Source organism: Motacilla alba, chromosome 4, assembly GCF_015832195.1.
Source record: "Motacilla alba alba isolate MOTALB_02 chromosome 4, Motacilla_alba_V1.0_pri, whole genome shotgun sequence".
NCBI lineage: Eukaryota > Metazoa > Chordata > Aves > Passeriformes > Motacillidae > Motacilla > Motacilla alba.
The window spans coordinates 30706810-30850988 of record NC_052019.1 but is presented as its reverse complement, the minus strand read 5'-3'; the positions used below and the strand labels follow the sequence as shown (position 1 = coordinate 30850988).

At 36.8% G+C, this 144179-nt stretch overlaps 1 protein-coding gene across 1 annotated transcript; it reads right to left on the bottom strand.

Annotated features, from left to right (window-relative positions):
* Window positions 1-73746: 73746 nt before the first annotated feature.
* Window positions 73747-125127, bottom strand: MTNR1A (melatonin receptor 1A). The gene is made up of 2 exons (XM_038136427.1): window positions 123755-125127; window positions 73747-74820 (listed from the first exon to the last, which is right to left on the bottom strand). The coding sequence occupies exons 1-2, from the start codon at window positions 123945-123947 to the stop codon at window positions 73952-73954; spliced, it is 1062 nt and encodes a 353-aa protein (XP_037992355.1). The 5' UTR covers window positions 123948-125127; the 3' UTR covers window positions 73747-73951.
* Between the last annotated feature and the right edge of the window lie 19052 nt (window positions 125128-144179).

Sequence of the window (144179 nt, the reverse complement as noted above, 5' to 3'; positions counted from 1 at the left end):
ACAGGCTAAAATGCCAAGAATACTTGAAACTACTTTGTCCTCCTGTTTACAAGGTTATCCAATGATTGCATGTTGGTTTTGCCTGTGTGAGTATTAGGATGCATCTAACACTGAGTGTTCTTAAGAATCTAGAAGTAGACTTTTTCTGAATGAGTACCAACTTCAGCTCCACAAAAACCTCTTACAAGTTTCCACACAGAAAACAGAAAACGAAAAGGCACAAGTTAGAAGTGGGATAATACACACAACAATAGATTCTTATTGCCTCTACTAAAGCTTATGTTGACCCTTCTCTACAGCTGCATCTACCTGCATTCACCTCTCTCTGGGCAAGGTGCTCAACTGCAGACACTGTGGGCAACCAAAACTATTTCAGTGGTGTTTGGTAATAATGGCAATGCTATTTGTTTCCATTGCATTCAAAGAGAAATATTTCTCTGTAATTCATTTAGTCCCTCTGACACTACAGGCTGCTGTAGAGAGGACCTTCCAAGTTATGTTTATAACCTGCTTTGGACTTTTTAGTTTCTGAACCTTGAATTTGGTTGAGGCTACTAATAGCCACAGCTGCTTATTCACATTCCTTATATCTGCTTCTGAATATATTTTCTTTCTGTGGCATGTAGGTTTAAAAGATATAATTTAGTGAATGATGCCATTCAACTCTAAGGCCTTTGTGCATAAGGGAGATATTTAAAGTATTTTACAGGCTACACATCTAAACCAGCCACTTGACATATTTGTCCCCAAGCAATGGCCCAACCTAGTGAGCACGTCCTGTTGTGCTAACAGATGGCCATTGGTCTAGACAGCTGAGGGACATGAATTCACATTCTAGAGATGTGAATTCATTCATCCGGGTGTGAAGTGCATGATACATAGCCAAAAATTTCAAACAGTTGGATTTCTTGAGGCTTTGTGCCTTTAGTTAAGTAACTGAGATATTTTAATCTGCTTTAATTATTAGCAAGGCATCAAAATTTAAGCATCTGTTGATTTGGTCTTCTAGATGTGCTCATGAGCTGAAATATGTAATGAAAAGTAGATTCATTAATGATTATTCTATAACATCAGAGCACATTAATTAATTCTCTTTGAATTCAAGTTTTTATGCCTGCAGGAAAATTGACAAAATAGGGGATATTATAAAATGTTTCTGTTGAACTCAGTCCAACACCAAACCAACAGTAGTTGCGTATGATTTAGGATTTGTGTGTGTATTAAGTATATCAATGCACCACAGTAACTGTGGCAGGAAAATAGATGGGATATACAACCTTGGTTACATACTGACCATCTCCAACAATGATTGGTTACTGGTCATATTTACTGATGACAGGGGCTTGTGTGATGGTAGTGGTAGCAACAGTGTGATGACGATTCTTGGATCAAATGCCCTCTTTCAGAAAAAAAGCAAGGGGCAAATTATAGGAATTTAAAAGTGTTGAGGAGGGAGGTGTGCCCAATTCTGAAACTCTCTGAGTTCAGAACCAAACACACATCTATTCAGTTCAAATATGCATTCTGGAAGAGATGAATTGTAAAGATCTAATAAGAGTACATCTAAGCTTGTGGGAGGTTCTACATTGAATTGTGAAAGAGTAACAGAGACAGCACTCAAAAATGTGCTGAAAAAAAACAAACTAAAAGTAGTGTTTCAACTCAGGCTTAGAGGAAAGACTGAGCTATAAAGTCTGCCTTGACTGACACAAAACTGGTCCTCCAGAGAAACAATTTCATTACTGAAGCATGTAGTTTTAAGCCTGTTCAAATTATTTGTAAAATAATGCCAAGGAATGGAAAGGATTCCATTCAGGAAAATAACATTAAAATATGCTTTTGTTGACACAATTTAGAAAGAAAAGGTCTTCAGTTTTTATTTGAATCTTAGTTCCCTCTTTTATTTTTAAAATCAGTTGTTCACATATCTTTCAGGGCTATCTTTATGCAAGCATAGCAGCTCTTCTGTAAGATGAACTTTCATGTGTCTATTTCTCAAAAGTATCAGAGCTTAGACTATCTGGAGCAATCATTTATATCATTCAGGTTTTTGTGCAGTTTGAAGTGAGAGAGTGACTGTACCTATGACAAAGAAGGGATATAAGTCATATTTTGAGTATGGAAACATGGCTACAAAGTGTTAATACACTGCACAACAGCTGTTTCACAATCATCACTGAGTTGACTAGAAAATTAGGACAGTATTTTAAATTTGCATTGTCTAGTTAATTATGCTGCATTATAAACTGCAATATTTCAGAATTAATATAAAAGAAAAAAAGAATGCTGTCACAAAAAAAAGAAATTTCAGGGTCAGATATAAAGAAAATCCAGTAATTACTTTTAAAGCTGGGGGCATTGATTCTGTTATATAAGTCTTTATTAAAATTGCTTTATTCTACTGAAAGTGTTTGACGGCAACATAATTTTCTTGTCCCGTAGATGATGATGAAGTAGCACAGTAGTTTCTCAATGGGTCATGTTTATAAAAAATTTAAAAGACTCCCCATGGAAATTTACTGTTTTATTTCTGCAAGGTATTTATCCACCTTTTCTAGTGAGGAAACCCTGAATTAATTTACCCTTCAGCATTCCTATCCATGACAAATCACCTTCCAGTAATCACCTTGATTGGATAGAAAAAATTCTATGTTTTTATTGAAAAGCTATGTGCATTTTTTAACCACATAACCTTAAAATGACTATATTAAGATTTTACAACTAGCAGTTGGTTAGAAATAATTTTCAGAGAATTTCATCACGGACTTTGCAGGGACTTTTAAAATACCATTACTTTCAAATAGCATTTGCTAGTTCCAAAATCCTCTCTTCTCACATGATTCAACTCTTTAACAGTGCTGGTTAAGTGTTTTGGAAGGACACTCATTCACATGCCCTGAAAAGCAGAGTCACAGAATATTAAATGACATGTAATTGCATTACGTGATATTTCATACCATTACTTTTTTTATCCGTTCTCAGGCAATGCAAATAGGCTGTGTGACAGCTTCTCATGTGCTTCTACACAAGTCCAACACAGTGAATACAAGCTTTTTAGCTGCAAGAATTATATTACCTCAGAGATTTAAGTTAACAGAGTGAGGTTTACAGTGGAGTGATGTCAGCCCTTCATGCAATTTGTTCTGCTGATTTTAATGAAAAACATGATAAAAACATCTGGGCTAGATCCCATATCAATTCTTGTCTTGCTGGTGAAGATGCTGTTACTCCATGCTACATGGAGCAGGTACATCACTGCTGTTATCACAGCTGCACAAGCTCTAAGGTGAGCCCTTGTTCACTATGAATGCGAAGCTGAATCAAATTTTGTTTCAGTGCTGTCAGGAACACAGTGAGATCTGTGACTAAAAGAACTCTCTGAAGTAAATATTTCATTTCTGTTGCCCAAACTACATATGTTTAATAAATTATTTGATAGGAAACATGAAGAGCTTTGGATATTTAGATTAATAGCTACAGTATTGAATTAGATTTGCTGTAGTATGACATAATATATTTGAAATAATGTAATCAAAATGAGCCAATTTTCTAGGTCTTTTCTGTGAAGTCAATATTTACTAAAATATTGAGGTATAATGCTTGTTGCATCAGTAAATGAAGACAGATATTTTATTGTGTCCCAAGACAAACAAAATAAAATACAATTTCTCAGTTGAAACATTGCATCTAGAACTGTACCTGATAAGGCAACTCTTGAGTTAATTAATTATGGCCATTTTCTGCAAACTAAAATAGTTAATCTAATTAAAATGTGAGCTGCTCTGCTTGATTGTGCTCTGGCAAAGGCGGTGCTGGGCACTGCAGACTAAATTTGGACAACATGCCTTTGTAACTTTCAAAGTGTCTTTAATTTCCTATAGACTGTCCTGTTGCTCTCAATATGCTGCGTCAGACAGCAAGTAATTATACAAACAAAGACTTCAGTGGTAGTTAAACTGATTAAACTTGTGTTTCAAAGCCTAGCAAGAACCGAAATTCCTTTTTTGTGGGCCTACCATTTAAATTAGTTACTCAACAGTGCTGACCATTGCACAGGGACTGAATTAATCCAACTCTGCCTCAAGACTGCACAGATTATTTACATGTTCATTGTAAAAAATTTGTCTTCCTGTTTAGTTTTATGTATATGTAGAAGATATTCTATATCTGATGTGAATGATTCTGTTCCTGAAAGCTTTTACCTAATGCACAAGATCTCCAGCTATTTGGTTTGTGGAGGTGTACCAGCTGTTCAAACAGAAAATAACACCAGTCCTCCTGATTTTATTTCTCATTTGATTCCTTTATATTTTTAATCCTTCACTACAACATGGTATGCTAGGATACTGGGAAAATAAAGTAATCTCACTGAAAAGAATGAAAGGTTTGGTAGAATTAACAAAATAAATATTATAACTAGATCATTTTTATAATCCAGCTAAGGCTGTTCCTGAGCTCCTGTACCACTAAATTCACTTTTATTTCATTCCACGTGAGTTGTCTTACTGCAATTTAAGCTTTCTCAGTCATCCCAGTAGATGTCCTCTTGGACTGAAATTCCAATCTAAAAAATTCTTCCATTTTTTGTGCAATCATTTTTTTCCTTGCAATCAGTTCTAATTTGCTTCAGTTGTATTCAATTCCCCTCCTTTGATTCTGCTTTCTGAGTGAGACTGAAATTTCCAAATTGTTTTGTTTTTTTCATTACATATTAAGAATAAATTCCCTCACATATCCACTATGCTCTTTGACTACTTTCTCTGTCTTTTTCTGTTAACATAGAACAGTATCTAATCAGTTGTTAAATGCATGTTGGAATTTTATAGCCTCTATTTTTCACTTTGCAACAACTGGGTAATCAGCAGTTCTTGTGAGCCTACATTAGTCAGTATAGGTGCTAAGAGATGATTTTAATTTTTAAAGTCTCCTCGGGTACTATTAATATTGACAAGTACTGTTGACAAGATGAAAGAAAATCTGAAAGCTGCAAAACAGATTTCTCAAAGAAACAAGAAAGTTTCTTCAAAAAATAAAATTATTTAAAAACTTGAAAAGGATTGTGCAAATGGTGAAGGGCAAAAATGCAGTCTTTATTTTATTTTTCTTTTCCATGTTTCCATATTTTTAAGACCCAGAATGGCTTTGATCTTCTTTGAACGAAAGGTGTTGCACAGGTCTTTTGCTTCTGAGTGGCCTGACAGGGGCTATGCACAGGGGAAAAACAGCTGAAGTTTTAAGACTATCATATGATTTTTTTTGTTCTTGGGTGAGACCAGTAACACAAACATAAACAAAGAATAAGCTACATTCTACTTGCTACACACAGCTTATAACATCTCACAGTAATAGCAGTGTATGACAGTAACCACCAAAGTGTGAAATAGATGTACATGTAATGACAGTAGGTAGGTAGTCCAAATCTCCAGTAGAGCTTCATGAGTAATTTATGTAAGAGCTAGATTGGTTGACATAATTTAGGAAAGTGAGTATCATGCATTCATAGTCAATAATCATTGCTGACAAAAAATGCCATGTGGCTTTTTAGTACACAGAAGTTCAGAACCTTTGAGTTTTTGTAGTGCTCCATGGTTTTAGGTATAATAAACCATAATAGCTGCTTTTCAAGGAAAAAAAAAAAACTACTCCTATGGGGTAAACCAGAACATTAAAAGCTTGACATTTTGATGGGGGAGGGAATATTTTTGGTGGCATAATGTTGAGCAATATTAAAATCATCACTTCAAACAAGTCTGCAAATATATTCCAGCTAACACAGTTCTTTAATTTTCTAGACAAAATGAAATGGCTTCTCCAATTATGAAATAATTGTTAGTTACTTTTCAGGGGTTTTTTCCCCCCCACTGAGGGCTAGCTTGATACGTAAACTCAGTGGAGAAAAAGAAACAGCAAAAACAAGAGCATGTAGGCCTAAATTAATGAACAAATGCAATTTATAATGAAGAATACATATCAGGCCCTAAATTTTGTAAAGAACTTGCATATGTGTTTAAGTCTACCTATACTCTATAGGATAAACTTTTGGTTTGCATTTGGTGTTTATTTACATCTCCTTTCCAGAGAAGGTATTAAAAGTGCTTATGGGGGGTTTCAGAACTGCAACACCTTCATGAATGACAGTCAAGTGACCCTTTTGTGTGTACTCCTGGCCTTATTTGTACTATGACTGTTTTTAGAATAACAACCGTCCCACATAGACAACTCCTGGAAAATTACTGGCATAATTCTATATCCTCATTTGGGTTTAAACAGGTCTGTTTCACTCAACGTTTCCCAAACCACTACAAAAATGCTAAAGAAGAGTTATTCTTTTTTCCACTAAGTACCAGACCAACTAGGAATTTTGATACTAGTTTCACTGGAATGAAGATGCATTTTTTAGTGAATACAAAACATCATGCTGAGAGCTACTGTTGGGCAACAGAGACATTCTAGTTGTTCATGTGCTTTCAGTAAAAATTGACTCCTTTACTGGCTTATTCAGGTGCTTCTAAAGAATAGAGAAGCAGATGAAAACTGAACAAAGGTAATAGAGAGTGAACAGGAGCAGAAAAGCATGGTCTCCAAGATAGAGTATTGGGGTGTGAGCAGGAGTGTGCAAACACAACCACATCTAGCCTGTAGTTTGGGCTCTGCAGAAGGCAGGTTTCCCCTAGGAGGCAAAGCCTATTGATACAAAGCTACAGACTGGGGAAAATAAAAATCACAATTTGGAGTAAGCATCTGTTAAATTTTCCTCCCAGGATTTTCCTTGTGCTTCTATTAGTTTTGTAAGCCATTCCCGGTAGAGCATCTAATTTCATGTCTCTGTATGTCAGTCAACTGTCACTTATGAAAATGCTGCCTTGAGTCAAATCCTACAATTCTGTTCCAAAAGTGCTCCCACAACAACAAAATGGGGATGATTTTGATGGACAAGATAATACAAGACTCGAGCCTTGGTTTATAATATTCAACCAAATTTGGTTTTTTCCCTTGATGTCAGCCTAGATTTTTATCATTATTTTGGTTTAAAGTATTTGGCTGAAAATGGGTTATATTTACAATTCAAAACCACCAAATCCTTAGTCATTCAGTCCTGTTCTTAACAGTTGAGATCATTACAAAAGACTGACTGTAGCAGTTCAGTCTGCTTTTATTTCTTTTTCGCTTTGAAGTGCTTCAATTAAGTTTTTCCACTTCATTAATAAAAAACAACATTTCCTTAGTTTGCTCTAGGCAAATTGAACTATGTGAAATAGTAATGACATGGCTTAAGATTGAAAGTCTAATAAAATGTCTTCAGTTAAGTCTGAAGTATGCCTAAAGTAAAGCAAGAATGTGAATGTAGTAATCAGCTCACTTCAGTAGGAGCTTGATTTTCATTAAATCTTCTCTGTGTTCAATCTTTATTCACCACTGAAACAGGTTTAATTATTTTTACCATGTTTGAACAGTTTACGGCTGTTTCTCTAGGAATTGCACAAAGAAATTAACTGCTTTCTCTGCTATTTAGGAACTTGAAAAGTGGTGGGAGAAAGGGCTGCCAAGCATTCTGTTACTTGGTTTCATAGAGAAAATCCTGCTGCCATATAGATCAATCTGACTGTGCAACTTCAACATGGAATCATGCAGAGGATTCAAACTAGCATCTTAATTTTTAACCTGTAGGAACAGAAACAAATACAGGGAAAAAAAAAAGTAAATGCAGCAAAGGAGAGTCTATTGTTCAGTGATATTTGAAATCATACCAAAAAACCCCACGAAAGCACTCTGAAACTGACTGACAAGTTATGCCATAAAAGATACAGGCAGGTGAAAATTCAAGAGATTATAAAAATTGGAGAACTATTTTCTGTTTCTTCATTTTAGACTGAGAAGAGAGAACATACTAGGCAAAGGATTGCTGATGTACATTTGGAGCAGACAAAATATTGTGTCATAGTTTATGCTGGCTTTCGAAAGGCTGTACACACAAACTTGCCATAAAATGATTAATTGGTGTTTCTCAATGCTATTTTTAAGGCAACTTTCAGTCTCTTTGTAGAGGCAGAAGTAGATTGCATAAGAGCAGATACAAAAGTTATTCAAATCAAAGCAGACCTCTACATATTGTTTGGTGCTGAGGCAAGTTAAGACATAGAAAATCACCAAAGCTATACCCATAAAATTTAAATCTGTTCTGGTTGCTAGCCTGAGACACAGTTTTTCAGTTCTGCTCTAAGAGATACAATAGTTGGAGATTGAGGTAGATAGTCAATACTATCATTAGACTGGATTTGTTCTCCAAGCGAAGTGCAAAGTTCCAGTGACACTTCATTGTAAATACTGAAGTTTTCCACCTGAAGTTATTTCCAAAGGAAACCACAAAGTACTTATTGAAAGAGTTGGTTGCTCTAAAAACTTCAGTGTTTGGAACCTTGACTCTTTCTAATTTTCCTGCAACTATCCTAATGCTCAACTCTCCTACATCTACAGAGTTTCTCTAGAAATAGGAGTGGGTTTCCCCAGGAATGCAGGAAGAAGTAGTTGCTCTTTCATGAGTTAGGTGCCCCACTCACTTTCCATCATATGAGATGATTATATCTCCTAAGTGGAATCATATTATTGGGACAGCTTCATATATTAAGATCACAAAATATAGGGACAAAGTATTGAGTAGGATACACCTCACATAAATCCATGGACACACTTTCACACATGATATCATAGCTTTGAAGTAGTCAAATGCCATAGTGCTATGCAAACACTGAGATAGCTGATTTTTCACTGGTGGCAGGTACGCAGGAAAGAGGGAAAGGCAAGAAAAGTTAAAGTCCTCTTAGAGATTTCCATAATGCTGCAGCTGAAGTTATCCATCCTAGAAGCAGAAGTTGGAAAACAGGTGGGTTTATGTATTCTCTTGTTTTATGCAAAACAGGCTTTAAAAAGTTTTATAAGTCTTATGACACAAAGAGGAATATATCTTTCATGGAATATAATCTCACTCAAATAAGATACAATTTCAAAACCTTTGAAAGAGCAAGAGGTTTGGCTTTGTGTGTGTCCAGCTAACTGAGATCAAAGATCAGAAGATAACAGAACTCCTGCTGATCATTGAAACAGTATGTTCAGAAAAAATGATGATAATTTGGATTTCTGCTTGCATACCATGCCCTTCAGAAATGCACACTAAGAAGCCACTCATGCAGTCAATAAAAACCTACACCATCTTTTTTTAGCTGAATTGAGTATTTTATTAATCAGTATTATAAGGAAATGAAAGACCAAAAAGCAAAGAGAGGCACTCAGTTATGTTCAATATCAGAGAACAGCCCTGAACAGGTCCCTTAGAACCTCAGAAGATCATCTGGTCAAATCTTAATGGACAAGGGAGCCTAAGAGAGTTTCTTTAGCATCGTGTCCAGTCCTGTCTTGGAAACCTTCAGTGATGAGGATTCCACCATGTCCCTGGAGAGGTTTCTTTTTAAAATTTTCTTTTAAAATTTCTTTGTTATACTGCATACTGCAAGTTGCACCTTATGTCTCCTGTTCCTTGTATGGTTCCTTGAGAAGAGGTTGCTTTTCTTTCCTTTTCAGTCACCCTTTTAAGTACTGAAAAATCTATGATGAGCCCCCTCCACCTGAGAATTCTCTTTTCCAGGGTAAAAATACTTAATTTCTTCAGTCTTTTCTCAGAGTGCAGCTGCTCCAGTTCTTTGGTCACCTTTCTGGTTCTCCTTTGGACCCTCTGAAGACTGTCTGATATTTAAAGTATCTTCTTGTTTTGACCACTTGTTGCATAAAAGACGCATGAGAAGCAGGCAAATGCAAGCTTATTCATGACTTCCTCAAAGAAATTATTCTTTATCCCTAAGGGTTAAATTCCATTTACAATAAGATTAGGATTATGTTAGAAACTTTGGCTTTTAACTGTTACACCCAAATTGAAACTGTCCAATCTGTTAGGAGTCTTAAGGCAGGTGTAGCTGGAGATTAGGGTTGATAGCCATCCCAAAGCTTTAAGTCAAGCAAGTCTCTCTGCTACAGAAGCTGCTGCCTGTAGATGCACTATCTACATGAGAAGGGGCTAACAGTGTCAGGAGAATGGGACAAAAGGAGTTGTGCTGCCAAAAGAGAGGAGGATGGGGAAATTTATTAAGTGCATTATAACTAATAGAAAACCTTGTGGTGGAAATGAAATTTGAACATCCTGATCAGGACACGTGGAAATTAATACCCATATAATTTGAATACTGTAGAGCATAGAGTCTGAAAGCATGAAATTTTGTGTTTTGCTACAGAATATAATGCCATGTCATAGCAGCAACAAGACTTAATGCCTTGTCAAAGAGAGTTTGTTATAGCATTCCTGACTCCAAAGCTGAATGAGACTGTCATTGAACTTCAGCTCTTACTTTATAAGACATAATTGGCACTGGTGTTTCCAGACTGCAGCTGCTGTGACACTAATATATCCAGGGTTACAACTCTAAAACACACTTTGATATCAGACAGTGAATACAGCTCCAGAAAACAATTTTTTTTTTTTAAGAGCACTCTTCTCATAGGCAAAGCCTTGTTTTGGAAAATTTCTCACTTCATGGGGAAAAAAATTAAAAGATCTGGCTGAATATTTCTTATTTATTTTGAGTTTTTCAAATGTTAACTGGACTAAATCCTATACAAATGATAAAGTTCATACTGTAAAATGTGTTTTGAGGTTGCTGAAGCATATTGTTTTATGTCAAAATACACTTTTGACTGGACAAAAGGAAGATTAGCCTGTGAAAATTTTGAAACTTTGACTTTTCATCCCAATTGAGAATAAGGTTCTTCTAAATTTCAATTTTCAAATAGTTTTCCCATGGTAAAAAATTGTTTGAGCACTGTTCAAATATGAAAAGGAATAGTGAGATTGACAGGTTTTGTAAATAAGTGCTTCAACAGTAGGTAATAACCTACTGAAATTGAACATCACTGAATTAGTCTCATTGAGACTCATTCCACCATTATCCAGTAAAGAATTAGATCATCTCTATCCCCAAAAAATTGCAGAGAGAAAGGTTATGCCATTTTTTATGGTAGTCAGTCAAAGCTTAGTAGGAAAGTAATAGTATCATTGTGCTGATACCTACATTCATAATGAACATCCTAAAATTCTCTAAGTGATCAAAGTTATAAAATCTTTATGGTGCCAAGAGATGAAAACAGCTCCGTAGGATGTTTGAGCCATTTTGATTAATCAAGTGCAGAAAAGCTTCTGAAAAACATTAAAGCAACCACTTGAGGAAGGTGAATAGGGATGAAGCCAGTATGTTGATAAACACATACTGAAGAGTGAATAAACGGATTTATTCTTTAACTTTGTAGGGTTATAAAGTTTTGGTATTAATTCAGTAAAGGGTCTGGGCATTATTGCAGGCTGCTCAATGGAAACTACAGCTCAGTTGGCAGTTTCAGTCAAATGAATAATCAGGTAACATGAATGCAGGGTGTAGAAGGTGATTATACCTTGAGAATACTGGAGATGATGCAGGTCTGCTTTCTCTCCCTCAAAGGAGAACTTCAGTTTGGATTAGACATTCAGAGAGGGCTAGTGAGGAAAAACAAGTGCACAGAGCAATTTCCCATGAAGAGAGACTGAAACTACTTGATTTGTTTACCTCAAAAAAGGGATAAATGAAAGTCTATGTGCTGAAAGTAGTTAACATTTCACACATATTCTCTAGCAACAGAATTAAGATGACAAAATCAACCGCTAGGAGGTTAGAAAATGCCAAAACTAATAATACTTTAACAGATGTGTCTCAAAAGAGAGAGGAATAATACTAAGAAAACTGTTTTGTACAGAGTTGCTTAGTTGCTTTCTCAGAGGTAAAAGATTTCATCTTTGAAAATATATTTTATTTCAGGTCAATTTCTGCAATTTAGAATCATCTTATGATATTTACATAAAGAAAATTCTTTAATGAAACTTGTTTTTACACACACCAGAAACTTATTTATGTTGCATAACTGATAAATGGACCATAACCTGTCACAAAGACATGCGCCTCAACCTTCGTGTTCCTTCAGGAAATTAGCAGTTGGGACTATTTAAGATCAAATGTTCCTCTAGATAATACTGGAAATGGAAATACTTATTTTCAAAACACTCACCTATAAAACCTTTCTTTTTTTTTTTCTACTCTTGGTAGCAACAATTTTATTGGTTACGAAATTTTGACACATTCCTTCAAAATGTCAATATTTTATTAGTTATATATTACATACAGAGACAGTTATATAAATACAGGGAGGATATATAAAGCATAACATTTTTAATGAGTGCAACCATCTTTAAGTCATAAAAATATTTTGCCAGCATGTAAACCAGGGAAAGCAATCCAGTCCAAATTTGTAGCTCAATCTAGTAAGAGATGGAAACACGAAGATTCTATCATACAGTCAATATTGCACTGCCAATGACTATTCCTTACTTCAGATCTATCAAATAAAAATTACATAATTCCCATTGGGTGGTTCCAATATTGTTTTAAAAGGATTCTAAGATGTAATGTATAGTAGTTTATGGTTGTTAGGCCAATTAGAAAATATTTAGGGTGACTTTTCTCAAAAATATAAACATAAACAAGGTAATGGAGATAACTGATAAATGTGACTAAACTGCATATGATAAGATAGATAATACAATAATTAGATAATATATAATTACATAATTCTATTAGATAAACATATTTCTATATATGTCAAAGTCTACCAATATGGTCACTATAATAATATTAAAATCTGAAATTTAAACATACTTTACATCCTACTGTTTTGGTTGGTACAATTTAGTTTTTAATAAGACCAACAGATTACATCACGTTTCACATATCATTTACAAAATTATTGCTTGTGAAGATATATTGTAAAAATCACAGCAACCCCGGATGAGGGGAGAGAAAAATGACGAGGCATCTGACTCTATCTTCAGAAGGCTGATGAAGTACTTTATTTTATAAACCTAAAATTGAATCTACCATGCACTCATCCTCGTTCTTCCATGACTCTTGCTGACTGTGAGCAACCAGTCTGGACACAGACACACTCTTGGCCTTGATTGGCCAAGGGAAGAAAACATCCTCACTTTGGGTAAACAATCTCCACATTCCATTCTACTTTGGCACAACACAGGCACAGCAAGTGATAAGAACTGTGCTTCTCTTTCCCTGTTTTTCAGAGAACGTGAGTCCCAGCTATATTCCCAGGAAAGCTGTGCCTTGCTTTTCTCCATGAGGAGAAAAGTGGCGACAAAGATAGATAACAGGGTGAAGGTCTTTTTAACACACTCTGTGATAATTTGTTTTTTGCAGCAGTACTGCAGAGACGATTGTCTTTACAGTCTTGTGGAATGATGACCTTTTGAAAACTACTAGATTAGCATACAAAATATGTTTTCCTTACAGTTATGCAATTCCCACCCCCACACCATCTCAATTGTATGCTTATGGGTAATAAATTATCTACAGACTAGATAATGGCTTGTGTGTGTTACCTCACACAGAGTCTATTTACTGATTGTACTCTGAATACTCAGTGATGATTGGGTCAAGCTGCATTCCATACTTTCTACTGTTGCATCTAACTACTTATTAAGGTCTGAGTTTAAATTAGTTCTATTTCAAGCACAGTCTGTTGGTAGAATAAAGCTTGAAAGGGAAAAACCAGTGGTACACGCAAAGTGCAATTTTCTCCTACATATGGTCATCTTCTTTTGACATAAATTTGATAACGATCAAATTAGATTTTCTCATCTAATTCCACAGGTCTTTTCAACAGACTGAATCTGTATGTTTTAATTTTAAAAGTAATTATTCAAAAGATTTTCATGGCAGCTGAGCATTCAATACTGCTTTGTTTCATCTGAGTGTTAGAAGTAAGAGATTAAACTCCATTCTTATTTGGCCTGAATTGTTGTTATTTTTTATGTAAAATGCATGGACTCCTAAAAGAACTAATTCCAACTGAAGTAATGGAATATCATAATTAATAATAGGCAGATAAGAATTTATTTCTTATCCTAATTAAAGATGGTCTTAACCTGCTTTCTCAAATAAGCACAACTCCAGAAAGTCGCTATATCTTTTTTTATATAATGTAAAACTAGTAAAGTAGATAAAACACCAAGTCTAATATTGTGTGTACTAAAATAAAAAAATTGGAGAGAACAACTTGATATCAGCTACTGAATGCTAGAGTTGTCCTCAAAATATAGCCATTTGTGTTTAAAATAGGTATGAAGTAAATAAAGTAAATAAATGTTAACAATACAGGAGAATACTTAACAGTAAAAACATCACTCGCTTGCTTTTTGTCCATGAATAAGTCACAGCATCCATTCAATTACTTTGTCATAACCTTCACATCAAAAAACACTAAGGAAAGACTGTGGATTAGTATGTATATTTCCAGTTTCTACTTAAAATTAAATTAGGTAAATTAGGAGTGCACTATCCCAAGAATCCTTCCTTAGCCAGGGAGTTTCAGAAGCATGGCTTATCTGAATGAGCAACTAAGCTGGGATCTATATCCCAAGGAACTTATTCACTTGTGAGGAGGGTGGCTGCTGATTCTATCATATGTAAGAAAAAGTGATAAGGGAAAGGGAAAGACATAGCCACCTTGACTGCATGCAAAATGATCACGTTCCTAGAGACTAAACTGGATCTGTTTTAATACCACAACTATTAGTAACTACCCCTTCTGAGTCCATCAGTGGATACCAGCTTGTTTTTGTAGAGAATGGCAGTTCTCTTTCTTCTATAATTCTTTGTCATAGGTTGTTTCCTTGAATGATGCTAAGCTTCCTATAACATTTTGCCAGGAATCTCTTATGATCTTACTCTTTTAATCTTTTTCACCATCATTATTTCTTCATTCCCTGCTGTAGAATCAAAATACTTGATTTCTATTTTTAAGTAAACTCAGGCCTCTTTCATGATCCTCCTTCATTCTTAGTGACATCTCCTACTTCCACCAAATGCCATTACCGTTTCTTGGGCTTTGAATGTCACAGGTTTGCTCCTATCTCTTCCACTTCTCCTAATTAAAGCAAAGTGAAAGTTTTCATTAACATAAGTAATCTCAAAATATAGTTAGAAATGTAGAGAACTATAGCTCATAGTCTTCTGTACATCTCTGAAAATCTGTTAGTAACACATGACCTATGAGTATTTGGATACCTAAGTTTCATGACAGTGTAACCTAGATATCATTGAAAGTAGGATTCCTGTGATCTGTGAGAAAGCATACATAAATAAAAATAGCAAAGAAAGGAATAATACATCTCTATAGTTCAGCAGCAGGGGGTGGATGGAGGTCTCTGGTGGAGGGTAAAAAAGCATGTAGTTTGAATATGTAGTGTTTGTATCACAGACTAGATTTTCCATGGACAGCCACAGAGTTCATCCACATTACGTCACTAAGTTGGTATTTTGAAACAAGCCTAGAAAATTCAAAAAGTGGTATGGATTTCAGCATGAAAAGTAACACCAATAATGTGTATCAAACTAGATAGTATTTCTGTGAATTTCTGGTAAACTTGAAAGACATATTCCACATGACAGAAACAGAGAAAAAAGTAAAATTTAATACCACATAAGCTTTTAAAATGTTTCCTGTTACTAGTAAAACTAGTGAAGCAGTACTGCCAGCATCAATGTGTATGACTGCCTAGGGAATAAAGAACAGAAGAAGCTATTTCAATCATATTTTTACAAATCTGTATCATGTTAAGCATAAATGTGATCCGGAAAATATTCTGCGATTACAAAGTCAGCAGTATGCCAGTTTCTATTATCTCTGTTCTGGTCATGTATAAAGGCTTTAATCAAGGATAAATTTCTAATTCCCTAAAGCACTGTAAACCCATCCATACTTAAAAATCAACTGTTTGACCAATAAAGTACCTGTAGGCATAACTACTGGCAAAGTTCAAATAAATTAATATGTGATATTTTAATCACAATTAAATTTAGTTTAATTCAATGCCATTCAAGCACACACAAATCATGGGGTTTTTTTTACATAAAGAAATTCAGATTACAGGCACTACTTGATGCAAGATACCTGAGCTAATTAATCTGTACTGATATATCCAATATCTTTAAACAGATCTATATGTCTGTCTGTACATGCCTGTTGAAAATAATAATATGATTGAAGAGATGTGGATGATGCCCTGTGAAACAGGCAAATCCACAGACACTAAAAGAGCAATGAATGGATCCTTGCATAATAAAGAAAGACTGGACAGTGGAAATTAGATAAGAAAATAGATAAGATCAAAAAATATACTTTAGTCAGGTCATGTTTAGACTGAAGTGTCAAAGTACAGGAGGCGAAAGACAGGAAAACAAGTCTGGTAAAGAAAAACTACTGAATATAGATAGAGTAGAAGAAGTAAAACACCTTCAAGAGAAGTGACCACATACAGATGAAACTTCTGAAAATATTAAAAAACCTAATAACGGCTTTGAAAACAATTTTAAGGTATTAAAATAGAAATTGGATGATCGTATTGTTAAGGTTGGAAAAGACCTCTTAGATTTCAAGTCCAATGATTAACCTAGCACCACCATGTTCACTGCTAAACCATATCTCCTAGTGCCACATCCCTGTTCAGGAATGGTGATTCCACCACTTCCATGAGCAGCCTGTTCCAATGTCCAGCTCTCTCCGGGAAGAAATTTTTCCGAATATGTATTCTAAAGCTCCTGCAGTACAAGTTGAGGCCATTTCCTCTCATCCTGTCACCTTTCACCTGAGAGAAAAGTCTGGTAACTGGAAGATCTTAGAAGTCCTATGATTTAAATGCTCAACATCAGATCCTATGTATACCTTAGTTTCATTTATGTGTTTGATAACTGAAAAATCAAACACGTAATTTAAGTGATGAAATACTATGCTTTTACAACCAAATGTGTCCATAGTCTTGTAGGAACAGCATTTATGTTAACATAATCCTATTACAGCATTAACCTTATCTAAGTTATCTGAGAGTAGGAAGTAAACACGGAGTTACGAAGTTGCTAAATTGTCAGTGGACATTCTACATTGTCGCATGAGATGAGATTGGAAAAATCTAAGGAGAAACTGAAAAGCTGCATCATCAGTTCAGAAATGCTTTTAAAGCTTCTGGTGAAGAGAAGGAAAGCCAGATCTAAAGCTTTAATATAATTTGACTTTGTGCCATATTCATTTTCTGTATGACAAATACTCAAACTCATGTGTAAGCAGTGTAGAAGGATAAGACAATGACACAAGCCATGTAGAAAAACATGAACTATAATTTTGAGGAGATTTGTCTGCAAAAGTAAAGGAATCTTAGTAAATATATGCAAATAATATTATAATTTTCTGACTTTAAAGATTTAACAAAGAATTTAATCAGGGTTGCCTTACAATTGTATCACAAAATACTATATACTTCTTTATCAGATTTCATTTTCATTTTTTATCTGAATCAGTTTTGCAAACTCCTGATGTTCATAACTTGCAATAAAATTACCTTTTAAAGTTTTCTAAAAAACATGAAATGTGGGAGTTGCAATTTTTATTGTTCTGTAAATAGCAGTACATAGTGTGCAATGAGTCTGAATTCCTAACTGATCATACATTTTGTAGGCTTTGAAAAACTTAAATGGAAAATCCCTCTGAAAGGCAAAAAGACCATTCTGACATTGCAAATTTGAAACATAAAAATAAATTTTCAAATTTTCCAGTAAAAAATATAAACATTCGGATGTCTTGAAATGTTTAAGTCTGTATCATTTCATTGTGTTACTTTCAATAATTATAATATACTATATTATGCATCATTAAGATTAACTTGTAAAAATGCTAGTTAAAAATATGAAGATAATTATAACTAATCAAAACAGCAATTATTCTGATTATTAACTGAAAACATATGTTTTAACTGTATTTAGAATATTTAATTAGAATATTTAATTTTAAATGTACTAGGCTATGTGAATGAAAGCTAATCACATACAACACACCTATCCTCCCAGGACTGTGGAAAAAGCACAGGTAGGTGGGCACTGATGACCCAATGAGTAAAATGATGTTGTAGAGCCAGCTTTTCCAAAAGCCATCACAGACCATTGACCCCAGTGGAAACCCCACCAGGATTAGTCAGCTAAACTCTCTCTCTTGATAAGGATATCCATGCTATCTGGGGTGATTGCCCAAGTGGGTATAGAACTTAGTACTGATGCAGCAGGAAGAGTATTTTGGGGTGCTAAAGCTTCTGATATGGGTTAAAGGGGCTATGGGAATAAGAAAGACTTGTTATGGGGTGCTCTGCTCGGGCTGGCTGGACTGTATTTACCTTCCTCTGTAGTGGCCCATACAGTGCTGTGGTTTGCATTTGTGACAAATAAGAGCACTGATAAAGCGCAGGAGTTTTGGCTACTGCAGAACAGTACTCTCACAGCAGTAAGGTTTTCCCTTTTAATCATCCACCAGCAGTCTTCATCACTGACCAGGCAGAGAAACTGCATATTCCAAGTTCTTGCTGTTCAAGTTTATGTGAGTGCTGTGTCTGGTGGCATTGCTGCCCTCCAAGGCACTGCTTTCTCTCTGTGTTGATCTGCGCAGCAAGCTGTGTTAGCAGTGTGGGTGTGCTAACAGGAATGCTTGACACTGGTGGGACCTGGGGACATGGAGCCACATCAGCCCCATGTCTGTGAGGCTGGGACCTGAGAGGCTCCCTTGAGTCCTGAAGTCCACCAGAGGTGGACTCTAATGACTTAAGGTCCGTGCTCCTAATTGACACACCCATACCAGGGGACACTACTGAATTTCTGAAAATCTGGCAGTGCAACTGTTTACCTTGATGTCCTCAGTGCTCTTGGGTATTCTAGAAATGGAACACCATCCTTTTACAGTCTTCTCTCATGAACCTGATTTAATTTCCTTATTTAGGTACCTCTTACAGATAATACAGTCTCCTCTCTGACCTGTACAGCAAGTTCCTCTCAGCTTCAGCTGATGTGGCAACTAAAGATTTCCTCTCTGCCAGGAAAAAGTCCTTTGTTCCTTCCTTGAACTAACCTCTGTTTTTAGAGGTCTTCAGCAGCCCTTCATGTGTTTCTTCTTTGTCTTAAATATTTTCCCTTTCTAGTCTTCAAAGTCTCTGAAGAGAGGTACTTTATTTCAGGTGCAGGGTTTGAGCATTTATTCATGGATGCTCATCATCCTATCTGACAACCGCTAGAGATGGCAGTCACATCTCTGTTAGCTGACTTACTGTCACTGCTAGAAGTCCAGTGCAGGAATCAAGAGCAGTACCATGACAAAAACTTGAATGGGACTCTTAATCACAACATTTAAAATAAATGGGAATTTGTCAACCTATGGAATAGGGTCCTGAATTTTATTTTAACCTGCACTTACTCATATCATGCTGATAGCTGGAAAGATTTACAAGCAAAAAATACATTCTAAAAAGTATATGTATACTACAAGAGATCTGTGACTCTTTAGAGAGATTAATTAAATTCTTATGCCAGAAATTATGATATTACCATTTTAAAGAAAACAGTTACTTCAGTCTAAAATTTCTATATGCTTAGTTAATAATTTGGTACCCTAATTTTGCTTTAAGAAAGAAAAAAAGAAATTAATATATTTAGAATGCAGTAAGAAATACCACTATGAGTTAGTGGTAAACTAACTCAGTGGTTAACTAACTAGTGGCAACTATAAATTATACTTATGGTAAATTACGGGAAAGTTTTCATTTTCAAGAGGAAAACTAATGAAATATGTTAAAATATATTTAGTATTTCTAAATGCTTGCCAGACTATATATCAAATATTCTATATTTAGAAGGATAGATTTTTGTGCTTGAAGATTTTTTTTCCTGAACTGCAAATGAGGATGAAAAAATTTACTTTTTTCGTATTTTGTTTCAATTTATCCTATTTTATTGAATCCCGGAGTTGTTAAATTAACAACTGAGTTTAGTAGCTAACTATAAGTAAAAACAGAAGAATTATACAGGGTATCAGGAAATTATCTGGACTGATTTAAAAGGTCTGTTGCAGTCTGTGGGTGCATTACTTTTTGAAAGGTGGGAATCAACTGTGCTGTAGAGTAAGTGAACCTCATGAGGTCATGCTATTTCTATGCTGAGTCTGATTCTCATCTGAAGCTATTTTTGATGGATTTTTTATGACAAGAACAAACAAAGCCAGCTTGTCCAGTAGTGGAGTTGGAAGATACACATATTTCTATTCATACTTTTACAGCTGATTGGCAAAGGTTGCTTTTTTATGCAACACCAAAGTCCTATTGAAAAACTGTCAGGAAAGTTATACACTCTGTTCAAAAGCATTATTGAAGTTTTTTTGTCATATCATTTATTCTATATATCAAGAAAATTTTTGCATTGTTTTTAGAAGACATAGTTAAAGCTGTTGATAGAGGTCATCATATAGGATTTAGGATGCATGATCATAGGTCATAACTTTCATAGCTTTCCCCCCCTCCTGTTCAGAAATAGTGTGCAAAATAACATGTTTCTAATGAAAAAAAAGCAAAATAATCTGTGTATTGACTTCACAATGTTGAGTCAGAATGAATTTAGAGGAGAAATAAGGAATTTACAAAGAGGGAGACATTCACTGATGTACTAAAAAATATTTTGGTCACTGGGATTATAAATTAATTAATATCATAAAAGAAAGTGCTCACAAAATATTTTAGAGAGAAACTTTGAATGTTTATATATCTGCTTCTCTACAACCAAATAGGCTTGAACTCATTCAGGTTCCTATCAACAGGCACCTACCTGCCTTTGCCAATCCACAGTACCACTTCTGGTCACAGTGCAGCAAAAAAATTCCCCACTAGATGGTAGTGGCACCACTAATTCCTGGTCCTTCATCTTAAAACGGTATTTTTCAATTGCGTTGATGCTTGTACCTTCAAGATCATAATTAAACTGTGCTACATTTTTAACCCAATTATAAACCTACAAAATATACTGATAAATTCAACAAATACTGAAATTTCCACCCTGTTGGTAACCATTTTACTAGCACTTGTTGTTGGGCTAAATGGAATAAAAAGATAAATATGGAAAAGGAGCTGCAAAATTCTGAAATCAATAAATGACACTAAATAAATATAAGGAAAAAAAAAGCCAAAATTTTTCACTTTGATTCAATTCAAGATTAAACTCTAATTTTCTATGACACCCTGATAATCGTCATATAGGGAATGGGTCTTCTGTTCTCTAAAGTCTTCAGTCCTTTACTGAATTATACTTTTCAAGACTTACTATGGTTCTTTATCCAAGAAAAAAAAAAAAAAGTTACTGTGATTTAGAAGAAAAGGTCATCCTAAAAATCTCATGAGAAAATTGTTATAAGCCACAATTTTCCAAAGACTCTTTGCCATTAAAGTGAGGAGCACTCTTTATAACTAGATGGTTTCAAACTGAAAATCTGTGATCAGTTCAATAAATGATAATACTCAACATCCATCTGGTTCCAGACACAAAGAAGTGGTTCAGCAAAAGTGTATACAAAATTTTTTCCATACAAACAAATATTGCCTATGAGGCAATCATTTCAAACAACATTCCCAGACTGCTCTGGGGGATATCACTAGTATGTTATGTACTTTGGCTTGTCTTAATGCTTTTCTGCCATTACCATTATATCATGTGTATGTGCACTAGCTATCTTGCTTTGCCCTGTTTCGGGAAGGGTCTCTGAGCTACTCTAGCCTCTAACACAGCCTTTATAAACCTTTTTAAAGTCCCTTTTTTTTTTTTCTTTCTGAAGACCTCCTATTCATAGTCCATTTTTTGCAAAAAATCTATACTAATCTGTATCTTCAAGCAATCATATTAGTCTGCTAATTTTAGAGAAGCTTTCAGTAACTCAGGGTTACTGCTTCTAGATTATTTGATTCTTGAGAAGCTAAAAAGAAAGGAGCCCAAAAGTAATAGCAACAAGCTATGAATTAATACCAAGGAGGAAATAAATAAAATTAAATGTGTTGGGTCCATGCCTTGGGCACAATCTGAATATACTAAGTTGAGTAAAACTCAAGTCACAAGTAAATCTAGTTCCCCAACATATCTACAGATTAAAAATGGATTCTTCTAGAAATTCCACTAATTGTTTCCTTAGGGAGGATGTTGGTGTTTATATAAGCTGTTATGTCTGCAGGCAGACATTTTCTTTAGTGGAAAAGACTTCAAGGAAACAATTCTCTTTTCCTGGCTATAGCTATTGAATATCATGAAAACCAAGTCTAGTAATCTATCCTGCCAACTTTTGAGGTACTTAATGCTCATTTCAGACTGATTTATGTGGTATTCCCAGGTACAACACAGGGACACAATGAATTCTCCATTACACATCCAAGATACCTTCACAGGGTTTTTTACTCTTGGAAAGCATACAAAACCTAGCCAGGAGATGTAGAGTCTTCAGACCTCAGCTGAAATATCTGCAGTCTGTAATCTGTGAAACAATTTAGTTTCCCTGGAACACTGAGAGGTGTGGGTAGTTCCCTGCAACCTTGAGTGCACTTTGTTGAGTTTCTCTTTTTGAGAAAAGGATACCCTATCATTATCAGCTTTTTTATATTTATATTATTCTCCTTGGTTTTCTGTGGTTTAGGTAGTCAGAGGATATAATCTGGTAGATTTAGGAGCCAGTTCCAACTTCATATGAGGCTGCTACAACTCCAGGTCCAGCCAGTGGAAATTTCCTCTGTCAAATTTTAACATAGGTAGTGAAAATAAAAGATTATCAAAAGCAGCCTTGGACTTAGGCAGATGTCTAAAGTCTGAATTGTGATTCTTAATTCTCTGCTTGATTCCTGACTAGTTCTTGAGGTCCAGAAACTCAAATAATGGCTCAGTTTCCCATGGCATCTATGTTCCATTAGTGTAAATGACCCTAATATTTCAGATCTGACTCTGTGGGGGTATTTAGACACTGTCTCCTAGATGGTGTCTCAATATATAGCTACAAACTGAATGGGACAATGCCTATCTGCCAAAAGACAGTAGAACTAGTAGCTGCAGTAGCTGTTGGATGGAATATAGTTCCCATGGAATTTAAAGGATTTATGTTAAACTATTGGCATGTCAGTAACTACGGCTCTCACTCAGGACCACAAGAGCAAGGTTCACTTTTCCCCTTTCCCTGGGGATGTCATTCAAATCACCTGCCTCCCTGATCAGAAAGTAAACTCCTCCTGTTGAAGCCATTTAATCCAAAGAAAAGTCAGTTGGGCCAGAAGAACTGTTATGTGTTTTTTAATCACTATGGTAGTTTTCTGGACTGTGGCATAAACCAAAGAAGGAAGCTCAAACCACACTAGCTTTAGAATGATTTGTAAGTTCTATGGCTCTTTTCTTTCTTTCAACCATGTCCTGAAAACAAAGAACAGCACATTTTATTTTTCAGAAAAAGTCACAGACCTTAGTCTTACGAAGAAGTTTCTGCAGACAGTCCTGCAAGGAAGTGTTCACCTTGGTGAAATAAAGCACCCTAGTTTTAAAGAGAAAACTTGTAGAAGCTTATTTCAGCTTTTCTGTCTTGACATACTCAATACCTAAGCAGTCCAATATTTAATTTTCTTCAGGTATCATGCTGAGGGGTTTTATTCCTAACACCCTAGTCTGTGTTCTACTTGAAGAAGCAGGAACTTTAAAATTACATATTTAAAGTCTCTGCATTGTGGTACACATACCTTTTTTCAGACTATAGCTGTTTGATCTTTTATTATGTAGAAAATGTTCTAGTTAGTCTGAGACATTAGTTGATTCGATTTTTAGGAGCATACAAAGAAAAGCGCAAATTCTATCCCATAGTGATCTGTTTGGAATTTCTCAGATTCCAGCTGCAGGTTTTAGATATACGTATGTCTACATATGTCTACATATACCTGAAAATTCTGCTGCCATGAAGAAAGGCTGGTCATCTCAGGAATTTATTATAAATATTTTATAATCCAGGAAAATTAAAAGGGAAATTTGACTGCTTCGTGTAGCAATTTCTAATAAGCAACATTACAATATATCACATGCTAAAGAGGCAGAGAGAAAGTCAGTTTTGCTTTAGTTTGTTTTTTTTTTTTGGGGGTGGGTTTTGTTTTGAGTTTGTTTTCTTTTTTTTAAAGGGTCATTTCTTCCATACACAGACAGGTTTATGGGCAATGTGTTCTGGAAGGGAAGATTTTTACAAGAAATATTAATACTTACAATATTTTGATATTTCCAATTGAAAGACAATTACAAATTCAAAATCTATAGGAAAGACAATTACAAGCTTGAAATCTTTAGGATTTAACATTATCCTGGTTTAAGATTAGTAAAAATACTTTAAACAGAAATCAAGCCCTCATTTTCCTGAGGATATGAAAGTGTATCTCCCACACTCTTCCCACAAACATCTTAATGTTTATACTAATCACTGACAGCAGGGTATGTGCCAACAACACTTTTTCAGATGGCTGTCATTTTAAGGTAAAATGAAAATACAGAAGCCACTAGCACCCTCCACTTTCGAAAGTCCTCTGTGACGACAGTGTAATCACTGAAAGAATAGCAACGGGGACTCTGAGTGACCTTGAGGACTCAATAGACTTCTGAGTTGTGATCACTTACTTAAATGACTCTTACTGGCTTTCTCTTATTGCCACAGAAGAATCTGCTCCTCATATCATAGAGTATTGGAGTTCTGGAAGTTCTGGAAACATAATGTTTACTGAAGACCTTACTGTGTAACAATCCTGTACTAGTTACTTTCTAGAGAGAGTGTAGTAATGTGTGTGTTTTAACAGATGACGGGGTGATTGTAAACTTAGGAGCCATGATATTGGACTGGAAATTCAGATTCTGTCTGTTTGGGCAAACATTGTTTTCTCCTAAAAAATATTCTTCGCACTTCTCTGACATTTCTTTCATGTTTGGGATCTGAAATTACTGGAGTGTATAAATAAGATTATCCATATTTTTACAGTCAGAGAAACCAGGGCACCATGTGGGTAAATGACTTGCATAGCTTATGGCAGAGTTGAGAACTAAAACAGCATTTTCTAACTGCTGGTTTCAGTAGCAAATATTATGTCCTGTGTTTGTTACCTCTTTTGGAATTTGGGTAGTTGGGATTTTTTTTACTCCAATAATGTTCATTCCATTTTTGTTATAGTGATTCAGTAGCCTAGGGTCTAGTTTGTAGTGAGCTGCAAATTACTAATCCAATGGCCATTTATTGCAATTTTTTTATGTGTACAGAGTTAGCCTATGGCTATCCCATCTGCAGAAGAAATAAGCAGGCCTGAGAAGTTTCTGATTAGCAGCTGCGTACTATGTTGTTAGACTGCTCACACATCCTTGAATTTAAAAGGCACTTGGAAAAGCCTTCAAGTTTCATCTGTCTTGGCTAAAAGAGTTAACTTGTTCTAAATCATGGCTTGCATAATCCTGTCCATAAGACAAATAGAAAAAATAAGACAAATAAATCTACAAATACTTTGGAAATTCAGCTTATAATAAAGGTTAGTGCTTTTCTGGTTTATATTCTCAAAGTCTACTTGCTGAAGAAAGAAAATAATACATAATTCTTCTAAATGTTTTCAAAAAATGTAAGTTAAAGGATGTAACTGATGTTATTAACAAAAATGTTTATGTTCTATAATATCTCACAGTGCTAGAAGACCGTAAAATTTTCCTTTAACCAAGGTGTTAGAACATACTATCAAAGCAGTTAAATAATTGTTAAACCTTAGAACAAAAGAACCATGCAGCCAAGTGTGGAATTCAGAAGACATGCAGAGGGGAAAAAGAAAAAAAAGGAATAGGGGGACTTGATAAGTCAGTGCACCTGAGCAATTAAGCAGGTTAAAAAAAAATACTGACACATCAGCCTGCTTCATATACAGATAGAAAAAGACATAAACATATGTACTATTACTGTAGGATAGAGTATTTGGGCATTTTACTCTGCTCTTTTCCACCCTCAGTGTAGCAGCCACATTTAAATGACTCTATCACTTTTCTAGACGTGGGGGATTCACACCTCCACTGAAGTGTTTTCTCACTTATATTCTCTGACTCCAAAGGCTACCTTTTACTCAGATGGAAGCTGGAATACTTTGTCATTCCCTTGAAGTCTTCATTTTTGTCCAGGACAGCTGGTGTCTTAAAAGTAAAAAGTAATTCTGCGTACAGAAAACCTTTGTGAATAATTTGCTTATATATTGTCATGAGCTGGAGTCAACCTTTTCTGGTTCATGACCACGTAAATTTTGATTTTTATCAGTTTTAAAATCCAAAATATGTAAATCTGATGTAAGTTATCAGATGTGTGATACAGACCTGTTCACCTGGCCAGCTTTATTTGGCTGGACGTTAGCCAGCAATGAGTGCTCACAGCCCAGAAGGACAATCGTATTCTGGGCTGCACCAACATAAATGTGACCAGCAAGTCAAGAGAGGTGAAACCCCACCTGAAGTGCTGCATCCAGCTCTGGGCTCCTCAGCACAAGAAAGGCATGGATCTGTTGGAGCACATCCAGAAGAGGGCCATGAAGATAATCATAGGATCATAGAAAGGTTTGGGTTGGGAAAGGGCCTTAAAGGTCATCTAGGCCCCTAGTGATAAGAAGAAAAAAATCAAGAATTATTCAAAAATAGACAGGCAAGGGCTGGGGTCTACATTTTAAAATGAGACTGTATTCTCATTTTAGTGATGTCTCCATTGCTGTTTAAGACATATTGAATTGATTTGATCTTTTGGGGAAGTAGATTACTGCATTTTCAATGCTGCACATAGCATTGCAAGACACAACTGATCAATGTAAAACCTGTAATTGCTTTTTAAAATTAAGGTTCTCATGCTGAAAATTAGGACAAAGAGGTTAGGGATCTTCAAAAGATTCTCTGGCCATGCAAGACATATATCACACTAGGCAGATCTTGGTCTTTGAGATTTAGCTGCAGCTTGCTGTGGTTCTCTTAGAGTTCACACAAAGTGCTTTTCTTGCCAGGGAAAGGAATGTATGGGTGGGAACTTTTGTGCATCTGATCTCATTCTGATATCAGATTAAAGTACGCCTGGAGCACTTACATGGGCCTAGGTACTAAAATGTGCTCATGGATTGTACTCTAAATATAGCTCATCTGTCCTAAAAGAAGCCACTTCACCACTTTGCAATTCCATCTGTTTGATGGTGCCTCATTGGAATTCTGACAAAATTTTCTGAGGACTTTCTCTCTCCCAGCTGAGTCTGGTAAAACATTGGCAGACATTGGTGAGAACTTAAGTGTGCAATGAGTTAATAAGAGATCCATGGTGATTGAGGTAAAAAGATCTTTTGGCCTCTATAGGAGCACTGCTTCCTTGTCTGTACTACCGCACCACTATATTTAATTAAAATAATATTAAATTTTCTCTGGTATATTGCTGGAGAGTCAGTTAAATAATCTCAAGTGTTCTTAAATGATAATTGATCAAGCTGCTTGGAAGTGAGTTTGGTTGATTTAGCTGCATCATGTCTCTTTCAAGCTCATTTCTCTGAGCATGGGATAAAGATCTCATAGCTGATCTGCACTTGGTTTCATAGTGTGTTTGTCTTAAAAATATAATGTTGTACGTATATTTCACCAACTCAAATATTCATGTGGGCTCTTTATTTAACAACATCCCTGACATTTGAGGAAATTATTCTCTTAAGAATGAGATAGAGACAGAATGCTCTAAATTAGTATTATGTGGCTGAAAAAATTATATGGAGAGGAATACTCTATTAATTGGAAAGCCCATGGGAATATTCAGCCAATGAAATCCAGTGATTGACTGCATGTTGCTAACTTACTAGACTTAAATAGATGTTGACTCATCGCCACAGTGGTCATAGCAACAGATCATTCCATTTAGAGGGGAGAGGGATGTAGAGCAATACTCTGCTTGAAATATGTTTATACTTAAACAGACACAGACATACAGAGAGATAGAGATATAAACCTCTAAAACATGCTTTCCAAGAGTCATACAATCATTTTACAACCTGTTAGGAGCTTTGCCCTAGGCAATACTTGGAGTCTATGCACTCAAAGATATAAAATGAGAACAGAACCATTTTGCTGCAGCATTTCATATCCTGACTTTGTTCTGCTTAATCTCTAAATCAATTGTAGATTAATCATCAAGCAAATTATATGAACAGAATTAGATGAGAGTAGATTAATACAGTTTATATTGATTTGAAATATATGATTTTTTAAAGAGTGAAATCTGAAGTTGTAAACAGAAAATTACTTAATATTTACTTTCACTCTAAGTTTTGTTGTTTTTTTTAATCAGAAGGACTTGTAAGAATTGTAAAAGTAACATGCCAAAGTACCACCCACACAGCGATATTTTTAACATTCAATACCACAGGAACATAATGCCCTCATCATTGATGAGTTCCTGAGGAAAAATGGTTCCAGATGCTTCATTTATAACCAATTTTTTGAGAGAATGATACAATAGTGGAACCACACTCTTGTTATTGGAATAATTGTACAAGAAGCCTTTGTGCTTCACCCAGTTCAGATACTTAGTCATCTGAAGAATCTAAATAACTTAGTGTCTTTATTATTCTTGTGATAGTATTATTAATAACTTTAATGATTTATGATAGCACCATTTTACACCTAGTGATGTAAGAGTACGGAAAAATGAATTGGTGGAAGACACAGTCAGCATTTTCCCCATCATAGCACTTGAAAAGTTGGACTATTTTTCATCTGAACTGCTGCTGGAAAAATGTGGGTGAAAAATTTCTACAGGAATTTACTACCTTTTCCCACTCACTAAACAGGCTTTGCTTTAACTGGACTGCTCCTAGCAAGTTCTTAAACTGCTGCTCAGAATCCCTGTTTCTGTTTATAGAAGAACTGCTTCACCTTACTAAAATTCAGAAAAGAATATGTCAAATACACGCTCAGAATATTTATCTTTTTAGACAGAAAATGCATATTGTGGGCCAAACCTCTATCTTATAAGAGAAAAAAAAAAGGGTGGGAGGAAGAAGAAAAGTAGCTGTAGATCTCTGTATAGAGTTTGCTTACTCTCATTGACATATGGTAACAAATACTGTGGTGTTTTTTCCTAATTAGTAGCCCAAGAGAGATACTTCCCCTCAAACTCAGAGACTTTATTACAGAGTTCACTTACTCAGAGATAGGGTTCAGAAATTCTCCCAGGGGGAAAATGCCTACTGAATAAAAAGGTGTCACTTACAATAGTTCCCCTAATGTTTCTAATAAAGTTTGAGACTATATCGCTTAGTCAAATATAGTTTAAATTTATATCTATAAAACTATGATATATATAGGACATATAAAATATCTAGAAAGATAATTTATAGTGCATATATTAAACATTCAAACAAATTTTGCTATTTTGCAAATTTTGAATATTGCTATTCATCCCTAAAGATTAATTTTTGCTTTTGCATTTTTTAGTATACATTCCTATATATTTTTATATCTGTATCACCTTATCATAATTTGTAAAATCTCTATTAGTGAATCCTGCTTAGTTAAGATTAAGAAACTTTTGGAAACAGGTGCTAACAAGTGTGAGAACAACTGTAAATCATTAATTTGGCAAATTTCTATAATCTGATGCTATGGATAGAAACAAGCACAACAGAAAGCAGTTGCCCTAATTTGTTGATGTTCTATGATTAAAATGTGCAAACTTACAGTAGAGGAGCTGGGAAATGGCATCAACATTGCCCAAAGAAATTGCTAAAGTCCTCTTGACATTCAGACCAAGAGCTTCCAGAGATTTCTCAAAAGGAAATTGGAAACTTTGCTTACATGTGGAAACTTAAAGAATCCCTCTGTGTCCCTATATAGATACTGCTCTCTCAAAGGTAAGCTTCAAACCCAGTATCCAGGAATAGGGTGCACTTTTAAAATGGTTCAACCTCCTTTCCAATGCTGCCAGTGTTGGAAACTACAAACAAAGCTGCTAGGCATGCTGAGAACTATCTACACAGTGATACAGATTATTAGCAAGCAATAATGCCTGCTTATTTTTCTGAATAATTTATTTTTTAATGTATCTTAATTGTTCTGTATTAAGAACTTAATGTTATTGCACAGAATTATTTATTAAAGCTATTTCTTCATGTAGAATAGCTCTATCCATTTTCAATTATAGTATCTGAAATGCCAAATGCTAAAATGATAAGGTGCTAAAATGATCAAATGACAAAATTAAGTGGAAAAATAACCTCTAGAGTTCTAAACACAGTCATAAGTAAAAAATGCATTTGCAGGAACATGAGTTGTATCTTTCCACAGGGATGGTAATTTAGAAAAAACTGTGTTGAAGTAAACAGAATTAGAATAAAATAAAGAGTTTGAGAAATCAGAATTTGGTTAAATACATGAAATGAAAACAGAAGAAAAATCTCAGACTTGTCTTTCAAAGTTAAAGCAAAATACAGAATTAAGTTAGAGAATATGTTGTGTGGGACAGCAGCATCAAGAGCTATGGTGATTATATGGGTATGTGAAAAAATTATACAGTACTGTAAAGAGGATATGTGGTGATTGAGGGTCACGGACCATGCTATGCAAGCCAAGCCAGTTTATTACACTAATCACCAGTATTTATAGTTCTCTAATGTCTGTGCAAAATTTTCAACTCGGACCCCTTTGCCTCTGTTCCCTTAGCAACAAAGTCTTTTCGGTTATCAAGTCCCTGTTACATTCTTTTGCGCCAGCAAGGTCCTTGTTACATCTTCTCTCGTCAGAGGGGTCAGAGTGACCAGACATGATGTCTTCACTTTTGTTCTTGCCTTGAGTTAATCTCTCCCACGGCTTCCACTGCACGAGGCCAGGAGGTCTGCGACGTTACCCAGCTCAGCTTCTGTTGCTTCGTGATCTTCCACAAAGACGTTTTCTTTTTCAAGCAATTGTTCAAGCAAGATAGGAAGTATAAAAACTGAGGATAGTCAAGAAAAGCCAGTTGCTAAATATTCCAAAGTACTACTTGCTGGTAGTTTTTATTTGTAGATTTGTGTCAAAAGACACAAGGAGCAGGATGTGTTGCAGGACAGTAGCACAAAGACTTCTTCGTAAGAACATTTGTAAAAACTAAAAACATCTATTGCTGAGTGACTGATCTTCTGTTAACAGGTGGCCAGTTAATTGGAAGTCAGACTATCTCATTATGAAATTACAATGTATAAATCTAATTTTAAAATGATACTGCATGGTGATAAGGACGGTATGTATGTTTTCTTCTTTGAGGTAGGGATTGCATATGTTTGAACAGAACACACCCCAACTGAGGAGACCAAAGAGCATTGTAATCTCCATTTTTCAGCATTGAAATCCTATGGTATAGAGTTTGGATTTTTTTCCAGAAGTGTCTTTCTCTTCCACTGACTTTCAGATAACAAGTTTGCATCAATCTTTCCAGTCAACTACTTTGAATAAAAAGACTACATCAACAGATCTCATTGTTCAGTAATTTTGTCCAAGAAATTGCAGCAACGGTTCTGATAACGCGAGACTAAACTTCTTAAAAATATTTCTCTCTCATGGTAGATCGGTATCTGCCCAAAATTTTAGGCAAGCAATTGAAACACACAGTCACAAAGGTCAATATATAACGCAGTACCAGGATATAGTTTCACTAACAGGATCAAGCACTTTTTCTGCTTGAAATTCTCACACATTCCTACAGCATGATGATGTACTAATATCACCAAACATATGTCATTACACTGCAGTAATAAAGTAAGACATGCTCATACATCATAATGTAAAACACTGTCATCTGTAGAGGTATGATGATTTATATGGTTTGAGAATAAAGTCACATAAAACTTGATGTGAAAAGGTCTGAACCTATACTCCATCTAAGTAATTGCTCATTGTAGATTCAAAAATAAACTAGACACAGCCAACAAACGTAATTATCTTCCTAATTTAAATGCTATAGAAATTGCAGGACATTTACAAATAAGATCAACTTTAATTTGTTAAAACCCCCTAGAGCTCCTTGGTTTTTATCTCTAGATTTTAAATATTATATTTTCATATTTAGAAATATTCAGAATTCAGAGATAAGTACTTGATAAAGCATCAGCAAATGAGAATAGACAATAGACAGGAGTGTAAATATTAGTGCCAAAGGCAAGTGCTTAGATTCTGCACTGCACAGTGTAAAGCTCTGGACATTCTCCTGGTAGTGGGGTTTGCTGGACTACACAGGGAGAATTTATATATATTAGTAGTTAAAGTGATTCATGGGAAACCCCACAACAAGAATAGAAGAGCAAATTCATACAGTTCACAGCTCTGTTCACAGCTGCTTTCTTGAAAGGGAATATGCCAATTTTTGATTTAGCCCTAGTTCAGTATTTTGCACCTTTTATTCAAAACCACTTGCTTAGAGGTGTGAAAGAACAGGACCAGACTTTAGAGACTAGGGTAGAATTATTCTGCACATTCAAACAAAACAAACAAGTAGGGATTTACAGGTTTTTCTGATTCTCCACATAATTGCATTATGCACGGAGCTCTGAGACATATGCAACCTTGGCAGGCTACACATTATCTAGTAATTTTTCAGCAATAAACAGTAAACATAAAGTATTACTCCTCAATCAAGTAGCTCATAACATACCAGTGCTTCAAGCTGATGAAATAATCTCGTTATCAAAGTCAGCTATCAAAAAATCAAGCTACTCTTTCCTTCATTAATGGATTAAGGTGAAAAGCAACCAATTGCTATATGAACCAATCTATGTCACTGGTTTTATTTGTTTTTCCAGAACAACTGTAATCTGAAATTCCCTTAAAAAAAAAAAAGCAGATACAGCCAAGTTTCTCTAGACTTCTAACATTTTTTTTTGAGATTGCTGGGGGTTTTTTTTGATACAATGCATGTTGTAGTCTCCAGCCTCTCTCCAGGTTCTTATGTGTATTATAACATCTAGGAACAAAAATTCAGATATGTTATGATTTTCCAGCAGAATACCTTAATTAAATATTTTTTTCATGTGCAAAAGCAGTAAAAGAAAATAAAAATCAATTTATTCTGTTAAATCATAGTCATATAAACTGGTCTTCAGCCCTCAGATTATACAATACAGAAAGCACCTAGTCTCTTTCAAATCTTATAAAAACAAAACCAAGAAATATTTTTATTTCATGCAGAAGGACAATGATACATCCAGGCTCTTTTTGATTCACAGAACATTTGCAAGTCCTTACTTCTGTAAATTATCTTACAAGCAATCCCTTTGCATCTGATTTTAATGATCACAACCAGATATATTATCATAGATGTTTTAGATCCTTTTACCATAAACCAAATACCTGAAATTCTTGCCTGACATTCTCTCTGAGATAAGCACATGCTATGTCTGCTAGTTACTTTCCTTAAATCACTAGCATTATTTAATTGACAGGTGGCTAAAGCCCCATGCAACTATACTATATAGGATAAATGGGATAACACAGAGGATTGGTGAATTTTATTAAATACTATAAACAATGGTAACATAGAATAATTGATAATATAGCATCCAGTATTTTCCACCATTAAACTTTATAGCAACCTGCAATTGTACAATTGTACAGAGATTACTTTCATTCTCAAAAGGGAAAACTTTTTTTTGTTCTTAGGGTTTTGCTGAACTTAATGTAGTAAATAATGACTTCAGTTGTCATTGTTCACTATTGAAGTATGAGAAACTGAAGATCAAAAAAGTTTTAGCCTTTAGATACTGCAAAGTCAGTGAAAGATATTTAAAATATTCTAGATCTAGGCTCATCAAAATAACAAGATTCAAACAGACTTGTTAGGACACTGACTGTAGAATATTTTGCTTGTGTTCTCCAGTTTGTGACTTTTTTTTAATACAAAAGGAAATATAATTAATGAACATGCTTAAGATAAAATGAATTGTCTCAAAGATCGCTACAGTCTCCAATCAGTCTTAAATCATTTAGTTTGTATGTCGGAGAGATGAATTGAAAAGCAGCTTCAAAACAAGTCTAATCAACAGTACCCATGTAACAAACAAAGTGTAACCTCAGAGATTTGTTAAGTACTTAATTAGAATTTAAAAGAAATCTATAGCATACATTGAATTATAATAAATATTGGGAATAAAGAGGTGATAAAAATGCAAGAAAAATGAAACAGCCTTGATGATGATTTAGAAAAGATTGAGGGAGGATAGAAAATTCTGTGACAGATATACTGTCCTGGTGAGCAAAAAAGAGTCATTAGGTTGGAACTTCAACTATAGCTTCTGTGACTCTGTAGAGTATCCTGAACTAACTTAAAGAACACAAAGTGTTTCAGAATTGGCTTCCAAAAAAGTTAAATCATGTCGAGAAAAAAATTCAAAATAAGAATAAGCGCTATGCTTTGAAAAGCTAATATAGCAAGATCTTCTGTAGTGAAAAGTGGAAGCCCTTTCTGTGTCTCATATTCCCTGTCTGTAACATAAACAATGTTTATCATAATGATTTTGTCTGTATATCACTTTAAAAATCTGTATTAAAAAGCCTAGATATTTCTAGTAAAAATTGAGTGGACAGCTTTCAAAAAATGAAACCTGAATGTTTTAAAACTATTTGAAGAGAAAAATTTACACAGCAAGGAACTCTGGAAAAAAAAAAAAAAAAAAACAACAGATTTTTTTTTCAGTAGACTATAAAGCAGTAATGAATTGAAGAAATTCTCCTTCTCATAGACCCTGACACCCTTCAAAGTGTCTGATGGGTTCAAGTAACTTTAAAAGAAAAAAAAAAGAATCAAGGCAGTGAATTGTACATCCAAAGGGAGTAACAAAACCTGAGGCTATCAGGTTATTTCCTGTAGGTGAAACTACCACTCTATAGATTAAGAAGGGATTATTAAAATTTTTTAGCCATAAAAAATACCTCCTTGGATTATTGATAGTAATATTTCCTTTGTCTCAACTCTCAGATTAACATTTCTCTATTATTGGATCAAAGATGAAGCAGATAGGTACCACGTAAATTTCAAGGAATTATCTGCATGTTTTTAGAACAATCATCAATAAAGATACAATAGGTGGGGATCACAGGACAGGATGAAATGAAGGGCAGTAGACCTAGTGTTGAGGGTAAACAGTGTGAGACAACTGCAGCCTGGAACCAGGCAGCACAAATTTAATGGTGGTAAATACTGAATACTATATTAACAATCATTCTATGGTACCATTGATTACACCATTCGTTAAAATTCACCAATCCACTGTGGTATGCCATTTGTCCTATATAGTACAGCTGTATTGACTTATGGCAACTTACACCTTCTAACTGCCTGCTGAGTTTATGAGCTCTAATGCCTGTTCTTTAAGTTACCTAATGAGCATGTCATAGCCAGCAAATTGCCAGGGACAATTTTTGATGCAGGTTGGACGCAAACTCTGAAAGGTTCTTTGCTCCTTAAAATCAAAGATTAACTTGCGAGATGCATAATAATTGATGAAAGCTTTTGCTTAAGGGACTGTGAGACAGTAGAGATTTAACATCTGGGGATGTGAGACAAGAGACTTCAGCACAGAAGGCTTTGGCATTGTCAGTGCATTGATAAGCAGGATGCAATGGGATGCTGGCAGGCCATAGAAGGGGGTCCAGAAACACTGGCTTCATTTTCTAGGACAACCTTCACAAAGAAATCTTTAATGGTCTATTCCAGTGTGCAAGAAGCTGAATAGGCATGGCAGGTGGCCCAACTGGTTAAATAAGGAATTGCTGACTGTACTAAAAAATAAAAATATCCTACATGGAAGGTAGAAAAGGGGACAGGACACCAATGTGAAATGAAAAAAACATCACCTAGATTTGCAGCAGTGGACTTGAGAATGGCAAAGATGTGAAAGGAAACTGCAAATTTTCTTATATATTTCATGAATTTATATAAGCCTCAGATGTGCCCCCCAAATCTTTACTCTAAATATCAATAAGCATTGCTAAAATTTGCACTAAGACCACTCTCCATCATATGAAGAACATTTGGGATGCCAAGTGTTCAGGGAGAATCAAAAACTGTACCAGCATAATCAAAGGCTCATGTCTACAACTCCAAGAGAGTTGTGTTGGTCATATTTTCTACAAAGTAAAATGGGGGAAAACATGTACTGGGATCAAATGAAAACTAGTTGCTGAATCACATCATAGATTTAGAAAGATTAAGTGATTTTTTTGGTACAACAAAGCATATATATTTTTAATATAGGCAACGATTGAATAGCAATTCAGATAAATTTGAATCTAAGAAAACAGCAGCTGAATCTATGAGGGAGGAAGCAAAATTGATAATTTGACAATCTGTGATAGGTTTATCTTCTGAAAGTGCTTTAATACAGTACTGCCCTGACCTATCTGGACTTCTCTCTACCAAAAGTTGCCCTGTAGAGACAGCACAGAACAGACTGCGTGTTCTTACAGTTGCTTTGGCTCACAGTCTGGCTGTGACACTCCAGCTCCTAATAAAAGGAACTATTTATTAATATGTCAAAGTGCAGCAGCTGACAAGCAATCTGTCCTACTGTAGCTACTGAGGTGGTGGTGATCTCTGGCAGAAGGGCAAGGAAACATCTTCAGCTAAATCTGCAGTAGTGGAGCTGACAAAACTTTAAATTAGTGTTTCCCATTTCAAACTGGACAAAAATTGAATTTTTCTCTCTTCCAATTGTGCTATAGACTTTTTTTTTTTTTTGCCCCCACATTTGTCTGCAGGAAATTTTAAAGGAAAAGTGAAACATAACTGAGGGAATAATTTTTAACTATTACCAGCATTAAATACATTTCCAATCTAATTGTTTATGTCTGTCTTACACTTACATAATGTTAAACTTGCTGTCTTTTAAAATATTTCATCTCCAAAGTTGTTGATACAGGCTTTGAAACAGTAGTTAACTGTATTTTGGAATTTAAATGAGCTATGACCTACTTTATTTTTTTTTCTCCCAATGCTAAAAGCAGTGTCTTTCAAAACAGCTGTATCAAATCAAAGATCTGATGAAATTTATTAGGGAAAAGTGTTCACTTCTAATCCATCAATAAAAGCACAGTACTGTTGTGCATGATAATAACCATAAAGAGATCATGGGAGACTCATTTGTGAATTTGATGGACATTTTCCACACACACATGATCAACTTTATGCTACATAAGCTTATCACCCTCCCATTCATTTTAGAAGACTTCTTAACTGCTGCAAAGGAACCCTATCTTTGGCCAACAAATCTAGATTTTGTGGGTACTATGCAGCAATAAAAGTGATATTTTTGTTTGTTCATTTAAAACAACAAAAATCCACGGGTGATGCTTTCATTTGTAAGAAATCATTCCTAATTGGGCACTGCCTTTCAAGCAGAATAATCTGGTAATCGTGATGGATTTACATAGCCAGGCAGATCAGCAGGTATTACTGCATATTTTGAAATAGTTCTATGGCTGCATTTTCTCACAGACTGAATTAATGTACCAGTTGAAAGGAAGGCAGTAAGCACAACGGTATCCAGGAGATCAAGCTCTCCTCCAGGATTCCTACTGGCAATTTCTTGTAGCAAATTTTTTTTCTGCATCACTTTGGTAACTACAAATATGAGATAATACCTGTTCTTTTATTCTCCCATCCTGTCTCCTTTGTTCAGATTGTAAGCCCTTCAGGAGAGCAATATGCTCAGATTGATCTATTGCTCACTGTGAAATATCTTTATCTATATCACCTACATCTATACCTATATCTATCTATCTATATCTATCATCTATGTCTATGTCTATATCTATCTATCTACACCCATGTTTATCTGTCTACATCTACGTCATTTATATCTAGACAGATAGATATACTGACAAATAGATGTAGATAGACAGACACACACTGTGCCCAAGAACTGTGCTTCTTTCTGAGTAGATCCTTGACTTACACTTGAACCTCAAGAAAAAGATGAGGAAATAAATTACTTTAAATTCTGGAAAAGTGTAGGGATTTGATGTATTAAGTGCAACTGTAATACATTAAGATATTTGAAATGCAGTTATAAACACCTTCTGTATGAAACCATGATTTTGATTTTTGACTAGAATTTCTAGTAAGAGAACATACTTTTGGTAAATATTTTTCCCCAAAACAGTGATCAAGAATAACAGAAACCAGAAGAAATAAACAAACTAACAAGTAGGATAACAAAATGGGACCTCAGTAAATTAAGTAAAAAACACAAGAAAAAAATAGATTTTGCAGAGAAGAATTCCTTCAAATACATTTAAAATGTCCAGTATAATTTTATGTAAATTTTGAATTGAGATTTGTGTAAAATGCTTTTAAGAAAAAAAAAAAAAAGAAAACAAGGGGAGATGATATTTGTATTAAATAAAAAATGGACCTTGTAATAGATTTTTAAAGTGGATTTATAAATATTTAAAAGATCAATATAATTTTCAGGTACTGATCTGAAGGACTTTGTATTTCATTAACCAATTTCTTCTGCCCTTCCCTGATTTTGAAGAATTTATATTTAATTTATATATAAAAATTCTTTAAATTTTTTGAAGAATTTATATTTATATAAATTTGATTTACTTTTTGGGCTGTTAACTGTGACTAATTTCTAACTCTAGGCAGTAAACTTTTAAGTACTGGCAAGCATACACACAAAAATCTTTCTGCATCTCAATGAAAAAATTGCTTTTAAATAATAGCAATGAACACTATTTTATTATTAACAAGCTTTCTGATTCTTGAGAATTTTGTTCCATACTATGGCAAATATGTATACAAGGAATATATTTGAATGAGTATTTTTGAGCACAGTCAGTTGCATAGCCACATGGAGCTTGTTACAAACATTTAGGTCCTTTACTTACACTTGAACTTAAAAAAAAAAGAGGAAGAAAGAAGTTTAAATTCCATTTGTGGTCATCTCTGAACAACAGCAGATAAAATCTGTCCAGATGTTCAGCCAATTAAAAGCTTTGGGGTTAATATTAAAGATACTCTGCAGTAGTCTATGGGAACTTTAATATCTTGTACTAAGGAAAGTTCATACTGCCACAAAAACGTATGAAGTAAATACCCTAGAAATTTGTATTATTACCTGTTCATGAAAGAACACTAAATCACAAAAGCAGCACACAAAAGAAGGCAGACATCTAGGTAGCACAGGAATGGTTCTTCACAGCAAATAGTAAAACAGCTATACACAGGTTATGATCAAAATAGAAAAGTATTTAAAACTTTGTGTCCCTTTTTGAGATAAGCAAGGAAAGCATCGGTTCTGTCCCTTCAAGACACATGAGTGCCACACTTGGAACTTCAGCTTTTTTGATAAGTACTTTTGTTATTATTCTATCTACATTGATCAGAAAAATGCATTACTTAAATCATTATTTCATAATTAAAGACTGTTATAAAAGCATAGGAAAATTATGTTTGTGAATCTGATGAATCTGTCTTTAATAAATCAAGGACAAATCTTCCTGTTAAATTTTTAGGGAAAGTACTCAAATCATTAGGCAAATTTTAAAATATAACAGTAGATAAATGTATAAATTCAATAGACATCTTCTGAATGTACATTTTGTTGGACAGGAAACTAATGAACTTCTGAGGCAGTCATGCTTTTAGTCTGTGTAATATACCTTCTTAATATCTGTAACAACTACTTCTGTAAAGAACTAATATGTTTCCCTCCGATGAATATTCTGTCAGAGTTATGTCAAAGACTTAATTATTTTGCAGGATCAACTGGTTATCAGTCTGCTTTTCAATATCTTAAAGGAAACTTAGGAGATAAATAAAATCTAGGGGGAAGAAAATGAAAAATATAACTTCTTCAGTCATTTTTCTAAACTTGCCAACTAAAATAAGTACAAGAGTTTAAGGAGGTTCGTGTTATTTTTACTGATCATCAGCATCACTATATGACTTTCAATTCTGCTTTCAAAAGTTCCTGGCACGCTTGAGCTTTGTACCTGTTTGGTAAGGAAATTCACAGACTGATGAATTCTCCTGTGTACGCCATTAGGAAGTAGAGTGAGAAAGGAAGAATTATTTTCCTAAAGGATTTTTCACTTCTTAGTACTGTTTTCAATTACATCAGCTTCTACCATCAGAATAAAATGTCACTGCAGAAATGTACATATGAGCAGAAAGGCAAAACCAGTTTTCACAAGTTGATAAAACTACTTGTAAAATATCTATGTTTTCTCTCAAGGGAAACCCGGGAAAAATATGATGTTTCTTTTTCTCCTCCTCTGTTGTGTCCCTGTATTATCTGCATTTGGACGTACTCCTTTATGCTGTCACAAAAGCTAAAAAGGAGCAGCAGCAAGGCCAAATGTTTCTCACAAAGACCCTCAGCTCATCTCAGGAGCTGATTCATCTCTGATTTCAGCACTCAAGCATACCACAAGCACACTGCAGTTGAAAAAACCTAGTAAGACATTTTTTACATGATTACTGCATCTCTATGATTTCAGACATTACAACTTAGTTACTCTGTTTCCAGAGATTTTATGAGTATAAAGGTTTTATAGTTGTCAAAATATCATATGTTATGATAAGATATTTGAAAGTCATTTAATCCCCACATAAGTTGTGGCCTCCATGTGCCACATAAGCTTATTTTTGAACAATAAATATTGAGCTGCAAGACCAATCACACATCTGACTCTGGCCAGCAAGGAAACACTACCAAAATCCCTGAGGAAAGTTTGATGCACTCATTTGCCCTCCAAGGCTGATGAATGCCAACACAACCTTTCTGAGGATGTTGTGCTATATTTCAGTCACCTTACTGAGGCCAAACCTACAGAGTTTGATCCATTTTCAGCACACAAAGGGTGAGCAAAAGCCTTTGGAAAAGACTGTGAGGACAAACTGGATCCTAGCACTTCATGACACATTTGAGTAATGGCTGCACCTGAATAATAAATAGAGACCACGAGGAAGAAAGAAGCAAACATGCAAAATAGCAACAAGTGTTCAAACATTGCAGTGATCTGTTTCTTGATTTTCAGCTGCATCTACCTCACAGAGGTTTACCACTCTTCAGTAATGAGAAACAAGAAGAAATATTTAAAAAATTCTTTAATAAATATTAATCCTCCTGCTAGAAAATGCTACGACTCATTAAGAGTAAAAAAGAAAAATACAAAGGCTTTCTCTTTCATTGATAGCAATCAATGTATTTTACTAGAATAGTTAAGTTGCCCCATTTTTTACACCTCTAGATTTTCATAATTTCCAATATATATTAGATGAGCTGTAGAATTTTTATATTGGTTGGGTGAAAGCAGTAATCCTAGCCAAAATGCAGTTATCCAGAACTGATGGGTGGCTGGAATTCCCTCATCCTTTGTTATACATTTTATTGTCTTCCATTTGCTGTGTATAGCCCCATTGTATTCCATTGATAAACTTTTACCTGACCTGCTTGCAGCCAAAAATTATGTTTTGTGTTAGGTAATCAGGTAATTTATATTCTACCAGCACATGTTACATCTAAGTTGCCTCTTCTCACTAAAAACAATCCTATGAGAATAAATACACATTTCCATAAAAAAAACAGAACACACATTATACAGAATAAACTTCACAGCTTCTGAAATAATTTTAGCATATTTGACATCAGTATTTCATAGTAAAAATACAGCTATGACCATCCAAGAATAAAACGCATTCATCAGAACAGTTTAATTTTTAATTCAGAGAATAATAATAAACAGCTACATCTGGCTTAAGTCCATATGTGTTCCATGAGAACACAAAGAGATGAAAAAAGAGATGAAAGAAATGAGATGAAAAAAAGAGATGAAAAAAATCAATTCAAAATGGTTTTCATAAAGAATATGTGTTTTAGCAGTTTCTATTCAAGATCCAGGTAACTCAGAACAGGCCCTCAAATATGAGAATTTAAAAAAAAAAGAAATTTAAACAATATTTTAGTCAATATTATATTTTCTTGCTTCCTGTCCATACTCCCTCCTCCTTCTAAAATCTTTCCCAACCTTCCACACCAAATTTTTATTTGCTTACGGTACATATTAACTTCAGATAAATCCTGCAATGGGAGACTAGAATGTAGTGTGTATGCATTTGCTTTGCACATTAAACCATGAATGGTCTAATTATTTACATTTTCAGAGCTTTGAACTAAAATACATATTGTGTTTGTTCTCCATAAAGAAATTAAATAACTTACTGTTTTCAAAAACTTAATTTTATGACCCTAATAATTTTTATATCATTCAAATCCTCACAGTTCCTCTTCTGCTTTCTTCCTTTCCTTTCTCCTCACTAAAAAAAAATGTGAAGAAAGAGAAAAAATGTAATTTTTTTAGGGGGTTATTATTTTTATACGTTTTATAAGTTTTTGAATTCTTTCTAGTATTTTAGTACAAGTGAAGTATACAATTAAAGGAAAAACATTTTCCACTTAACTCCAATTTCACATCCTGAAAGATTTGAAAGCTTCAATCTCATGTCTTTCCCTACCAGATAATAAAGACTCTTTTTAGTGCACAAAATAAAGTCCAGTTTAAGAACATCAGGGAAAGGATGTGTGTTCTAGGGACAATATCTATTCTCACGTCAGCACAGACAAACTGAAAACTGTCCCAGGATCTTTTCATCCTGAAAAGACATATAAATGTGAATCTGTCCAAGACAGGGGAAAAAAAAAATCTGCCTGCCTAATGCTAGTTGGCCCTTGTTGTAAATGGGATTGAGGGGCTCACCAAAGCAAGAGATATTATTAGTAATCATACTACTTTGTTAGTATGCCCTTAGGCATACTAATATATACTACTGAAAAAAAAAAAAGCCTTAATGAATGATTTATAACAAGAAATTTAATTAACTAACTTCCTTGCTTGTTTCTGTCTTAGATTTGTCTAGGATCAGATTGCCATTTTCACATATTTGTTCCTTACTCAGAATAATTTTTCTTAATTAATCTTTGGGTGAGTAGTTGTTCGTCAAAAATGCATCATAAATATCCGCTGTTTCTCATGAATTCAAATTAGCTTGGCTTGTTTTTTTTTTTGGTTTTTTTTTTGTTTTTTTTTTTTTTTTTTTGTGGCAAGAGCATTTGGTTTCCCTTCTGGAGAGTAATTTTAGAGTATTTGTACAAACATATTTGTTGGGTAAGGTTTTCTATTTGGCACCAGCCTTAACAGTATCTGTATTAGACATATTTCTATAAATAATACAGTAACTGCATAGAAATGGGTGCCTAAATATCTAGACACCAATGATGAAAAATGAGCAAAGAAAGTCAGAGGAAGTGGCTTTGACCACAATTGCATCCCAAAGAAAGACTGACCATGACTGCCCTTCTGTGCATTGTTTGCCTGCAATGGACAGACAAGGGTTCAGAGGCAGCCCCCAGTGATGGCCTCTGTGCCTGTGTGTCATCATATTCCCTGGGAGCCACTGGAGAGGAGATATCACAGAGAGGGACCTGGCTGGGCTACAAGCACAGAAGCTTAGCATGAGTAGTTCTGCTCTCTCCAGACATATTGGTGCTGTCAAACAATCTGTCTGTGATGGTCTAACTCATACCAAATCACACTGCCTTACTTAGGTAATTATGTGACACAAGACCAGCCTCTTGCGGGCATGTAGATGCAGGTTTGCTCAATGATCCCTGAGTTGGACTCAGTGCATATATCAGCATTTGTAGCTGATTACCCAGACTTTTCTCTGCTGGGGATGTAAACTCCATGCTAAGCTGGGATGTACTCTGGCCACACAGTGATCAAGAGTACAGAATAAATATTAATTAGGTTGTAATAGACGAGACTCCAGCATCCTCAGTCTGATATCCTGCAATTACATATAAGTTAACTTGATTAAATTGCCAAGAATATGACTGTAAGCACTGTGAGACCTATATAAACATATATACATGATCCAACACATATCCTGGAAAACTGGGTTAGTCCAGTTAAAAGTCCTAGAAATCATGTAAGTATAAAATAGGCCATTTGCATTTTCATCTTACACAGTAATCTTACACTGAGCTTACTAAAGATTCTACCTTTGTATGTGACTTTGACATAGGATTACTCCAATGTTTTTAAAATAGAAAATAGTTTTTCCTGAAATACAGTCACAAAAGAATTAAAATGATTCCATGATGCAAGAGAGCAAATGAATGCTACTGTACTTATTTACAAGTTATAACATTTTAAAAGTGGCCTTTCTATTACAGTTTGTCCTTCTCATCTTTTTTCTTTTAAAATTGTTACTTACAGATATGTTCAGTGTCCTGCCACTTATGAGAACAAGACAGCTTTGTGAAGCATTATGGTCTTGATGGCTGAAGGAATTTAACATGTCCTGCTAAGTCTAGAAAATCAAATTATAAATTATGTAGTAAAAAATAAAAGCATGAGATTTGGTGTAGGCAATAGATACCATATTTTACTACTGTGCTGTGTTGATCTCTTTCGTATAGAGCAGAGACACCAAAAATACATGTTTGCAGATTTAATCACTGAATCATATACAACAGACAGAGGGACAACAGAGAAAAATGATTTTTTTTCTGTGAAATAATAAACCTTAAAATTTAGTGCAACAGAAATCAACAAGAATGCTTTACATTGCAAAAGAACCAAATGCCACTAACTCCTGTCCAAAAAACAGAGGCATATTTAAATTACAATGTAGAACCAAATTGCCTTGAATGTTGCATCCAACTGGAAGACAAAGTAGACAATCTCTATTTTCTGAAGTTTCAGAGAGCAACATCTCACATCTCACTCTGGCAAAGCCCTCCCTTGCTCAGCATCTAATATGCAAAAAGGGCTACATCAAACAATTCTTGGTACAGCAAGTTTCTGGCTGATCTTAGTGTGGACTCTGACTGACAGAGTATCAAAAGTGGCAGAGCAAAAAAAAAAAGAAAAGAAGAAATAACTGCTAAAACAGAGCTGTCCAGTGACAGTGCTGAGACCACAGGTCCAATTAAGACTGCTGCCAAAATATTCCTCAGGAGGTTGGATAATTTCCTAGAACCGTTGGCGCCCTTGTTAGCAAGATCAGTTCAATCTTCTTTAACAATCCAAAACAAAGCACATCCACACACAGTATAAATCTGTCTTATGTGTGCAATTCCCATCAATAAAAAAAGTTAAGTGAGCTGACTTGTGCAATGACTGAGAAATAGTTACCTGTATGGACAGGCTTCTCTTTACTTCCAGTTTGCCTAGTTTAGGCCTCACACACACTTCAGAACTACAGTGATCAAAAGCCTCATTTTAAATCCCTCTTTTACTTCTCTGAAAGAGAACCTTCTTGTTCTCTTCAAATACCAGATGCTAGCATAGCCATTACTGGGCAGAATAATATTTAAAGAAATCAAAAAACCCCAAATACCTCAAATATCCAAAAGAACACATTCATTTTAACCCCTCCAACAACACTTTACCTACATATCACAAATATAAGAAACATCTACCTAACCTGTGTAATTTAAGTACCAAAACAAAATTTTATTAGTACTGTTACCCTATTTCCTTTTTTTTAAATAGCTGCATCATTTAATTAACTCCATCCTAATTGGCTATGACCTTCTTTAACTCTTCAGAGTAATAGTCTTTGAAGTCCTTTTCTTCACATTCTGCCCAGTTGAAGGTTCTCTGTGCATGGTTAAAAACTTCCTCCGTTGCCAGAAAGACAACTTATTAGCCTCTTTTTGTGACAGAAATTTTAAAGTAGTCTCCATAAGCAAGTTCTTATACCTTCATAAAATTTCAGGATTACACAACCCAAAGTCTAGTAGCAACACATATTCATGAAGGCTGTGATTAAGTATCTTTGTAAATGCAAGCAACACACCAGAAACTGTGGTTGTAAGATATTTCTACATTTTAGAAATTAAATGCTTTACAGCAAAGTTTCTGCCTCAGTGTTAATTTCAGAACTGTGAAAATAATAATATTTTACAAGGGGCTTAGTGACAGGCTCAAAAACATTATCCAACTGAGTCTGGCATTGTTTGAATTACTTTTCTCTCAATACTCTCACCTATTTAAAATTTACACATAAGGCTCAGGCAAATTTGGCACGAATTTACGTAATTATAAGGACATCATAGAATCATAGATTATGCAGATCTGGAAGAGACCCACAAGGATCATCAAGTCCAACTTCTGGCCTTGCACAGGACAGTTCCAAAAGTCACACTATGTGTCTGAGAGCATTGTCCAAACACTTCCTGAGCTCTGTCAGGTTGGTGTTGTTATCACTTCCCTGGGGAGTCTGTTCCAGTGTCCAACAACTCTCTGGGTGAAAAACCTTTTCCTGAACCTTCCTTTTCCTAAACCTCCCCTAAATCAGCTTTGTGCCACTTCTTCAAAGCACCGGTCACAAGGGGGAAGAGATTGCTACCTGCCCCTCTGCTTCCCCTTGTGAGGACATTGAAGCAATGACTGCAATGAGGTCTCCCCTCAGTCTTCTCCAGACTAGATATTATAAATGGAGAACAATTCTATATCTACCAAGTCAACACACTGTGGATAGGACAGCTGAAACCTTTATTTCTTTTACAAGGTGTTTGCACATATTTCTCTAGACATCATACTCTGAGACTCGACACACTACTTTCAGCTTGTTTGCTAGTTGTTTGCAACCTTCTGAAAGCCTCAGAGAGCAAATCATACCCTTGTGATTGCAGAAGTAGCGTGGAATTTTTCCACCTCTCAAGTCTGTGCAAAATCTCAGCCTGTTCCATTTTCTTTCTGGTAGCAGGAGTATGCAGGGCAGACTGCAGCCTACACTTTTCTCGTGGCACCAAACCTGTCCTCCTGGAAGCCAGCTCTGTGTGAAAAGGGCATCTTGTTGTATCTGCTTTCTGTACAAGGAATCTTATATATGGAATGAATCTGTTTAGTTGATTCCTTTAGTTGACATTTCCGTCTCAACACTGTACATTCTCTTAGCTTCAAAGGTCTAATTGCAGGCCTGTGATCCAGACAGGAACCTACGCCTTTCTGACTGAGGCTGATACCTAATATAAGTGACCAAATAAGCTCTAGAAGTCCCCTTCAGTCTCACTCATTCTGTGATTCTCTGATAAGGACTATATTTTGCAGCACTGATTAAGAATATTCTGAATTATGATGTTAAAGTACCACCACACAGAAAAATAGGATATTGTGCATGATATCAGAGTATTCAGCAAACACAGTGTATCAACATCCCCCTGGTGTCTGTCACAGCCATGCTGATACAAAAGTGCTTTTGCCATTTTAGGTTATGTTATGCAGGGTAGGTAGTGTTGCTATGACAGCTGAAAAGGTTCTCCTGTCAGCCTATGCTGCATCTCTAGCAGGAGCTCTGCCAGTGTGGCTGTGCTAGAATTGGCCTTGTAATGTAGATGTGTTCTGAAACATCAATGGAGCATGATGCCTGGAAACAGAAAAGCTCTGGAAGCTGGTACTATTGTTAGCATAAAAGGGATATTTTGTGCTGTAAATAAAATTAATTTTTTCCCAGAAAATGTGGAGCCATCAAAATATGGTTGCATGATAAATGGATGAAGCCCTGTGAGAAACTCAGGGCATTGTATAATTCCATCCAGATATCATGCCTTGCTGCAGGACAAGCCCATTTTAGATAGCATTTATAGAGGTTTATATGCATTTAAGTGCTTACTGCTTTGAACTCCAAGGCAGAAGTATTTGCACTAGAGTCCCTCCTTCCAAAGTCTTTGAGAAGAATGAAATTTTAAATATTTTGTAATTGTCAAATGTGATTTGACATTTCCATCTATTTTACATCTCCAGGTCTCTTTAGAAGCTGGAAAGGAAATTCAAAATATATTTTCAAGTTGTGACCAAAAAACCAAAACAGAATAAGGCAGGAACTGCACTTCATTATACTATGCCATAAGCATGGGGAAACCATGTCTGAAATGCTGTTCACTAGAAGGTTCAAAATATAACTAGTAAATACCATATGCATAGATGCTGAAAATACTGATAAAAAATCAAACAAAACTTTGATTCCAGTAGAAAGCAAATGACATAGAAACTTTACAGCTGCAATATAAAACATGCATAATGGAAAGACAGATTTGAATGACAGTACTTGTGAAGTTGCCTACTTAGTCATAAGAGAGAAAGTCCTGAAGTTTAGCAGATGTGTAGATGCATTCCAAAATCTTTGAGTCCTTTACAAAAGAGGGAATCTGAAAGTTCCCATGGAACTTAAATAATGATAAGTAAACATTAAAATTTCTGAGACAAGGTGGATTATTCAAAGAAGGTATTCAGTAACTCTACATCCTCTGTTACTAGGGTCCCCTCTCCATTTAGTAATGGGCCCATATTATCCATAGTTTTGCTTTTGTTGTTGATGTATTCAAAGAAGCCCTTTTCATTGTCCCTAACACCCTTTGCCAGTCACATTTCCAGATGGGCCTTGGCCTTCATGTCTTATTTCTACTTACTCTGACAATCTCTCTATATTCTTTCCAAGTGGCCAGACCCTGCTTCCACCTCCTGTGTACTTCCTGCTTACACTTGAAAAATGACAGAAATTCCTTGTTCCTACATGAAGATCTCTTGCTCTCTTTACCTGATTAATTGCTTACTGGGATGCATTGTTCTTGACCTTGGGAAAAGTGATCCTTGAATATCAACCAGCTCTCTTTGATCCTTCTTACCTGCAAGGCCCATTCCCACAGGATCCAAGAAGATCCCTGAGGTCCCTGAAGGTCTCCTGAAGTCCATGGTTGCAGTCTTACTTGCTGCCCTGCTTTCTCTTCACCTTATACTGGGCTACATAATTTCATGGTAACTATAGCCAAGGCCACCCTCATTCTTTGCATCTCCAACATGATCTTCCCTGTAATAATGAGGTCAAGCAGCACACCATTCCTTGTGGTACTGTCCACCGTCTGTGTCAGGAAGTTGTCATCAGCACTTTCCAGGAACATCCTGGACTGTGTGGTTTGCTTTGTTGCTTCTCCAGCAGATGTCAGGGAAGTTTAAGTCCTGCATATGAACCAGGGTCTCTGGCTGTGAGGCTGCTTCAAGATGCCTGTAGAAGTTCTCATCCACTTCCTCATCTTTATCAGGCAACCTGTAGCAACCCCCCACAACAGCGTTACCTTCACTAGTCTGATCTGTTAGCCTAACTCATAAGCTCTCAACATGCTCATCATTCACTTCAAGACACAGCTCAATACATTCCAAGTGTTGCCTCATGCAGAGGGCAGCTCCACCACAGTGCCCTCCTGGTCTGTCTTCCCTGAGCAGTGGGTGGTCTTTCATGACAACGTTCCATTCATGCGAGCTATCTCACCACATTTCTGTAATTGCAGTGAGGCCAAAGCCCTGTGATTGCACACACATCTACCACTCCTCCTGTTTGTTTCCCATAGTGCATGCTTTGGTATACAGGCACTTTATAGAAGTATTTGACTGTGACAATATCTCAGGAAGAGTGCAAAGGGATGCCCCATAGTCCTGTCTTGTAGTAATATTTTTGGCTGCTTGCATGTGCTGGAGGTATCTCCTCTTAAGCCATTTGGGTTGCCATTAAGCTCTCACCTTGCCCCACCTTCCCTAGTGAAAAGTTCACTTTACCAGGTTGGTCATTTTACTGACAAAAAACCATGTGTGCTCAACTTAATGAGGGGGATCCCACCTCTTCCACACAGTTGTCAATCTCAGCAAACAGGGTCCCAAAGTTAAAAAATTCAAACACTGTTGACAGCACCAAAGATATACCTAGTGATTTATTTGGTAAGTCCATTTAATTCTTGTCATTTACCCTAACTAGCAATGTTAAGAAGAAAACTACCTGTGCACCCAGACTGAGTTCCCCAGAGACCAGAAAACTGTTTCATTGTTTTCAATTTACCTTTGGTATCATTAGCTCTCACAAGACAGACCAGCAGGGAGTAATAGCCAAATAGCCAGATGTGATGACAAGTCTTGGCAGTCTTTCCATGACATCTCTGATTCAAGCCCCTGGCAGGCAAAAACTTCTTTGGACAGCTGGTAAGGTCAGAAGATGAGTGTCTCTGTCTGCTGTGGCACGGAGTCACCCATCTCAATCTCTTACTGCTTCTTCAGGTCTGATGACTCCATTGCCTTCCTTGAAGCCTTAACCACCTCACTGTGGTTTGGAGGGCACTAAACTTGTTTGCTAATGCCAAGTCTTCCTCCTTGCATGGAGAGTGACCAGTTTCTAGTCTTCCTCTTTTATTGACATCTGACTCCTCATGAGATCAGGTGCAGAGGCCACCTGCAACTCAGACATAGATGGGGGCTGAGACTCCTGTGTCCATACTTCCCTGTGTAATTCTTGACCTGGAGACATAGGTCCTTGACAGGGACACACTTTCTGCGGAGGAGATAACTGTCAGCCCTGACTCCCTGTACAGGCACCAGGCACACCTTACGACTAGAGGCCTGCAGGGCTACACCTATAGTCAGGTTTTTTTGGGTGAACAGACGTTGCAGCTGCAGCAACTTCAACACTGCTGGGTAATGAACTCCACAGCACATAATAATCATAACTTTGGAAGTTCAGACCAAGGCTGGAAAGAAGCTTGCTCTTTTCCCTCCCTCCTGTCTGCTGCTCTCTGGCTCTGCTATTTTCTTGGCCTTCCTAAGAAGAGGAGACCTTCCTGTGCCCTCCCTGCACCCTCTCTGCCCATCCTTCCTTGCAAACACAAATTGCAACCCTCATTCTAGCACTCATGCCCACAGAGTTTACTATAGGCACTGCTGCTGTCACCAGCTGACTGAAGCTTTCAGCCTCCCCAAACTGAGGATTTCAGTTTCAGCTCATTGAAATCTGCCATAGCACCATCTATTGCCAGGTCAGTCCTGCTTGCAAGGGCTGCCTGCTCCCGGTGATTTCCTGGCAGGTTCCTGATCAGTCTCTCAGCTCTTGCACGGGCTTCCCTGGCTCTGGAAACCCCCTGCAGTGCTCTTTCTACTGCTCAGCCCCACAGAAGTTATCACAGCCACCCATCTGTTTATATCATATACAAAAATGATTCAATAAGCAAAGTCATAGCAAAGTTGTTGCAACCTACATGCCTTACCTTGTAAAGAATATATAGGGTGCAACAGCAAATGAATTATTTTTTAAACTTGTGCTTTAATTGGCTCTTCAATTTTGTTCCTGACTATTTTAACTAGATTTTATTGTACATTCCTAAAGTATGCATGATGCAATTTGATGTGGTTGGGAGCAGGGGGTGGAAGGCAGGTGACTTCAGAGGGGAGACAATCAAGAGTACCAAGATCTCAGGAGCTCAAAGAGAAAGCAATTGAACCTGAAAAGCCATTGAGTTCCCTGTCTGGTAAAATGCCCATTTCTTTCAATCAATCAATCAATCAATCAATCAATCACATAATACATTTAAATTAAAGAATAATTAAAACGTAACTTAAAAAAATGCTCCCTATTCAACATAAGATGTGAAATAAGAATAAACTATTTCACTCATTTCTCCATTGCCACCTAATACATCACATGTTTAATGAGAATATGAAATTTGTATCCCACACTTTGCCATTAAGTTCATTTTGCTGGGGCCTGCTTCTATAGTTGCAGAAGCCCAAGAGAGACACCACACCAAAGAATATAGCTGTAAGGGGACAAGCTTTTCTAACACTATTTATGATCCTCTTGGATAAATTTTTGTTGCTTGTATACCTAATATTTAGTGCTTTACAGAAGTGGCAAATACACATACACAGTTCAAAACAGAAGACTCTTCTACTCACTGTCCCAACCCAGAATATTTATCACTTTCTTTTTGAGTCTGCTTATCTTGCAGTTGACAGCATTTCACAACTTATGATATTTTAGGTAAGGGAGAAACTAAAAGGATAACTGATACCCTATTAGACCCTGTCTAGGCACAAGGATGACATGGTTTTTTCTTCATTAATATCATGCTATGGTTAGTTATAAAGAAACATATGGTTAAAACTGTCCTTGAACCATGGCAAATTCTTGCTTTCTTATGATCCAGCGTAAGAGCAATTTAGTAGTCACTGCCAAAATTCCTGAAATCCTGCATACTCTAGCTGGTGGTCTGTGAGCCATTGTCCTCTAGGCTACTACCAGTCCATGGTCCACTTTAATTAGGCAAGGATTTCTTGCCTTAACCAGACTGTATAATAAACTGGAAAAGATTATCAGTTCAATTAAGAAACAAAACTTAAAGATAGGTGAAAACAACATGATATATATCACATAAAGGCACTAGAAATGCTAATGTGTTCTATGAGTTTATAGAGGATTTAATACTAAATCTGCTTAAATGAAATATTGAAGTTTTTCATACAAGAACCACAGGAACCCTAGGGAAGGAGAGAAAAGCACTAATAATGTCATTATTTTCTGACATGCAAGACAAGTTGGAGAAACTATAAAGAAATCTTTTTTGTTTTTCTTTCAGGCCAAAGACCTGTGATCAAGGCAAGAGAATACTTTGTTTCTCTTAAAAAGGGCTTTTGTGCAGAGATACAGAAGTCATGTAATTTAAAACAATAAAAAAGCATTTTACATGTAGGGAATATAAATTAAGCTAAACCCTTGTTAGAAAAAGAAAAATCTCAAAAGGAATTCTCTAGGTGATGTCTTATAGCACTGAAGATGATGATGAATAAGTGCTGGTGTTTCCACAGAGATGACACTGTCATTCTACTTGCTTAATTTTTATTCCTGTTTCCTTGCTGGATCCATTAAAGTGGTATACTGTGAAGAAAATAAAATACCATCCTAATGAGACCAGGTGCTCTTTATGTAGTACTAGCAGTATGCCTAGTTTTTGTCCCTTTTGTTCCTTAGTTCTTGTGTGTAAGTTCTCCTTTTTTTTTTTTATGAATGCTAAGCAATGTTTTTAAATTTTGATTAAAGATGTGATGCTAAGTGTTCCAGATCTTCTTGGCTTTTCTGGTTTCCTATGGACTGTTCATTTTCCTCTTCCTCTAAATTTATGAAGGAACTGAATTTAGAAAGAGTAATTTAGTTGGAGGGATTAAATGTGAGGAATTAGTTTACCTATGTCCGATGTCTGGTTATGTGTCTAAATATTTGTTATGATGAACAGTTCTTGATAAAATTCTTTCTAATATCCAGGCTATATAATTTCTTGCTATTAGTGATCACTTTGAGGAGTACCAGTATGACTAACCAGTGCTCATTCACTTAAGCTGGATTATACATTTTTAAAGTAAAATAGAAAAGACTATATTAATATAAAGTATTTCTATAGGTTGTATTAATTGTTTCCCTCTGCATTACACTGCAGGTGTTTCCATCCCCCAGTATGAACAGTGACAGGCAATGATGAAAGCTGACAAACAAAATAAAGTCATGACAATCATCAGGCTGCTACTTTCACTGGTAGTGGAGGACACTGGACTCTTAGGGCTCGGATTAAGTTTTGAGATGATGTGGTGGGGAAATATTTGATGGCTGCAAGTCACTCTAAGTATTATGATTCCAGCACAGCATCTGTAAGGTTTCAGAACATTTTACACCATCTTTGATGAGAATGCAACTTATTTAAGTCACACGGACAGTGTAGCTGGTAATTCTCCCTCAAAAGATGGATACACACACCCAATCCCACCATCAGTGTCAGCAGACTCAAAGCCTGCACAACGAGGGAATTGTATTGATAGCTCTGAGATCCTCAGTCACCAAAGACAGGCCTTTGAACTGCTTGTGATGGATAAAAATCTTAACTCAGTCTATCTGGTTCTTTATTCCTGGGTCACAGGAAAAACCTATAAAGCAGGCTCTTTAGATAAGGTGCTAAAAAACAAATGGCAGAGCAAACAGGGTGCTGCCAAGTTACTGCTGTCCTCATGGCACCTTATACACCACAGTATACCCTTTGGGAATCACTGGCTTTTGGGCTGCATTTACCTTTGGAGATTTTGCACTTGCTCCTGCAAAACCACAGCTTTAACCAGGGGCATTGGAAGATACCAAATTCTAAATATAAAACTATAATAAATTATAGACTAAATCTAAGCATACATACCAGCAAGATTCTCACAAATGGAAACTGACATGATTTAATATCCACAGATCTATGAAATAAAGGGAAACAATGGCATATCTGAATCAAATTGTAATATTGATTTTTGTTTTAAAACAAACAAAGATCTATTTTCTTAGTATTATATCAGCTATGGATTTGACACTTGCATTTAAAGTTAATAGAATACATCTTACTGAAAAAAAATTCAAAAAAATTACTGTGTGGCCTTCAAAATTACAATATTTTTTTCTAATTATCTTTGTTGCTTTTTTCCCTGAGCATAAAGTATTTGGAATAAAAATATGACTTAGCAGTCCTTCAAGGCATGGCGGTTATAGATAATTTTTTTCTATTTTAGCTAAGGTAACAGTTTTGAAATTATAGGGAAGCCGATTAATAGGAGCCTTGGAAAACAGGCAATCTGTTCACGTGCATAGACTTAAACTGAGAAGGGCCAAGTCACTTGATCTGGCACATTTCGGACCTAGTAATAGCCCAGGTTCCCACTTGGAATTGGACATTGAAAGATCTAATGCAGAAAAAACAGGAGCTCACCAAATGAGGCAAAATGAATCTGTTGAACCATACTTGTCAGCAGAGAAATCAGGTGGAACAAACTTTAGGTCAGCAGATAATGACAGCATTTGTAAAATTGTAGAACTAATAAGGCTGGTATCTCTGATGAAGGACTAGTGTCCTCCTAGTGTCAGGTGAAAACTTTTCAAGACTAGAAAGAAATACAGTGTATCTGTTGACACAAACCTTGATTTAGGCCTATCTGTTCTGATGGCAGCTAAGGAGAATGAAATTTCATGGCAGAAGAAGTCTAATTAAATTCATAAAGGAGTCCTGTGTGAGTGAACACTACATGTGAAGTAATCGAGCCAGCACAAACTGTACAGACTTGTCACCCATTTTTTTAAACCTGATTTCTGAGAAGTTTTTATGTCCCACTCCTCAGTGTGACGTTCATCTTTCTGGGAACTACTAACTAGTTTGAAAGAACAAAACACTCAAACTTTGGATTAAGAGTTGAAGTTCCAAGCACCTGAGAGTTTCTGTTTGAGGATTAAAATGCAAATGTTTTGTTTCATCTGAAAAAAAAAAAAAAAGGAACTGCTGGACATAATACTTGGACTGCTTCTTATGACACCTGACGGCATCTAATAAAAAAAGAGTATACAATGTGGTTTGCTTGATTTCTTCTGACATGAGTGTTGTAATTTAACCCAAATCTGCAAGCACCGCACAGTCATTCACTCACTCCCCCACAGTGGGTTTGAGGGGAGAACTCAAAGGCTAAAAGTGAATACTCCTGGATTGAGATAAACACAGGTAAAGGTGAAGAAAATGCCATACATGCAAGCAAAGCAAAACTATTCACTGGTTCCCATAGGCAGGCAGGTGCTCACCCTTGCCCAGGAGAACAGGGCCCCATCACACGTAATGGTGACTTGAGAAGTCAAACACCATCACTCTGAATGCCCCCTCTTTCCTCCTTCTTCTGCCAGCTTTGTATGCTGAGCCTGATGCCCTGTGGTCAGCTGGGGTCAGCTGTCCTGGCTGTGCTTCCATAAGATTCACAGTGCACCTCCAGCCTCCTCACTGGAGGGGAGAGGTGAGGCACAGAAAAGGCATTGGCTTTGTGTAGGCACTGCTCAGGGAGAACAAAAACATCCGTGAGTTATCGACACTGTTTCCAGCATAAATCCAAAACATAGCCCATACTACTGACTGTGAAGAAAATTAACGTAATACCAGACAAAACCACCAGGAGGTCACTGCCAAACTCACTTCCCACTTCTACAGGAAACAGTTTCACTGGCGTGATTCTGGCAATATCTTTTGGAAATTATCAGTCAGCCTGGCTTAACTGAAACTGACAGAAGTTCTTAGATAGCATTTCAAGACCATTAATTTGATATGGAAAATTGACATTTTGCAAATCACATCTCCATATATCTGTTAATTCACTTGACTATAGACTCTTGAGTATAGACTCTCCTCATATATATTTTCATGCATTTTACATTTTCATACATCTAAAATGTGTGTTTCAAAGAGCGAGAGAGATAGAAAGAGCAGTTTTTATATACCTCCTTCAGTCTTACTTAGATAAGACTGAAGAAAGCATTATTGAGGGAAAAAAAGTTGAGGTTCTGGAGCCATACATTCTTGTGTAGGTTATATCATTCATTACTTTAATGTAGTGATACAGAGAGATGGTTCTTTCCCATCATCATAATTTTTTCCATCTCTTACATTCCATATCTTCCATAACTATCATGCTGGTGTATGGATCCTAATGTATGATCACTCTGTAGTTAAACTGAAACTTTAATTCCGGTGAAAGTTTCTTACACATAGGCACAACTGATATTCATCACAAACTGTTCAGCAGACAAAGAGCACAAAACCTAAGAAGCAAGGTTGCCTCAAGATCTACCTAATGAGGCAACGGTTACTTTTTTTCTCCCAGAGACCATTGCAGTGGTCATTTGACACATGGAAACTGAACCTGAGTTGACTTCATTGAGGTAAAATGCAGAACCCACACAAGTGCAAGTCACCATTGCTTTTGTGATATTTGGGAAGACTTCTGGGAATTAGACCAGGAAAGCAAAGGCCAAATGTGTTGGTTCTTATCTCAGTGCAGGTGTAGAGAAGGTTAAAATCTAATATGATGAAGAGGAAAGATGAGGCAAGGTAAAAAAAAAAAAAAACAACTTCTAGAGCCTTAGAGAGAAGCTGGAAAACACTTTTGAAGAGGGCAAGAACATGAAAACAAAATCCTGCTTTGGATAAAATCCCTTTTTTGCAAGGGAAATGGATGATCAATTAACACTGTGTACTTGTATTTGGTTTGTGTTGCTGATTTGTAAATCATGTTTGCAATGTGATTCTCTTCCTTTTGGTGGAGAAATCAAAGCCTCTTTCATAACTCTGGGAGACAATGTAGTGTTTCTCTTAAAGCAGACTCACTGCTGGAAGCTGTCTAAAGAACCTGTCATAATAGTCTGTTACAAAGACATGGCTGAATCACTAAACATAATAAAGAGCAAGAGCAAACTTATCATTCCTGAAAGGTAATGATCAGTTTTCTATTAATTCTATTTCTCATTGACTCTAGTATGTGATAGATAAACAGCCTTTACTTTTCCTTTAAGACAAGAAAGGCTACTATAAGTAGCTTTTCATTTCAAAACTATGACAGACAGAAAACATCCTACTGGGTATTGATTTTATTGGATGGCAGGACTAAAACCTACTTTCAGATGGAAGTAAGGAATGTGAGCTTGGAGTCACGTGCAGGGGCTGTTTGACAGAATGACGCGATGGATACGTCCTTTCGTTGCTATGGTGACGGTTCATCTGCTTATATGTCCAAGAAATAGGGCTTTTCATTTTTTCCTCTAAGAAGAAAAACTGCTAACTCATAATAACAAAGTGATTTGTTTTTGCACTAAAGCATAGCTAATGCAAATACCATTGCCCAGTTTTAATTTGGACATGAAATTAATATCCTAGAGCAAATAATATGAACAAATAACTTTCCCATCCTCTACCTGCTTACTCCCATAGAATTTTTCAGCACAGCAACTGTTTACCTCTTTCGTGAACCTCCAATATATCTGCAACAAATTGGATTTCTGGAATAACTGACACAAGCTCCCAGAATACTGTGGTAACCTTAATAAATTTATTTCAAAGTGGCATTTAATTTTATTTTTTTACTCAAGCCATCCAGATGTCAGAGCTGAACAGATTTTACCAGCATTTTCTATCAATAGTTTCCTGAATATTTAAGTGAATTCGGTTCAGCTGTGGCCATATTCTATTTCTGTTTATTTCCTCAAGTGCCCTCTGACCAGTCTCTATTAGTGGGAATGTTTACAAGAAGCCCATACAGAAATGCACAGCTGAAGCTCCTGAAAATAAGTTGTTTTTTTTAATGTACACAGGGAATATTTTTGTTAGGATTGCCTGCATTCACGATCCAGGATGAGCAACATCAAGATGTGACTAATCAGATCAATTTTATGTGTCAACCAAAACTAGTTATTTGATAACACTTGATATCTTAACTACTTGATTTGAGATGCAGCACTATTTTTCCTTAAGCAGTAGAAAAATCAGTAGAATATTAAACAAAAAAAAAAGCCAAAAGAAATCATGTTCTGTCTGCAACAGTTCCAAATGAAAAATTAAATTCTCAGTTAAGATTAATTGCAGATACATCAGTCATGCCTTAATTAAATGTAGCTGTCTTTTCATTGTAGTAATCCTCATGCTGTGTCAGAAACCCAAATAAAATAAATATTAAGAGCAACCTGATATGGAAAGCATTACAGAAATTACAGATGTATCTGTGAGGCATTGAAGTCATCTTCTCGTTCAACTCATTCAAAATCAGAATGCATGAGCATGTTATTCTATCAAATGCAGTAGGAGCTCTATGGCCTCCAGAAAGTATTTTTGTAGATTACAATAACAGTAATTGCAGTGTGACACTTATTTCCATGTGATACTTATTTCCAGATGTCCCCTTGATAAGTTTGCCAGATAGAAAGACCAAAAAATTTAAAAATACATTTTAGTTGGCATGCAGCACAGATCTGCAGGTACCTGTTGAAGAATAAGCCTGTTTGCTTTGAATTAATTGTGAGATTTGTTTTGAATGGTTTTCCTCCCAGGTATATTGCATTACATAGTATATTATAAATTCCTTTGTTAGAGCAGGGCACAGCTATACAATTTGAATAGCAATAGTCTTTCCTGATATAACAGGAATTACTTTTTTTAAAGGAAAATAGAAGCATGAGTTTTCACAAATGCCTGTGAACACAAACTTCCAAATTATCATCTAAAGTCCAGAGATGCATCCCTATGTGTCTTCTACAGATGGTCCATTTTATTATACTGATGGTTTTGAGGTTGCAAAAAATACAACAATAGCTTTCTGCAAGTAGTAATGGTGATAATCTACACCAGGAAGCAAGGACTAAGAGTCATGAATGCAATCACTGATATTCTACCAGAGCCATTCCCACCACAAAATATTTGTACAAATTCTGTGATGTGGTAGGCCCTCCAAGATGTTAGATAGGATCCCAGTCTCTCTTCCCACTTTATAAATTCTGTTTATGCTATTTAATAATTCATGTTTATAAATTTGGGGTTTGTTTGCATGCAAATTTTTTCACCGCAGAATTTTAAATGTTGGTATAAGATTGATAATACGAGTAGGCTAATAATAAAAGTATGCTGAGTGCATGCCTCTTTTTTTTTTTTTTTTTTTTTTTTTTTTTTTTTGGAAATAAAACAAATTAGCCACAGGTAAACTAACCATCTGTTTTATGCCTGAGCAACTATTTCCCACACTGCAGCTCCTAAAAACTCACCCATGTTATCTCCGCACTAGCAAATAGTTAAATTGAACAAATTCTAAGGCTTATAGGTCCCTTGCTATCCAAACTGTCTGTCTCACATAGGTCTAGGACCTTGCCAATACTTTTCTCCAGTCCATATCCAGTCACCCTTGCATGCCATCGCTGTCTGGCTAGATTTCAGCTGTTAGTCTGAAAGCCAAGCCTCTGATCTGGTGAGGAAGCTCTGCTAAGCACAGAAAATATTGTCACCCTCACCTTGGCGCTGACGTTAGCAGACACGCACCGGGGACACTCTCGGTGGTATCGCTTCCCAGTGCTGAGAGATCTGTGCCTGGCTCCCAGCAGTGACATTTCTGTTTCTAATCTAGCCTCAGATCCTGCTTTAGCCAAGGTGACGTCGGTCACAGCTGGCTCATCAGAGTGCCTCTGGGCTGCAGCAGCAGGTGCTCCGCTCGGCCTGCCATGTTTTGCCTGAAAGAATATGCTGAACTTTAATTGAAAATTACCTTCCTGCAACAGACAGAACTTGTCCATTTTTCTGTGATACTCATTCTCTTAAGCACACACACACACTCTACACCCCACAGAAAATATCTATAATTAAGCTATGCCTGGCCTGATCAGTATGAACCCACTTCTCCTTGGACCATGTTCCTCCCTTGCTGCTTCTCTTCAGCAAGTGCTTGTGGGTGTGCACTGTACTTTGCCTTTGGGGTAATATGCACCTGCTACAGCACTCTGTAAAAGAACTTTGGCCAATGATTTTAACTTCCTGATAGTCTCCCACTGCATGCAGGTATTGGATGTACCAGGCACCACACATGAGCCTTTTGCATCTGTCTTGATGAAGGAGAAAGGTCTGGTGCAGAATCATGGCATTGCTGGCTGAAGCTCTGGTGTTTGGCTGGACAGGGGAACCAGGCCCCTGGGAAAGGGGTGGGGAGGTACTGTTTAAGGACAATCACCTGGCAGCTGGATGCAAAGGAAGCTCTGTCTCCAAGTCCTCTGAGGGAAGACATTTTGCTGTTCTTCTAATTGCCACAGTGGCAGGAGATCCTGGCAGGCAGGACACTTCACCTGGTGGTGACCATGTGCTTCTGGCTTGGGTTGTGGAGGGAGTTGGAGCCACACAGCCAAGGCACCAACTGCTGTCTGTAGAAGTGGTGACACATAGTGGTGGGAAAACTTACTTAGATAATGACAAAAATTTATATTCTGCTGGGGTAGAAAGTGCCATTAATCATCTACACTGTGACTGAATTTGGCCTCTTCTGATACCTCAGCATTGCTTTGATGTTAAAGTGAGGGATGTTTCAAAATAAAACAATTGCAGAGCATTCCTTCCTACTGTGTTTTATTACATTGTTTCCTGCAGTTTCTATGTGTGTTTCACCTTATGACTGAAAATAAGTTAGCTATAAATAAGTTTCTGTGAGATCTCATCCACGTTTGGTTCCTTGAGAGGGGCAAGCTCATCAAACCTTACTATTGTCATAAGTATCACAAATCTGGAAGCAAATACATGCAGTTACAGGCAGACTGATGGTGGCAACATTTTCTGTGGCCTCTGAAAAGAGCTCTAGCAATTTAGACAGCTGGGATCTTTCCAGCACTCCTTTGAAATTAGCTCCCTGGAATTAAAAACTATTATACAAAATAATTGCTATCCATTAGATAAAAGTGCATTCTGAAATCAAAATAACTCATCCCTGGATGGAAACAGAGAGAGTTGCATCATTAATTCTGAGGAGGAGATTTCATTTTTAAAGTAGCTTGTAGAAAACACAAACTGAACTATTTGAACTTTTTAATGAATTCTATTTTTGTTCCATATATCTTTAAGGAAAAAAAAAAGTCATTCCTATGTTTATTATTTGAAATTAGCTAGTTTTCTTAGGGAATTAAAACCAGAAAATTTTGAACCGTGTATTCAAATTTATCACAAAATGGTTTTACTATAACTCAAATAATCTTATATGACAACATTTCTTATGTTACATTAAAAATAGAATTAAATAACAATCCAAATTTCATACACATTGCCCTCTCTGTTCTAGTCTGTACATCATAATGTGCTGGAAATATGGGCTACAAGTTTTATAATTGCACACTGGCCTAACACATTAAAATAACCAAAACCACTTGAATTAAAATAGGGAACAGAATGCAACTTACATGAAAAGTTTACTAGAATTGAGTTTCAAATGTAAATTTACAGAAATTTTCTCAAGTCTAGTATGCAAAATTTCTCTCAGACATGTCTCTACCCTTTTCTAGATTAGAAATACTCAATTTATGCAGGCTCTATAAAATCCAAGAAGCTTTTAAAAAATCATGTGCTTTCATGCAATCACTGTGGTGCTCCAGTAAGCCAAAATTTTTCACTACTCAAAAAACTTGATGAACCTTTACCTCAGTTTTCACATAAAACAGCTTAGAGTCCTGCATGTTATTCTAAGGACTCGGAAAATAAATTAAAATCATAGCTGATCTTGTGACCTGTTACAGTGTAACAGGAAGGCAGATGCTTAATTATGTACAAAGAAAACTAAGATTTCAAAAATTATAACTTTAGGCTAATAATGTTAAAGTTTTAAATTTTCATTTATTTTGTAAAGTTTTGAGTGAGTGTTGGATAGCTTATATGACATATTAACATTTCTTATGCCCTATTAACATCTTTTGAATTCCTAAGGTTAAATGGATATTTTCAGATTGATGTTTTAGTAAAAAAGTGAGAGTATGATATGCACCTTTGTTTAAGTATGCTGCAGAATTCTTTGGTATGTTACCAAAAAGAAAAAACAAACAAAAAAAGTTTTAGTTTAATACCAATAGGTCTAAGATCTATTCTATTTGTGGGGCTGGCTTATAAAAGTTAGACTTCCGAATTCCTTGTACCTTGGATGCTCCCAGCCTTGATTGAGTTGATTTACAGTGCAAGAATCTGAGTTTAATGTTCACTGCACTGTGTGAGTAGATACACATTTGTCAGGTAAAAGAATGACTGCCCATGAGTCACATAATAATTCCATGTGCAGTTCCATACTGGAGAGGCTGCACTCGTGGGCCATTTGCCAGAACAACTGACAAAGCACATGGCTTACTCTCCTGTTATTTCTGGGAAGGTCCTACGCAAGAGCTTGGAGGCTTCTTGTCTGCAAGAGGCACAGGACACAATTATCCATGGGAATTCGAGTGGATAAAAGTAGTGTGGAGTGCTTCCCATAAAGGAAAAACAAAACAGCTAAGAAAATTATTTGAGAGTTTGCTTAAGTCTAGGAAAAAATTAGGCTGCCTCATGAATACAGGTAGCTGCATATTAGTTCTCAAGAATTAACCCAAAATTGTAAATCTAAAGCAGGTTACACTACCCCCATAGCAGAATTAAGCTTTGTCAAAACCAGACTGAGCAAAATGGTAATTTTTTTATTCATTAAGGCATCCTGACTTTGGTTTATTTTGTTTTGGATTCTTGCTTCAGTTCCTCTATTTTTAAAGCTATTTCTTTTAAATGTGGGTTTTTTTAAGGATTGCAAAAAGTTTAGCCAATGATTTTTATGCATATTTGAAATGGCTGTGCATTATTAGGTTAATTTGGTTTTAATTTTCAAAACAATAATTTGGAAACAATTTAAAGGCAATCAAAGTACTGAAACTTTTCAAAACAATTCCTAATCCTGAAGTGGTTATGTAAGTACAGATGGAATTGTCAAGAGTTGTATGCTGCTGTAAAATCCTGAATGATGTTATTAAACCAAATCCACAAGATCAGCTTATTCCACTGGCACATACATCTTCTCTGCTGGTTGCCACTAAAGACTGTTGCCGTGTGGAGCCCTGAAGTACCCTCATGCTTCTGCAGTCAGACCTCTGGGTTTGACATGCAATAAATCCTTCCTAACAGGGACTTTAGCCAGCTGTCCCTAGCTGCTGCTCTAGGTTTGTACAAAAGGTTGTACAGATATGCACAAAAGGAGTGCATGCATTCATCAGCATTTGCTCATCCAGATATAAGTGTGTTGGAAGTGATGTATAAGGCAGCTAAACTGAAACCCTTCCTCCAGGTCTTCCAGCTGGCATGCACTCATGATGCCCTGAAAGCCTTATAGGATCTATAGGCTCAACAATCAAAATGAGTGAATTTTGTTGTACAATTGTCTCTTTTTTAAGCATTAAAACATTTAGGGCAGGAAAAAATAGGATTAGAAAATCATCTAATGGGAAAAAAAGCCCTGAATACTTAAGAATTAGCTTCTGTGTTTATTTTTTATGAAAGTATGTTTTTGGAATATGTGACCTGTTTCTTGGGTCACCATTTAAGTAGTAGTATGAATTTTCTTTTTTAGTGTATTTTAATATACAAATTTTCCTCAGTATTGAATTGCAATAAAAATCTCAGTAAAGATATTATACATGCAGTTCATTTACTGTGCTTTCTTCACACTGCCTGATCCTACCTAGGATTACTTGCAAATAATAGAGGAAAAGACTGACAGAGTGGAGGTGTTAAATAATAGTTGGGTGATTTATCCTCCCAGCTATTCACAAGCTATTTTTGCATTCAAGTGATAGAGGAATACCAGAGCTTATTGAAGCTTCTTGTGCTGTTGGGCATGGCAGAAGTACATGGAGACTGCTTTTGCTGGTTTTCAAATATGTACCTTACTATTCACCTTCTAATTTCGTCTTGATTTTAATCACCTCTTATTTGGTGATTTTCATTTAGAGTTACAGGAGAATATCTCTCTTATTTGGAAAAGTCTTTATTTTAAAGCAGAATCAAAAATATGATTATGATTGCATTTTTAAGACATGAAAATGGAAGGCAAATTAAAGTACTTTATTATTATTATTTGAAATCACATTTTTATTTAATTCCATTCTCAGGTTTTTTATGTGCTTGATTCATGGTTTGTGAAGGATTAAGGCTGGCAATGCCAACTCTCAAAGTGATCCAGGGAAACAATTCCAGTCTATTTCTTTTAATTCTGAATAAGTCTCACTCTTATTCCAGAAAGAAAATCAAATTCATGGTGTGGACTAGAGTGGGGAGAATTTATCCTATATTATTTGCAAGTAAAGCACATATGTGTTTGATGGCTGGTTAAAGGAATGGTTTGTGCTGCCTCTGTCATTTATTACAGAAGTATTACCACACTGGGAGTGTAATTCCTGTTGCCATGGAGTAGCGATACAAATCAATGTTAGACAAATTTTAGGATATGAAACAAAAAATGTACTGGGCTAACTCTAGAACAGAGAAGGGGCATTTAACCAGAAAGAACATAATAACTCAGTCTTGAATTTGCACAAAACTAACCCTTCTTTCAGAGTGTGTCCTTAAAAAAAGACAAACAGTGGTGTCCTGATGATACATTTCATCTAATGAGACCACAATGTCCTCTAATTTTCCATAATAAAATTGAAGTAGTATTGACTATCACAAGTGCATAAAATTCACTGGTAACACTTGAAAAGTTCAGACGTCCAGTTCAAACACCAACCAATTCACACTGTCTTTACCTGCAAGATATGCTGACATAAATGTGAGAGAAAAAATTTTAACAAAAGGAGTGGTGTTGTTTTAATATAAATTACTTACATTCTATTTCATTTTATCACCAGAGTTAAAATACTTGCTTTTTTAGAAGCAGCAAACTCAGAAAATTCTAGATTTCAATTTCTGAAAGTTAAAGAAAATACTGGCAATTCAATTCACTTTCTGTTGCTGTAAGCTTTGAAAATAAGAAAAAACTTCACAGAACCTACTGTCACAACTCAGTTGAAATCCATTAATACCTTGATCCCTGGTATTAGCAACTGTGGTCTCTATTACTTAGGGATGAAAAATTAAGGACTAGTGGGCAGTAAAATGAAGCAGTAGTGGCTTTTACTACTGTGGTCCATTCCCACCAGATCTTCATAAACACCAGCAAAACCTTTCAGAGATGTTTCCTACTTGCAGTACTTGTGTGTGGGGCTGCTGCCAGCACCGATGCCAGCACAGCTAAACATCACATCAGGAGGGAGTGGGAAGTTTGCCCTGGAGTGGGAAGTTTGCTCTGCCTGCAGAGTGGCCTCTGTGGTGGTCTAGAGCTGGCAGAGACAAACATGCAGAAAATCAGGCTAAGAGAAAAGTAAGACCCCACTGCAGGGTGATTTAGAAGAGAGTAGCCATTCATTCACACACATACAGATGTGTAGAGTGAACTTAGAAATTTTCTGTTGGTATCTCCACCACCTAGAAAAAATGATGGTTAAATGAAATTAAATGAAAAGTAGGATAACAAGGGAAATGTAAATCCAATGGTTCAGTATAGTTCACTTTGTTGACAAAACAAATATAACTTTGGTGTTGAGAAAACAAATAGAATACATATGATTTTCAAAGGCTTTAGTCATTCGCTATGACTGTTACATTCCTTACTGAATGCAAACATAATTTTCATGGCTGCCTACAATTATGTATGTGCAGCTGTAACCAAACATATTTTGAATGTATTATCAGTGCTCCCCTTGAATGCTTTTTTTTTTTTTTTGTCCAAAATAGAAGAAGAACTGAAACCAAGAATTTCATAGAAAAATGATAAACAGCTTTTCTCAGCATCGTGGAACACTGTCCATAGGTTGTGGTGCTGAAGAATGAAACTAAAAAATAAAGTAACTGATGAGGCTGAAACTGAACTCCATTTTTAAGAATGCTTTCATACAGCCACTACTTCTAATTTCCTTATTTGTGTATTTTTGCAATGAATGGAATGTTTTTCATTCCATGATGCCATACTGGCATCATCCTGCCCTTAATGATGATTAGATGAGTTGGCACTACCTAATTCATCTTTTAGTGTGACTCTACACTACAGTTATTCAGGAGAACACTTAATATTCTCTTGGTTTGTCTTCCTGAATAGACATACTTATCTATGAAAAATAGTGAGTTTGTTTTGGTTTTTGTTTTTGTCTTCTTTTTTGTTTTTGTCTTCTTTTAATTAGGGTATTGTTTTTTTTACCTGCCAGCAATATCCTAAATAAGAAGAGCATGAAAAATTATTTTTTGAAAGCTATACTGGAGGTTTCAACATACTTTTTTTTCAAATTTTAGTGGAAACGTTACATAAGATTGATTGTGTCTTTTGATTACTGCTTTCCTGGACATCAGCATTCCAGGAGTATGTGAATCAAACACAAATTCTGCCTAGAAGGTGTAATCCAGAAACAATTTCAGAAGTAGGAGAGCCCTGTTTAGGACCAGTCTGACTGCCTGGCCCAGCTAACTGCAGACATCTGTCTAACAGATCTTCAAGTCTGTTTGGGATGACAAAACACCTATCCTCTCTGTCCATGTGTCATGGACCTTCCAAGACAAAAAAACATCCCAATGAACAGAAGATTTTCCACTATGGGCTGTTGTGTTTCACATGCTGTTTCCCATAGGATGAGGAAGCGACAGTTCCACTAATCCTGTCAGATATGCTGTTAAGAATCAAAAGAGAAGAATGTTATAAACAAATTTATACAAACAGAAACTGCACCCATGCTGGTCCTTTCCTTCAGGCTTGGAGGTTTTTGGTGGCTTTACAGCTTTACAGTTTCTTTATGGCTTCATCATCTCAACAAATAGGACCATAACAATAATTCAGAAGTACTGAGAAAGGGTGAGTGTTAAAAGAGGAAGAAGGGCTAGATGTTAGATTCTATGTATAAAACTATGCATCACATGTAGTCACATAAATGACTTGAATCTTGTAATAAATAAATAAATATTTTCTACAATACTTAAATGGTTTGTACTTCAAGTGTTAATTTAATTGTAACTGAACTAGGAAAACTTGCACTTTTTAAATAGGCCAATAAAACATTAGTTAGACTAAAAGTAAAATCTTGATTTATTTATAAGACAGGATCCTTTTTTCCTCTAACAGTCTTTTGATGGTAACATCAGGGGTGATTTCTTACTAACTATTCTTTATTGCTGAGCTCCTCTTGAAACAAAGTCTATTTTCTTTCTTTAAAATCTTTGGGAACAGACAGTTATTGTCAAATGTTTCAATACTTAGTGTTGCCTATGCTGAATTTGATTTCCATTCCTGACACAGCCCATAGGAGACTTCAAGTGCAATCCTTATTCTAGCAGCTATTTATTTCCTCCCTCAGCACAGAAACTGGTTTCTTGACATGTGTGGAAAAAGATAAGGGATAAATGGGATTAATGAGCACTTAAATGAAAAATAATTACTATAAAGGTCATAAATCAAAGTTTATATTTAAAGAATAGAACCCTTTGGGGGGTTCATGCTGCAAAACTGTATGCTTGTATTAAGTCAGATTTTACAGAGTGACCAGTACTAAAACTATTGTATTTGATTTGTGTGTAAAATGGTATTTAATTGATATCAAACTACTGGTAAAAAACACAAGTGGTCATCATAGATCACAATAGGACAGGGACATTTCAGAGTCAAGAGCACTATGGCATATGTTCACTGGTATGAACAGGTGGAAAAGGGACAGCCAAGCTGATAGCATGGTCAGAGCCGAGGAAGGAAAACATGTTACCTGGGATTGAGATGAGAAGGGTTTGTTTTCGGAAGGAGATATATTTCTAACAGTTGTTCTGAAAAAATTGCATTCAACATCAAAATTGGTTGGGAAAGATGACTGGTATGAACATAAATATTAAAGAAACAGTTAATATTTCTGCTTTCAAGCTAGGTGAAGTTTATCTTAACAGAGATATTGCATGTTGATAAACTATCAGGAAAGGCTAGAACAGAGTCAGCAAATTATTTGCTTATCAGCTATTCAGCCAGTCTGAAACAGAAGTTTGGGGATCTAAGTGATCCGTAGTTGGTTTCATGTGCTTGTAGTAGCTGTGTTTATTCTGGATGTAAACATCTTGAAACTTGAATATAATATATGGGGGAGATGCATTTTTACATGAGTTGAGATTTGTAAAGCATGTATATATACTCCATAGATCTACACAATATTTTTATGTAACTTTAAAAACTATCACAAAGTGCCTAATGAAGATTTTCCACGTTAATTTTTAAGCATCTGATATTGTATGATTGAAAAGTAAACAGAATCTCCTTTCTGTGAATCAGTGCAATTGTTTCTTTGGGTTCATGCAGGCAGTGCTCTGTGGCAGAACAATTCGCAGCCTAAGTTGTAGGGAAAATACTTTGTTCTGAGACGTACACCTGATAATATCATTGTATTTCTCTGACTTTTATAAACTAGCTGGAAAATTTTATATATTCAAGAAGAGTATGTCCTTTAGTATAAAAACTTCTAGAATCTGGAAACAAACATGCAAAGTAAAATTCTTGGTGCGCTTAAATGAAATCCATGTGCACTCATGTAATACAAGCAGAAAGAAAAATGGCAAGTAGACTTCACGTCTCTAAATCTCTTAAGTTTGGTATCATTTTCTGCTAAATAATTGCTACTTATACAATTAAGACTGAAGCTACATAAAAGACTTCTGACTTTTTTATATTTCTTTATAAAAATGATAAATCAGAGAAAGAGGTCAGCTGGATGAGGTTAATTTTGCTGATCATTAGTAGGCAGATTCACATTCTCCTACAACCTGGACATCTGACAGGTGGGGAATTTCACAGAAATAAAGTATATATAGCTTGTGTAATAGTGTAAAATAGCTGATTTTTAGATTTATGAACTCTAATATACCCAAGTCCTCAGCTGACATGAATCAGTGAAGTTGTACTGTTTTATGTGAGATGAAACAGACACTCTCAAAGGTATTTGGGTATAACTTTTGGAATAATCTTTCAGAATAATGTATATACTTTTATGAGTAACATGGTTCTGAAAATGTATAAACTTTGGTCTACCAATTTCAAAATTGGTAGCTGGGATAGTGATGAGTATTTCATTCAATTGGGAAAATCGTTTCTATAACCATTATTAGTATATGTACTTCTTTGCTGGATTTACTTTTGTTTCTATTAAAAATTGTAAAGGCTGTTGACTTATACTGTGAGTCTTTTGCACCGTATACACATTGCAATCTCTCAGACACATATTTGAGGTAGGAATAATATTTTTAATAAGTAAATTCATAAAACCACATAATGGAATTCTTATTACAGGCAAAAATTTGAGAAACAGTACATGGGCTATAAGCCAGGCCACTACTTGAATATTTTTTCTGCTAAGAAAGTTGGCTTTAGCATGTGTGATTTCCCCAGCCTCAGTGACAAAATGACAGACATTTGTAGCTCTTAATTATTCATAAACCACTTTAATTATACTTAGAAAGTGCATTTATTAGAAAATAATTGAAGAATAACATTACTACACTTTATGAACAAATTATTCAAATAAAAGGAGCTTTTGAAATTATATTTCAGATTGGATAACCTCATACATTTATGTAATTGTGTATTACATTTTAAGGAATTTTTATGATTATTTTTTCAGTGCCATGTAAGGGAAATTACAGTTCCCTTCAGTATATCATAATTAATCAGATCTAACATGATAAAATTTCAAAAGTGGTCAAAAAGAAGCAAAAGATGTGACGATTATATTAAGGATGCACTAAACACTGATATAGATTTTTCATTATAGTCTCTTTATTATGGATGATTTATATACCTGCCTTCTAAAACAAATTAGAAGAAAGAGAAGTAAAATCATTGCTACATATTGTGTCTATTGAAATAACATATGCTTGTTTCATATCTATGCACTTGCACAAGCTTAGTGGTAGAAGAAAATGTGCAAAGAGAAAATGTGCAAAGCTTCTCCAAATGAAACTACATTGTTGCATACAGTTACAGTTTAAATACAATAACTACCCTGTTTGATATTAATATATTCATTAAGATTTTCTTTGCTGGTAAATATTTAATAATGCCAAGCTTCTTTGTAAACGTGAAGTTTGCAATGTAGATGATCACCAATTAAACTATCTATCTGTAAGGGTTCAAGGTGTGTTGATAATATTATATTCAGATTGTCAACATAATCAAGATTGTGAAAGAGGAAAGGAATTCTTGCAGGATTAGGTAGTGTTCAATAAGGCTGTAAGGGTTTTGCATACAGGGAGGGGGACAGAGGTGTTTCACTGCTCCTTCACAGAGGTCCTTTGGCTTCACAGGGGCTCAGATCAGAAATGAATGGGAAGTAGGAAAGGGATGGGCATTTTCAGATGCCACAGAGTAAGACTCCCATTTGAGGCATAAATCTATCCAGGGCTGATGACTGCTATAGGACAAGTACACAAGCTAAACCACCCAGATAGAACTCTTAATAATGCAGTTGTGCTATGTTAACCTTTCATACAGGAGAAAACTTAATGACTTGGAATATACCATGGCTCGTCCACTTTCACAGAAGTAAATAATCTCAGATGTTTCAAACTGCATCTCCTTAGAATGGACAGAAATCATTATTATTTTCACCAGTCAAATTTATGTTGACCATAAAGAGTCAGATCTTGTGAGGGGCTGACTTACATTGTCATGCTCATTGTCAGTGAGCAGCTGGCAAGGCTGCTGATTGTCTTGCATTAATCACTTTGACTCTTTTGAAGCAATAGACTGGAATTAAAAGCAACCATTCCTGCAGAGTTAAGCATCATTCATTTTTCTTCTACTTTTGCAATAAGTAGTTTTGCAATCCTTACCTAAAACATACTTCAGAATGGCAGTAAATGCAAAAGTAATTTCAAGCGGGCAGCAGATATTATCCAAAGTTTTCATCCATAGTAATTTCAAAAAATTATCAACTCTCCCCCCAAAGAAGAACAAGAGATAAATTTCTTAAAATTATTGCTATATTTAGCAGCTCATAACATCACCAACATGCACATTTCTGTGATTTAAATTTAATACAAATATTTCAAAATACAGATCTGAAAAATGCTCTCCATTTTTATTACAGGCCTATTCAATAAAATATATACCTTTGGTATAATATGTTCTGTTGTATATAGCAAACCATTTTCATTGTCATCAAAAATATATTTTAGCACTTGCGAATTACAGGGGACTTTAATTCCTCAGATAACCCACATATTGGATACAGTATCTTGAACCAGCTCATAAATATGTAGACATGATACAGATGTACATTTTCTGTAGGAAATGGAAAGTGAAAGGTCTTTGATAATTCTGAACTTACTAATGATTAAGCTACTTTAACTGTGTTTATGCTACTTTCATAGATATATAATAAGACATTATTTTCATTGAAAATATGCTTTAATAAGGCAATTTTGTAAGAATTTAAATAGTATTTTTTCTTGCATTAAAAACTCATTTACTTGTAAGGTGGTCATGCCTCCCTTGTTATTCTAAAATCACTACACACAAAGCAATAAAATTACAGAGCTAAGCATCCTCCAAGGATGAAATCACAGTGAAGAAAGCTGTGATATACTTTATGCTGTAAATCATGTTGTATCATATCATATGATGATACCACAATAGAAGAGAGCTGTTTATTTACACAGTGGTTCTGACTGGAAAATGTAAACAAAGATGAGTCAAGCACCTCAGCAATGCATTGACTTGCTAGTTCATATCCAAGGTTTTACAATGTTGTTCATTTAGTTCCATTGATAACTTGACATGAGGCACCTGCTTTTAAGGTAAGAAACTGGTCAGATGATGAAGTGTCAGTGGGGCTTTTAAGTAAATATGATTCCCTTTAGTTCATTAGTAAACCAAGGGTAGACTAATCTATGATCCAAGAAAGATGGAATGCTGTTAGGCTTATATGCAGTTTAAGGAGCTCTAAGACAGAATGACGGTAGTTTTCTGAGACATATAAGCTCATGAAAATCTCCAGTAAAGTAAATAATATTTTAAAATAACTGTTTGAGTAAAATTCCCATTTTAACATAGATTGACAAAAGTCTGATGGCTATTCAGAAGCTCTTTATCCCACTGGCATTGTTGGAATTAGCTTGAAAAAGCTCAAGTGTACTTGAACATCACTGGGGGTATAAACAATTGAGCATTAAAAGGTATGACAGTTGGAGCTTCTTTCCAGAGCTAAATGCTCTTTCTTTTTAAGGTCAATTTGAAGGTGAGTCCTATTGTTGTGAATTACTTTTCTCTGCCAGAGGACTTTATTATAAAGAGAGATTCATTGTTGCAGGAGACAGCCTGTCTTGCTATTCTTCCTCACTTCACACTGTACTTCCCCTTACTGAAGAGGTCCCTGCTGTCTGTGGAAAGTCCTGAGAATCACATGTTCCTCTTTGTACCACTGTTATAAGTAGTATCTTCTCTTTTCTGTTATTTAAAGGTGTCGAATTCTTCTAGGTTATTACACTATGTTCATAATTGTGGTAAACACCTAATTATTTATTTAAAAATTTTATCTGTGACAGATTAAAAAATAACTGCTAGCCTCAAGTAATTCTCAGGAGATCAGTTTCAGAAAGATGTTAAATACTCATCCTGTATATATGTCTTATTTCCCAGCATTTCATGGGCTTAAGATTCCACTAACCAGACAAAACTGTCATACTCAACTATCACTCCTATTAAATGCATTAATCTTCTCACAGAGATTTAGAACTTCTGTCTTGTACACAAGTGAAATATAACAGTTCTTCCTCACTTATGTTTCTAGAAGGTGTTTCCCCAGAAACTCCTCTGGGGCACTTCCTGATTTCAAGAGTTACTATCTCTTCAGAAATAATGATAATTTAAATTTCTCTTCCCAACCCTCCTACACCTCTTTTTCATGCTGAAACGGCTTGAGCTGATGAATCATGGCTCTTTTCCTTCCTTGCTGTTTATCCTCCTGCCCTTGGAGCTTTGAAGATAATCATTCAGGCATGTTTCTCCTCCTAAAAGCTATTTTAAAATTGAAAAGTCAATTGAGAATGTCATTCCTAGGAGGGCTGGTGAGGTTTAATATCCAAAAAATTATATTCGTGTCCATGTTAGTAGCAAAGAAATATAGACAGAGGTACTTTTTAAAAATCCTAATGAATTTTCAATTATCTTGATTTTTCACTTCACATCTCGTAATATATTTAATAAAGGTCTGATTTCATTTTTTTAAAAGAAGTTTTCAGAGATTTTAGAATCAAGACTGTACAATGGACAGAAAGAGCATGTGGAACGTGGCAGGAATAGTTTTATGATTTGTTTTATTGAACCAGGCAATATGGATAGTTCTGATTCAATCTCTTTCTAGGTGCTTATCTCCATCTAAGAAAAAAAGTAGTCATTCATAACTTTTTATTGGCTCAAGGATATCATTATGTCATTATACAATGGATATACCATTGTATAATGGGATCTGTAACAAGCTTCCAAACATCATGCGAGGAATTTGATCAAAGTGCTTTCAGTGTAGAAGGTATATTTCACTATAGCATTTAACAGGAGGTCTAATAAAATGGACACTTTTGTTTGGATGCTGTTGAGTGATAATAGTAAGATTCCCATTTTCAGACAGAGTCCACCTTCACTTGATTGTTGTTTGTAATCAGTGGAGAAGGTTTGCTTCTCATCCTGTCTCCTGCATCATTAGAACTATCCTGGAAAAAAACTTTTGCTGTACAAAAAGTGACAATAATTCTCTTGTATTCTCTTCTGAAGTTCTGGTTCAGGAGTCCATATACTATAGCATTAAGGCAGCTGTTGAAATATGCCATGTAATAACTAGACACAAACAACCACTCTGGAATCCTGGGGATTACAGTTTTTGGGTTGACAGCCACTGCAATGCCTATAAAGTTCAAAGGAGCCCAGCAGACTGCAAACAGTACAAACACCACAAACATGGTTACAAAGTTTCTGAAGTCATGGGGTTTCAGCCTAGGGTTGTTGTCCGGTTTAACCCTTCGCCTTACCTGGATAACGAGGATCCATATTCGCAAGTAACAGAAAGTAACTACGGCTATGGGAAGCAGGAAGTGGAAAAACACAACTGCTATAGTATATGCTGAGCTCACAGACTGTGCAAATGTACAGGAGTAAATCCTGGGGTCATACTGTAGCGATCCCACAAACAGATTGGGCACGATAGCGACAAATGTTAGGACCCATATGAGGACAATATAGCACAATGAATTCCTGTCGCTGTACAGCTTGTCATATTTGAGGCTGTGGCAGATATAGCAGTACCGATTGATAGCGATGCCTGTAATATTGAAGATTGATCCAATGACACTTAGGCCCATCAAGAAGCCACTAATCTGGCAGTGTAGGTATCCCAGTTTCCATCCGTTGTGAAACACAGATGTGAGGACCAGTGGATAAGGGTAGATAGCTACTATCAAGTCTGCAACTGCCAGGCTTACAACAAACACATTTCCTGTAAAATAAATATAAAAAGGCAAGTATTAGTTTTTCTTTTGCTCTCTTTTCTGTCATTTCTGCTCTCGTATTAATGAGCACCCTCAGTGGAACACTTTAAATGTAATTGGTTTCTACTTCCTAGCTCAAAATTCATTGTCATATATCAGAAATAAGAGACTCATTTTTAGTTAGCTTAAAAAAGGTACCTTAACTTAAAGATGAACATTTTGAAAGTAAACTGTCTTTAAGCTTATCTACCATGACCTATTATTTTTATCATGCCATTATTTGGATTCTTTCAATCACAGAGACTTAGAATTCATATCAAATCAAAATATTCATAACTTTAAGGCTTGCTTTGGTTTTAAATAGTGTCTCTTGAAAAATCAGCAAAAATAATATTTCTAATAACTTTCCAAACTCATTTGAGTTACCTTCTTTATTTAACTGCCTTTCATTACATTAACTAGCCCTTAACTTGCCCAGTCCTGAAATTAAAATCTCTTTACTCCCATTTATAGTTCAAGCCTCCATGACTTTAGTATGACTTTTACATTATTCTCTTTGAATCTGCTGGAAAGTACTTAAATAATCTTAACTTCTAAGAGTCTCGTTGAACACAGACTCAGTTGTCTTTCCTAAAGACATGCTCTTCAGTAAAAAAAAGAGATGCTGGGCAGTGGCCTAGACAGTTCCGAGACAGTGCTGATGCCCCATTTTTCTCTGCTTCCAAACTGGAAAATTAAGAAATGGAACATTCTGCTGATTCACTTTTAAACAAAGGGAGATGATATTCCTCAAAGACAATAGAATCCATCATGTTTCAAATTCATTTTTTGAGAAGAGATTCTATTCTCTTTTTTCAGTTGCTTAAATGATAACCCATCTGAATACCTCCCAACCATTCCAATTTCTAAGAAGAGGCTCACAAGAAACATTGATGTCACTTTTATTCATTTCTTTAAAATAACTATTACATGTAAAGCTCTAGTTATTCATGTCCATAACTACAGAAAGCTTTCAATTTTATCTTTACATGCGTGTTTGTAGGTATATAAATGCATATATACATAGACATTTGACATTCTACTTTGTAGTTCTATGATTATTCATAGAAGACGAAATACGAGCTTCTATTGCAACCTGTAATAAAATATTATTAATTTCAGATGATGTACAATTTCAGTGCTAATCCAAGATGGGCTCGGTGAATTGTTCTATATATTTATTCTGAGCATATAAAATACAAAGAAATAATAGCAGGTTAGTAGGAAAGGCAAAATTATCTCTGGACCAATAGGGTGTTTTAGCTGCTAAAATTCTCAAAATTACTTTTTAATATATTATTTCAAATATCTTCAAATGCATTTACCAATCTCAGGCTTTAAATGTCCAGTTAGAAATGTTCAATCTGTAAATACTGTCAGGGGAAAACAGAAATTCTCTTTCTCTGGATGTTACCTACGCTGTTGTGTTTAAATTTTGATACATGCACAAAGTACCACATTTGATATTTATACTAATGGCACCTGGAACAAATGGCCTCCATTAAAAGACTGCTGCACTAGTTTTTCTTGATTTAGTATCTGGATTTATAAATAACTTTCTTGTGATGGTGTCTGTAGCTGTTTTGTCTTTGACTGGGGATTCACTGCCAGACTGAAATATGCTTATCCTGAAGCCTTTGGCAGAATTCCAGATCATTTCAGCACAAACATCAGAGCTTCTTTAAGCAGAAGATGACACAGGAAAAAAGCACTGCTTTCAGAATTTATCTTTGACGTAGTGGCAACTGATACAAGAACAAGAGACTGTATGGAACTGAGAGCTCTTTGTTTATCTGATGAATCGAGAAGTCGAAAGTAAATGAAAAGGTGCTGTTGCCCTTTCCAGAATATTGCAGGATTGATGGCAACCAACATATAAACCCCAGATACTTATTAAAATGTAATATTTGAAAAAATTCTATTTATATTTGCTTATTAACTTACTGCTTAGCAGGACACTGCCAATCCTAAACTTTTTTCTCTGCCATCCACTAAAAGTTCTGCTACTGCTCACTATTATTATTGCCAACATTGCCATTATTTACCCACTTTAGCCAAATGATAAGGACAAAGTTAAAAGGGTTTTTGTCCCTTTAAAAGGTGTTGTACTGAAAGGTGACAGATGGTATACATTTCTCTGAATAGTTTTAGCTTTGGAAAAAAAACGAACTTTGGAAGAGCAGGCACTCTGAATCAGCCAAATTTTAGGCTTGCATAAACTCATGCACCATGGTTGTTCCAGGTTTTTTCAGCTTGCTGCTGTAGAATGACAAACTGAAAATCTTGGAAACACAAGCTGTTTCATGTGAAAATTGGAGGCCAGTATGAGGATAAGAGGATATCCTAGTAGTCTATCTTAAAGAAAAAAAAAAAGAAATCATGAGTTTGGAAATCAAGCCCCAAGCTGCCAGCTCATGGTTAGCACGTCAGCTGAATGAGTAAAACGTTGGGGGTGGAAACTGCTTGGAAACCAGCTACCTGTTTGCTGACAGGACTTTTAATTTGCCTTTCAGGAAGGGTTATTTTAAAACTTGTGTTAAAAGTTGAGATAATTTTTTTGTTATGAGGATGTAAATTTTTTTGCTAAGACAAAAAATTTAAGTAAAAAAAAAATTGGTATTAGTATGATTGTTGAATATTTTGGGGTTCATTGTTTCAGACCCTGAAGTTGGATCTGAAATGAAGTTGAGCATTCATATGTTATATAAGAAACAATTAAAAATATGATCCTAGCTTTAGATACCACACTGGAAAATATCAAATTACTGGAAAATATTGTTAGTTTAGAAAATTCCCCTATTATAAGAGCACATTGTGAAATTAAACTCTAATGTTTGTAGCATAATTGGTATTTTAGAGGTGAGTATCATAAAAAATATATGTATGAAAGGGCTAATTTCTATCTTCAGAGTTAGGTTTGAATAGAATGCTAAAAATGAAGCCTGAAGCTCTATAATGAACCCTTCAAAAAGGCCACAAAATCAAAATCTTGAATAACTCTTCCTTGAAGAAAAAGTATTCATTCTCTTTAGAGAGTAAGATCACGCAACTGTGAAAAAAATGTGATTTGTGTACCAAAAGAATATATTATTATGCATTAACACCAGCTGGCTGAACTGAGAAGGTAGAGGTTGAATTTCTTGACTTTGACATAAGCCAAATAAGCTTTAATAAATTTAAGCAAATGTTGTGCAGCGGATGTATGTGGGAAGAAAGATAATCTACTGGTAACCAGCTTGAGCAGGTTATGTTTTTCGATGCTGTCTAAAGCAATGTTCCACTAAATATTTTCACCACCCTTACTGAAAAAGAAGCCTTTCTGCTCAGCAAACACATAGCAACATCAGATCTACCTGCTGAATATAAAGCTGTAATCACACAACAGAAAACAAACAAGTGTTTTCCTAGACAATTTGACTTTTCCAAGAGCACAATACAACATTAACTGAGTGTAAAAATTGTGACCCTGACAGATTATAAGAAAAAATGCTTATGAGATTGCCAAGATATCAAAATGAATATAAGACTCTCAATAAGAACTACATGATGTCATTGTATCAGTAGCAACTTGTATTTGCAGAACATATACAAATTACTGTGTGGGTTGTTAATCCCTAGATTTAGTGCTAACTATGTCCTGAATGATAATTAGAAAGCTTCCAGAAATTTCTAGGAAGTTAAATATGTACAGGATATTAATGGAAAAAGATTAAAGTTACATAGATTAGGTAGAGTTACATAGATTAGCCCTAGAGTTAGAATGGAGGGCCGAACACTTTGCCAGCAGGTCAGAAATGACTTCTGGCAATTTTAGGAGAAGTGAGGGTGATGTGGTCTACAGAGCTCTTACCTCAAGTGTTAGGACTGTGAAGTACTCTTACTCTTCTAAAATATTTTGTCTGGGGAAAATAACCTACTGTAAAAAAGGCAAAGAGCTTATGTATGGAAAAAACAACAGCATTTTAAAGCATTAGGGAGATTCCAGCCACAATATTTGATACTCAGACAATCTGAGTGAATTTTAGAAAAGATCTCATATTGGTGGCAACATCAGTATGGCTACTTTTGCTTCTTTTTTTTGCAAGTTATTTCTATACCTTTTAATATTGGTTGCCAAGTCAGTATTCTATTCACCTTCTTCAAAGTTTTTCCTGGATAAATAATATTTTGGCTACTTACAACAAATGCTTTCCACAAGCCCTCATGTTTTCATGCTGTAGTTGCATTTTGAAACACATACCATCACGTTTCTATTACTGCTTCAGGATGGACCAATTTTAGGTGAGGGTTTTAGTCTTTATGCCAACTGGAGTTGCTTTATCTTTTAGGTAAGACTAAACAGTACGTGCAGCAGTCATTGAAGTAACATACAAGGATTTTGTTTCATTGGCCACTGTCTCAGACCTCTAATGTTTACTTGCTAAGTATATATTTAAGGAAAAAGGTTAGTGTAATTCATCCAACACTTAAATTTTAGAAGATCAAACTTTGTTTCTAATGATCAGATTCATATTTTCTTATTTACTGTCTTTTCACCACTTGTAAGCTACTGCCAGATACATTAACAGTCATTTCCAATTGTTTCATAACTAGCCTTAATTAAAAGGATGTTTTCCCATAACTTTTGATCATGTTTTGTAGAGATTAAACAGTATTTAAATATCATACAAGTATCATATCATCATATCATACACGTTTGTTATGTATACATTTTTTACACATCTAATGGCACAAAAAAACCTATTTACATATTTAAGTACAGGCTTCTGATAATTCTAATACTTCTACCAATTTTCCTCAAGGATAGCCTACAGATGTTTTTTGGCATTATGAAATCTTTCTGATTAATCTAGCCCCTGCTCAGGATATTAATTTGAGATCTTATGCTCCTAGTTGAAAACAAGACTATGATAGATGCTTACCAGTGAATGCCTGCAGCATCAGAAACCTTAAATGTAATACCTCATAAGTGGGTACAGCATCAGACAGATGAACTTCTTCCTTAGAGAAGTATTTTGTCAGACCTGTGCTTATTTAAGGATATTTCCATGCACAAAATGGTGTCCCAATGACAAAAATTAAAACTAGATTTGTTTCATATTCCATGAACAATTTTGCCCTGAATGTTGTTCCATTAGCACAAATATTTCACTTACATAACATCATAAACAACTACAGAATCAAGGAGTGAAGGCTGCTTTTGGGAGTACCTAATACAAATATAATAACATTTTCTTGTACATTTATCCAGAAACAGATCTTAGGTCTACTCTGTTTCCTCTACCTGTGAGATCCACCAGTCAGAATGTTTCAAGAAAAAGATCAGTTCACAATCTTTCTAGCATTAAATTAATACTGGAAAGTTGTTGCACCTGGCAGCACAGTTTGGGTTTTCACAGAGATCATGCACAACAAAAATTGGTAAATTAAAATAGTTGTAAGTGGGGACAATGACCATGGTTTCTTAGGAAAAATCCCAAAGTCAAGTAAGGTTACCTAGACAAACAAGTGTGCAGTCCTAGCTTCACCAAAGAAAGATTTGAAATGTCTAAGAAGCCAACAGTCCTTGCAGCTCAGCATCAAAATGGCACAAAACAGCTGAGCAAAAATGTAGGAATAAATATTACATAAGCTCCAGTTACTCCTGGGAGCTTCATTCACTTTACAGATCATAATATCAACTCCCCTAGATCTGAAAAGCCTATTTTTAAACTAAAGGCACTATTTATAAACCTGTCCTGAATCAAGAAGTCCACGTGCACATTAAATTTGAATAGCGTGATGGGCCTGTGGGTTTTTCTTCTCATTAGCAAGTTAACCCTGATGCTGCAGGTGGTGATACAGTGAAATGTGAAAGATTTAAAACCCATAGTCAACCCTGTAGCCTTAAGCAAATGTAAGAAAACCTCTCTCTTTCCTTTTAGGCTGAGAAAAGACCTTGCATTACTTCCTCATTTTCAGCAAACCTCATTCCAATATACACCTCTGTCACATCATAGATGGGACTTTCAGACCTCTTATCATCTTGTTGGGATGGTAATGAAACCAACAGGGCAATTAAAGACGTTGCGACTGCCTATAGAAGTACTGATGATAGGCAGGTAACTTGCTAGTACTGAGGAGAGTATTAAATATTTGAGGTTTACACTAATTTACAATCTTACCAAAGTAGAAATACTTAGTGTCAGGTAAGTTCAGATACTGAAATGACCTAAGTAACCTCAACATTTAACTCCAGTTAATAGAAATTCAGGGTTCTGAGTCTTACAGGTCTAGACAGCTGGAGAACTACATAACAGTATATTAGAGAAATATTGAAGAATAGATTTGTAAAGAGCTATCAGAATAATCCATATTGTAATGTTTTGTTTCACAGTGCTGAAAGTTGAAGAAAAATTTACATAATCAGCACAGCATAAATGAAAGATCACTGATGCATTCAGAAAACAAAATGCTATACTGTATTTAGATTAATTATCACACAGAATCTTCCAGCAAAGCTGCAGCAACAATTAAATTTGAAATGCCTATGCCATCTTCTGGCCAAGAAAATCAGACACATGAAAGTGTAATTGGCAGAAAATGGCAGTGACAAATTATGTAGTATTCAGACCAAAGGAAGGGTTGTGTATCTGGTCCAAGCTGACTGTAGCCAAAGAGTATGCAGATGAGATGAGTGTTCTTACAGATACGCCAAACAACATAGAGTTTTCTGTGGTTTTATCACCTACCCTCTTTGTCTGCAGTCCCATGGTACACATGTGAGTGAGAAAGCTCCTGCTCTCCTTCTCACAGTCTAAAAATATTTGTTTCTGCTATTTTTAGTGGTTCAGTCATGAGAGGAAAGTGATGTGAGTTTACTCTCAGGCACAGAAGGGAATTGAATCCATATGCTGGATGAGTGCTACAGACTTGGGGATGTTCCTTGCCTCTGGCAGTTTTGTATGACATGCCAGGGCTGCTTTGAAAATATCTCTTATATTGGACCTCTCACATGAGAGGCATACTTAGTTTGCACAATGTGGCAGATTTAGGAGGTGCATGGGAGATTGAATACCTCAGTACTGATAAGATTGAGGTATTTCTGCGTATGCCAAGAAGGGCAGCACTATCTACTGGATGCATTTACCTGACATGAAATATAAGCACCTGAGGAAAGCAGCATTAAAGAAAAGGCCCAGACAACCATTGCCGATTTAGGTACGTTACACAGGACTAAACAGGAGTGGGCATTGACTGAAGATCTCTTGTGAAACTGAACTTAAAAAAATCTAAAAGTGGTCAGGGTCTGGGTCTTTTTTAACAAATGGTATTTTAAGAAATGCCATTTTAAAAAGCACTTCAGATAGCTCTCAGAGCTACAGTGCACCTCAGGATATGCTCATCTTTCTGTTACATTATGCAGTGGCATGAAATATTTTGCTTTGAGATTCTACATAGTGGGTTCACGTCCAAAATATTTTGCTTTACAAGCAGCAGCAAATCAAACAAGACTTCTATTCTTTTACAGAAATTTCTAAAATTTTATCATAGCTATCTATTTACCTTGGTAACAAGATTGTATTAAACTGGCACTGTCAGAGGGTTTTATACTTTTAAAACATAGAAGTAAGAGATAAAAGTGACTTTTTTCCCCCAGCCAAGAGTGAACTAAGACCTAACATAAAATATCAAGAGGGCTTGTAATGACACTGATGTGAATCAACAAATCCTGCTGTCTTATAGGTGAAAGTTAGAAACCAGGGCAGGCAGACATGCTGGTGAATATCTCAAGTTCTGTGACCCTGGTTTTGGCTCTGATATCTGCCTGGCCTGTTCTTTCTACAGTTCACTGGGTGGGTGTGTTTTCAAGGTCAGAACATCTATCCCCTTTGAACATCAGCTTCTTCTATCATGATGACAATATTTCAGAGATCAAATAGATTTGCCTGAATAACTTATCCACTTTTACAGAAGGGAATTATATTACCACTTCTGACTTGATCTTTTCTATCTCTAATTTCTATGATTCATTTGGGAGGAAAAAAATCCTGTGGACAGCCTGTTCTCCAACAAGGTATTGCCTAGATGTTACAGAACAGTGAGGTTCAGCAAGCTGTATGAAACCGATTAGAATAACAATACTGCTGATGTCAGAGGATCGCGCAACTGAACTGCATCACAGCAGAGTCCATGTGAGAGTACTTCTCCCCCCTTCAACTGTATTTGCACTAGAGATTGGAAACACATGGAAAGACAGAAATTATACTGTTCACAGTAATATCAGAGCTCAGATAAATAAAACTAATAATATAGTTTGAACTTAGGAACAGGCAGAGATGGATGCTTATGAAATATAATTACGTTTTGTGTCTGTACAAAATCTCACAGATCTGTCAGGACTAGATAATGTGAAGATGCGGTCTATTCCCTTCCAAATTCTAATATGTATTTTGAGAAAACAAGTTGGTGAAAACAGGGGAGTGAAGTTGCAACCACATAACTGACAGGAGAGCCTGACAGGAAAGGCTTCTATACTGCATAAAACATTGCAAACACAAAATCACTTTCCTGAATCTCTTTGAAAGTCACACTTTTATGTAAAAGGATTTTGTGGTTGAATTTTTCCAGAATTTTTCATGGGATGAAAAAGAAGTTCAAAAATTCTCAACAGGACAAAATAATCCATTTTCTTTCTGTTATGGCTACTAACTGTATAGCTGATCATTCAGCTAATGTAGACAGTAGACAGCAAAGCTAGTAAAATGAATTTATAAAATAGTCTTCCCAGTTCTCTATCTTAAAATCAGCAGTGCCAAGAAAGTCGAAAATAGCATTATAGAAAAAAAAATCACTTATATAGAGTTACATATGCTTGTTTACTCTCCCCTCCTCTATCCATTCTCTATTTATCTATTCTTACTTTTCCTCCTTTTCATATTTATTCCATCACCATGTTTTTTTTCTCCTCACTGACTTACAATCCAAAATTTTTGTTTCTGACAGAAGCCTTTTTCCTCCACATTCCCCCCTCTTTTCCTCTCCTCTTTGTTGCCCCAAGTTTCTTAGAAAAGAAGACACAGATGATTACCAGTTTGATGATTTTTAGAGTGTATCACAGACCCAGGTGATTTCAATTCTTTCTCCCTTCCTTTCAGTTCTTCATTTTCTCTATTTCCTGCAGCAAAAGTCAAGTTGGGTGGTCCCACAGCAGAGTGGAGCAAGTGAAATGGTATCAAGTATCATGGGGAATTCACCAGAATAAGTGCTATTTTAATTGCAATATTAGTGGGGTTTGTTTATGAAAGTAACTGATGGTAGCAAGAATTCTTGCTGTTCTATACCATCAGAAATATATTACCACTGGAAACTGAAAAACAGGCAAATCAGTGTAACTTCCATATGCATGGCAGCAAGGTGAAGGATCTTAATTTCCATCTTCTATTTGTCTTCTCCTCTTCATGATGGACAAACAAATCAAGGAAACAGGGTAAGGGAAAACAACTCTGAACTAAAAGAGAGTAAAGATCCCAAGACGTGCAGTTCCTTTCTTTTGTAAAAAGATTTTAAAACCTTGTGAAATTTGCTCCAGCTATTGGACCAAAATACACTCTTCCAGCCCAACACTAGACACCTATACTATACTCCTTTTTCTGTTTTTTGTATATGTCCACAAACTGCCAGGAGAAACCTTTACTTAACATGTTCTTTTATAATTTGATGGGAACCCACACCAGCTGCATGGTTCTGCATCATCCACAATGGGGTAAAAATGAGACAAGAAATACAAATTAGATCTTAAACTGGCTACACTGAGTTTCAGGCAAATTCAAAATATGACAAAACAACAAAGCAGACAACTTTCTTAGAGCAAATATTCTGGATTGTTGCAGCCAGCAATGAAATGATAGCCCTGGCAATTTAAATCAGTCAAAAGCTTAGAGGGGTATATTTTTGCCCCTTGTATTATCAAAAAAAAATTGATTTAGATATACGGTATATTTATAAGAAATTAATTTATTAAGGAAGAATTAAGGAAGAATAAATATTTAAAAATTAATAATCTAAGAAATATATGAGAAATTAAGGAAGAAGGTAGTTTATCCATTATTGCCCTGATTCATTAATCATAATTTTTTAGCTCCTGCACAGTATAATTGACTCGGAAGCAATTTTGTTTGTTTGCTTATACTAGATGTGCACTTTAAAATATGTTGCTGATGAAACATACAATTGAAATTTTGTATTAGAGGAGAAAGAATGAAGATGTTGCACTACCTTAAGTAAAATCTGTATTTTAATTTGTATCAAGAGGTTGCAGGAAACATACACTTTATCTGCACCTAAACCGCCTTGTTTTTGTGGGTTTTTTACCTAAAGATCTAACTTCTAGTCTCTCATAGAACTAAAATAGTTATAAAAAAATAAAATTCTAAGTTTTCTAATGTTATCCTCATTGCTAGTAGCAACAGTCTGTAAAGAATTTAAGATAAAGCTTAACACTTGTGACATTTGAATGACCATAAATTATTTTCATTTATTCTAAGGCTCCCTGGCATTCTTATCTTGGTACAATTTAGTTTCTTCACTACAAAAGCAAATAGACAGTTGTTCCTGTGTCAGAATAGACAAAACAACAGGAACAACCTGACTACAGATTTCACAGAACTTTAAAAATAGTCTTAAGTAATTTTTCCTGTAATTCTTCAGACAAATAAAGATATGAATTTTTTTTCAGTATTTCTTCTAGATGGCCTAAATTAGACACTGTGACTTCACTGAAAGCAAAAAGACTAAGCTATCCTAAATTCATGACAATACCTTTATAGTATGCAATTATTTGAGAAGTACTGATGCTCATGTACATTACCTAGTTATTCTGCAACTGGAAACAGTATTATACGTGTAGGTAATTAACTTATCTCCACTTAAATTTTAACTGAAGTGTCTATTTTTTGCTATTGGTCTGAATGATTAAACCTTCACAGAAGCTGGCTCTGGGTTGACCAGATCTCTGGAAGTCGTAATAAGAGACCTCATTTATTGCTTGTTTCTTTGGTTTGTTTTGTTTTGGTTTGGTTTGGTTTTTTGGGGTTTTTTTGGGGGGTTTTTTTTGTGGTTTTTTTTTTTGGGGGGGTTTTTTTGTTTTTTGGTTTTTTTAATTTACTTTTCCCTTATCATGGGAGTTTTCATACAGAACAGAATAAAATTTTCAAGGAGTAATAATTTTAGAGAAAACTTGTTAGACAAATAGTGAGGTATGATTACCCTTTGACATCAGAGAAGATTTCAGGTATTTCCTCACTGTGCCTTACATAAGTGAAGTCAACTTGAAGAATTTTTCTTCTCTTTAGTAACTACTGATTTAGAAGTCAAATTTTTTCAATATCCTCTTGATTATTTAATTAGAAAATACATGACTTTTACAGTTAATGCTTATTAGAAATAAAATGGGGTTTGGATTTGTGCCTTTTATCTTAACAGTATTAAATGAAGTTCTTTATTGAGAGCTCCCTTGCATAGAGACATCTAATTCAGCATACAGATGAAATTGCCAAACCATTGAATCCTTAGAAGTAGGCTTCAGAAAAGAAAAAAAAAAAAAAGGCAAAATAATGATTCAGCTAACTCTACTGACAAGTTGAAGTAGTGTAAGTGAGCAAATAAGTGGGTCATTGCATTATTGAACTGTTATTCCCCTCCATCTTGTTTTAGTTATTTGCCCTTTCTCTGGGTTTTGCTTTTTTTTTTTTTATTGCTTAAGACCAAACTGTTTGTTTATCAGTGAATGCAGTCAAAAAACTAAGAGTCTATGGCACTAGCTAATATGAAAGAAATATATAAATGGTGTTGAGTTTCAGTACCTACAGATGTCTTCAGAACTTACCACTCAGTGTTCTTACTTAACATGTTGCACAAGACTGCCCAGCACAATAATACAAAACTTCTGAAATCTACACTTGCTGTCAAAAGTATTGGATTTTGTATTACAGTAATTTCAGTGTGGGTGCATTTAAAAGCTGTGTTATGATATCTCATCCAAATTACTTGTACTCATTGATTTTTGTTATGACTCAGAAATACCCCAACTGAGCACTTTGAGAAACCAAACACAATTTGTAAAATTAAGTTCAATACCTCCAGTGTAAAAATGTGAACCCTTTCACTGTGTGAAAATAAAACAAATCTGGAAAACTACACCACCATTATAAACTTAATCTCATAATGTTATGTATATAATATCTTAGCTGTGGAGCTCCTTTCCTCTTATAATGCCTATTTTTTTCTCTTATGCTCCTTTCTGTCTTTGTTTAAATGTTAGCAAGAATCTTACAGAAAAAAAAAAAGCTTTTAAGCAAGCTGAAAAGCTATATATAGACAGCTAAAGATAGTATCCTTTTAAATATTCAGTAAAAACATTTCAAGCTCTCCCTCTGAACCTTACTGCTCAGTTCTTCATCTTTTTTTAGGCACAAGCTTTCTGTGTGCCAACATAATTCATTATTTAACATAATTTAGCAAAGCAGAAGTCAACACTACTACTTAAGGAACTAAAAATAAGAAACCCAAAGAAATGTGGGATAACTCTCTCAATGAATATTAATAATTATTTCTATGTTGAAAGGATGCCAAAAGAGTAGAAGTTCTGTACAATTAGTGTATGTCAAAGATGCCATGTATTTATATTGTGTTACAAAACCTGACTCGAAGTTTACTGTGAGGAAGAATGGGTGGTAAGGAAGCCTTAGCTTCAAACAGCACTGAACAATAGCTTCACATTTCTTTACTTTGTTATGTTAGGGAATAACCACCTCATTTCTAAAACAATGTCTTTGTAAAATGTTCTACAGGTGACTGAATGCTAAAAAAAGTTGGGGGGAGGAAAGTTTCACACCTCATCTAAAACTATGTAGATTTTCTTACTTTAGTTTCAGAAAGATTGGTATTTAGCTCTGTAGGTGAAAATATTTCTTCAAAATTTTTAAAAGACAGCTTGAGCTCCTCAGAGAACCACTTTAGCCTTTTCCATGAACGAGCACAAAAATGTTTGCTTTAGCACATTAATGTATTTTTTAAATTAAGAGCAGAAAAGCTTCTCCTAAAGGTCTGAATAGTAGCTTTCATTTGTGTTATGTAAAATGGTCAGTTCATAAATGAGAAGTTAATTATTTTGGTAACAGGTAAAAAAGAAATCTCCTCCTAAATCTTTTATTGAAATTGTGTGTGTCAGTTGTAACCATTGATAGGCAATAAGAGAATTTCTTGGCATTATAGTCACTTCCTGATAGACTTGATCTCACATTTTAGGAAAGTCCAAGTGGATTTTTTTGTTCATAAATTCCAGTTTCTGGAATAGGACTGTGTCAGTTCCTTACAGTATTTTTAGATATATTTTGTTAATAATCTTGCTTCCTATAAGTTTGTTGTGGAAGGATGTCGATCTGGTCAAAGCTTTAAAACAGATCAATCAACCTCCTTATAGCTAGCTCAGTGAAGAAAACCATGTAAGACAGAGAACAATAAAAACAAACCCGTTTCCCTCTGTATTTCTAAGGCACCTCCCTTCTTCCAGAATTGTTTTCTGTCAGTTCCATACTTTGATGGTCTCCTGTGGTTCTCTTCTCATTTCTTAGGCCTGATGTGTTTTCTGTTCTTCTCAGCCATCCCACTTCCTGCTGTAGCTGCAAGTTCTCTTCTCAATGCCTTCCTGTTGGCTGGAGCTTGCTTTTATTGACCCTGCTCAGCTGCTTCTGATGGAGAGTAATTCCCCCTTTATTCTGGGAGATAAACTTCACTCACATATGCCTTTACTAACAACATGTGGCAAGCAGAGTGAGGAAAAAGGTAACAAATACCCTTATTCAGACTTAAGGGAGAGAAGAACAGTATAACTTTTCATTCTAAAGACAGTCCCTGAAAATCTCTCTTGCAAGTCTGCAAGGAAATTAAAAGTCTATGCCAAACCAATAAGTCAAACAAAGGAACAAACACATCCAACTTTATTCTTCCAGCATAAGAAAGTACTGTTAATGTGAGAAAGTAGTTATGTGAGATTTTCAGCAGCGGTATAAAAGTGAGAAGATGTAAAAAGCAGGGCCAGTATCAAAGGAACAACCAAGGTATTGCTTAGCATATCCATCAGTCATAAGATTTGGATGAAGAGGCAGATGCCTCCTCACAAGCTCAATGAACACAAAGCTGGGAGGAATGGCTGACGACCAGAGTGCTATGCAGCCCTTCCGAAGGACCTTGACAGCCTTGAGGGATGGGCAGAGAAATGGATGCACTTTTGATAGGATGATGGGGAGAGACTTGCTTCACTTCCCTTCTGCCCCAGGGAACTGCATTTTGGAAAGTCTCTCCACAGGTGAAGCATGAGAGCAGCCATGTTCACTGTGAAATGCATCTTCTCATGCTTGGATTCTACCATATCTCAACAGTAAAATGGTTGTTGAACAAATGTTCATGCAATTAGTTAGTATTGCAATTGTGATTTTTACCATAAACTGCAGAAGTATAACTTCAATGTCCTTTAATAATAGCAAAAAAAAAAATGTTTTGGGGTAATTAATATCCTGTACATTTTAGCCATTTTTTGCTCACCCAGATCACAGAATCATCAAGGCTGGAAGAAACCCTCAAATTCAACTAGTCCAATCATCAACCCAACACCCCCATAATAACCCCTAAATTGTATCCCCAAGTGCCGCATCCAGATGTCTCTTGAGTATTTCCAGAGATGGTGAACCCACTACCTCCCTGGGCAACTTATTCCAATGCCCAATCTCTCTATCAGAGGCTTGTTTGTTTTTTTTTTCCTAATATGTAATCTGAACCTCCCCTGCACAGCTTAAGGCCAGTTGCTCTCATCCTTTCACTTGACACATGGCCGAAGAAGTCAACCCCCACTTCATTACAACCTCCTTTTGGGGTCTTGTAGGGAGTAGTGAAGTTGTCCCTGAGCCTCCTTTTCTCCAGACTAAACAATCCCAGTTCCTTCAGCCTCTCCTGTAAGACTTGTACCTCAGCCCTTCTCCAGCTCTGTTGCCCTTCTCTGGACTGGCTCCAGCCCCTCCATGTATTTCTTGCAGTGTGTGGCCCAAAACTAAACACAGGCTTCAAGAAGCAGCCTCACCAGTGCTGAGTACAGGGGGACAATCGCTTTCCTAGTCCTGCTGGCCACACTGTTGCTGACATAGGCCAGGATACCATTGGCCATGGCCAGCTGGGCGCATGGCTAGCTCCTGTTCAGCCGGCTCATATCCAGCACCCACTAGTGGGGCACCTCCACTGGTTGGGTCACTTACCAGCTGTGTCAGGCTGTTCTATACTCTCCAGGAACATTCTAGATTGCCTCTTCTGTATTTGCAGCGGACATCTGGCAAATTGAAGTCCCCAAAAAGAACAAATATAGGCTATACAAGGCTAGAAAAAATCTTACCTATATCGTAAAAAAAAAAAAAAGTAGGGGCTGCCATGGATTTGTGTTTCTATAAATAGGCAAGATTATTTGAAATCACTGCTGCCCCTAGTTCATAATAAAAATTTAGATGTTGATGTAAATTTGATTACAGTCCATTCAAGATTTAAGTTTAAAAAATCATGTTATACATGGCTTCAAATTACAAATCAACCTCACATCTATTTCAGTTAATTGCACAAATATAGAGTATTTGGACTAGGGTTTATAGTATTAAATGACTGCATTAGTATTTTATCATTTATAAGCACATTGTTCTTACATAAAATGATTCACTGAGAACACATTATTATATAGTGACCTTTTAGTGCTCCCTACAGAACCTTGCTAACTGAGATTATTGAACTTCATAGAAATGAGAAGAAATCCATATCCCCAAAAGAGCTGATGACAGAAATCTAGCAGAATTATCAAACCAAAAACAAATACATCCTGTATTGTATATTGTTCACACTTATTATTATTGGACACAATCGCCCTTCAAGGAAAAACATGGAAATTTCCAGAAGCAGCTATTACTGCATATTACTGCATACTCCCCACAAAAAAAAACCCCTGGAGTGTAGTGATATCAAAGCAATGATTTTCTAGAAGGAAATTCCAAGAAGCGATAAATATAATTTTTTTTAAAAATCAAATCCAGAAATAGTAGCATAATTATAAAAAAAGTGTAATGTGGGCTTAGTAGATTGGGTTTTTATTTTCACATAGTATCTCTTTATATTTCTGTTTATGAATTCATTATGATTCAGTTTCCAAAATTAAAAAATCAGGCAAAACCTATTTCCTTGTAAAGTTAACTATTCTGAAGACTGAATTAATTTCTTTGCACTGAAATGTTTTTACGAATGAATAAAAGTACCCCAATAGAATAATTCATATAAGGTTCTGAATAATCATTTGAAGTAAATTCAAGGGTAAAAAACCAGATTACTCAATGTTTTGGTTTTCATGACAAAGACTGAAGAAAAGAAAATAATACTTTTTACAGAAAGCAGAAATATTTCACTATCTGGATTGAATTTTTTGTATAGAAATAAATTTAAATTCTGGGTATAAAACTCTTGTACAACATACCAGAGAAATAATTATGGAGACATGTCCCTCAGTCTGCAAAATGTTTCAGAGAAAAAAATAATTAATTAAGTTCTTGCCTTTTAGGCTGATGGGTGATGCTTTGCCTTGCTATACTATAGGATCAGTGTTTGCTGTAGAGTCTTACCTTAATTTTCTGAGCAAAGGGATTATTTTTTTAAAATCTCATGGTTATGTGGCTGTATCAAGAGTTTAATTTAAAAAACCCTAGCACCTAGTACAGACCACTTTGTGTGTTACAGATTTTGCTAAAAGGTCAGAAAAGCAAAATTTCTATTTTCAAAACAATGGCTGCCTTCATTAGGAGAGAGCTGTAGCTAATTCTGGGTTTTCAGTAATCTTGAGAGAGCTGCAGTGTGGTCATGTCTAGCCTGACCTGAGCCAGCAGAAGATATTAAAGATATGTCACTTCTATAGACAGTAAATTGATGGATCACTTCCAAAATTATACTGGCTATTATTATTTTTATTATTCTGCTTCCTTCTCTGTTCTTTGATTTTTTTCCCCCTTCTTCTACCTGCAGTTTGAGGCACAAATAGTAGAGGACATGATAGCTTAAAATGACAAGCTCTTCTTTCAGTGCATGGATGCTCCAAAACCAAAAAGAACAAGGCATTTGAAGATAATTTAATCACATTAATCACATTTAATCCTTTTGCTTTTTTTCTCATAAAGATGTATTGATGTTGGATGGCATATGGGGAAAGACAAACTCTGAAGAAAAATGTTTCATATTCCTTAGTCTAGTAGATACATGAAAGGATATCACAGTGTCCATCACTAAATGATGGACAGCTTTTTGTCCTGAAGTTTTTCATGCCATGAAGTTAATAAAAAATAGGTGCCTTTGCCAATGACAAGTGTAAACTAAAGTGAATTTGAATGTGTTTCTTATCTAGCTATTGGAAATCTTCAGAAATTATAATAAAAATACCTTATCCTGATGATCTTGACATTATAAACACATGGCAATGTCTCATGGAGGTTGTACTAGAATTTCTATAAAAACTATCAGAACCCTTAAATATTTGAAAGAATGAGAAAAAATGCTTATGTCCTTTATCAAAACTTTACCATTAAACCTACTTTCAATCTTTCAGGTAATTTTTTATTCTAACTGGCGAATACTTTTTGTGTCATTAAATGTTGGTGCAGTCACTGAAGTTAACAAATCTATCAAGTCTGACATTTTCTCCTGCAAAGTTAACTGTTCTGGGAATAGAATTGTCTTATTTGCTCTTAGTTGTGTTGTGTTTTAGAATGAATGCAAGTTACACATTAGATTTAGTAGTCTGAATGAATCTTCCAATTATAGCCCTATATTCCTTTGGCAAAGGCCAGGAATTAAAAAAACATAAAAAGTGAAAGGGCCAGTGTCTGTGCTAATATGCATTCCTCTTACCATCTCTAAAAAGGGTTCTGTGTTTGAGAGAAATTGTAACTGCAATGATCATTGTAGGAAAAGTACTGCTACTGGAAATGTGTTCACCTTCTGGTAGATGGAAGACAAAGGGCGATGACTGCTATGTGTAATTTTGCTGTATTTTCTCCTGATTGTATTGAAGGAAAACTTTTGGGTCCAAATATGTTTGCTTAAGTTAATCAACGTAATCACAGCAACTTTGAGGAAACCGTACATGGTTGCAGGCACTGAGAATAAATCCATTTAGTGGTTTCTCAATTTTAAAGTCTTATGCATTTGACAATGTGTCCTTATCAAGGCCTAAAATCAATCATTACTATTCTATGGGACTTTAAATAACCCCAATTTTATTATATTGAAATCTATCCAGTAATTTCAGCATAACTCCTTGGTAAAAATAGAAACTCTTACAAAAAATGATGATCATATGCTTAACAAGATTAGTTTTTAACTTCTATTTAATTTAAAAAAATCAGTTTTAACATCACATAGCAGTAGCATTTTGAGATCTGTGCATGTTGCATTTTCAGGAAGCTGACAGAATATAAATAATCCACTGGTTCTATGGCCTGTTTCTCATCTGTACTGCTCCTTGTATGTGAAGACTGGGTGAGAATGTTCTTTAAATCATCTCATCCATCATGATAAAAGATGGCCACATTTCTGGCTTTCAGATCATTTGAACAATATGCTCAAACAAAAAAAAAAAGGACTAAAAATGAAGCATGTGTAATTCTCAATTCATAATGATGTATACTATCTACTGTAATAAGTATAACTTCAGAATTTACAATGTTTACCACAGGAACAAATTTCTGTTCCATAACCTGAACAGATACACATTTTATGAGACATTGAGCTTTTAGAGGTCTATTTATTTCTCCTATTCACAAATCCCAAGCTATTGGGGGACACAGCAGTTCAGCATGTATGAAATTTCTGGCCAGTTGTTTGAGCTACAGGTCTATGAAAAAAAAAAAAATTAGCTATTTCTCATACATATTAAAAATACTATAGTATTTCAGCGGATATTGTAATTGTCACCAGCTGGGATTCTGTTTGTGAGCAACATTTTATTTTGGTTCAGATCTTACTCTGTACACTTGAATTAAAATAATTATAATTTAGAAAAAAATCTTTATTTTCTCAGCTGTTATTGCTAATCGTTAATATTTTTCTTGATAGATGACTGGGAACTTGAACAGAGCTAAACACTGAAAAAAAAAAGACAGCTCTTGTAGCCAGATAAATCAGAATCACTGAGTGTAAAAGATCTGCATAGAACAAACAGGTAAGTTCTTCAGAGTCCTGAAAGCATGTCTATGAGCCAATATGCCCAAATATTTGATATAGACGGGATCAGACTTGGAGGAAATTTACTTAAGCTTCCATTAAGCTAGAAAGTGTACAGATAAAAGCTTTGGATCAGGTCCAGATCATATCTGTATGCAAAAGATGGCTCTGGAATCAGACACATCTAAGGACAGTAGCTTCTCAAGATCCTCAGTTACTTCTGAGTTTTTCTCAGACAAAAATTATCAAAGCAATCTGAATTTTCATATTGGATACCATAATTCTGCCTAGTGACTTTTTGAGAGCTATAATCATACTACTTGTGAAAAACTCTGCAAAGACCCAGCCGAAGTCATCACTAGGAATATACTTGTTTAATTAAAGGATGCCATTAATCCAGTGAATAATGTTGGCATGGAGAAGATTTCTGTTGCTTCACAAAGTTAAAATTTACATTTGAAATATGTTTTAAAAATATTTTAGATAGCTTTCAAGTGTGGATTAAAACATATCGAGAGAACCATATCCTAGGCGCTTTTTTCATGCAATAAACTACACATAAGATTTACATGCCTGTCAAGCTCATTTCAAATTACATTAAAAATCAGTCTGCTCTCAAAATTCAATACTCAAAGTCAAGTATAAAGTTCCAATGACATCTTTAATTTTTTTTTTTTTGAAAAACAGATGGGTATCCAATAATCATTTCTGAGCCAATAATCTGTAAATTTAGCATTTCATATGTGAGTCCATGAATTAGCCCACAAAAATATCTTGGGAAAGTAGTAAGTTAATGACTTGAACGCAGCACAGCTCTCTCCTAATGCTTGCATCTGTAGTCTAGATGCAGCCCATCTTCAAAAGTTAATCAGCATTGGTTTGATGATTACAATGGTTGCTTTGCTTTTGTTGCTTTGAAGTCTGGTGACAACAAGCTCAACATGAGTGAACAGTTTGCTGCTGCAGCAGGGAAATGATGCTGGATAGCACCAATGGGGGCATCACCAGCAGCCAGAGAGAAATCACTGTGCCACTCTGCTCAGTGCTTGGCAGGCCACACCTGGAATGCTCTGTTCAGTTTTGGTCCCCACTGTACGAAAAAGAAATGTACGGGCTTGAGAGAGTCCACAGAAGGGCCACAAAGGTGATCAAATGACTGCAAGGCTGTGAGGAAAGCCTGAGAGGAGCGGGTTTGCTCAGCCTTCACAGAAGAAGGCTTGGAAAGACCATGTTCACCATGTTAATGTATTTAAAGGCTAAGATAAGTCTTTTTTTACAAGCAGTCACATGCTTGTATGGGAAATATGAGGGGCGATGGGTACAAGTTACTCCTGGGAAGATTCCAATTGGACACAAGAATTTTCACAATGAGAACAATCTGGTCCGGAATAATCTCCCGAGGTAAGTGTGGGATTCCAATGTGCATTGAACATTTTTAAGATTCAGCTGCACATGGCACTGAGACATCTTGCCTAGACTGTGGTTTTAGTAGGCTGCTGACAATAAAGATTAATCCCCCTTGAGGTCCCTTCCAACCTAGTGTCCTATGATTCTGTGACAATATCTCAGTTAGGAGGGATGACTTGGGAATATGCAGAAGTAAGTAACTGGACATTTTTGATTTTTTTTATTAGAGAAATGATTACTGGATAAGTAATCAGTTGATCAAGTAGTCACCAGTTTTCCCTTTCAAAACAAAAATTTAACTTAAGCACAAACTGCTTAAAAAAATTACTAGAGAGAACTCTTGTAATATTCCAAAACTGACTAAAGAAGTGCACAGGCCAGCAACCCAGTGCATGGCAGTAGTAAATCTTTACTGTCATTTTTTAAACTAGGATGTTATGAAAGCTGTCTGTAATATTTGACAGTGGTCTATTCTAAGGAGTAAGCAAACATGTTTCCTGCACTGTGAGTTGCAGTGGAAAGATGACTGTACATATATAAAAGAAGTAGTTTCCAATCTACTTGCTAGTCAAGACATAGAGATGACTTTTATTCTTACTACTCTGTGGGGAACTGGCTAGAACAGAGTCTGCAGCCAATTTAGCTGCATCTGAAATGGCCCTAACGTGCAACATGGACCCCAGAAAGAACCATCCAGCTGTGCTAGGAATATGCATAATGTAGGCTTTAATTTTGTTCATACAGAACTGGTCCTGTAGGCTGGTTACACAGCCAACACACACCATTTGAAGAGTGGGTTTAGTAATGATTTGACAGTAGAGACAACAGGGATAAGAAGCTGCAGCAGATTCAATCACAGTTTTTTTTAATAACTTTAGTTCAGGTTTTCAAAGCTGCAGTTAATGTTTAGATTCATATTTGGTACCAATTTAAACTGGAATTGGCCACCTAGCAGCTTGAGGTGGCTTTACAAATATTACCCACCAATTACTATTTTACTCTATCAGCATCTAGTACTAAAATGTCCCAATTGTTATACCAGGCACTGCCCGGGGGTTGTTGGGTTAGAACTAAAATGAGAGCACAAGAGAGAATACAGGAAGAAATATTTTTCCATCTAGATGAAGAAAGCAAAATCAAATGGAGGTAGCTGTGATAAAGGCCTCTAAGAGTATCAGAGAAGTTTAGGTTTATATCAAGTTAGTTTATGGCAGAAGTCTGAGTCTTACAAAATTGATTTTTTAGGTGCATTTTCTTGATAACTCATAGTAAAGACAAAGTTGTTGACTAATAATGTTAGAATGCAATGTGATAGAATAGCAGACATTACTACTTAACATAATCAGAAATCTCAGTGACAACTCTCATTCATTAGGGATATATTTTCCCCTTGTTGAACATACATCAGCCTCATTGATATTAGCAGGAGTGATTCAATCTTCTTTAAAACTGAAGATGACATTTAATAACTGCATCAGCAATGGATATGTTTTCAGATAATCCAACTACTCATTTTTGAAAATCATTGTCTGGAAATTGTTTCAGTTTTGATAAGTAGTCACATTTGCTATAAATTGTGAATGAAAACAGTCCAAAACATGTGAAGTGCTCCCTTTATCATTCATCTATCTATCATTGATCTATCTATCACATACTTTCACACATATGTAAAAGTAATACATCTCTAATGGACTCTACCATTCCATTATAGATGTACTACTTTTACATATGTTGCTTTGGTTTATCTAATTAATTGCACATTTTAATTAAAAATAAAGCCCTTATTTGAGAGAGGCACAGGAATTTCGAAGCATTGCTAAGAGAATTTTCAGAAAAATCTCTATAAATGTACATTTGTAGAAGAATAAATAAAAGTATTAAGTCTTGTCAGTTATTCAATTTAGCTGTATGGAATCCTGTCCAAACTCTGTAGTTGGCTGTCTCTCTATAAAATTGACTACTTCCAGATGATTAAACCAACCAATGTGGTTTGAGAGGTCTTTTCCTTCATGTTCAGATATACTTACACTTTAGAATATAATCTCATCAAAAATTTAGGGACTCCTGATAAACAACAAACCAATCAAATAATTTTGGAGAAAGGTGTCACTCTTAAACTCTTGTTATGATCACCTTTTTCTACCTTCATGGCCCCCAAGAGTACTTGCAGCCTTGTCTTCTCACCTACCAAATGAGTATCAAATAGAAGTTCATATTATTCTTTACTTGTCAATTCATCTTTTGTCACCTAGTAGAACTAGCACAGCATCATTTCTCACTGTACTGTAGCACTCAGACAAGGGGTAACCAATTATATTGAGTAATTCTCCTGGCTGACACTCCTATTTATCTTTCCTCCTTTTTACTCTGTTTCTTGTATCTATCAAGATGAAAACAGAACAACACACATCTCTGCCCTACCTGGAGTATTCCTACACCTTCTGTCAAAACTAACCTGCTGAGAGTCAGCAAAGGAAATAAGGTAAGAGACATCTTCACAGGATAACCTGGTCTGAGCTTCTAAAATGGACCACAGGGACTTGGATGCACAGACCTCAGGTTCAGGGACAACCAGAATTCTAGTTTCTTTGGGCTTCTTTGAGAAACTCAGTTACATTTGTCAGCAGTACAAACAGCAGGTTGTATTAAGGAGCTACAACAGAAACATAGAGAAAACAAGTAACAACCCCCTGGTTCTAGTGCTGTCCTATAATGCTGTACGCCCTATAGTACTAAAGATATTCCCACACCCAGGTTAGAATGTTTTTTGGCTTAGTTTGTGGAGCACACTTGCACACATCTGTTGTTCTACCTATTACCCATCACTATTTAACATTTCTGCTTTCTGTGCCTGTCTGGGAGAAAACACCACTGAATTTTCTAAAAATCTGTTTATTTCTGGTAAAATGTATTGTGAAATATATTTGGATATGAATATTCAAAGTATTTGGATTTTGCAAAGCTCTATGTAGTCCAATTTTTTATTTTGTTTTTTTGGTAAAGCAGAACATAGAGAGTGGAGTTCAAGGAAAAAAAGACTGTCACTTGTTTTAAGAAACACAATCACAAACATAGAAGAATTCTTTGTGCTCATGAAAATGTGGATATATTTCATAAGAAAAAAAAATAGAGTTTCTTTGAATGAATATGTTCACAATAACTTATCCATACATAGAAATTAAAGGAACAAGCTACCATCACCTGGACAAAGTTGTTACATTTTAATTAAAATACCTTGTATTTTAATGGATTTTCATACTCTGTAAGGATTAAATAATCAGACTGCATGACATCTTGATGCCAGCTTACTATTTAGTAACAAATGCTGTTATGAACCCCATGTCTGAGTGCTAATTCAGTGAATCAATAACAATATGAATACAGTATAATTAATCATTTCCTGCTACAAATAGAAAATCTATAACAAATGTATTATACTCTGCATTCTTATTCTAAGAAGTGATGCATAAAATGGAATACATTACAGCTTAGTTTGCATCTTAATGGTCTAAAAACATAGAACATTTTTCCCCTCTAGTGTCTGGTAGTGGAAATGACAACGAGTTGAATGCATTTTTTATTTTAAAAACTATAATTTTTTTAACCTACCTTTTTTAAAATATGAACATGTTAAAGTCTAATGTAATCCATTGTTTTGAAATTATTTTCTAATGAAGAATTAACATCAGATCCAACTCATACTGAAATTTTTACTCAAGTTTTATTGTTGATGTCAACGGGCTTCTAATTCCTTTTAAAATAAGAGAGTGGGGAAAAGATGAATCTTCAGAAATTTCAGATTATTCAAACTCACATCATAGTACTGAGTTAAAAGCAATTAGAGCAGATGCAGATTGGAACTTGTATTGGTAATGTGAATCTTTAACTTTTGGAAAAGCTCTAAAACTTCAGATGTATCAATATAATCATCACTACAAAGTAAGAGATTCTGGGAATAGCCAGCACCTGTCAGCTTGCAGTCAGAGCCTGATCTGCCCCATCCAAGCTTGCCTCTAAGCTTTATATATTTAATACAATGAAGCCATAAATTGATCCTGGCACTTTCTAGAGCAGCCAAAAATTCTAAAGTCAAGAAATGGAGAAGAGCAATTCAAGGTGACTGCTCTCTGTACGCATCACAGGCAAGTGCTGCAGAGTCAACAGAGAGCAGCAGGCACATGTATGGGGACTGAGGGCAGATGTTTCACACCTGGCCTTTTCCTGTGTGTGGGGGGGTGCTTTGGGGAACAGACAGGACCATTAATTGCTATTTCCCATGTCACTACAGCAACCAGATTTTCTCACAGGCCCAAGAGTCCATTCTCTGAATGGACCCAGCAAGTGGTAAATATTATTAAATCTGACTAAACAATGGAATGTTTCTAATTTTCCACACTGAATGTATGTTCTTTCAGAGTCGACAGTCTATTGTACAATTATATTAAAATAAAAGCCTTTGTGTGTACATGGGACTTATCTGGATTTTGCTGGTTTTTTCTCAGCTCTCATTACAGGAGTCTACATTTGGAATTCTGTCTATTCTCTCCAGGCATTATTTTAGTGAAAGTTATCCCTTTGGACGAAATTTAACTCAGATAACTAAATTTCTGTAACTTTTCCAAATTGGTTAGAACATTGTTTCCCTTGGAGTTTGAATTTTTGGAGTTGGGTTTGGGGCTTTTTTTTTTCCTTTGTTTATTTCTGTGTTGGTTTATTGTTTTTGTTTTTTTTTTTTCCCTAAAGATTTACTAAGTGTAAAGGAGAGCAAGCTAACTCCTGCACACCCAGATTCCACTGGCAAAAAAAAAGCATGACAGCTTCAATTATTTTATTTTCTAATCAAGGGGTTTAAAAAAAAAAAAAAAGAGGCAAAGAGAAGCAAGAACTTGTGTCTTTTAGTCCCTCTGTATCTCTGTTCCAACTTGCAAAGACATACATTCATTGTTTTGGCTTCTGATGTCTCCATAATGATGTTCCACACTGCTTTGTATTTATTGACAAAAATTAAACTTCATACCTTTCAGTGAAACCGCTCACATTGTTCCTTCTCTGTTATAATTAATAGGCCTCTCTCTTCCTCTCAGTGATTCAGATACACTGTATGTTTTTAAGAATGAGTAGTTATCCCAGTAACCAAACTGAAACCCAGAAAGAGTTACTAGGGGAATGGAGCAAATAGCAACCAGATGCTTGATTAATGAGTAAAATGACGTCTCTCAGAAAATTCATAATAGTGCTCATTATTATCAGCCTTCTCTATGGCACTCTTATGAATAAGATTCGAGACTTTGCGAAAAAACTTGATGGGGAATTCTTTCTCAGCTGACCAGCTTCCTTGAGGCATTTCCACTGATTTTATAGATGCCTCTGAATACTCTACTCCTAACTAAAGGGACTTTGATTGCTACTTTACAGCAAATTTTGTTGGTACTTTAATCTGTAGAAATTTTGGTGTCTAGTTCTTTGACACAAAAGACCTCCTGTTCAGGAAATTGCCTAGGAATTTTTGGCCTAGAAAATATTCATGGAGGAGAAAGTCTGTCATATGCAGGAGTTCTGTTTTATTTTGACACTCCTATGAAGGCAAAAAGAAAAGATGAAAAAAATTTATAGGAATTTTATTTATAAACTTAAATACAATACTGAAGTCCATTAGTATTTAGAGTATTTTGCACTCCAATATAAGAATGAAATACAGTAGCTCATTTCAGTTCAAGAAGATGCTGGTCATCCTCATGGAAACATTCTTACAAAAGTATGTCAAGCCTAACAAAAATAAATAAATTGAATTCCAAAAGAAGAAAGTTTCAACACCCTGTAGCAATCTCAGAAAGATACGCTTTAGGTACATCAAGTAATAACAGAACTTCCAAATTGAAAGATACTGCAACTTATTATTTTTAGTGTACTTAACTGAAGATAAATTCTATACAGGGGAAAAAATAGTTCTAAACAGCTTGATGCAATAATATTGCATGATTTTTACTTTAGTATCTACCCACTGCCAGAATCATTGCTAACAAAGCCCTTTACTTTCAAAATCTCAAGGAGAAAAAAAATCTTACCAAGTGGGGGTGAGCTGTAAAAATCTGACATTTGTTGAACCTTTGGCTAAATAGTGCCAAAGGAAGGATAAGTCAAATATTTTGCCTAAAATGGCTCTTTAACAAAATTCCTCAGAGTTTTCTGTAGATGAATTAACAAACAGTTGGTTGCAGAGGGAGTTCTCTGTAGATGGCATGCTAATGAATTCTGACAGGCTGAATGGTGCAAAGATAATGGGCTGAGCTGTCCACTGACTGTAAAGCAGAAGATGATTAAGGTTAAGACTTCAGGAAAATACCCCCCAAAAATTTGGATCAAAAGGAACAATTTGACTTAGGGGTTGAAATGCAGGGGTCCAGTTTCTCTAGTAATGATTGATGTGTTAGTCAAATTGAAGCATCTGAAGTTTTACAGCAGTATCATGACTTGCTGCATAATTCATGATTGTTTTAATATTGCCATTCTCTCTTTTCCAAATATGAAGGGTCAACCAACATTTACTTCATCATCTTAATACTGGCTTTGAAATAAATTCAGATTCAATTAGATATAGAGAGTTATTATTTCATAATTTGATGGAAAACTTTTTCAAAAGACAATACCTGAAATTAGATTTCAGAAGATGAAAAAAGATTAAATAGTATTAGAAATATCTGCTGAGGAATTGTTACGCAGTTTTTCTTCCAGGAGAATTGTCATTAAAATCATGGCTGATAAAATGAGGACTTTATGTAAGAAAGGTGGCAAGACATGTGAAAAGGTTGGAAGACTTTTTTCAAGCCTATAATCAGTAAAAATATATGTAGTACTTGTTAGGCAGAAAAGAAAGTTTTGCTTCTAGAGATATTAATTTATTTATTTTATGCACAAAACATATTAAATCTCTCAGAAATTGCAACAGAATTGCACCATTTACCCTTTCTATCCTCAGCAGAATGAAAAGCAATCAAAAATATATTTTCCCCCTTTTTTATGTAATTTGTTTAGACGTTGCCTGCAAAAAACACACTGAACTGTTGTAGACAGTGACTTGTGTACCATCCAAGGTGGGGTGCTCTTATCAATACTCAAATATCATCAGACTGAGGTGCTTTTCTTCGACATGTTTACAAAGAATAAATAAATTCTACAAGACCAAACCTGAAAAAAGGAAACAGAATCTGAAAGTGAATTTGGCAACATATCAAACTTACCAAGCTTTCATAATTAGGCTCTGAGAATTCTGAAAGAGTAATGGATCATTAACATCAGTAGGGTGCTGGAAACAACTTTCAGAGAAAAAAAAAAGTAACTAAACTTCAGCCAGAAGATAAATACTATTTTCAACACACAAGTATGGAAACTTCATTGTTAAACCACACCTTGCTGCTTTCGAGCTATAGAAAATATTTTTATTTTTAAAAATATTAAAAGATTTTTTTTCTTTTTCACAAATTTATAATCCATCTTGAAGCAAAACCAAAACCTAACATAATTTAAAATTAAAGATTTTGCCTTCAAAAACTTTAAACACTTCAACATATGTAGATATTTTTTGCCATAAACCTCAATCAGACAATTCACAGGACCCAAAGTAGATTTCTAACTGGGCATAATCTTTTGAGAATTTTCTTCATAAAGTCTTGGGTGAAGGATAAAGGGCAACTGAATATTTCTCATATTATGTTATTGGGAAATTGATTATGTATTTTTAGTCTTTGTATGCCTCACAGACATGTGACAAAGATAAGCTCCTCACAAATTGACAGTGATACTTTTGAGTTCTCTTCATCCATTTCACATGTCATTAGAAGCAGGAATAGAAACAACTCTGAAGAGAATGAGAAAGTAGTTCCTGTATACATAGATCTAAACTCAATTTTTACTCCATAACCTTACAGCACAGAATTAAGCAGAAAGATTCTGAAATCCAGTAATGAATTGGCTGAGGAGATCCTTTTTTAGGGTCATGTTAGTAGAGCAGATCCTGTGTTAGGTAGGATAAGAGGCTGATTGACTCTTTGACATTTTCCTACAGCTGTTTTCTCTCATCCCTATAGAATTTGACACATCCAGTATTTTGGAAGCTATTAATGCTGCTTTCTAAATTCCCCAAAGACTAAACAGTTGAAGAGACACATAGTGGAACAAAGCAAAATTTCCAATTACAAACAAAAGTGTAAATATATATATTGTAATTACCCAAATGTTTTATATTTTCTTTTTAAGGTCATGTTTTTACATTGTATTCGGTATTCAAAAGCCATTGTAATGCCATAGATCATTTTTAAGTCACTACTATCTGCCAGGCAAAAATCAGACAGCAATCACTGTGGCTATATAATTTCTAAACTGTTGAAAATACTGCTGTGAGACATTTTTCCATCCTGGATAACTACAACGCAGATGGAGTCTAAAGAGACTTTCTGCTTCATGCAGTTGTTAATGATATTATTCACAAAGCATATACATCAGGCAGATTTGGCTTGACAGTCTCTGAGGTAGCAACCTCATCTTGTTTCTAAAGAGAAATGATGTTCCCTTATGACAGTCACGCTCTTTGAAATTTTGGGAGAAGAGAGAAAAACTGCAAAAAGTGCCACTTAGCTTAAAAGATGTGATTAAAGGAAGGAATCACTGACACAAAACAGTCAACATTTTCTTGCTGGAAATAGTCAAATTTGTCACTTTCAAACCATCCATTTGCCTTTAGAAACCGGAAAAAACCCTGGCAGCTTCATAGCATTCATAACATCTTTCATTTGAAAAATATTGAAAGACAGGGTAAAATGTAGAACCACCTGGGAATTAACTCGAAAAAAAACCAAAAACATATACGCCCTAGAAAATTTAGCAGAAATTTCTTTCTGAATTTTGGACTGCAATTGATGTGCACAGCTTTGGCCTATTGGTACTCAAAAAACAGCATCACAAACTTTATTTTGATGGAAAGCAGCTGCCTTTATTAGTATGACTTTTGTGACAATTCAAGCAGCTAAAGATAAGCCAAAGGGGAATGCAGTGTGTTGGAATAAATTTTGATTTTAGATAAAACCATGTATTTGAGTGACTGGAGCATGGGCATAGGAGGCATGTAGATACAGTGACATAAGAAATCTTTCAGTCACTATTGCTAGAAAACATGTCTTAGGAACTTCATCTTGAATACTTTGTTTACCACAAGAAGAGTTGAATCATTTGAGCAGAAAGTGCCCTGAGTATCTGGATAGAAAACAAAATACCTTTGCCTCTTTTTCTCAAGTATAACTGGCACTGAAGCTATTTTTCCCCCTAGATGTTTAATACATCAATCATGATCTGCTTTTGTGGAGGTGTTGCAATAAGATGAAGACAGAACTATCTGAAATAACTGAAGTATTCCTGGGACTTGTTGCAAATTTAGTGTCAGCACTCTGTTTGTTTACATTTTAATCTTAAATTCAGTTTAGACAAGAAAGAAAAAAAGAAAAACAAAACAAAAAAAATTTCATAATGGCTTTCAGTTCCAGACACTTCAGTAGTGACATGCATAGCTAAGCACTGCGAAAGCATTTCAACATATGTTAGCTTCAGGGATAAGCATTGTTTGACTGGGGCATTCAATATCCTTAAGATGTTAACGTGTTTAAATGGGACTGCCCTGAAAAAGAATGCCATCTGAAAAATAACTAAACCACAACAACCCGTAAGTGACCACCTTCTGTCCTCTTCACTTGTACAAAAACATTCACGTGAAAAAAAAGAAAAAAAGAAACTTAATGTGAGTTCTCTGTGAGGTGACTATATTTGAAAGACAGCAGGAACTGAATTTCTAAAAAAGTCCTTACAGCAAACTGTAAAGCCTTGCCTACCTATCCAGGTTTTTCTGAAGAGGACAGAATGAACTACTTCCCAGTCAGTAGCTCCCAAAACAAAACAAAAAAATCTTTTACCTCAAGGAGAGAAAGAGAAAATCGCTAATACTTACAGATGTTCACAACTCTATGCTTGCCCATAACAGCAGAGGAGGGATGTACACGGTACACTCTTCAGCTGGAAAGTTTTATCTCAATAATGCTCCTATGAGTCCAATTTTCCTGCTGTTTTCTCTACTCCAAAGTTGGGGTAGAGAAGCTGGTACTTGCTTTTCAACTCTCACTTTTTCTGAACTGCAGTCTTGCTGTGTCAATACCTTTGATTCAGGGAGCATTACTTGGGGGTGTTGTTGACACACAGCTCAACATGACCCAGCACTCCCAGCCCAGAAAGCCAATTGTGTCCTGGGCTGCATCCAAAGCAGCGTGGCCAGCAGGGAAAGGGAGGGGATTCTGTCCCTCTGCTCTGCTCTGGTGAGACCCCACCTGGATTACTGCATCCAGCTCTGGGGTCCCCAATGTAGGAAAAATGGGGACCTGCTGGAGCAGGTCCAAAGGAGAGCCACAAAGCTGATAAGAGGACTGCAGCACCTCTCCTAGGCAGGCAGACTGAAAGAGTTGGAGCTGCTCAGCCTGGAGAAGACCTTCCAATACCTAAAGCTGAGGAGTTAAGGATGTGGTTTTTTGATTTAAAGCAGATTAAGGAGAAAACTGTCAAACTCTGTAGTGCCACAGAGACCCTACTTTCACACAATAAAGTGTGGGTAATACCACAGCTATTAAAATCCACTGAGAATCTCAGTTCAAGGTAAAAAAATCCACACAGCCGAATTCAAGGGAGCAGATGGCTCTGGATTTTAATACAATAGATGAAATATGACACTGAATTGATCAGAACAGTTTGAGATACTCAGTTCATCTGAAATAAGTTTGAAGATAAATATATCATTAGGTGTATTCTCACATACAGAGAGGGCAGAAAATGTGCAGCCAAAGCTATGCAGATGTTAATTATAAAAGAAATTATTAATTTAAGGGGGGGCTGCTCTGAGCAATACAAAAGATATCACACAACAGGGAAATATTTCCCTTAGAATATGATATACACAGTACATAAACACCAAAAAATCTTTCAGTCTGCCACATGTCTTGCCCAATTGTAATACAAGTTATAGCTCTGACACACATCTGGAATGAATGATTAACAGAGAATTCTGGAATACTGCTTTGATCAGACTTCAAATAATAAACAATTGCACAAACTGAGTTCATAATGGCTTAATTGTAACCCTTTTAAGAGGGGAGTCTTTTTTTTTTTTGGTGCTTTTGCAATGTTTATGTAGAAACTCAGTCCATGATGAGCAGTATAGATAAAAGCATGAAATTGGTAATATTATTCCTATTGCTATGTAATTTAATTTCTATTGCCATAAACATAAGCCTCTTTCATCTTTTTCCCCTGGTTTAAAAGATACTTTTTCAAGGGTAGATAAGGCTTGTGGAAATGAAAGCAAGGCTCTTTCCATATTCATGCTTTCCCCTTAAACTGGTCATGAGAGTTTCCATTTTTTTAATCACTGCACTATAAACAGAGGGACCACTGAAATGCTTTTTAGAAAATTTCTGTTTACAGTTTACAGCTCTACTAACAAATCTTTGAGCCATGCTAGTGGTTTGATTTGTGATTTACTCTGTGACCTCAGCTCTGCTACTTATTTTCTTCAGGGACAAGATTTTTCAGGAGTCTTCTCTGATTAGCTTAGCTTTTATGAGAGAGAACATTTGGCTGCTAGAGCTAGACTAATGTTTTAATGTAAAAAGCTCGTTAATTCTCTCTGATGATAATACTTCTAAGTCAAAGTCACTCATTAGCCCTTAAAATTAACATCAACATATAAACATCAGCGTCAGCAGAACAGAAACTTTCCAGAAAGTTCTGAAGTCTGCAATTTAAGTGGCAAAGACCATAGCTAGAGTGGCAAACAGTATTAGCTTTTCTTGTAGTGATTTTAAAGCTATGCCAAGCCTATATTTTATGACTACTTAATGGCTGTCAGTAGAATTTTCACACATGCATAGTCACCATTGACTGGTATTTCACCTTGTTTACAAGGACATAAACAATTTTATTAGAAGTTTAAAAATTCACAAGCTAAAGGAGACTCGTAAAATTTACAGTAAATCTATTCACAGATATCCTGCAGTTTTCTGAACGTGATCATCAGTTATGCTGGTCTTAAGAGAAAACAGACAGAACTGCCTGTAAATAAGCAGAACTGTAGGTTTCCAAGCAAGTACAGAAGAGTGCTTTTTTTGGATAAACACTTTAAAACAATGGTAACTTCTTTGACGGGAGCAATCTAGCAAGGAGAGATATGCAACTCAAGCCCATCTACTGCTTATGGCAGAGTACAGTATCTTCTGTGAAGTTTCTGATTTCAACAGCATGGAAAGCTGTGGAAGTGTAGTGGAAGAGATGACACTCCACCAGGTAAAATGAAGATTTTAGGGCCCACTGAGTGAAGAATAGCACAAGCTTTAAGTACTGATGCAAAAAAGTGGCAGAAAATATATTCTGGGACATATTGGACATTACTTGAATTGTCATTTGAGTGAAAACATCTAAAAGCACTATTTTCATTGAAAATAGGCAATATGAGGCAGAAAAGTCAATTAAATAGTATGGCTAAAAGGGCTAACATAAAGCTAAAAGAATTCCCATGACCTATGGGACTTGTATCACTAGTGAATGATCTTCATGACATACCAGATCAGAAAGACAAATAGACATTGGAGATTTAAATGGTATTATATGAAAATGCTGGAAATTAAGATGTTTTAGAGAGAGCTCACATCCAATACCTGTAATCTGGTAACAAATGTTTAGTTACAGCTCTACTGAAAAGACTGTGATGTAGCTGAACCAAGGATCATCTGAATCACAGTCTCATGAAATCTCCAAGCCTTGCCTTCTAACTGATGCCTCTCAAAATGACACATTTTGGAATAATCAAAGAAAAACAATAAAGCACCTCACCCAAAACTAGCTGTGCAACTTCAGTTGTGTCAGTATATGATTATAAAAAAACCTCATCTAATTACATGAATAATTTCATTTTTGAAGGTGTTCATTGAGTATTCATATTCATTGACTTTTGTAAGCAAAAGGAATTTATAATAAAGGATGTTTGGAGAAAAATTCAAGTGTTTCAAAGTTATTTATGCATCATACAAGGTATATTTACAGAATTTCACAAGCTGCATAAAAATTGTTTAAAAATGTATGGGAAGATCAAGACTGATTTGCATACTGACAGACTCATACAACACTAACAAAAGAGATGGGAGAGTATAAAACTCGAAGTTCAGAAATTAATATATGCAATGATATGTCACAGAATATACTGAGATGAAAGGGACCCACAAGGATCATTGAGTCCAACGCCTGGCCCCACACAGGACAACAGTCTGCACTCTATATAAAGCCCCAAGTCTTGAAGTAATGGGTCACAAACGTGGGAAAGAAAATAATAATTTCCCATATTCATAACAGGTGACTTACCCCAAACAGAAATTCACAAATCTCTGCCTCATCTCTAAAGTACTACAGAATAAATAGCATATGAGGCTTGGGATTCAGAGAAAAGAGAAACTTAGTATCCTTCACAGTATTTAGAGGTTCTCTCAAGCTTTTTAAACGGAATGAAGTCAACATACTGCATTATTATGGATACTCACTTCAGAGACGAAAAAGGGTATTTAAAAAAATACTCAGCTAAAAAGTGCATGCTAGATTCACAATATAATTTAAATTCTTTTTGGGGATAAAATCAACAGTGGATTAGCGCAACACTGACAAAAGTACCAAGAGGGACACTACAGGCATCTGTGCAATAGCTAAAGACAGGGTACAAATTCAGAGAGAATATGAGGACACACTGAAGAAAGTAAGTGACAGAAAGTAGAAAGATGGATCAGATGAAACTGGGGATGTAGTAATAGAAATTAAATGCATTAACTATATGTTCATTCTATGAAAAACCAAGTTGGAAGAAAAGCTGCAGTTATAGTTTGGTACAAGGCTTCTTTATGGCACAGAGGTGCTGTGGAAGGTGATATCTTCTGCAGTTATTTAGGATAAAGAACTATAGCTGTCACACTGGGACAAAAGACTGTTCCAAAATGAAGCTGAGAAATGTTCATGAGAACATAAAGTATTGGAACAAGTAGATTCAGTAGCAGAACTATAGTGCTTAGTAACAGAACTGTACTGCTACATGCAAGCCACTATCACAGTGAAGACAAAAAATGGCTTAGAAACTGGGCTTTTACAATATTACAACAGTAGATGTAACTGGAGACAGTTGTAAAATAAGAAGGAAATTCATTCTCAGCTGATAAGAAATTACTCAGCATTGCACATGCCTCAAAAAATGTCAACAAACATATAAACAGTATGGGTTCAAGTAAAACAGATGTCAGTTCCAGACAGTATTTAATTTTCTTGGAAAATGCTTCCCAAGCTAATAATAGAATTCTGAAAAAAATCATGTGGTTGGAAAATTTTGTTCCATACTTAGAAAGGCCTTATTCTTATACTTTCATTACATACTTCTGTTATCTTTTTTTTTTGTGTCAATGGTCTGCACAATGCATACACAACTTCTGCTTGAAGGGCTTTATAATGTTATCAGAGAAATCAGTTTAGATCCAAGCAATAGTTAACTGTATCAGTAAAAGTCACTAATGACAGAAAAACATGTAGTATTTTTTTTCTGGATTCCCAAAACCAGAAAATGGGAATTTCAGATTCAAAATTATTCTACTATTTGATTCACTTCATTGAGATTAATTTCAAAATTCCTATTAATTCCCTTCTCCATAGCCCCTCCTTTCTGAACAGTGCCAGTACATGAAATTTTGAAGGCAATGCTGCTCCACTAAAAGAAGCCATCTGTCTGAACAATTAACAAAGCAATAGGTACTGATTTAAACAGCTTAACTCCAAGCAGACTGTATTGTCCAGTGTCAATAATCCAAACAAAAAGCTGAACACCAAGAATCAACAAATACTTGTCAGTAAATCCTAAATGCTACATTTCAGATCGTTCAACTCTTTTCTTCAACTTACAAAAAAATTTCTATCTTTGGAAATTGTTTTGACTGAAGTTGCTTTGTTGCTATACTTTCTTCCAGATACTACTAGTAGTAGTCATTAACTGGAATGCTATCAAGCCTATCTGTACATGTAGAAAGACTTCATAGCTGAACATCCCTAGTGTTTCACAATGATTTGTAAACTGAACGCATTTGATATAGATGCAGAATATATGAAGTGATAAAGAGTAATTTTGAAGTCATTGTTTCCTAAACATAGTCACAGTTTAAAACAAAACATAAAGGTTTGATAGAGAAAACACATGTAGAAAAAAAAAATGTCTAGGGACTGCAAAAAGCAATAGAAGTCAATTGATTTATATTTTCTACACCAATAGCCTGAAAATCATAGCACAAAGCAAGATCTATGAGAATATCAAATGAAATGTAATGAATTATAAGCTTTGGCTAGGAACAAATACAGAAAAATGTTCATGACAGATAGAAAAACAAAAAGGACAGTCCTAAAAGCAAAAATCTCAGGGAGAACAAGACAGAGGTGACATGTATGCAAGTGCTCAGACATTTAGTATTCAACATATGGACAGAAATTGAAAGATAAAGGTCACATCTGAACTTTGAGTATGGATATGGAGTCAATAAAGTCTACAGAGGACTGGGAAGATGGTTCTGGAAGACAATAAGGAAAAGGGCAGCTGATGCCCTTTCATTAGGATTTCAATAGAAGATTTTTTTAAAGTCTGCTTCCCCAAAGGAGCAAAAATAACAGCATTGGAGAGACTGCTGCCATTTGTTGTTGAAGAGCTGGAAAAACAACCTAAAGCTGCTTAACACTGCAGAGAAAAAAAGGGCAAGAAAAAAAGACAAAATTAACTATGCCTACTTGTACGTATTATTTAGACCTTCAGGGCATGCTGGATAACATGCTGTTTTGTTTTACTTATGAGCAACAAAATGTTTCATTATCCCTGTCAAAAAATGATCAAGTATAAGAACTGAATTAAATGCATTCCCTTAACAGTGCAATCTAAGATGATCAGAAAAATGGTGGAAGCAAGATGTTGTGAACAAAAGTGAAGACCGTTCTGGAAAGCCTCTTTGTAACAAGGTTTTTTTATGATGGCATCTAGCTCCATGCACATTCATTTCGCAGATGGTGCAGAGGTATCCTTGAGCAGATGTACTGTTCTGCATGGTGGCCAAGAAGAATTCCAAATTGGAGCTAAAAACTAAGTTGAATAAGTAATTTCAGGGCAAATAAGTCAGGGTACTTATCAACTACATCAATACTTATCAACTGTACTTATCAAGTGACACTAACAGCAAAAACCTCGTTCTGAAATATTCTGGACTCTGAAGGGTCGCATTTCTTTTCCAGAAGCAAGAGAAATTAAAGAAAGCATGAAAGAACAGCAGCATTTTGAGGCTGCTAGCTGAAGGACACTCTGTGGACTGGAGTCACCTTGCAAGAATGAGTTTGCAGTGAGGCCCTTTCTGTTCACCAAGAGCACCATAATTACAGCAGCTGTAATCACTGGGTGTGGGGTGGGGCTTTTAATCCTGAGAGCAGTCTCTGTTAAAACAGGGACTCCAGCCCCAAGCAGTCATCCAGGTACCCATGCAGAGAGTAGTATCTTACTTCTGACAACCAACTCAATAATTAGACCTGTGAGAGGAAGGCTGGGTCTAGGATTACAGACTAATGAGTGCCCTACCATAGCTAACATAGTAATCCAATTTTTCCAGTTACACAGCATTCCTGATTTGTCAGCTCATATGACTCTTTTCTTACCTCAGTATAGGCTCAGTGTTTCTGAATATAGAAGTCACAAAATAATTTTACTTTACAAATTATCATTAGTTAGTCCTTTATTTCCAGTGTACTAAAAAGTCAACATTTTGTGTTTCTATAAAAAAGTATTTGATCACATACAGCATTTGCACTTATCAAATTAATATGTAAAAATGTTCCAACAAAATCAATCCTTAAAATAATGCTGTAAATATGTCTTCAGAATAGGTATTAGCTTAAAATAAACATACTGGAGCTGCCTTGCAATGTTACTACTGAAAATTTCATTTACTTCATTGGAATACCCGTATAAGAGAATAGACCAAAAACAACACAAGCAAAGCCATGATTTAGAGATTTATTTGCAAGACCAGCAAGTTTCTTGAGTAAAGTAAGCAAATATTCTGTCCAGTCATCACAATGAATGATCAGCAATTCAAAACACAGAAACAGGTGAAATCTCTGTGAAAGTTGAATCTGATCAAGAAAGTTTTCTGAGTAAATATAGGGACAGGAGATAATATGAATACCAATATAAGCAAATGATCTTAGAAATCAATTCACTGCTTTGGTGATAGTTATGTCTGCACTAGAAAGACCTGCTCAGGCAGCTTTACCCCAGGAAACATTCTGGCAGCAAAGGCCTGCCACTGCAATAGCTTGAGAAAGGAAAACAAAACACCCACTAGCAATGAAAAAAGCTTGCAATGAAAAGATGCATCACTCTTGTGACAGATGGGACATCCCAGTACAAAACAAACACCAGTAACAAGCAGACTGCAAACTCTACACCCACTAGGTTATTTAAACTTATCTTGTATACCTCATTTCTTTCCATTCATACTTCTGTATGCACATGTTTGCAAGACTCAGCCACACCTCTAGGTCATGTTGCAGGTAAGAATAGCTACAAGTGGCATTAACAAGGTACAAGTGCAAGCTTTGCACAACTGTATTATCTCCCCTAGATTGTCACAAATTATGTGTTAGAAATCCTTACCAGGAATAATTACAAAAGCAGCGCTTGGTTTAAAATGATAGTATTCCTAATGCCCCTAAGAATTCTGTAGCATCTCAATTCTATTTTTACAGTGTATAAATACCAGTTTTGACAGAATGTGTAAAGAGGACCATGAGGGAGAGACCCGAGTCAACAACTCTAAACTCAGAGCCTTTCAGAAAAAACTGACATCCATACTCAGTGGAAAAATGTAGGACGAAAAAAAAAACAAAGGAAAACAAAAAATTCAGCAGCAAACAATTCAGCAAGACTAAGTGAAAAGTTGTTTTTCAATACAGGAGTGGTCATCTCCATGCCATCGTCAGCACAATACTCAATGGGTGTGGATCATCCAAAGAAAAAGTGCAAACATGTGATGAGCAGAAGCACATCAAATTCACAGGAACATGCAGAAGTCATTGAACAAAAGTGGGTATGTCAGGTAAATACGAAATATTTTTGGAGATTGCCGACAAAGGAGAATTATTGTGCCACAAAAATTAAGAAAAGCAAGGCAGTTTCCCACCAACCAACAAAATGTTCATAGTCATTATCAGGGGCACGGCAGTAGTGGGATGCACTAAAGGGGCAAGAGAAATAGGAATCAGAACAGCTGCAAAAAACAACAGCATGTACACAAACTTGGAAGTGAAAACACAAAATGCCCAATTATTTTCCAAAAAAATTGTTCAAAAACCTTTGCTGCAAGAGCAAGAAAATCTGACTGCATTTTGAGCTCTACATTAAATATTTAATATGTGCTAAGACACAAATTGCTGTCTTCTCCATACTTACCAGTATACAGAGGAGATGAAAAGCTCTTTTACTGAGCTTGATGAGAATTACTTTGTTAACTCTGTATTCCTGAAATTTTGCATCCAGATCAGTTAGAATGAGCTTGGCCAATGAAGATTATGTGTACATGACACTCCCAAATACAAAAATTCCCATGGGAAGCTGTCTCAATAACAATGAATTAAAACCCACCAAAATTCTTCTAATTTATCGTAAGAACTAAAGTCACCACCTGTGTCTAGGTGCTGCAAAGGTAAAGATTACTGTCCTCCCTCCCCTCAGAAATGCTGAATATTGTTCTCCTGTGTATGAGAGACTAATTTCTGTAGTTGTATATCCACAAGCAATACACAAAAGTATGAGTTACAATGTGCCAGCAGATGTTGCAGTAGAGGAAAAAAAAAAAAAGGTTAAATTAAAAGGTCCTTTCTGCAAAAAACACCAAATTAGAGAAATGTTTCTGGATGTATGTGTATCTGTAAATTCATGAAACCAAACTACACAAAATTAAGCAACCTTTGGTTTGAATAACTTCTGCAACATGGAAAAATCAGTAGGATTTACATGTGCTTTAATATAAATGTGGTTCTGTACATACCCAAGACAAGACACAGCCAATGCTATGAAAATCCTTAGTGACACATGTTGGAATGCGTAACCTCATCAGGAACGGAGAATAAGATGGGTTTATAAGCACTGAAGAGATTCTCAACAGTACAGTTCTTCAGACAAGGGGGAAAAAAAAACAAACTGAAAAATTAGTGGTCACAGACAGCCAGACTGAGAAATTTCCAAAGGAACATCACACATATAGGATGATATAATTCACAACAGAAACACACATCTATACAGTTAGGCTACAGCAGCAAACCCCCAATTTACTCTGATTAATGAATGCAATAAAGAACAAGTTCCTAGAAAGTAGAAAAGGACAAATATACCAAGAATATACTTGTGTGATCTGACCAGACAACTCTAGTACAAGTAAAACTGTCTTTGTCCTAAGTAATAATTCCCATTTTAACCCTACAAAGGACAGCATTCCAATTTGTAACCCTACAAAGTAGCAATCATTGGTGGTCTCTTGTTTTCATTATTCCAAAGTGTGTTCTAGAAGCATCAATTTCCAGACTTAATAGCTTGCATACCTACTATACATGAAATTGTATGTGGCTTCCTACACTGCACCCACCTCAGGATATATAGGTCAGACACTCATGACCTTTACCTATAGTCAACTTTATTACAACACTATCAATGATCCAACAAAAGTCCTATTCCAACTCCAGAGTTATGGAAGACTTCTCTGCTTACCACACTTAAGGTTTAAGGCTATGAGCAGTACATCAGCCTTCTAACTCACTGGCAAGTATTGCAGAGATAAAAAGTGAAGCGAGACAGGCACTGACCTTGGTAAGAGATTTGCTATTGATTTCAGTAAAACCAGGATTTCACTTTTAGGGAAGTTATTTCCAGAGATCAGGCATACTTCTGGAGATGGTGCTTCCTTGCAAAGGGGAAAGGTCATTTTGTAGAAAGACTAACAGAATGTGATATCAACCTTTCTTTGACTAGCAAAGCAACAGCCAAGAGGTGATACTTTTATTCTCATTACAGGAATAGCAATGCTATGTAATATTGGTACAACAGAAAAAGCACATAAACTGACAGAAAATACATTCAGGCAATGAGAATCATAGAATGGGTTGGGTTGACAGGAACCTTAAAGATAATTTAGTTCCAACCCCCTGCTATGGGCAGGGACACTTTCCACTACACCAGGTTGCTCAAAGCATCATTAAGCCTGGCCTTGAACACCTCATGCAGCATCCAAAACCTCACTAAGGCACCTTCCGATGTATCAACACTCCTCTTCAGTTGGGGCAAGGTGATTCCAAAAGGATTTCTATGAACACCTACAGCACCTGAATGTTGTACTTGATGACTGAAAAGGTCCCATTCAATCCAGTGATCTAAGTGAGAGCTAATTCAGTGACAGATTCAGGGAAGGTTCAGAGATGTAATATGGAATAATGGGAATGTGGGGAAGAACCTAGGTTTTAAAAAGTAGATTAATATTATGTGAACTTGAATGTTAGTTGATGCACATTGCAATACTCAAATTACAGAAGGCAGATCTCAGCACTACACTGTCAGATATAATCTGGAGACATCTTTAATGCAAATAATTACTATAATTGAAGATTGGGCATATTAATGTAAAATACACAAACTTTATTTAAAGACCATGAATTCTTCATCCAAAATAAAAGAAAAATGCAACTGAAATAAATTATTAATTTGCATTTATGCAAACTTTGATTCTTCATAATATGCAACTCCCACATTTTCAAAGTGTTCTTAATAAAAATGTCCCACCCTAGCTGTACCGGACTCTTTCACCTGTGAAAATGAAAAATGTCTCTCAAATACAGGCAGGGAGCTGAAAGTGTCCTCAAAAAACAAGTTAAGCTAAGGAGTAGAAAAATGTTTATCATTCTGGAAAACAGAAACAAAATGAAACCTGTAGTCACTACTGGGGAAAAAAGAATATTCATAATTTTTTTCCCAGAATGCAAAGACTTGGTGGAACTTCTGCATGGTGTGACTGGATATCAATTTTCAAAGCTGATCCCTGTACTCATGCCCATTCACCACTTTGGTTCATCTCCACACAGCTGGCCACTTTGGCTCAATAACAAAGTTCTGGCAGCTGCACCATAACCTCCCTAGACTTTTACTTGGTGCAGCTGAAAAGCTGACTAAAAAAGAAGTCACACTGACCTCAACACCAAGCATGGAGCTGACCTCTGTCAGCACAGGGGCAAACTACCTCTGCTTGGTGACCTCTCCCTGAACACAAATCAGTCTTGCTAAACTTGCATCTGCAGCCAAAAGCAAACCCCCAACAAGCAAACAAACCCATGGTGATAGGATATAAACAGAGCTTATACTTCAGCACCACATGTAGAGTACCATGCACACATCATGCTGAATGGGGTTTCTGTAGGCCTAAATGAAAAAAGTACATATCCAGTCGAACTTTCACAATAAAGGTAGCTCAACAGTCAGTTTAAAGGTGTTAACTGAAAATATAATTAATCTGAAAACATCCATAAACCTTTCCAGCTGCTTAGTCTGTGTTTGACTAGAGAATTTCAGTGCTTGGTCATGCATGCAAGTGTCTAAAATTGGCTGCTTCTATTGTCTCTCATTTTCGAGAACAGGGGTTCTTCGGATAGGGTAGAGTCCAAATGAAGCATTGAAGAACTTTAGTGGAATTCTAGCAATGAAAAAGATGAAAGAAAACCCAATCCACCACCCTACCCAAAACCCAAACAACCAAATAAAGTTCCCAACTCAAGCACAGGATTCTCTGATATAATCAAGACTTGAATTTTTATGAAGACCAGTATTCTAATACCTATTCTTCAAAAAGCATATCTAACGATACAACCTGGTACTGTATTAGGAAATTTATAAAATGAAAAGAATGAGCTGAAATTTTTTACTTCTGGTGTTAAGCGCTTCTTCAAGGACAGGAAGTCTGCCTCCTCATTAAAAAAACCTAAAGAACATGAAACTTTACTGGTCAGTAACTACCACAAAGCTACTTAGAAGCTACAGAAGTTACCATCTAAATGTTGTAAACAGCTTTGCTGATTACTTTCAGTTGCTGCTCTACTTGAAACCTAGATTATCCCACTTGTCTATCTGTGATTTCAGGAGGGCTAGATTTGGAAAGAACTCTGGATTTGTTTAGTAGCAGCATTTGTATTACAGTCCCAAGCATTACTTAACTACGCACATTAAATACATGTTCATTTGTTCATTCAATAAGCAAACATTTTTTTTTTGTGTTTTTAGCAGTATGTTCTCTGTTATCCTGAGGAATTCTTAGTAACACCTCTCCTCCTGAAACAGAGGTCTGTAATTGTTTCTCAGGAGTGGAAACGTGATATTTAAGGCAGCTCAGGGATGTGACTAGAGGAAAAACTGCTAACAGCAAGGGGGACAACTTCTTGTTGCTGCTGCAAAACTGAACTGTGATGCCTAGCATTGAATTGATACCATGAAGTTTTTGCTGCCCTATGAAAGAAAGCCTCACCAGAGAAACAGAATGGACATTGCCACACCAGCACTGGATGCCTACTCTTGATAGCATTTTCTGTCACTAACCTAGACTTACTGACATCTGACCACTGGAAAGACATGAAGTATCCATGTTACGAAAGAAAAGTGGACAGCATGAAAATAATAGGAATGAGATAAGAGCAGAAGCAAATCGCATATTGCGAATGAAAAAAAATTTTATGAGAAGAGCGAAAACTCCTCAAAAAATAACCTAAGAGACAGCAAATAGTAGAGCATATGAGTATCACTGCCCACTGGCAGCAGCTACACTAGAAAAAGCAATGTCTCCAAAAACTTCAAAATGCAGAATCTTGCAAAAAGAATAAATACCTGAGCTTGACAGACACATTAGTAAGAATAAATTATTTATTATTTGGAATACTCACCTCTACCTTTGGGTCACTAACAACACAGCACCATTTAAGCAAGCCTTTGAAGCAAACTTTTGATTCAGTAAATTATTCAATCAAAACCAGTCTGAGGAACAACTTTATTGAAACTGTATTTTTATGCTCACTTCTGTTCAACAATTGGCAAAATTCAGCATCTCCTCTAGACATTTTCCCTTATCCCAAACAGCTTACCATTTTTAATACTGGAAGTTATTAATTTCTGAAATAATGTTCATTGCCATCAACATCTCAGTTTTTATCAGAACCCTGAATTTGTGCTATAACTTGATCTTCTAAGCTCTCTTCCTTGAGTCAAGGATTTGTCGGGATACCCAGAGTCTCTCAGGGCACAAAATGAAGTCCCAGGTTCACCTGTGACAAAAAAAAAATATTTAATTAGTCTCAATTCACAAAAGAAGTTTCATTTATTAGATAAAACAATCTTTACTAGAGCATTTAATATTATAATTTTAAAACTAAAAACCAAAACATCATCAAGAACAACATTTTTCTGAAAAGGCTGATGATATCTCCAATCTGGTTATTAAAAGATAGCTCCATCTTTATTTTTAAATTTTTTATTCTAGAAAATGCATTAAGAGAGGAGCACCCTTCAACTAGATTCTTACACTGCTTAAATCAAAACCCAGAGCCAGTTTGAAAAGCCTCCAAAATTAAATTCTTACTGATAGATTCCCAACCCTAATTCTGCAATGGTTGTAGTATTCAGCAAAGAATAAAAAAAAAAAAAAATCACAAGTAGCTGTGTTAGTTAGTTCTTTCAAGAGTGACTTCACTGATCTGAAGAGATTTTGCAGAGATTACCCTTACTCAATATTACCCTTGAGTTCATTGTATTCTTTTGAGCACTCACAGAGCTGTCTTCACAGAACTCTTGGGATCTAAAGCAGGTGAGACAGATTGAGCATACAAACACTGGGGTTTTTTCCCTGTGTCATTGCCATCTCATTCAGAAAAAAGTAGTTACCACACATAGGTAAGTTTAAGTATGTGTGCAGTCTTAGGGAAATTAACTGTATCTTGTTGCCCAGGGCCCTGGTGCCTCAGCAATGTCAGACTTCCTCTATCCCTTCTTCACTAGTAACAAAGTTTTAGCAACAAAACATTTGGGCCAAGGACATGGAAAACTCGAAAAATGTACAAAAACCCAAATACACCTAGCACAGAACAGAGATCAGTGAGAAGCAGCTTTCTTCCCTGATTTAGTAGGTGCTAGTTACCAGTTTGGCACCAGTGCCTGGATAATCCCCACCCCTGCCAAGAGTCAGCAGACAGGACAGGCACACAGGAGTGAGGCTGAGACTGCTGGGCCTCCCTTCCCACACTGGACTCCTCTGGAGGGGGTAGTCAGGGAACTTTTGGACCTCAGCACACGAAGCACCCAGAAAAAAAGCAACCCACCAGGCCAAGAGAACAGTTTCAAAAGGAAGAGAAAGAAGAGCAAGAGGTGTAATACCATTCAAGAAAACTTTCTTCACTGACTTTAAGAATGGTCCAGTCCTGCAGTCACTGAATACCCAAATCCACCTGTCACTAAAATAACAGGCGTGTGCTGACATTTTAATGTCACTAGCAGAAAACTAATCTCCATAGTCAAAGACTTTGAACTGCTCCCTCACCTTGTTCTTGATGCATTGTTTTTCTTGGTGTGGGTAACAACAAAGGCATAAGGATACCAGCAATCAACAAATTTGTCTGTAGTATTGCATAGATCACTTAAATGATTGCCTCAGATTTCTGAGATGCTCTGATTCGCTGTTGACAGTTTCAAGTAAAAATTCCACTCATTAAAGGTACCAACAGTTTTTTAATACACCTTCCCTAAGGCTGGTTATTGCATCTTCCCTGGGTGGATCTGTTGAATGACCTTATTTCTGATCTATCAATATTTATAAGGGTAAATGAGACAAGAATTTACACAAAACTTCTTTTTAAAATGATCTGTTCTCATTCTTTTTGAAAATTAGCTATTAAAGAAGGCACATCAGTTTAAAGTTCAAGCTGCATGAATACTCTACCAATATGGTCATTAAAATCCTTATGCCTTGAATGTTTCCCTTGAACTTTGTTTCAAAGTTAAAAGATTACAGATATCATAAACCAAATTCAGTCTTTGTGCAGGTCAGCTTTAAATTGCAGCTGTTCCCATCAGGACTGAATTGGTGTCAGGCACCTCTTGGATTACAAGCCACCATAAAAGAAATAACAGACCAGAACTATGAAACTTATTACAAGTCAAGTACATTAAATAAAAGAGGATCCTACCAGTTGCATCATCAGCTTCTGTGTCTAGAAGAGCATCTACTGAAGCCATGCTTGTGCCTATGAAGGAGTCTGTAGTATCAGACACTCCTCGCTTGCTGAGACAAACTTCTTTGAGTTACTGACTTCTCTGCTTTGATCAGTGTCTTTTACTAACCTTCTGACTGTCAGGAAGGTTACACCACTTGTTGAGAAGGTTTTTCTAGGCCTTCCTACTATTCCCCAATGCACTTTTAAAATTGTAAGTCCACAGGTTCAATTTGTAGTATCTTCCAATACATATGTATATAATAGAGAGTAGGACAGAGATGAAAGATGCTTTCCCCCACCAAATCCACCTTTTTGTGAAAGGGGTAAATACTCCTTATTTCTGTTAGTCCTCTCTTGCAAAGAGGGAAGAAAATCTTCAGTGAGATACATTTTCTTCAGGAGGTATCTTCTGTTCCTCCCTGACCTTTCTCCAGTGGAATTTTCATCCTGTGTCCTTTTTCCTCAATAAATGTGCCAGGAAGACTTAATTAATATAAGTTGTTGCAAAAGTAGAAGTTTCTTTCTTATTACATTTCTGTAAAAAGTCGTAACTGCCTTTAGCATTACCAAGTTACAAATTACTTGTATGGATAAATCAGATTATTTTCAATAAAATCTCTTCCTGAATAATCTGACTTAGGAAAAACAAGACTTGGGAAACTTTGGTCTTCAAACTTACAAATATTAGGCCAGGGTCTTCTAAATACTTACTGCCTGTTACAAATTTATTTGCCTGAGAAAGCCTTAATTGAAGGCCCAATTAAATAGTGGTGCTCACATAAATAGTTATTCCCAGGCACAGGTTTTTGCAAGATTATTCCAGAACACTTAAAACACCTTTTAAAACTTATGTTATTTCCAAAGATTCCTTTAATCCATTTACTAAACTCCCCCCATATTTTAAAGGAAAAAAAAAAAACCCTAAAACTTTAGGACTTTAAAAGCTTGCTCCTATTTTTCTCCTAAATCAAGATGATAAACTATTCACCACATGGTACCAAGAATGCACTCAGTTTAATTAATCCTTAATTTCAGAGGGTCAAGCAGTATCTAGTTCATGTTCCAGTCTTAAACAACTTATGTTCAGAAGAGTGCTCTACTCTCCTAGCTGTTGCCAGTTTATTGCAGTTCTTAAGTCACTATGACAGAAAAGGCAAGAACAAGAAATGCAGTAAGAGTGAGCAAGTGAGCACGAGTGGAGATTCAGGAGGGATTACATGATATCTACAGCAGAGAGTATGCACACACACAGAGCCCAAGGATTCAGTTACATCTCCAGAAAAAAGACACCATGTTTATTTCAGACTTTACCAGACTTGTCCATATTGCAAACTACCCACAGAAGTGCTAAAGCACAGATCTACTAATTAAGGAGGTGGAGAATATCACCCATTCCCCTAGAGAAACCCAAGTAATATGCCTGTCTCAACCCTTTCTCCCTCCATCTAAAAGTCTTCCAGGGAACAAGGGTAGTCAAGTGCTCACTTGGACTTCTGGAGTTGGAGTCTCCTCTCAGTTACCTGCACGTGTTACCCTGCCAGGTCCAGTGGATGAAATTTCTGCCCATGAAAGCAGGAAGATAATAGAGCTTTCAGAATTTACATCAGTGGCAATTGTAAGGAGGAAAAAAATTAAAATCTGTTACTCTTCATTTTGATCTTGTGTGTGGCATTCTACTATGGCTGAATGAAACTGAAGCGGACAAGCCACTAGAATTACCTGAATTAACCTTAAAAGATAAGCATGCCACTGTTTGCCAGAGTCCAGTACTAGCTACCTTTCTTAGGCTAGCTCAAAGCCCAGGCTCAAGTTCCCCCTCAGATGAATTTTAAACCATTAACTAATGAACTTAGTGCAGTAGTAATGAAGACCTTGACAGCCCAGTCGTGGAAAAAAAAAAAAAAAAAGCCCAGTGGGGGGAAAAAATAAAAGCAGTTTCTCAGTTGTCATGGAGTGAAATTCCGCTTTCATTACCAGTACAGCTCTCTTCCCATGCTCCTGTATTTTTTTCAATGAAAGATGCAGAGGGTTTGGAGTGCACAGATTTGGTACACGTGCACAGCAGCTGGTCTGACATGATAAAGCAGAATGAATCTGAAGAAGTTCCTGCCTGTCTGACCAATAATCCATGAACTAAGAGGGATTTACTCAATAGACCAGCACAGATTCTATCCTGTCAAAATTAGAGACTGATTTTTTTTAAAAAGTGCCTAAAGCTGTTTTCTGTTAGATGTTTTCCATTCCCCAAAGACCTAGACAGCAAGTAGGAGGCGAACAAAGGTGGGGGGAGGGAATTGTCTGAATCCTGCAATGTTTGTAACTTCGTATTCGCTTGATTTGAAGCTCCAACCATAGAATTTGTTACTGAAGACATTTCTGTAACTCAAAGAAAATCAATCAGAAGAATAGCATCCAGCATGCACAGACACACACTGTATGCCAAGGCAGCATCCCCGGTACCGTGTCTAAATCTCATTCTTAAATACGACTTACTTGCCATTCTCTTTTGCTAGGTGGGAACTGCCGAGAGCTAAAAATAGCACCAAGATTCAGTGGCGGGAGCTAAAAATACCCTTTCCCGCGCTCGATTACCGACTCGGCAGGAAAGACGGAGCTCTTGGCATCTGTCACAGCCTATAACCGCCAGCTGGGGATGGAGACAAAGAGCCCAACCCCGGAGTTCCGCGCTCGGGGAAAGTTTCACCGGCAGACGAAGAGGCCACGGCACTGCATCCCGGGGCCACGGGATCCCCACCCACCCCAGCCCGGGCGGCGCCCCCGGGCCTCCCCGCCGCCCCTTACCCGCGTTTCGCAGCTTCTTGTTGCGGTAGACGGAGAGGATGACCAAGAGGTTGCCCAGCAGGTCCACCGCGATGGTGAAGATGAGGATGGCGGCCAAAGTGGAGGTCACCCAGGGCTGGCGGCGCGGGGCGCCCTCGGCCGGCGGGTCCCGCGGGAGGACGGAGCTGTTCAGCTCGCTCTCGTTCACTCTCATCCTGCCGCCCGACCTCCCGGGGCACAACCGGGTACCGGCGGGGCGGGCGCGGGGCAGGTGAGGTCGGGGCGGGGGTCGCGGTCGCGGCCGCCCTGCGCCGCGGGGCTGCCCGCCCTAGGGCGGAGCGGGGCAGGCGGGAGCGGGCGCACCTCCCATGGCGGCCGGCGCCGCTACTCCAGGCAGGAAGTTTCCCCGAAGTGTGCATGTGCCGCGGCGGGACACTTTTATAGCCCGGCCGCGCCGCCGCCCCGCCCGCCGCCACCGCTGCCGCCAGGTGACACCGAGCCGCCCCCGCGCCGGCACGTGCGCGGCCGCGGCTCCAGCTGCCGCCGGCGGCGCCACAGCGCCCCCCCGCGGCGCCCCGTTCCCGCCGCGCTCCGCTTCCCCATTCATGCTCCCGGCCGCTCCATTCAGCGCCGGCCGCTCCATTCACCGGCGGAGGCGCGGCAGGGATCGACGGGGCTCGCTGTCTGCGGTTGGGCGGTTCGCAGCGCTCGGCGCTATTTTTAGCACTCCTGGTTAACGCCGGCTCTTAATTAGGCGCCCGCCGAACTCCCCTCCCCTCCTCCCCCTCCTTTATTTAACATCGCACCCGCACGGTAACGTGAGCGCGGCGAGAAACCTCCCATCGGGGAGCGGGTCGGGGCTGCTATAAAAAGCTCCTCGCGAAGGAGACTGGCTGGCTGGGCAGGGGGGGCGTCTGAGGACCCGCGTCCCGGGAGCACCACGTGCTGCCGCAGCGAGGGGGCGGCGGGGGGGACACGCACCGCCTCGGCAGCCCCCCCTTCCTCCCCTGCAGCCTTTCTTCCTCCCCCACACCCTGGGCAGCGGGGGCGGTCTGCACAGGGAAGACGGAGACAGAAAAGGTAGCGGGGATGCCCCGAGCCACCCCTACGAGCCCGGTGAAGTCTGGATCCCCTGTTCCCCAAAAGCAGCGTTTGCTTCAAAGAAAGGAGGAAACAGGGAGCCATTGCCCAGCCGTGAGGAGGACCCAGTCGACTGAAAAGGGTATTCCTTCACCCTCTCGTGCGGTGGGCGCACTGGTGAATAAATGAATGAATAAATAAATAAATAATAAATAAAGCCACTTTCTTCCGACTGAATCTTCTCGCTTGCATGGCACAGAGCTGTTGAAAATCTCTGAGCAAACTGGGCGTGGGAATCACTCTCCCATTCAGGATAACGGGCTGCGAGTGCGGACGGCAGTGCGCGCTGTTTTCCGCGGAGCGCAGGGCTGGGTGCGGTGCTGGCGGCCAGGGGCGGCCCCGCGCACCCACCGCCGTCCCGCCCGGAGCGCTCCCGGGGCTGCTGCGGCCGGGCGGGCAGCCGGGGGGTCCGCGGCGGCGGCGCGGGGCTCCTCCCGGCGCGGCGCGGGCGGTATCGTGCGCGGCTCTGCGCGGGGCGGGAGGGGCTCATGCGGCGCAGCCTGCGCCCAGCACCGGGCTCAGGGCGCTGTGTCCCGTGGCAGCCCGAGGTGAGCGATAACCAAAGCCACCGTTGTCACCAGCAGTTACGTAACGCGGCGGCTGTGACAGGACACCGCGGGAGCGGCCGGCCCGCAGCCGCGGAGGGGCGCGGACAGGCAGGGCGTGGCGGTGGCGGTGGCGGTGGAGGCAGCAGCGGCACCCCCGCCCTGGCAGGCGCCGCAGTCCCAGCCTGCACGGCTGAGTGCCAGGGAAACCCGAGCTTCCCATTCACCCACGGTTTTCTTACACCACCGCGGGCAGCGGAGCGAGGAGCACCGCCGCTCAGCCTCCCGCTGGTGAATGTGAGACCGCTTGTGTTTGGTGCGGGAAGTGCTGGTTTATTTGACCACTTACTGACTTATTAAATGCTCAATATTCCGGCAGCGTGTTTTCCCGCCGCCCCGATAAACAGTAGTCCCGGGGAGATGTGTCGGCGCTGCACAGCATTCCTTCCCACTGCTTCCCGAGCAGCATCCAAAGCCCATCCATCACTGGAGATGGAGAGCAGCAGCCCGCACCACAAGAGGAGCTTGCAGGAGGAGCCCCTCAGCGCGGCGCCGCAGCTCCTGGGCAGAGGGGGGTGGTGAGCACACACCCACCCATGACAGCCACATCCACCCACCACCAGCCCCCGCCCTCCATCCCCCTGGCAGGTTAGTGCATGTGTCCGTGTAGGTGCATAACAACTAGGTTATCAAGCTGTGGAGAAGATTAAAAATAGGAGGAGCCAGTATCAGGGGGATATCAGATCAAGGGCAGCCACACGTGGAGGCAGGTAGACCTCCACGGGTGTTTGCCTGGACAGGGAAGGGCTGGCTGCCCAGAGACAGCTGTGAAATTTCACAAGGTCGAGTATTTTTAACCAGAAGGTAGAGCGACGATGAGGATCAGTCCAGGATTTTGCTTCAAAGAAAAGGAATCTGGTCCATGCAGGAACTGCTGTTATTTGTCTCATTCCTAGGATGTTCAGTGACATATTTGCAATTTAGACCCACAGGGGAATGGAGATATCACTCCACCCATCCCATTTTAGTCTTGTGGAAAGACTAGGCTGCTTGTGTGGTGGGAAGGGAACGCTTCTTGAAAAGGGAACTAAAGATGTCCTAAGGCATCACTACCAGAAAACCCTGTACGAGAGCTAAGGGTGACCCAAGCACCAGCAAGGGCCATGATACATTGAGAAACCTTGTGCTGCTGCTGTTGGATTTCTTTCCTGCAGAGTGGGAGATGGGCATCAGGATGTGGGTCAGGCTCCAGCAAGAACCACCTTCCCATTCCCCACCAGGGAGTGGGACAGCTTTCTCTTTCCTCCCTCTCACCTTGACAGAGACACCTCATACTAGAAAATGGTGCTCTTTAGGGTTTTGCATGTGTTTACTCACATTCTGGAGAGTTAAAGACTCTAAGATGCCACCCAAAACAAGCAAGCTGTGAAAACTGCAGAGGAGCAGATCTAACAACATCAGGCTCCTTCACACTCATCAACATTCAGAGTCAGTCAGGCAATCTTAGAGGCAGTTTGGTATTGTTTGTTACATCCTCTGAGGCTGGTCTCTCTGCCCTCACATTTTCTACACTTTTTCTACATATGCATTTTTAAAGTACAACTGAGTGAAGTTAAATGATGCTTTACATGAAAGCAGCATAAGATCAGGGCACAAGAACAAGCAAATCACTTGGGCCAGGCACCCCATATTATGATAATTTAAATCAGAGTTGACTTCACTGTAGTGAGCAAAATTGGCAGAGATCTTATTACATGAAGAAATACGGAACTTGTCTGATCTGTCATGAAAGAGTTCTGATTTGGTTTTGCTTGGGTTGTTTGGGAAGTGCCTGTTGCTCATTCTCTCTCCAGCCAAGTTTCCTGGCGGATCTTGAACTGATGGTGTAGTTTTTGGTAGGTTTTGGTCGTGTCTCCTGTTGATGCAACCTGCTCTCTCTGGATGAGTGCAAGGCCTGAGTCTTGTTTTTGTCTTGTCTAGAGCTAGCAGTTGAGCCTGTTGTCAGCATCTGGCTGTGCCTGCTGCTCTTAGGTCCTGTGAGACTGTGGTCTGGGCACAGACTACATAGCAAGGACATTAGATGAGTTGAGGGAGCACTGTCCATCTGGAAAGATAGATGGAAATACAGAAAACATGAGAAGAAATCAACAATTCAGCTGGTTCTCTGAGTAAGAGAATGGAGACTGCCTGGCAGATGGGCCTGGGATGCTCAGTAAGAGGGGCAAGTACTGAAAGCATGCTGGTGTGGGTGCCTGGCAGAGAATGGAGTGGGAGGGCAAAAGGCAGAACATTTGTCTCCTTAAGGAGAAGTTTTCACCAGGTTCAGTGTGATTTTCTTACATCAGGGGAAATAGCTGTGGAGGCTGATGGCAGATAAGATATCTTGGAAGGGGCTGACTTGAATACAAATATGGGAGGCAGGCCTATGGAGGGCTGTACTGGAACAGGGAGGTAAGTAAAAAGTTGTGGTGCCTGTGGCAGAGAAGCAGCAGCTTCTGATAGCTTTTATGTTTTGGTGCCCTTCTCTCCTTCAGAAAAGCCTAGGAAGCTGCATGAAATATAAAAATGCAGACTCTATTCTGCTCAATCACAATAGGTATTTCCATAGTGAAAAGCTGAGACTATCTTAAAACTGAGGTGGAAAAAAAATGAGGTAAGCCAACTGGCAGTGTGTTTCTGTGGTGAGCAATAGTGTGGAGAGTAGGAGCAGCTGCTCATTTGAATGCTTAGCGTTAAATTAAGTAGGTGCAGATTCTGTTCCTTACTATTTTGAGACCTTCGTAATTCCCCTGTTATGCTGAAGAACAGTTATGATGCTGATGGTTCCTGAGCACTCTAGGAAAGAAAGGAAACTCACAGCTCCTCTCCGCTGTGGTGCTTGGAGACATTTTCACCATTACATTTGCCAGCCTCTTGGGCTGCTCGCCCAGCACACTGACACGGTCATTTAGTTCTCCCCATAACCCTTCCTTGACAGCTGTTGTTCAGTACACAGGTCTTGCTGATACACCTATGGGGCAATTCCACTTCCCCAACAGTTAAACTGCTGTGGCAGCAGGCCTGTTGCAGCTCATCCCGTGGCAGGAGGTATCTACTCTTCATTACATCAGACCATTGGTTGTGATGCTGCACTACAAAAAAAAAAAACAAAAAAAACCCCTGTCTTTTAGAGGAGTGATTCAGAGTGCTGAAATTTTCCCATGTTTTATTTTGTGATGTGCAGCTTTCTTTCCCTGACAAGTCTTTTATTTCAGTGTTTTTTTCATAGTTACAATCTGTGGCATCTCCTACCTACATTTTTTGAGTCATAAAACAGCTCTGTAAATCGCATCCTCTCTGTGAGTATCGGGTTTGGGCAGATGATGCAAGAGATTGATGGGAAATGTGCCAGCTCTTTAATTCTTCATTCAGCACTGCCTTAGAGCACAGTTTTTGTATTCAGAGAGCACTGTTATGACAATTCTTGGGCAACACAGTCTGCTTTTGCTTCTGGCTTTGGGGTTTCTAAGGTGAGATGCTATTCACCACATGGCTGGGACAGGGAATTTAATTTAGAAATGAAACTACATCCTAGGACTCTTCTCTGCATTAATACTCTCTTCTCCTCCAATATGAAATGGCCTCAAAAGGAAGAAATAGTAGCTTCTCACTGTAGAATGGCAAATTATATAATTGTTAAAGCATTCTCCAGAATGATTAGAAAATTATCTTTGAAACTTTGCAAGCAGAAAAGGTAACTAATGTCAGCTTATCTGTATTTTAGGGTAGGAAAGTGAAATGCTGTATATTGTGATTGACTGTTTTAAGCATGCTTCCTCATAAGTTTGATTTTAAAGATGATTTTGGAGTTAATTTTGAAGTTGGGGGGATGAGAATGGGTAAGGTTCAGGGCAGTAAATCCTGATCAGAAGCTGATATTTTTTGAAGCCCAGTCACACACCACAGTTGCTGAGATAGGTGAGTTAATACTCAGCTTTGTCCTCAGTGGCTCCAAGACTTCTAAATCAGTGCATCTAGTGGCAGATCACACTAAGAGACCTACCTTGCTACATATAGAGTGAGGTTGCTTACCTCAGACTGTTCTTCTGATATATTTGCTTGTCGTGTCCATTTCTTTGTCCTGTGATTCTTCAGGATATTGGTCCCCAGCCACTGCTTTTGAGCGATGATTGACGTAGATTGTTCCACAATGTGAGCAGTCCAGCAACAAGCAAGGCTTCTGGAGAGAGGGCACTCTGTGTGCACCAAGGAAATAGAACTGTCCTATTATTTGTGGTTTCCTTCTGCTTCCTTCAAGTCTGCATTTAAAATGTTAAGGATAAGGATTTCCATGGCACTAGCATTTTATAGTGTCATAACAACTTGTCACTCTTCTGCCCTGCCCTCTGAGCCCTCAGATCCACAGTTCCTGGTAGATACCATTTACTTGCATTAACTATAGAGGTTTAAATACTCCTGCGATAAAATAAAAGCTTTGCCAAAAGCCAGAATGTACCTGCACATTCAGATTGGTAGCTGGTATTCTTTTCTTGCAAGGCTGTATGTAGCCTGTTTTTATACACTGTTACGGTGCTTTTTTTATTAAGCAAACTCAGAAATCTGGACCGATTCCAGCCCACCCATTTCTCTGGTGTTCTCACTATGCTGACCAAATTCAGCCTGTCTACTTAACATTTAAATTTGCTTAGTTTCTTTCTTTATTTTTTTTTCTATACAGGAATTTATTACAGTAAGGGAAATATCATATTCCTTTAACAAAGCATACAGAATGGTTTAAAATAGAAATCACATTCACTTTCTTGTTGTATATTTTTATATTTACCTTTGAATATTCTGCCGTTGTACGTTTATTTTTTTCCTCCTTGGCAGTGACTTTAAAACCTTTCAATATCTTCTTGTATTCTTTTCTATGACTCTTTTGTCAGTCTGAGTGAATGTTTTCTTTGGCTTTCCTTTTGTTTAAATATGGGGAATAGAGGGAACATGTCTTGAATTGAAATCACTGAACTGGAGAGGGACTACAAAAAGAATTGACTGTAGTAAAGCTGAAGTATTAAAATCCAGCCAGTGCGGTTCTCACCAAGTGTAGAAATGCAGAAAAATGCTTACAGCCTCAGAGAATGCATGATGAAGTTACAATGGACGTGTTTGAAATGAATGGGAAAAATTGAAATTGGTAGTCTTTGACATGAAGCCAGATGAGAATGAGCCAACGGTGGGGTAGGGTGGGGTGCTGAGTCTGAGGGATTGGAAGAAGTCAAAATGCTTAAAATGGAGAAGCATAGGATTGTTGTGAGTAGTCAATATTCTAGTTTTAGCCTGTTATCAATGAACTGAAATCAGTGGAATGAAACTTGATTGAAAGAGTGATGACACAATTCCATGATGTAATGCTAAGGAGCACTTCACAATGGGTCCTTTAAGAAATGTGGAATCATTTGCAATTAGAATTGATGGGAAAACACAAAGATTTAATCTGAATTGAAATCCACAGATGCTGTACTAACTATTGAATGGGTTTGTCACTACAGAATCTCACCACAAAAAAAATCAGCAACATAGTTGCTTTTAATTTTTTTTTATTCAGCAAATATGGGCTGAGCCATTTTCTTCAATTAGATTATTATTAGCAAATCCAGGAAGAGATTTTTAAACAGTTTGCCTTGTCTGCAGTGTTTCCAGAAATCTTTTCAGGCTTGAGTCTACAAATAACAACTTCTAGGTTTGGGAGCTTTTAATTTGTTTGTTTCTGTTTGCACACACCCCCTTCTTCCCCTGCACACACACAGGCTCACACACATATAGAGACATCCCCCCCAGTATTCCCAGGGTAGGCTGGGATACAGTTTGTAGATGATAATGGGGTTCATGACAGTGATTTACCTTCTCCATTTGCCTGTGAAAATTACGAAAGTCCCACTAAATCATCCAGATGACATTCCGCTGTGAGCAGTTTCTAAACTTGAGTCCTAGAAGGAGAGAATGTTTATGAAGAAATAGAGACTAGAAAAGCCAAGCAAATAATTTTTCTGAGCTGGCAATTGTGTACTGCTCAGCAGCTCTTTATATTAATTTTCCTTACTTCTTTCAACAGGTTATTTCATACTTTCTCTAATTTATTTTTATTTTCTACTCTCTTCATTTCACTAATAAACAAAAATGGATTTTGTGACAATTTATGCTGTAACCTTTTAATTCCCTCTCAGTGTGGTACACTAGACTTCATCCATATTAATATTAGTAACTCCTGGGGTAGTTAAGAGTTGTGTCAATATAAAACCTAGTCACAAAATAAACCATGAGTTCAACAAAGGTTACTTAATCTTCTCAGGGGTCTCAAAGCTTGATGTTTTCCTCAAAGACAAAACGAGTGACACATCAGAGGTTCTTTAGAAAGGGTTGGACACATTTAGTATTGCTCAGTAATCAAAAAACACTTTTGTGTTTTCAATACAGTGCTCTTCAAAGAGACAAGTAACAGCTCTGAGAAAAGTTTCCCCTATGTGGAAAAGGTACAATACATCCAGGGAACAGAAATGCCATCTCCATTACACTTGTACCTGAATATATATTTCAGAGGCAATGAGGCGTGAGAGGGCAATTCTGCCTTCAGAGGAAGAACTTGCTATTTTTTTTGAAACTGCAACCAGAGTACCTGCTATATTGAGATAGTTAATATTATTCAGAACATGTAAGACACGTCTCTATTCCTGTATATGCTCAGGAAAATCTGAAGTGGTGATGGGAGACTGTAAAATCTTGAAGTCAGTGGTCAGCACTACATCACTCTGTCACTTGGTGCAGCTTGCTCCAGGTAGCATGACCTGTGTCTTGTGATTCCTCACATGTCCTATTCAGGGCTGATTGTATTCATTTCATCTGCTGGTTTTGCTTTCTCATGTCAAGATATTTGTGTGGGCTTGTGCTTATCTAACACTTAGTAATCTTGCAGCTTTTTTTAGTATTTGTGTTATCTCCCTCTACACGTCCCGTCCTCTTGCTGAGAAATCCAGTTTGTTTGTCCGACTTACTCAGAATCCTTAAGCTCAGACACAGAATTTCTCTACAGTTCTGAGGCAGTTTCACCCTAACATTTGATTTCTGCACTTACAGATTTCATTTTACTTCCATCCTTGAATTCTCAGCCTGAGACAGTAAGACAAAGGTATTTATTATTTTGTACTCTCTACATGAGAGTATGCTTTTCCAGAGCATGCTCTTTCCTAGTCATTACTCCCCTCTTTCAACAAGAAACTTCCCATGTCTCTTAGAAAAGATGAATAAAAATGGGAAGACAGTAAAACAGAATAAAATAAATCTGGCGATTAATCAGTCAATAAGCACCACTTGTAGTACACACACTCACTAAGGGGACACCATTTAAATCTATTGTCTTAGAAATTTGACATCATTAATCCATTATTAATTTTTGAAAACTAAAATTCTTATTTTGCTGAAACTGTTGTGCATGCTAAAAAAATGGGAAAAGTGACAAAATGCAAATCAAAACTGTATGAGAAGACAGCATGCAGCATAATGACAGAGTCAAAAGTAATATAAAAATCTTTACTCCTTGAGAATTGTGATGGCTACCATAAAGTGGATTTATTCTCACTAGTTTATTTAAAAAAGGTGCCCAGTTAGCTTCTAGTAATGAAAATCCTAGAAACTATTCACAAGGGTATAACAATTTATATGCACCAGGCTTCTGGGCTAAGTTCTTTTAAACTTTTATATAAAATCAGAATTTATAATATTTGTAACTCACCCTGTGATTTAATACCTATTAGTCTGACGTGGCTCAAATGACATTTTTTACAGCTCTTGAAAAACAGGCATGAACAGTGACTTCACTCTTGGTGCAAAACCTCAAAGTTATGAAAAAACTTGGGGAATTAAATTCAGAGCATGCACATAAATAAAGTGCTAATGGAGGATTTATTAGTAATTTTCTTCACTATGAGGGTAGTGAGGCACTGGCACAGGATGCCCAGGGAAGTTGTGGATACCCCATTCCTGGAAGTGCTCAAGGCCAAGCTGGATGGGGTCTAGTGGAAGGTGTCCCTGCCCACGGTGGGGAATTGGAACTGGATAATCTTTAAGGCACCTGCCAACCCAAACCATTCTGTGATGTACTTGGTGAAATGTTTGATCAGTTTTGGGTTGCCAATTTCATGTTATCTACATTTTTTACCTTCTGGGATTTTAACTGTGAAAAATTCGGCAGCAATAACCTGCATATGAAAGTGCAGATGTGTTCAAAAGTCATCTATGCTAGGTAAAGTTATATATTAGTCAGCAATTTTTAGCACCATCAATTTCAATTATGTTGATTAGATCCACATCTTCTTTTTTGACATGAGTGATTAATTTCAGCAGTGTTTTGCTACAAGGTCTACTGAAGCCTTGTTGTCTCTAAAGTTTGAATTTTCTGCCATTGATAAAATCTCTAGAACTTCTCATATAACTTTGATCTCCATTATGAAAAGACATGCTCCTATTAGGCTTGTTTTTAAATCTAAATATAGTAAAAGATCATATAAAGTTGTCATATGCTTTTTATGTGATCTGGGACATAGAATAAAGGCTGTCACTTTGATACTGTGCATTGGCTTTGTTGAATTTATCTGAATTATTACTGAAATTGGTATAGTGATCCACTTCAGAGAAGCTTTTTGGATTTAGAATTTCATAGCAGATTTCAGCTATATTTATATCATTGTGATTTCTTAGACAGTTGCACATATCCTTTGGATTTATTTTGGAACAAATGTGTAATTTCATTGCTGAAAATGGGTGACCAACATTTTGACTGTGATTCCTGTGATATTCCCCTCTTTATGTGTGAGGAACTGGTCTGAAGCCTGTTGTAAGAGATAAATGCCAGTGATACCAACCATATTTATTATTTCTTCAGGAGAAGAGGAAACAGTGGAGCTGTTACTAAGAAAGAAGATTTCCAAAATTGTATATTTTTTTAATAATTTAGAAAGTGTGGGAATACAAAATAACACCTCAGTGGCATTAAACCCTGAAGCTTTTTCTAAACTCCAGTAATTGTGACATCTTATAAATATATCATCCCCTAAAAAGATTTATTTTCCTTATCTTCTATCTGACTTATTTGATAAATGTTCACCATTCAGTGTTTTATGTGAAATAAACTAGTGCTTTTCATCTAGTTAATGGATCAAAGCAATGTTCAAAGAAGAAAAACTCCTTTTATTAGCATTTTGTAGCAAATTCAGCTGACACAATAAGAAAGCAATAGAGGTGGAAAATTACTTGCTCTTTTATCTGGGAGTGTAAGTCAAGGTTACAGCTAGCATGTGTGAGTGGTAGTTATTAATATTTTTAATTATTCTGTTGAGAAATTTTCTATTTTATAACTAGTGATCCAACAATTAATTTGTAAACTGAATCTACTTAAAGTTATCTTTGGTGAACAACTATCTGAATAATAAAGAATCCAGATATAATACTTAAAATGTTTTAATTGAGGTGGTTGAAGTTGCAGCTATTTCATTATACCTGAAGAACTCTTGTGATTTTATGGGGAAGAAGAAATCTAAAAGCCAACTTATGAGTGTCTTTGACTTTTCAATTATGTGGGATAATTTGAACACAATACAATTTTTCTTGGCAAAATTTATGTAGCATTATTGGCTGGTTTTGTTCAATTGGAGTACATTTTAAAATTTATATCCAGAGAAAATGACCCAAAATACAAAGCAGCAAAAAAAGCTGTCTGCTGAATAAAGTAAAATAAACAAAATAAATGGTACAAAACCTTCTAGTACAAGTTTAAAGATTTGTGTGGATTTTTTTTTTATTTTTCTTTTTTATTTTCTGAGAGAAGTTTGCAAAAGGTGTTTTTTTGGTTTTTGCTTGGTTGGTTGGTTGGTTTTTTAATCAAAATTTTAAAGTCTTTCATGATGTATTAATTTATCTTTGTATATAATCTTTATGAGCTTCTTTCACTGCTTTTAACTATCCCTTCTATTTTTGTCTGTAATTTTTCAAGTGCTGAAGGTTTTTCCTCATATGAGAAAATGGATTGCCAGGTTGCCCCATCATACAGAAATATATCTGTCATTTTGCCTGTCATGTGGATTGTTAGTTATGAAGAACTGTCTCTTCTTTCATACAAGAGGATATATTTGTATCTCTTGCTTTGATTCTCTCCAGACATTTAGGCCCTGGTCTGAGTGGTATTTCTTGGAATGGGCATGTGCTTTATGATGAGTTTTGTTTGCACGTAACAAAGTATCCCAGATAAGGAAATGAGCAAAAAAATTCTAATCTGTTGTAACTACCTGTCACTGTCAGTACAGAGAGAGGATCCATAGTTAATAAGATGATGGTCTTTTTTTCCTCTTACTGATTAACCTGCTGAAATAATTTGTAAGTTTTATAGTAGGTTGAAGGTACTCTTTTTTCCATGTATGTTCTTACTAAGAACAATGTTCACTAAGTTATGGGCTGAGATTTTGCTACTATTTATTATTTTACCTTAATGTGATATAGCTCTGTGGTCTGCAAAAAGAAGAAGTGTCAGGCTTTGTTTATGGTGCTTTTGTCTTATGCACTGTTAGTAAATTTTTTGTCAGTGCTACTAAAGCCTCAAGAATCACTAAGAAAATTCACCATGTAGTGCTGAGCTATCTTACTGTACGGACCGCCAGATCTTTTGATATTTAAAAATTTTTGAGGAGTAAACCAAAGAAACAGTGGAAACAGATTTGTAATTTAAATGATTTATGAAGTCCTTGGCCCAGTTTTGGATTTTCTTACTTCGTTGGTGGGTGCCTGTTGCATGCAAGCAACAGGTATATTGAGAGTAAAGGAAAATGAAATATATTTGATTTCATAGTGTTTTTTCTTATTTCAGTAGGTTTTGTCATCTATAATGTGATTTTTTAAAAGGAAAATTCCTTTCCAAATTTTGCTGTCCCCCTTTCAATGATTACTAGAATTGTTTTCAGGTGTGTTCCATTGTCATGCATTTTCTTGATGGCAAATAAAAACATGGGCAGTAGCAGAAGATGAACATTTTTATTTAGATGTTTTTGAATCTGAAGGCTTGAGTTAAGTTAATCTGTTTCCAATCTAGTGAAGTCTGCATTAAAAATACCAATAAATCTGAATACACCAGAAAATAAATAAATCTACATCACAGAAGTGGGGCTAAAACATGGGTGGCCCTTAAGGAAGAGAGCAGAGCCATTTTCTCCCACTCTGTTCTTCCCCATATGTTTTTTGCAGCCATGGCAATCACTGAATGTAAGGTGCACATCTACCATGCAGCACAGAAACAGGAAACAGAAAAGTCTTGAGAAAACAAGGCAAAATTAAATTGTTAGGCTTTCCTCACAGGCATAGATGAGTCCAGTGCCTTATTTTATTCTGTGCATAGGAGAGACAACCTAAATTTAGAGGACTCTCTAGTAAAGTCGTGTGTGTATTTTTCCAGTGTTGTAAGACATGTTCCAACGTGTGATCAAACTCCACACTTGAAAATAAGTTTTCTTTCTTTTTTTTTTTTTTTTTTTTTTTTTTTTTCACTGAGCCGTTTAATGCCTCTTTTCTGTGTGACTGTTCAGGTTAGCCTGCATTTGCATGACCACGTCAGGTGCATGTGTGGCATTGCCTTTAACAAACATGCATTGTGAGCTGTAGTTGCATGACACTGGCTTATTTCAGAGCACAGCTGGAGGACACCCCCCAGAAAATATGTTGCCATTGAAGTGCAAGGTGAACTTCAGAGTAGTAGAATTAAGAAGGAAGATGATGACACGTATTCCCAGTCTGCTGAAAAACCAAGGAGGCACACATACTGTCTGCAGTGGGTACTACAGAAGGCTGGGAGAGGAGGGGCTTCTTATTGTTTTGTGTATGTTTGTTTTCTACCAACTCCATTCTGAATTTAGCCTTTAAGAACACAGCAGGTAAGTGAGATTTGGGCATAGGTGTAGACCAGCAAACAGAAGGGAACCCCGGGGTTATGCAGAGCAGGGTGTGGAGCCTGGTGTTGATTGGAGATCAGAGTAGGAGGAGTTACTGTCCCCTGCAGATAAAACCAGGGTCAAGGAACGCACAACCCTACACTGCTTGGTCAGTGTAAAGTCTGTTTGCTTTCCCTGTTAATGAGCAAAATAGTGTTTATGGAGGTTCATAGGGCAGCTGTAGGATTGCATGGGAGCTCTGAGATCCCGAACTCCACAACCCTATCCTTTCTGTGAGAGGTGACTCTGCCCATGCTGAAGCAATGGCTGGGGTCCCCATTCTGGGAAAGGATGTCTGAGTTTTGTCAAGATTTCTTGAGGAGTGCATGTTTTGTTCTTAAATAAAGTTTGGTGTGAAAGTAGAGAACCTGCATTTCCAGATGCTTTGCTTTTGCTTCTAGGCAAAGTCTATTCTAGACCTAGATGCCAGAGCCTGGAAGTTTTGCCTCAGTCTTCTCATTTCATGTACGGAGTTCATGGACATGAGATAGCACCAAATCAAGGTAAATTCTCTTTTTAAAAGTTCCCTTCTGCTTTTTAAAGTCTGTCAGGAGAGGCAGGTTAAAAAGTCTGGGAAAGCTTTCCTCTCACATGAGCCCTTTGTCCCTCCGTCATATGCCTTGTGTTGAAATCATTCTGATGTACAATAATTTTCTTTTGGGAGAGAAATACTCTTTTGAAATGAAAAAGAGAGTGCTCAATTACGTAACAAAACTGTCTTTGTCATTGGCTACACAAGATCCAGCTCTTTCTTCCTTTTTTCTTTTACTCCTTTTTGATCACTGTAGCCTCTTTAAACTTGCCAGCTGTGCTACATGTTCCTGTTGTGTTTGAATGAGTGTAAAGCTATGGTCAGTAAAAGCAGATACCAAAAAAAAAAAAAAAAAGGATAACGTAATATGGTTTAGGTAACTGGACCTTAAGTTGACTTTTCTGTGGACATTGCTACTGGGAGAACCTACTCTAGAAGGAAAGGAGGCAGATCTGCTGTCAAAATATGCAATTCCTGTCATGCTTCAAGGAGTAGGATCTGTTGGGACAGGAGTAGTGTTGGGGACCCTGGTATAACTCCATCAGGGAGTCAATTGTCCTGGTGTCAGTATTGCAAGGGAAACCACCCAGTGAGGTAGAAGAGGAAGGATAAGCCCTGTATAGATGTCACATCCTTTTTGATCTTTCTGCCTTTTCTGTTGTACTTTTCCTAACACCTATCCTGTTAGTTTAGGTAATAGCAAATGAAGTAATTATCATGAAGTTTATCTTCTGTGTGATGATTTACGGCTTTAATAGTAATAAAATGTTCTTGGTACCATTTTTAGAGCCTTGTTATAGCTCTTCCTTAGTAAGCTGTGTTCTGGTTTTGACTAGAATGAAGGAATTTTAAAATGGAATTTGGATTTAAAGTGGCATTTGGATACACTGGGAACATGGATCTTGTAATCATGTCCTTTAAGGCCCCTCTTGTGCTTTGGGAACTGAAAAACAAAGTAGATAGCTGAGTTGGAAAAGAAAATCCTGTGCTGTGTGAGAGGCAGTTTAAATACTAGATGCATTTATGTATCTCAGTCTGGACAGCTATTGTGTTTATGCATTTCTTAAGTCCTGGAGAAAGAAAAATTAAAAAAGTAGATGAATCAAGGAAAATAGCTTCCTGCTTAAACCAAGAAAACAGCTGAATCAGGGAGATAAACCCTGGTATAAATATATATTTAATCATGAGGAAAGCATTGTCCATCTCTTATTACCCTGGATGTTGTTAGCTTTGCATTTTTCTCCAGGGCTAGGGAAGAAAATTTAAAGTACACCAGATGAACCTTAAAGCTTAGATCAATACACACAAGAGAGTTCTTAAGAACAATTCTTAAACTGAGCCTAAGCCCTATTATGACATGTACTAGAAGATACACTTTTTCTTGGAGAGATGAAGCCACCCATGATTTGCAGATGCTGTGTGTAAGGAGAAAGATCTCATCCTCCACAGTAGAACAGTGTGACAGAGACCTCTCAGTAGTTACAAGTTAGAAGGAGGAATGAGTGCTTAAAACAAGGTAGGTGTGGTGTGGAGAAGAGATTGTGTCTTTTCTGATCAAATACTTATGAAAGGTAAAAAATCTCAGTGGGTTATAGAATCATAGCAATGCTTCAGTGGTTTAGAGAGTGCCAAAACCACAATATTGCTCTTCATAAAGAAAAACGGGAATTAACTTTTGGCCCTCTAACCCCCCTCATTTGTTCAGCCCTTTGAAGTGCTTGTTTTTTGTGGGTAAGTTCAACTGCTGTCTCACATGGGCTCCGTGGTTTGGTTCTAAAGGCTGTACAAGCAGAAGGCAGTGGGGAGCTGGATATCTCAGGGGAAGGTGAGGGAGAGGGCAGCAGAGCTGCCCAGTGCTGGCCAGGACAGACTGTTGGTACTCCAGCACAGCCCACTGCACGTGGCTGCTCTTCTTGATTACATTGTCTGAACATATTCAGAACTGGGGTTCTTTCTTTGGTTTTGGGTGGGGTTTTTTTGTTGTTGTTGTTGTTTGTTTTTTTTTTTTTTTTGTTTTGTTTTTTTGTGGGGGGGAGGTGGTGGTGTTGGATTTTTTTAAAGTTTTTTTGTGGGTTTTTGTTTTGTTTTAGACTTGTTTGTTTGGCTTTTCTTGTCATTGGATTGCTTGGACTTTTTTAATTGGCTTTTTGCTTGTTTGGGTGGTTGTTTTTTTTGTTTGGTTTATTTTGTTTGTAGGTTTGTTCCTTTGGGTTTTTTGTGGCTTTTTGGTTTTGGGTGGGGTTTTTTTGTCAGTTATGGGATTTTTTTACTGGCTTTAAGATGCCCCTGAAAATGTAGCATCCATGTGTCTTGCAAGACTGTCTCCTAGAATAGTTCTGTATCCTTTCTTACAGGCAAAGCCCTTTGGGCACAACTTAACTGTAAAGAAGTTACATAATAGTGAAAAGCTTAAGAAAAAAAGATGTTTTTTCCCTAGTTGATGTAGTTGTCCCCTGCAAACACACATTATTAAATGTTGGTGGGTGCTCTAGAAACCTATCCCATTTTTTCTGTCTTTTTCTATTGATCTAACTGTGTTTTTAATGGACTGTCTTATTACTGTAGCCTTTTGTCCACCTCCATCTTTGTATTTGCTTTTCAAGGTAATTTTCTCTCTCTCTAAATATGTATTCACTGTGCACCCTTAAGGATGCTGTTACAATACAGTAAACAGATATCCTTCATGGTGGAACAGAGTATTAGCAATTACAGCAATTACAGCAAAGAGCTGATGAAACCCTGAGGTGCCTCTCACTCAGCAATGCAGCATGTTTAAAAAATGATATGGACAAACAAACAATTTACAGACCAAAGAAATACCCTTATGCACACACACACAAATATGCATGGACAAGAAAAGACCTCCAGAAAGATTTTGTGTATTTCTTGTCTTCTAAATAAAGCAACAACTTCAGAGCACATACTATACAAATACTGTGTTGTTTACAACTCTTACTTTGCTATTTCAGGAAAACTGTTCTGCATTTAGTGTCATGTGTAACTGCACAGCATATCTGGTGTGAAAGAAAATGTGCTGTTAAAACCAATGAACTGTATGTTTTAGAAGCTGAATCAGTCACAAGAGAATTGGTATTAAGATTTTGGAGGTTTATTTGCTGGCTGACAGAACTGGAAAACTGTGAACTCTCAACCTGATTGTAAGAGCCAGTATATATGGTGATGAGTAAACAAGGACAAAGGTGAACAGTTTAAGAAAAGGAATTCTAAACAAACAAATATGTACATAAAAATGTTGTTATTGCTGACCCAAATTTATCTGCAGTTAATGTAGGAAGAGAATTTCTTTAACAAGCTAGATAAGTCTAACAAGGGGATTTACCAGGGGGTAAATCTTCAAGGATAATGTGATGTTGCTTATTGTTCTGTGAAGACTGCAAATACACAGTGGCAAGAAGGATGTGTTCAAGCTGGAGATTAGCCAGAGTGAAAATTTGAGCAGTGGGGTCATGGTTAAAGGGAATGCATAGAGGCTTTAAGCAAGCTGCAGTGCATATATTTGGAAGGGAATTAGTCTGTCTCATTCTGACATCAGCTTCTGTCTGTTTAGATGACTAATAAAGCAAAGGGCTACACTTTTATCTTACAGTTGTTCTTGAGCTTCTTGTGCACAATCCTAATTGTAAAAGGTCTGTTATTTCTTCCCTTTGTAATTGAAGCTACAAACTCCTGAAATTCTTGTTTGCCTTTTGTGCCCTCCATTCAGATTGTCATGTGAAATATCTTCAGATCCTTGCTGAAAATTTATTCCTATGAATGTTTGCATGAAGTCCTGCATGTTGATATGAAAGGTTAATAGGAGTGTCTGTCCTCAGTGTCCTGCATTGCACCTGAGGGTTGGGCAGGATCAAGGTGAGGATATGAGAAGTTTGGCACAGCCTTCATTTGGGAACAGACAGAGAGGAGAAGTTTTGTTGGGGGTAATGCCACCAGCAGAGATGAGCTGCAAAAGGGCTGTGTGTCTGGCTGGAGCTGTGTGGGAAGTGGGTATCCTGCAAAGAGCTGAGCTGCTCTGGGGGCTGACTTGAAGGGACACGAGCCTGTATGAGAGGCCAGACTGACCAAGGGATAAAAATCTCTGCATTCTAATACAGCTTCCTGAAAAGGAGGTGGAGAAGATATGTGTAAGCATGATGAAAGAACAGATATTTGTCCAGGTCTCACTGTGATTTCCTTGTATTGGTTTTATTATTCTCTTGGAGAAGAAAATTCACCACATTTTAGGATATTGTTTACTAATGCAGATTCTGGACTGACTGGTGCTCCTTCTAATGCCCACCTCCAGTCAGTTTGTGCAGCAGTCAGGACTGTGTGGCAATTTTATATAAGACAAATCTTTACTAATTTGATTTTCAGTTTAGATCCTTGTTACCTTTGAGGAGTAATGTGATCACTTGTTTCACCCTTACTGACGCCTGGTTCTAAAATGCAAGGAGGGACCCCTTTCTACAGCTGAAATCAGAACTTCACTGATATGTGAGCAGCAACATGCACTGAAGTTCAAACAAACAGTGTTCTGCAATCCTAGTTCTTGTGAGTACCATCTTGGGTGTTTCATCTACCCAAGCAACAGTGAGCACAACCAGAAATGTAGTTCAGAAGGCTGGGTGCAGGCTCCTTCAGCCTGAGAGGCTGACAGTTCATTTGGGCAAATTCTGAAGTTACTAGTATAACTAGAATAACATAGATATTTTTGAACAGATCCTTTGAGCACAAGAGACCAGGCTGGTGTCGTGATCACAAGCTTAAGAGAAATTGCAGTCATTTTAAAATCCATTTATATTTTAATTTGAGCTAGGAATACATACTTTTTTGAGATGCTTCAGAGAATAATGATGAATCAGGTTCAGACTGAGGATCCCTTACTGTCTTGCTGCTTTAGTAAATACAAATAATCATAAGGGTAGTATTGCTCTAGGTGTGTCAGACTAGATGGTGATTTCTCATCTGTACAGTTTGATGCCATCCTAAGATCTGAAATACAGCTGTCCCCTGGGTTTCTTTTGTCTGTCCAGTGTCATTCAGCATAATATCTTATATTTTGGCTATGACTGAAGCTTGCATGTACATTACTTTAAAGTATTTATGTGCTTGTTTTCCCCAGGGAATAGTTTTCCTCACTAATTTGTATACTGGGCAACCATGACAATATCCAGTTTCACTAATTCAGCCTGGCATGCCATCTGCACTGTCTAAAGGTCAGTTCAAGTATTGTAATTCTGTGGCTTCTTAATAAGCAGCATAGTGTTACGCTGGTTCCCTGATAACAGCAGCACTAATCTAAATCCTGTACCAAAAAAAAAAAAGCAAAAAAGGACATTTCTCGCCTGGAAGAAACCTATATGTCTTCTAGTTCAGGAGCTGTTCCTGCATTTTTGAATGCTCAGCATTGCTCTGAGAATTTTGCTTGATGCTGATGCATGGAAGGCTTCCCAAGCTCTCTTGTGTGGATTATAGCAGCTGACAGCGGCCCCTTGTGACCGCGAGAAGAGCTTTTGGCACTCGGGGTCTCCTTATGGGCAGCGCTGGTTAAACAAGCTGATGCTGGATGGAAAGCAGGGTGAGCTCTGGGAGATAGCTCCTGTCGCTGTTTGCAAGATCCACAGCTGAGTTAGGGGCAGCAGTATCGGTCTGAGTGGAAAGGGAAGGGATTATGTCAATGCCAGACCCCCAGGTGTTCCCCACATGCTCATCTGCTCTGGAAAAGAACCTAGAGGTAGAGTTAGGGAAGTGAAATACCTAAAGGAGAGACTGAGCTGGAGTTCTAGGGGGGAGAAATGTGAGCATAATAGAATGGTTTGGTTTGGAAGGGAGCCTAAAGATCATCTAGTTCTAACCTCCCATGGGCAGAAAATCTTTCACTAGACTAGGTTACACAGATCACCATCCAGCCTGTTCTTGAACACTTCAACCTCTCTGGGCAACCTGTTCCAGTGCATCACCACATCGCAGTAAATTTCTTACTAATATTTAGAGTAAATCTATCCTCCTTCAGACTTAGTTCCTTCTATGATTATCTAGTGTCACAAAGAAAAATGTTTTGGAAGGCAGTGACTGGCCAGCAGCAAGGGCTGCTTTGGGGTCCTGACTTCTCCAGGAGCATGCACAGTTAATGTCACACCTAGCACTGAACCTTTAAAAAATCTCCCAAGATTCCTGTTGGGCTTTTATTTTTGTTGGTGGGTTTGCTGGTCCAGTAGTGTATT

Excerpts from the sequence above, each read along its gene's own strand:
- MTNR1A (XM_038136427.1), bottom strand. The coding sequence starts at position 123,947 with ATGAGAGTGAACGAGAGCGAGCTGAACAGCTCCGTCCTCCCGCGGGAC. Across the intron at positions 74,821-123,754 it reads CAAGAAGCTGCGAAACGCGG|GAAATGTGTTTGTTGTAAGC; the intron begins GTAAGGGGCGGC and ends TTTATTTTACAG.